Source organism: Aristolochia californica, unplaced genomic scaffold, assembly GCF_029961685.1.
Source record: "Aristolochia californica isolate CCGP_79_NKW_82.1479 unplaced genomic scaffold, dmAriCali1.0.hap1 SCAF_6, whole genome shotgun sequence".
NCBI lineage: Eukaryota > Viridiplantae > Streptophyta > Magnoliopsida > Piperales > Aristolochiaceae > Aristolochia > Aristolochia californica.
The window spans coordinates 35,293,081-35,437,259 of record NW_027182257.1 but is presented as its reverse complement, the minus strand read 5'-3'; the positions used below and the strand labels follow the sequence as shown (position 1 = coordinate 35,437,259).

The following is a 144,179-nucleotide window of genomic DNA, read 5'->3' as shown; positions in this document are numbered from 1 at the left end:
GGTTGTATTGGCTAGGCGTTTGACACAAGGATCTAGGAAGATTGGAGCTGCTAAGCATACTCCATACCATACCTAATAATGTTCGATGTCTTCTTTCCGCTACACCATTTTGGTCCGGAGAACCAGGCATGATATATTGGGCAACAATCCCATGTTCTTGAAGAAACTTTGCATATGGCCCAGGTGCTTGTCTATTCTCTGTGTATCTACCATAGTATTATCCACCTCTATCTGATCTCACGATCTTAATTTTCTTACCACATTGTGTCTCTACTTCGACCTTAAAGATCATAAAGGCATTTAATGCTTCATTCTTGTTATAAAGCATGTAGAGATACATGTATCGTGAGTAATCATCTATAAAAGAGATGAAGTATTTCTGACCATGTGAGTCCATGTCTGGACTACATATATCAGTATGTATGATCTCTAATATGGTTGAACTCCTATTGGCACCTTTCATTTACTTGTTAGTTTGCTTTTTCCTTATTGCAGTCTACTCAAGTCTCAAAATCAGTAAAATCCAGAGTATTAAGTACCCTTCATTTACTAATCTCTTAATTCTTTCCATGGAGATATGACCTAATCTTCGGTGGCACAATGTAGAGGAATCCTCATTAATAACACCTCTTTTAGTACCAGTGTGAACATGCATTGAATCATAAGTGGCATTATTTTTTAAATTGATGCGATAAAGACTATTAGACAAAATACCATTCCCAACACAATCAGACTTATAAAATAAATTGAAATATGAGTCTGAAAAAGTAAAGGAATAACCATAAGGTACAAGTCTTGAAACTGAAATCAAGTTTTTAGAAAAACTTGGAACATAAAAGGTCTTATTTATTTTTAAAAAAAAACCACTACTTAAATTTAAATAGCAAGTTCCTATAGCTTCCACATGTGAGTTCATCTTGTCTCCTGAGAAGATGTTATGCTCACTTCCCACTTGTTTCCTTAGGTTTTGCAAACCCTACAAGGAATTCGAGATGTGGATTGTTGATCCAGAATCAATCCACCATGTGTTAATATTAACATTAACCATATTAGATTCATACAAACAAATGAGGTTGGTTTACCTTTGTCAGCAAGCCATTTCTGAAACTTGGCGCATTCCTTCTTCATGTGTCCCTTCTTTTTAAATAAGAAACACTTCGAATCCTTCTGAATTCCAGCTTGGGGGGTATTTTACCCTTCCCTTTCAGTTTGGCTTGGTATTTTCCTTTTCCATGTGTTGCCAACATGACACTTTCTCCTTGTTCCATCACCAGTCTCCCTTCCTCTTGAACACACATGGTCAAAAGTTCATTGATTGACCATTTATCCTTATGTGTGTTGTTGGAGATTTTGAAGGATCCATATTGGTGCGAAAGGGTATTAAGGATGTAGTGCACCAGGAAAGATTCTGACATATCAACCTCGAGTTTCTTCAATTGTGCCACAATATCCCTCATTTGCATGATGTGATTGCACACACCTCATATAGTGGTGAGTCGGAGGGATGAGAGCTTCATGATTAGGGTGTTTGCTAATGCCTTGTATGAAGTGACAAATTACTCATCAATGGCTTTTAGCAAGTATTTGACCTTTTCATGCTAGTTGACGGAACCACGAATACTAGCAGATATCCTAGTCTTAATGAACATCATGCTGAGGCGATTATATCGATCCCATCATTCATAAAGCGTGATTTCAGCTGCAGTGCTGGTATTAGTAATTGCTGGTGGTTCATCTTTCCTAATAGCATAGTCTAGATCCATCCACCCTAAATGAAGAAGAATTCTCTCCCTCCATACCTTATAGTTATCTCCCTTAAGATCAGAGATATCACAACGAATATAAGAGAAATTGACAGGTTGTAGAATTGCATAAAATTACAAATGACATGCTTATGTTAAAACTAATACCTGAATAACTATCATGCTTTACCAATGTAAATCATGCTTAAAAATTGAATCTATTGACATAAAAAAATGCCAATAGACTAAAGTTTTTAATTCAAGCAGATTCAATTATTCTTTATGATGAAACTTTATGATAAAACTATCAAATTATGTATGAATTCATAATTCATGTGGGAAAATTATGAATAATTTGATATTTTATCCTAACTAATAAACTCAAATATAATAAAAATTCTTATGGGATAAAATTTATTATATTAAGTAAAATTAGTTACGATTATTGTCTAATATTCTTTATGTGATCCTAGTCCTAATATATAATTTTAATTCAATTAAAGATATTGTGGCTACTCTCTAATTAATAAAAATTATATGAATCACTAGACATTAAATCGCATAATGCGAAATTTTCATGAGAGTAGCATGAATTGCATAAAATTAACTAACACTATCAAGTTATCATTATGCACATATATTCTCATAATATATGCATAATTAAAAACTATAATATTATGCATAACTTTAATTTCATGCATTTAATTATATGCCAAAATGCATAAAAGACATTACATTAAAAACATATCTACATATTTAACAAATATGACACACAGCGGCCAGTGGCCGAATGGTCATTGGTGCCATATTGTCGTTCAGCGCATGGGTTCGCATCCTGCTGGCGCAAAAAATTGAGTTTTGAGAATCGAGTCAACTCGGTCCTCTCACGGGCGATTCTCTTCAGCGAGTTGAAATGGTGAGCCAACTCAATTCGAACCCTTTTTTTTATTTTTTTATTTACACCGAGTCGCCCTAGCTTGCGACTTGGTTGGCGAGTTGGAACGGTGAGTTGACTCAACCTATATTTACAAACAAACCTTATAACCTTAATTTTTATGTGTATTCTCAAGAGGTCGTCTTCAACCTCCAGGTGCGCGCAGAAAGTGGGTTCATCGGCGTTCCTAAACGTCGTCGACGCCGGCAAACCTGTTGGAAAGGTCGCCGGGGCCGGCTCCAACATTTTATAGTGACGCCAGAGTTGCCGACTATCGCCACGGTGAGCGCACAGAGAGCTCACAACGACTGTCGGCACGGGTTTTCTGTACAATGTTGATGCAAGAAAACCGTTCGAAATGGTCGCCAGCACCGACATCGTTCTCCCACTTTGTTCATCACCTATGCGAGAGCCCACGCTGTCGCATGGAGAGAGCGCATAATGTTTTTTGAAATTAAGAGTAAACTGTAACTCAACAGAAACAGAGAGCTTAAATTGAAGGCTCAAATGGAACCGATACAAAGGATCAGAGGTTTGCTCTTGATACCAACTGCAAGTTAATCATGAATTTATAATTACCACATGAAATTCATTGATTAAAATTTAAACGGAAGCCCAAAATCTTACTTCTCTCCATCCGATCAGATTCCGTAAAAATTCACCGGCGGTCGCTGCTTCTGTTTGGCTCTTCCACTCTCTAATCACTCTCAGTGATGGTGTAAGCTGAAGGTTTGAACGAGTGAACGAGATTGGGGAGCAAAGACTATTTATAAGCCAATTTCCATCAAGCTTATCGGCTTCTGTAACTACCGATGGGAGCGACGTGGGTCATAAACTTCCATGGACGTAGGGATGTGGGTTCATAAACTTCCGAAATGGAACCACGCTCTCCATGAGAGACATTGGACCATTGCTTCCAAAACTGAAAGGAAGTTGGACCAACCACTGCTTCCGAATTGAAACGAAGCAACAATTAACATTGGAAACCCTTTAGTTTGCAGGCAAAATATATGATGCTGGTTTCGATTATATAAAACTTTAAAATAACAACATAAAACGTTTCATACAGTGTTGCCACTTGCAGGAAATCGATATTGTAAGGAATTTCTCCAATAATTTGGTTGTAAGAGATGTCCCTGAAATTCATACAACATAAAGTTTTAGCATATGGACAACATTAAAGCATAACTTTAGAAGATCTTTAAAGATGACTTCAAATAAACATACAATATTTCAAAGTTGGTGCAGTCTCCAATGCTGTGCGGAATATTTCCAGTTAGGTTGTTACCTCTCACTTCACTGTAATTAAAGTAGTGTTGTTCTATGGTAGGTTGGAGGATGGGTAACAGGAAAGAAAGCACTTACAAGTACCACAAGCTAGTCAATTGGCACATATCTGGAGATAACGTTCCAGTTAGTGAGTTACAACATAGCCCACTACAAACACCGAAGCAGATTATAAAATGCGTAATAGGTAAAAAACAGAAAACTTGTAACAATTGATATATGACAGGTAAAGACTTACAGATATTGCAAAACTTCATTCCAGTATATTAGTATAGGTATATCTCCAGTAAGTTGATTCAAAGCAAGGTTCCAGTAGGAAGGAAATGAGAACCCGTTGATGTTAAAAATTACAAAAGGAATGCAATAAAATACAACAAGTGCCACCATATCTAAAGCATGGATAGAGAGAGAAGCTCACAAGGTCTTCAGATTTGGAATCTGAGATAGTGTGGAAGGACTTGAGAATCCTACATTCTGAGCATTTTAAACCTTCACTCGGTACCATAAGAGGACACCATGTCCAATAAGTAATCAAGATCTTCCCAAACGAAAATCTTGACAAGTTCACTGACAATTCCTCAAGTTGTTTGAGCTTTGATATGGAAAAAAGAATATCATCATAAAGGGAGTTCATAGATAAATCCCTGTAAAATCATTTTCCAACCTCATTTTTAACAAATCATCAGTGGAGAAAAACACTGCCAGAAGAAAATGTAAAATGAAAAGGACATCAGAAGTTATCTTTGGTATCTTATCATCCAACTGGTTCGAAAATTGAAAATCATCCAATTGGTAATAGATTCTAACCTCGGTTTCCATTTGAAGTCGAAAACTAGTTTGGAAAAGATCTGTTGAATTTAGAACCCCATGATTGAAACCTCGAGCAAGATAATAGAGGGAGAGAGAGAGCTCGAGTAGAGAGGAGAGAAGAGAAAAGAGAAAAAAAAGTTTAGACTGGAGAGAGATTCTTCACGAGTTGAGAAGTGGAAAGCCTATTTATATTATTTTCATTACATATTTAGAGATAAAATTGGATCCCTAATATCCCTAATTACATCAATCATGATTATCCAAATCTACATAAATCAAGGGAAGATAAATCAATTACATTAATCAAGGAATATTGCTAAATCTTCCAACTCATGTGATAAGGATGCCAGCTCGTGTGATGACACATCATGCCAGCTCGTGTGGTCCTACCTTGTAACAAGATCTACTGTCTATTCTCACTTTGTTGCTCATCCTGCTCTACTCGACAATCACCAGGCATCGCTTTGGGAGTACAAAGACATTGGTTCCCTTTTGTCGAGGTTCTATTTATGCTTGGCTAAATATTGTTGGTTGACAAAAGTTCTCTCTTCTGCAGCTTGGCTATGTTCGGAAGCGTGGGGAAGATGATGTTTCTAAATTAAAAACCACCAAGTTAGGTGGCTGATTGAGTTAGCGAATTAACCTAGCGAGCCGAGCCAACTTGGACCAAGACCCGGACCTGGCCGAGTTAACCCAATGACCCACTTGGGTTAATTGCTTCTATTTCTTTCCCGCTTGGGCTCGAGCCAACTTGGACTGGGTCAAGTCGGGTCTGAGTCAGCTTGTCTCGGTCCACTTGTTTTCTGTGTTAGATATATGTGTTCGGGTCCCGAGTTCTATACTTATTTCTTCCGTGACTTAGCTATATTGGTCTACTACTTGATTTGGTTCGACTCGGTCCCTTGTCTCCGGTTGGATTATTATTTTGAAATAATTGACAACTTATTCCTTGGTCAACATTGTTAAGTTGTGGAGCCTAATTAACGTCTTACACTGAGTCAGTACGTGGGTCGACCTTCGTGGTAAGATCGTTGTGGGGTTTGGAAGGGAGAGGGGGGGGGGGGGGGGGGAGGGGGTTGCGGGGAACCCCACTCCCGGGGGTGTGGGGGTGGAACCCTGCCAGATCCATGATATATTGACTGTTGTTTTATTAAGGGTAATTTGGGATTTTTACTCTTATAAAGGGGGGGGGGGCTATTGGGATTTCATCATTGTAGAGAATCATCTGTTGCAGCCCGAGAGAGGTTAGAAAAAAAACACCTTTCAGGTGTACGATTTCTCTTATAAACGATTTCATCTTCATAGTGGAATACTGCAACAGCGGAAGATAGGACGTAGTCCCACCTTGAGGCAAACCTGTATCTACATTAAAGATATGGTAAGAGAGTAAAAAAAAAAAGAAAGTTATGAATTGAGAAATAAGACTAAAGGGAAACACGAGAAACTCCTATTTTTTCTTTTTACTCTTTCTTTTTGTTCTTCTTCCTCCCTTTCTTCTCCATCTTATTCTCCTTTTTCATGTCAGATCTTTACCCACTCTAAAACTATGTTTATTTCTAGGGCCAAAACATAAACACAAGAGATCTCAAGGGAAGGAGAGAAGAAATCAAGAAAGAGAAACAAGAGGAAAATAGAGAGAGGTGTAAAGACGAATTTGAGCCAAGAAGAAGAGGTTTGAATGCTCTAACCCATCCCCTGAGGTTTTATTTATAGTTGTGGGAAAGTGTTTACAATAACTAAAATGCCTTAGGGCTAAATAGTTCAAATAGAAAAGGACATAAGAGGACATACATTAGCTCGCATAATTACAATTATATGCCACCTCTATGGAAGTTCTCATTATTTTCTATTCATGCCACCTCTACACACGTGGGTACCTTTTAACATCAGGATTCCATGGTGTTATTGTCTTCAATGTAAGGTAGTGAAAGAAGGAACGAAGAAGGAGAGAAGAGAAGTCACGACTGGGTTAGGAAAAAAGAAAAAGAGAGGAAGGATTAGGGTTGTGAGCATGAATGCTTAATCCACCTCACTACACCCCCCCCCTTGCCGTTAAAATTTTTTTTTAGGCGTCAACTTATAACATTTACATCAATACCCTTCACCATAATAGGTGTGAACAAAAGACAAAAGATCATAGACTTAATCCATGAATGCCACCTAAGCTTACACATATCTTCTAATGCTCCTCCTCAAGTTGGTGATGAGAAGACATTTTAGATTCTCAACTTGGTGTATACAATGGAGAGAACCTTTGAGCTAACTGGTTTTGTGAGTATATCAACAATTTGCCTTTGAAATGAGACATGTTTAAGACATATAGTACCTGTTTGCTTATTCTTTCTGACAAAGTGACAGTCAACTTCGATGTGCTTGATTATTTCATGAGAAACTGGATTGGATGCAAAATGAATTGTAGCTTGATTATCACAACTAGAGTTCCATATATAATCCCAAATCTGTTAGGAGAGATTTAATCCATAGAAGATCGCTTATCGCATGTGCCAAAGCCCTATATTCTGTCTAGCACTGAATCTTGCAACTACATTATGCTTTTTACTCTTCCATGTGATAAGGTTACTTCTAAATAATGTACTACCCTAAGGTAGATTTTCTATCATCTAGAGATCCATCCCAATTTTTTTCAGCAAAGCTTTCAATATTAAGATGACCATGAAACTTATATAAGAGCCCTTGACCTAGAGCCTTTTCAAATATTTGAGGATCCTTTTCAATGCTTGCCAATGAGAAATTTGAGGTTTATGCTTGTATTTGACTGGCAACACTAACAACAAAGGAGATATTTTGTCTTATCACGGTAAGATAAATCAACTTCCCTACCAACCTCTGGTACTTGCCCACATCAACATATTTTCCAGAACTAGCACAGAACTTTACATTTGTATCCATAGGTGTGTCACGAGGGCAACATCCCACCATTCCTATATCTTTAAGTAAGTCAAGTACATACTTTCTCTATGACAGAATAATACCATACTTGGACTAAAGGACTTCAATACCGAGAAAGTATTTGAGGAGTCCCAAGTCGTTTGTCTTGAATTCACTTCATATTCTATGTTTGACTTAACTTATAGTATCTTTGTTACATCTTGTTAAAATAATATCATCCTCATACACAACAAGTAGCACCACACCCTTGTTAGTGTCTTTGACAAATACTAAATGATCCATAGAACACCACGTGAAGTCTCTTACATGACTCCCACAGTAAGAATTCTCACAGAGCCAAAATTAATATGGTGGAGTCTTACAAGAGTCTCACAGAATGAGGTCTCACAAAAGAGTCTCAGCTTAATGGTGTTTTAATTAAGTTAGTCTTTTATTTATGTTCATTTATTTAATCATATTAGAACTTAGCTTTAAGTGTTAGTCTTTGGGTGTAATTGGGATAAGGATAATTTAATTGTAATTGAATTCTACTACTTTCCTCTATTATAAATAGGGGCTCATGTACTCATATTACAACAAGTTAGTAGGGCTTTTCTCTTTTCCAGAAATTTAAGATAGTATCAAAGCAGGTTCTATGACTTGACTTGGTCAACCCACAGAGATAATGTGATCCTTTTGTGATCTATCATCTCTAGTAGTTTATGTTCATATTTTATCTTTTTTTTCTCTTTTTCAGTCCCAACACCCGTTGTTTTCTTGGTGTTTTCACCTTCATACAAAGATTTTTATATTAAAAATTATATATTTAGGGAAATATATTCGAGTCTACTTTCCAAAGAAAAACTAATTTTAGCAAATAGAGTTTTTTACAAAGAGAAATCAATATTTGAATCAGTAAAGGTCGGACTGCAAGAGAGGTTCGAACAGCAGTAGAAAACTTCAACTTATGAGCTATGTTATGGCATCAAGAATGAGACTTTACAGGGAGAATTATATATCCAAATAAATATTTGTAAGTCTATTTTCTTACCTATTCACCAACTCTCAATCTGATTTTTCTAGGGGGAGATATCTATCTTGGAAGAGTCATGGATCATATAGGCCAAAGAAGAAAGAATACTTAATTCAGGCAAATTACAGATTCTAAAATATATGGGATTTTTATCTCATAATAATTATATTTTATGAAGATAAGTTATAATTTTATGAAAGGTATTGAATTCTAGCTTCATAAGGAGAAAATTTCATGTCAATCTGATCTATATTTAAGGAGATATTTGCCTTGGAGTCAGCAAGGATCAAGATACAGAATGAAGAGAATCAAGAGGTCATAACAGATTCAAAAAAAAAATATTTGTATTTCAAATTAGATATAATAAATATTTGAGTCTAGTTTCTTTAGAAACAAACCGTTTGTGATTCTGAGCTATAGTTTTGGAGGTATTGATATAAGAAGTATCAAAGCTCAATTTTGCCAAAAATCTCTCATTTTTCCCTATTTTCTCCAAAAAAAATGTCACTTTGGAAGTATGAGTGTTGCACAATCACGTCATTTTGGTTAAATTTGTTTTCCTTAAGTATTTCTCCAGTTTATCATCTTATGTTTTTAGCACTTCATAGCAATGCCAAAACCCACTAACTAAAAAGTATAGAAGTGTGGCCAACATCCAACTTGAGCCAACTTGATTTGTGTTTTAGCTACCCTTAAAAAGTGAGTAGTCTTTTTTTTTTTGTTGCCCTAAAGTTGGGCACTTTTTCTACCTTTAAAATTGAGTAGAGTGTGTTTCATACTATGATCGTTGTGATTGGTGTATGGAGCTTTGTCGTACGATTAGGAGTGATTTTTTTCTCTCATATTGTGTTTTTTCCAACTTGAAGAGGAGAAGTAGATGAAGAAGTACAAGAAATAGGTATTTTGTTCTACATGTTGTAGTAATTTTTTATATGACTAAAATATTCAAGAAAGGGGAAGCACAAAAGATGAAGTTTTTGCGTCTAAGAAGAATTTTTTGTGGCAAGGAAAATTAAAGACCAAGAATGTTTTTCATTGCAAGCTGAAGTTATAAACTCTAGCTTGAGGGGGGGTGTTGAAGAGAAGATATGGAGGTCTCTTACCTGACTCTAACAATAAGAAGTCTCACAGAGCTAGAATTAATATGGTGGAGTCTTGCAAGAGTCTCACAGAACGAAGTCTCAGAGAAGAGTCTCAGCTTGAAGGTATTTTAGTTATGTTACTTTTCTATTTATGTTCAGTTATTTAATTACGGTAGGACTTACCTTTAAGTGTTAGACTTTGGGTGTAATTAGGACAAAGATAGTTTAATTGTAATTGGACTCTACTACTTTCCCCTATTATAAATAGGGGCTCATGTACTCAGATTACATCAAGCTAGTAAAACTTTTTTCTTTTCTAGAAATTCAACACCGAAACATTACTTGACTAAACTTGTCAAACCAAACACACCGAGATTGTTTCAAACCATATAAAGACTTCTGTAGGCGGAATACCAACTGCCACTCAACCTTAAATCCAGATGGTTGCTTCATGTAAATTTCCTTCTTGATATCTCCATTAATGAAGGTATTTTCCACATCAAGCTTATACACAAACCAACGAGAATTAGTAGCAAGAGATAAAAAAACACGTACTGAGTTTAACGTGGTTACAAGGGAGAATGTCTCCTCATAGTCGATATCATAGCATTGAGTATATCCTTTGGCCTCAAGTTGTATTTTAAGGTGGGCCATAGAACCATCTGGTTTATTTTTAATTGTGAACACCCATTATAGCTTACCAATTATTTATCGGATGAAAGTTGAACAAGTTGCCAAGTTTGATTCTCATATAAGGCTGCTATCTCTTCTTCCATTGCTGTTTTCCATCCTAGATGTTGAAGGGCCTCCTAATAAGATGAAGGAATAAAAATAGAAGAAATAGAAGTAAGGAAGTGGCAACAAGATGGAGATAACCAATGAGAAGATAAAAAGTTGGAGAGGGCTAAGAAGTAGATGGTCAAGCGCAAGACATACGGTGAGAAGTAGATGGTCAAGTGCAAGACCTAGGTTCTTTCCAAAGAACAATAGGTCTAGTTTCAAATTGAGGACCAAAAAGACAAGGAAGAGAAGGAGAACTTACCTCAGAAAGATCTATAGAATTCATAGGTATCAACAATTGCTTCAAAGGGCTGAAGAGGTAAATCGTCACTTCCATGAAATATTGATTCTTTGATGGGCACAATACGCTTAGGAAACTCATTAGCCATAAAAAAACTAGGCAGGGCACCATTAACTGTGTTAAAGGGTTACTCTTCAATAAGTCACATCTCTGGAGACAAACATTCTTTTGAGAGAGGAATTTATAACAAACATATTCTTTTTGGATACAAGAGTAGCCTAAAAATACATTTAATAGCCCTCGGGCCTAATTTAATAGTATGTGGAGAGGTTACATGAACAAAGAAAGTACACCCAAACACCTTCAAAGGAAGGGAAAACATATCTTTACCAGGAAAGAGGAGGGAGTATGGTGACTTGTCATTAAGGACTGAGGAAGGCAACTTGTTGATGAGAAAACAAATTGTAAGATTAGCATGTGGCTAGTAGAAGGGGGACATGCATATGATGAAGAAGAGCCTAGGCAACCTCAAGATGATATCTATTCTTTCTCTCAGCCACACCATTTTGTTGTGGTGTGTATGCCCAAGAAGTTTGATGCTATTGTCCCTACAAAAGGATTGAAATTCTCCCGCATATACTCCCTGGAATTATCAGACCAAAGAACTTGTATTTTTTTATGAAACTGAGTAGAAATCATAGCACAAAAGGATTTGAAGGTGGGTAAGACTTCAGGTCCGTCCTTAAGTAAAAACCACTATGTTGCCCAAGTAAATTCATCAACAAAAGCAACAAAGTACTTGGATTGAGAAACATTAGAAATATTCAAAGATCCCCACACATTAGTATGAACTAACGAAAAGGGAGTAACATCTTTTGGTTTAACTCGAGGAAAATAAGTACTCCTCTGGTGTTTACTCAATTGGCAAATTTCACAATTCAAACTAGATAGAGAGTGTAAAGAAGAAAACGTATGCTTGAAAGACTATAGAGATAGATGTCCTAATCTATTGTACCATTGAAGGGCTTTCATATGAGAGCTGGATGTAGGAGTAACTACATGCAAACTAAGATAAGTCCCCCATGTTCACGACCTCCACCAATCATCTGTTCACAACCTCCATGTCCTGAAAAACACGAGTACGAGCAAAAGTAATGGAATATTTAAGCTTTTTAGTTAATTGACTAATTGATAAGAGATTTAAAGGAAACTATGGAACAAAAAGAACATCTTGCATGTGAAGTGTAGGTGTAGCAAAGGTGGAGCCCAGCCCATGTACCTTGGTTTGGGATCCATCTACTATAGAGACAAATTTATGAGTTATACAAAGAGATATAGAATTCAAAAGATTACCATTACCCATCAAATGTTCAGAAGCCCTAAAGTCAATGATCGAGGATGAAAAAGGTGAAGTAGCAAAGACCATACTTGTTATAGTAGTTGTTGCAGTAGTGGGAGAAGCCTTGTCTAGGGTAGATAGCATCATATTCTTTAACTTCTAAAGTAATTCAAAATCTTCTTAGATACAGTCTTCTTGCCTTGAAGAGTTTCAAGTTTGACTTTATTCTTGTTTCCATTATGTGTAGAGACTCTGTTTTAACCCAATCTGGTTTACCTTGAATTTTCTAGCATGTGTCAACCAAGTTGTTTAAGCTCCCATAGTAAGAACAAATCCGATTGTCAAGTCTGGAAGAGTTTTTTCCAGCCCTACCACCTCTGCCATGACCACCTGTAGTTTTTCTTCTGCATCCCCTCTTACCTGAAGTTCCACCTCTATTATTTGAGTATATAGCTAATGAAACATTAATTTGCGAGGTGGAGGATAGATCTAGGATACTTATTAATATGGCGACATATCATCAAAAGAGGGAAGAGCAACGGAGTTAAGAGTTTGAATTTTAGCTACCTCGAAATATGTTTTGATATTAGCAAGACAAATAGAGGCTGCTAATTCTTTCTTTTTTTCTCAACTGTGATATCAGAAGAATAGGGTTGAAATTTTTTCCATTTTTTAATAAATCCCCTAAATTCTAACTCAAGATGAACGACATTATTTACAACATTTTCTTCCATACTTTTTATCATCAACTAATAACAAGGGTATTCTCTTTAAGCCATTCCATGTATACATTATCTTCTTCATCCATCGGTGGAGGTGGCTTAATCAAGTGACCCAGTAAATATCGAGTAATAAGAAAATGCCTAACTGATTGAGACCAACTCAAATAGTTTGATAATCCTTTCAAAAGAACCATAGTGATTTGAAGTAATCACTCTTACCAACCATTGTAAAACTTAAATACTCAGCCATTAAATATCAATCAAATATTCAAGTACTAACAACACTCTTGCTCTTATAAAGATGAAAAAGAGAAACGTGATGAGAATCTTAAACCACTGAAATTAGATGTGAAGGTGATGTCCGTGTAGATTTTTGCTCTTTGCACTTATACCTATGTATGCATGCAGGATTGAAATCACATATGTATGAATTAGTAGACTTTAGGACACCCAATAATGATGTGAGCTGGACTGTAATTTCAGTCTTAGGGAACCTTCAAGCACTCCTTAATCATAAAGGAGGAAGCTCATGTGGGTGTCAAAAAGAAACTACATCACCTTTCTTATAACAAGCTTGCCTAAATTAGGCAAGTTTCCTCCTTAGCATGTGTGTCAATCATGCATGCTCATAGGAGGCAATCGCCTTCCTTTCTTGTTCTTATTTGCGGATAGTTACCTCAAATGGAAGATCCTTCACAGCAAGGCAACATCAGGAATAGTGAAATCCAAAAAAAAATGGTTGGAGTTATAACAAGTTAAAAAAAAAAAACAGTTGTGAGAATCTGCTTTTTTGCTTACAGATTTTGTTTCTTGTTCAACTCGTTCTGAGTTTCAGAACTTCAAGAAACACTTAGAGCTTGCTATAGTGTCAAGGTGAATCATAAATGAGCTTGATCAAGGCAGCATAAAACGAAATCAAGTACCCTTTCAACGATTCTTTTTTAGTTGGAAACTACACTCTAATAACTTTCCAATGATATATAATTTGATATATGTAACATTTAGAAAGAGAGTTAAAATCCAATGAAAAACAGGAATTGGGAAAGAAGACTTTTGGAAAAATGAGAAACTTCTCTTTTTCCTTTTTATTTTCCTTCTTCTTCTCCATCTTCTTCTCCTTTTCCATCTCAGATCTTTCCTTGCTCTGATACCATGTCGATTTCTAGGGACAACACATAAACACAAGAAATCTCAAGGGAAGGAGAGAAGAGAGGAACTCTAGCCTTTGGTTTCTTCTCTCTTCACTCCCAATAGTTAGAGTTCCTCTCTTCTCTCCTTCCATTGAGATCCCTTATGTTTATGCGTTGTCCCTAGAAATTAACATACTTCATTCAATCAAGCTCCAAATTCATATCTACTTGTGCTTAAAAGTTGGAAACTTGGAGAATCCAAAAGAGAAGATTGTCTCTCCACCAAATACAATGGGTGTAAGTTTTTTCTTCTTTTATATTTTTATATTTTTATTCATAGGTTGATCTTAGACCTTTAATTCTAGAGAGAAGAACTAGCTAGTGCTAGAATATAACTAAATCTCATAGGAGATTGTTGTAATCATGTATTTGAGCACATGTGGCTTAAAAGAAAGTCGAAATCTCTTTTGTGTAAATTCCAGCTAATAAGGCTCATTAGTGAAATTTTCTAAGCAAAGGTTCTTGGGCAATGAATACCACTAGGGAAACATCAATAATAAATATCTTTGTGTTGATTATGATGGTTGCATATTTTATTTTACAATTACTTTAAATTTCAAATTAAAACACTTTAAATTGTAAAAACTCAATCTCCTCCCCCCTCCGCCCTTTGAGAATCCACCTGGGCCAATAATGTGTTGGTAGAATTCTATCTTTAGACAAATTACAAAACATTCCCACCCCTAGCCTGGTAGGACCTAGAAAATTAGCTGCCTTCGAAGGCATCCTTTGGTTCTCCTTCATTTATTTAAAGAACCAAGCCTAGAAAACCAAGGTTGTTCACTCTCCTATACTGTAGGCTTCATGTCTTGGTTGATGTAGAGAGTCATGTCTTCAATCCCAGTATCATATAGCTGGTCAAAGTCTGCTTCCAATTTGACCTCACAAAGCAATTGTTTCTTGATTGCTCGTCCATAAGTTGTCCTCCCACTTGCTTTTTGGTTTAACTCCCTTTGGGGTATAGAAGAAGAAGAACGAAGAATAATTTTTTGGTGATTTTCATTGAACAAATATGTAGTATTTATAGGATTACAACGTGTCGTAGCATGATCTACAATAGAACCATAGAGTTGACAATTCTCCAAAGTTACAGTTTGAGACTATCTCAAATTCTATCAACCCTTATCTTTATCTCTATCATGCCCCACAAATATGGAGCTCCGAGAGGAGAGTCCAATCTTGGTCTTCAATAAGAGGAAGCATGTTCGTGGTAGTGGTTTGGTGAGAGCATACGCTAACTGATCATCAAAGAAGAAATGAGTAAACCGAAGAGCACCACTCTTAACTTGTTCTCGAACAAAGTGGTAATCCAAAACTACATGTTTCATGCATGAGTGAAAGTCTGGATTAGAACACAGATTTATAGCACCGATACTGTCACAATAAAGCACCGGTTATCATGGAAGAAGAACACCAAGTTCAATGAGAAGAGAGCAAATCCATCGGATCCCAACTATAGTGGTTACAACAGATCAATATTCTACCTCAATAGAGGATCGAGCCACAGTCTATTGTTTCTTAGAACTCCAAGAGATAGGACTGTGACATAGGTAGAAAAGATAGGCACTGATGGAAGTGAAATCATCCATGTTTCTTGCCCAGTCAGTATCAGAGAATGCATGGAGAAACAAAGAAGATTGTGGATGTATTACAATACCATGATCCATAGTCCCACAACGATAGACCAACAATGATTTGACAGCATCCCAATGGTCAATAGTAGGGCAATGCAGAAACTAGGATAACTTATTCACCACATAATCAATACCAGGGCGAGTAAGAGACAAGTATTGGAGACTAGCAACAACAGTCTGATATTCAGATGCATCAAAGAGTGTCATGCCAGACTGAAGTGTAGTGTAGATGATGTGGTAAGGGGTGTAGATATAGGCTTTGCATTTGTCATGCGTATGCAAGCAAGTAGATCAGAGATATATCGACATTAAGACAGAAGTTAACCTTGAGAATGAGGAACAACTTCAATTCCAAGGAAGTAAGTCAATGGGCCAAGATCCTTGAGTGAAAAACTCTGGGCAAGAAGGTGGATGAACGTTGTCATAGCTTGATCATTGTCTTCTGTAATAATAATGTCATTCACATAGACCAGAATATACAACACAACAATACCTGGGTGACATAAAAAGAGAGGAGTCTGCATGAGAGTTGGTGAAGCTAGAGAGCTTATGAGAAACTGGTGCAACTCATAATAACAAACACATGGAGCTTGCTTGAGACCAAACATAGCTTTGTGAAGTTTATAGATATGATGAAGATGATCACGATCAATGAAGCCTAGTGGTTGTACCATAAAAATATTCTCAGACAGGGTCCCTTGGAGAAATGCATTAATGACATTAAGTTGTTGAAGCGACCATCCACGACTTACTGTAAGGCAAAGAACAATGCTGATAGTGGTAGGCTTTACAACGGGACTAAATGTTTCATGATAATTAACCCCAGAGTGCTAATGAAACCCTTTGACAACTAAGTGAGCCTTATACTTGTCAATAGATCCATCAAAGAGATATTTAGTACGAAAAATCCATTTGCAACTAACCAGATTCTATGAGGTATCCGAGGGAACAAGTTTTCATGTCTCATTCCAAACAAGAGCATCATACTCATCAGACATAACCTGACACCATTTGGGATTAGTGAGAGCTTGAGTCATGGTAGTTGGTTCATGATCGATAGATGTAGGAAGTTGGGCTAAGAGGTTTAATTTTTTAATCGGCTTGTAAATGTTGTTATTGAATTTGGTGACAATAACATGGGGAAGGGAGGAAACAAGTAGAGATGATGGGTGTGGGTGGGCCGATGAAGGAGGTGTTTGAGTGGGATGAGGTGTTGGAGTGTGATTTTATGTTTGAGAGGGGTTAGATTCGAGGTTTTGATGGAGCTTGCATAGGGCGCATGGATCAAAGCAGTGGTTGATGTGCGGGTAGCCAGAAGGAAGGACACAAAGGAACACTAGTGGGAGACTGTGTCAGATGAAGGATGATCAAGGTGAGACTGAAGTGTAGCAAAGGGAAAGATAGAATCAATGAATCAAAGTGACACATAAAGACGAGGGGTAGTGGGTACAAGACATAGATAGTCACTTTGAGTGGTAGAGTCCCCAAGCAAGTCACAAGAAGAGGAACGATGAGTGAGTTTGTGGGCAAAGTATGGCCTAGGCCACGGATAACAGAGACAACCAAAACTTCGGAGTTTTAGAGTAGTTATAAGGAGTGCCAATAATATGACAAGGTCATCATTCAAAATACCCATTGTGTTTACGTGTATGTGGAGGAGACATGAGATGAGAAATACTATTGGTAGCCAAAACAGGGGACATTACTTTATATTCCCTTCCATTATCAGAATAAAGTGTTTTAATCTGTTTGCCAAAGAAGTTTTCAACAAGAGATTTGAACCGAACAAATTTATTAAACACATGTGATTTTTTGTTTGAGATGATGAAACCTAATATACTTTGTAAAGGGATCAACAAAAATAACATAATATTTGAAATAATCAATAGAATAAATAAGAAAGGTCCAGATATATGAGAAAATAACGTCAAGAGGGAAAGAAGAGACAAGAGAGGAGTAGGAGAATGGTAATTTGTGACTCTTATTCCATTGACAAGAATTGTAATTGAAAGTAAAATTCAGAAGAGGCGATAAATCTAATTGAAAAGTAGAGACAATGTGCCTTAGAATTGGAGAGGACATATGACCTAAGCGATGATGCCATGCAGACAAAGCGGTCTTGACACTGAAAAAGGCTACTAATGGTGAAGACTGGGCTAAAAACGACCACCACTCGTATACACCATTCTTAGCTCGATCCTGCAAAAGTGTTGCCCTCATGTGAAGATCCTTCACAAGAAAAGAAGTAGGTAAAAATTCAATGGAAGTATGATTGGATTGAAATAACTTAGAGATTGAAATAAGATTATTTTGTATGATAGGAACACAAAACATATGATTTAATGAAAAAGTACGGGAGGGTGTAGAGAGATATTTGGAACCGATATGTGTAATAGGGAGATCCATGCCATCACCAATCACAATATCATCAGTGTCGTCATAAGGACTGTGATCAGAGAGATTACTCAAGTTGGATGTAACATAATACGATGCGTCACTATCAAGGAGCATAGAAGAATTTGTAGGAGTGGTGGCTGCAAGATATGATTGAGGTTGCCATTGTGCTAAAGGGCGTGGTTTCAATTGATTTGGGCAATGAACTGGCGGTATTGATAATTGGGGATACATTTGGCAAAAAATAGAACATTGCGGAACAGTGTGTCCTTGTGCACGACACCACTGGTAGTGTCCAAAGTAGGTCTAAGGCCGAGGACGACCATCAGCCATGAGCATAGATTTGGATGATAAGGAAAAAATAAGTTCTTGTTGACAAGTTGGAAAACCGTCAAAGTAGAGTTGAGGGCATGGTGCCTTCTTTTTTCTTTACTATCGCACGTGTGAGAGTCACACATGTAGCAACTTTCTTCTTCCTGACCTCCTCTTTAATTAGAAATTCGGATTAAATCGAAGATCGATAGGATGAAAATGATAAGAGGAAGAGGGAAGAAAGATACCAAATATCGATGGCGGGATGGCAATCGGTGGCGCTACTCTAGTGACGACAACTTTTAGAGGCTTCGTCGGAGCTAGGGAGGAGGGTGAAGAGCCGAACAGGACGACGAAAGTAGAATGGCGGACACAATTCTTCGAAGGCACTGGGGCGATGGTGATAGCTGGTGACGGTGGAGGTGAAGGTGATGGTAGGAGCGTTAGCGGTGATGGCTTGGGGAAGATCAAAACAAAGGAGGAAGAAGTGGTTCTGGATTGGGGGCCGATCAGGACATCGAAAGCATAATTGCAGACGCAATTCTTCCTCAAGTGCGTGAATGGGAACAAAGGCAAGTTCGTCGAAGGCTCTGTTGGCACAGAAAGGAATATCCAGAGGTAGCGAAGGCTAATGGTGGTAGTCGCTAGGGCAACGGACAGGAGAGAGCTTCAGTTAGGTCTTCTACGATTGGAAGGGGATCGTCGATCGAGAACTTTCATACCATATAGAAAAAGAAAAACGAAGAATAATTTTTTGATGATTTTCATTGAACAGGTGTGCAATATTGATAGGATTACAACAAGTGTCATAGCGTGATCTACAAAAAAAACCGTAGAGTTTACAATTCTTCAGAGTTACAATTTGAGACTATCTCAAATTCTATTAGCCCTTATCTTTATCTCTATCATAGGAGATTCCTCCTAACAATAGAATTTCAGTGAATGTTTGAGTGAGAAAACTTTCACATTCTAAGACAATTTTTTTTAATCTCATAAAAGTAGTCATACTTGGTGTTATTAGAGGATTTGAGTCACCGTGTTGATTAGATGAGCCACCTTAAGTTGTATTTAACTATGGATCTCTACAAGCCTACAAGTAGCTTCACCATTAGATGTCGAGATGTGCTTGGCACTAAGTAATGGTGATCAATGACTTCTATCAATGACTGAAGTGATGATAAGGAGGGGATTTGCTATTGACGGGCAGCTACAGGCATAACTAATTGCTCCAATTGTGACAGAAATTCAATTTTCGGTGGACAATCCAACTACAGGATTCATCGTCTCCCTTTGCCGTGGTGTGTTTGTCGATGGCCTAATACCAAGGAATCGCCCACGTAGTCCTACTCCAGTATTCTGCAGTTGTTATTCATTAATCCAGGGCATTTTAAACTAATTCGACTTTATTTCATGTTTAAGTCGTCACGGAGAGATTAACAATCTGCGTTACACCTCACAAGGTAAAAACAAAATCCCACAGAGTATGGATTATGGTCAACGAAGCCTAACTTTCAACAGATCCGGCAGAAAACTGGATGTGAGGTAAGCTTCCTACCTCAGAATTTGGCCGTAGCTTGCAGGCGGCGGCCATTACAGATTAACATTAGATAGCTAAGCGACCCAAAACCGAGAAGTACGGTTTGGGTCAACCAAGGGCTACTCGGGTGGCATCGGCTGTCCAATTTGTTTCTGTGCCTAGTTTCACCCTGAGACTCATCCTTTTTACTGACTAGCCCACCAATCCAGAAAGCTTTCACCGAGAGAGGGAGGTCCCACTTCCCAACAGAAGAGTGACGTGTAATCTGCAAAAATACGTGTTTCTCTGTTCTCTCTGCAACCAGAAAAAGCTAAGACAATGCCAGAAGACCTTCACTACTTAAATGTCACCACATTGCCCCGTAATCTCCCCTACTCTCTCTTCATTATAGTCGGGGTATACACCAGACTCCAGACAGAGAGATACGACCCAGCAGCGGTATCTCTTTCTGGGTTTTTGCTTCCCTTTCTTACCGGCGGTTTTGGCTTTTCCACTGCCCCTTTTAAAAAAGATCTGTATTTCTCTTTCCCGGTTTCGGATCAGAAACGCTGCTTCCTCGGCATCTCTTACAACTTAAGCGTTTTTCCAGTTGCATATGTAAAAATGGAAACCGCTTCTGTCGCTGCTAACCTTCATCCGACTAAACTCGCTCGGTTTTCAGACCCTGGTACTACTACAATTGTGACTTTATTCTCTTCTCATTTATGTCTATGTTTCAGCTTCTCTTTGTTTTCTTGAGAAACGGAACGTTTTGATTCCTTATTTATTTACCGTTCCTTCATTTGCTCATCTTCGTTGTAGGTGTATTTTCAATGGCGGTCCCGTCCGTCAGCCTTGGACTCGGCCTGGGCCCTTCATGGAAATCTGCTTTTACATCTCTGCAGCTGCAGGAGCTTGAACACCAAGCTCTCATCTTTAAGTACATGGTCGTGGGCGTTCCGGTTCCTTTCCATCTTGTTCTCCCAATCTGGAAGAGTGTCGTCAGTTCCGCCGAGGAGATGTACAAGCAACAACCTGCCTGTAAGTTAATTTCTGTATTTCTCTTTTTGGTACTGAGAGAAAATTCTCGTGTTTCTCGCCGGCTGGGTTTTTGGGGTTTGCTTCTTGTAGAGGGGTTTTTCAGATAGTGCGCGCCATCAATAAGTTGGTCATGTTTTGCTGCAGGGCTGGGTTGTAGCAGCTTATGCTTTGATCACAGAAACAGCACGGAACCAGAACCAGGTAGATGCAGAAGAACAGACGGCAAGAAATGGCGTTGCTCTAAGGATGTAGTGCCAGACCAGAAGTATTGCGAACGCCACATTCATAGAGGCCGCCACCGTTCAAGAAAGCCAGTGGAAGGTAATAACACTGCCGCCAACACCTCCTCCAGTAGTAACAACAATATTAACAACCTGAGCAAAACGACGGCCTCCATGGATTCCACCCATCTCTCCATCTCTATCCCGGTTGGCCTGGAGCTGATGACTAACAACCACGCGGCCACCTCCGTCACCGTCGCTCACACCGGCCCCACCGGGACCAACATCGGCCGCCATGTGTCTCTGCAGCAAGGCTTCTCTCCCACAAGCGTGCTCCAAGCCAGCGCTTGCAAGACGGAATCCTGAGTGTGAGCGTTTCCACTCATTTTCAGTTAGATGTCTAACAATCCGAGAGAGCAGACAGGTTCGGGATATAACAGATTTGCCCAGCCTTTTTGTATCGCTGTCTTGACGTATCCCACATCCGACCAGTAACCACAGCAGATGTAGGGTCTTTTCTTTGCGAGCAACTTTCGTTTTCTCTTTTCTCTTTTTCCCAACCAAGTACTAAGGGCATGGAGAAGTTTTAACTCTTTTTCTTTCTCGTTGTTCTCAAGAAAACTGTTAATCTACTATCATCATCAGGTGTATCTTCTCTCTGGGTTTTGTAAACAATTCAGCTTTCCCTACCGAAGAAGCAAAGGATAATGGAGTAGCAGCTTTTTCAATTTTCCTTTCTGGAAGCCAGTATTAATTCACTGTATTGGAAACGTATTTAGGAGAAGAAATGATATCTGAGTAGCAGTTACCAGCGAGTAGAGGAAGAGGGTCTGTGCAATTCTATTTTCTTCACGGCTTTTTGTTTGGTTGTGGAAGAGTGTGACGCCTTTCGTGGGGAAAAGAGAAAAGATTCTTTTGGGAAGAGGTAGGGGAGGGGAGCATCTAGTGTCTGATGAAGAGTTGGGATTTGATTATATAAGTGCTGGAGACTTGATTATTTTACTAACCATGCTTCGGGTGTAGAGCCACAAGCACGTGTCTGTCTGCCCCCACAAGTCACCTTTTTTAACCTTTTTAATGGGGGTTTATAATTTATGATATAGTTATGACCCTAATTACCTTCTAAACATTTGAAAAGTAAGATGATGCCAGTTTAAAAAAAATATATATATGAGTGGTCCCACTAACATGCTCACGTGATTGGTCCCATAAAGGTTCACTTTGAAGATAATAAAACGGCAATATCTTGGTCAACACATGGAATATAAAAGATTGGATTATTATTTCTTTAGAATAGAAAAGATTGCATTACTATGTTTTTAAAATAAAATATATATTTTTTAAGTAGGACTTTAAATAATATATAGATAGAATATAATAAATTATTATATATATATGGTTGTCGATGTACAAAAGATTTGATCTAGGAAGTGACACTGACCATTGATACAAGAGAAAAATAAAATTACAAATTCCAAGTCATGTAGGATCCAACCTTTAATTTAGTCCTTTGATTTTATCTTTGAAGAGCAAACTACAAGCTCCTTGATCGACTGACTTCAAGTTTGGCGTTAGTCTCCACTTAGTAATTAATAAGAAAGTTTGATTTCGTATTGTGATTGTGGATCCAAGATGGTGACAAAGTAGTTACAAATACAATCGTTTGTTGTTACTTTGACGTCAGGAATTTGACAAACGGCTCAAATGAAATTTGAAAATTTGATGTTTTGGTAGGACTTTTCTCACTCTAAGCTTCAGGGTTCTTCTCAGATTTCTCTCCAACTCTCTCAAGCTTACAATGGACTTCTATTTATAGGGCAGACCACCCTACTTTTTTCTCTCCCTAACCTTTTCTCTCTCCTCTTGTTTAGGTTTGCATGCAAAGGGAGAGGGCCACATTGCATGACTTCTTATTCGATTGGTGAGGATGTGACACCTTACTAAGACCCTTTGCCACCTTTATTTTAAGATGAAGCCTTCCTACCATACCATGTGTTGCTTATGTGTCACCGAGAGTTATCGAAAAGAGTCTAATCTATACCGCATTAGTGTTTGGTCCACACACAAAAAAAAAAAAAAAAAAACAAAAAAAAACAAAAAAAAAAAAAAGAAAGGAAGATTCATGTGAAGTGGATTACCTTCAATGAAGACCCTACAAATGTGTTACATCCTGTAGTAAAGAACTTCATTTCACTATCCACACCATCTCTGCATTATTTAGTGAGTCCACAAGAAAGGTGAACCTTTCTTTAGTGAGTTCAATGTCAGCTCATTTAGAGCAAGAAGTACAACTAGAAACGCTCCAGATTCTTTGGTTAAGTTGGTTCATAATTCTTGGAAGAGAATCACCTTGGTGAGCATTTACAAAGGACTAGGGAAAATCTCTACATGGCTGGCTTGCTATTTACTTGGTACATACTTGGAACGTTTAAAAGGTTCTCGATGGCCCTACATGTGTACGTCACTCCTTCAATGTGTAAGTCCTCAAGAACATTTTCGGAGAGATCATTCAAGGCCTTGGTGTTTTTATCTTGGCTCTACAAGAGATAGTTTGGAAGATTCTGATCACCTCACAATGGTAGATTATGAATACTTCACCAACCTTCACTCATGCTACTTGACTTTGTAGTAGCCTCACAGCTCCATCAGTTTTCGAGACAATTCAGGTTTTGGCAGGACCTCCTAGAGGTCCTGATAGAGGATAAGCAATTTGTGTCAACTTTGGTTGATCTTGATCTTTTCAGCTTCTGGCATTATAGCTTATGGCGCTCTACCCTTGCCTGATTACATCAATTGTCGATCGCCATTTTTCACATGGTGGAGAGGGAACATGACTACTCACTTTGAGGTACTTATTACTTCTTTTTTTTAACTTCTCTTTCTTCTTATTTTTTATTTTTTTTAAGAAAGACTTAATTTACTTATTGAGAACGTAGTTGTGGCGGATACTCCTTCGACAAATTCTTCGTTGCAACCAAAGTTAATATTACTTGATGATGATTCTAAAGAAACTTGATAAAACCTAAATCTATATACATGCACACATGTAACAAGCAAGGGTGGAGGGTAAAATTGTAATTTTGGGTAAAATTATTTTTAAAAAGTCCAAAGGGCGCCCTCTTTAGGGTAAAGGTGGTAATTTTATTTTATTTTCTGAAAAATCTAGGGGGTGCCGCTTGGGATGCATGAAGATGAATTTCTTCTACGATTTTATAACTTTCAAACTTGAGGACAAGGTTGATACTATAGAGAGGTGGAATGATAGAGACCAAAAATTACCCCAAAGAAGAAGATAAAAAGAAGAAGAAAGAGGAAGAAGAGAAGAAGAAATAAAAGAAGAAAGAGAAAAAGAAAGTGGTGCCACTGCAAAATGGAAAATGGAGCCACCTCCAAGAAAGAAAGGACGTGGGGCATGAGGGAAAAAAGGGGGAAATGACCCCTCTTATTGATAAGATAAGATCATACTAAATTAGATTTATCTTTAATTGATGTTATCTTTCAATTCCTAGAATCTCTTATAGATTGATGTAATCCTTTCAATTTCCTAGAATCTCTCCATGATTTATGTAATCTTAATTGATTTAGGAGTTTCTCAAATAATAAATAGGGGTATTGGCTGAAGAAAGAAAGCAGTCAAACTTTTTTTATAAATCTCTCTTTCCCCTCTCAAATTTGTGCCTAGCAACAATCCCCTCTTTTCTCCTCTCTTGTTCTCTCTTTTCTTTCTAGATCTCTCTCTATCTCCCTCTATTGTTTTACTTTATTCCTTTCTTCTTCCCTTCTCTCTTATTTTAACCTTCTTAACCTCTCTTTTAAAAATGTTCCTTTCACTTTTATAAAATATAATGACCACTCATAAGTATTATTGAGAATATGGCTCATGCATAAGGATAAGGGAGATGGGGGGGGGGGGGGGGGTATTTGTGTCTTTCCTACACAAATACCTCTAAGGTTTAATGTAAATATGGATTATGTAACCCTGATTATAATTAGTGAAATTTTATAGGTCGTCGCTCCGGTGGACGTAGGCACAGCCGAACCACAGTAAAATACTGTCTTCTTCGTTGTTTCTTTGTCTTCTTCATTTTCCGTTCTTCTTCCTACAACAAGTAAGGTTCTTATCAATTTGTATTAGTGAAATCATTCTTTGTAACCTACTCCATCTCAACCGTACACTGAATAAAAGATCGGTTTGACCTGACTACATATCTAACACTTAGGCAGATCATCACCTTCACAAGAAGCATATTTTATGTTGAAAATTATACTTGAATGAAAAATCTTCAAGTCTAGTTTCAGGCGAAACTTTTTTCAAGTCAATCGGATTTTTGTATAATGAGAAATCTCTATTGGATTTGACTAGAGTCTACTACTGAATAAAGTAATTCAAACAACAATAACTGATTCAAGGTGAGAGCTTTACATATAAAAGTATATACCAAATTAGAGCTCTTTGATTCTACTTTATTTAGAAGAAAATTTTTTGTCTTCTGAGTTATACTTGATGAGATTTTACTATCAGAAGCCATAAAGGTCGGTCTTGCCGAAACATTCTTCTTTCTTCCTTGAGCTCATTTGACCAAGTCATCCCTTTCCCTTCCCCCATTACCTAAAGACCCTACAAATTATTAATTGACCATTATCAATGTGTTGCACTTTATCCTAGAGTGACTTTAGTTCTAGATAAATCCACAAAATAAAAGATAAATCTATATCCCTACATCTTGGGAGAAATAAACTCCTCCCCAATTTTCTCTCCCAACTACTAACTTATCTCCCAATTTAGTTTTAACCAAACCCACGACCCTAAACCTTACTAAATCATATCCCAACCCCCCTAAATACTCTCTCCCTTCTCCGAAATCATCTCTACCAAAAAAATCAAGAAGAAGCAAGGTGAACAAAAGATGCATGGAACAACAATAACAACATGAGGATGCTACTACTCACAAGTTTGTCTAAAAAAGTTTGGCCAAAAAGTTTACTAGTTTGGAAGGAAAAAGTCAATACCTAACAAGCATGCTTCAATCTCTCATAGAATCAAGAGCAACAAAACCTCCTTACTCTCCTTCACAAGGAATGGATCATGAGATCTCATCAAAACATATTTTTGGTACGCTTTCTTGTTCGCCACCACCAAATTTTTCTAGACCAACCTCCCTCATCTTTTCCCTCCACCGGAATTTTTCTTCCAAACATTAGCCCACTCACCCTCCTCAAGCTACCTCTCCACCAAGACAAATTTCCACCCAACACCCCAACCTTCTTTCTATTCCTCCATTCTAGCCATCACACCCTTAGCCAACACATCCATACTTTGACACCCAACCATGAAATCCCACCCTATCCATCTACAATTTCACCACACCAACTTAATCAATTCCAAACATCAGCCATATACCCCAACCACTTCATATCTTATTGCCAAAATAGCCTAAACCTTCCCTACTCACCCAAACACTTACTCCCACTTTCAGACTCAATTCGGCCATCCTCTAAACAAACTCTCAAACCCAATCATTGACACTACATATCAAGAAAACAACCCTCACTATTTTCCTCCTCATCTTAACTATTGAATTTATGGAAAAAATACTTCATTGACTTATTATAATCAGAGTACATGAACCTCTATTTATAATAGAGGAAGGTAGTAGAGTCCAATTACAATTAAACTACCCTTGTCCCAATAACACCCAAACTCTAACACTTAAAGATAAGTCCAAGCATAATTAAATAACTCAATATAAATAGAAGACAAATATAACTCAAACTAGAACTCTTCTATGATGATATGACCATAAGATAAAGATGTCAGCTCGAGGCTATCTTTGTGGGTCCTAATGGATCTTCCATCATGGTGATGTAACATAGATGTAGTAATAAGCTCGTTCATCAAGGTGTCCCAACCCGGGCACCGACTTTCACAGGTAGAAATTAACGGGTAGCATAGATGTTGTCATAAGTTCCTCAGTCAAACAACACTCATAAGGTTACAATAAGGGTAGGCCCGAAGAGATTTGTGAGAGTCAAATAAAGGATGGTATGAGAATGGATACTGAAGCCACCTCTTCTTCAATAATAATGTCTCGTCCAAAGAGACATAATAGTTGCAGCTGAAATGGGGTTGGGCCCATATAAAACGAACCAAAATAATAAACCTTATAAAATGACCCATGAAATAGTTCGATGCAAAATTTCTTCTTAGTTGCAAAAGATTCATCTTTTGTGCTCCTCCTTTTTTGAATATTTTGGTCACATAAAACCTATCCACAACATATGGAATAAAATACCTCTTTCTTGTACTTCCTCTTTTTCTCCCCCTAAAGCTGGGATGTAATGGCAGTGATCCCAGCTTGAACCAAATAATATAGATGTAGTAATAAGCCCTCAAACCAGGGAGAAGTGAGATATTTTCCTCATATAGCAACTCAAAAAGTGACACAAAACAATCAGCTTAAATTCGGATTTTTCAATGCAATAGGATACCAGCATGACCTTTGATTCTTCCAATGTGAATATATCTTTAATTATAGATCAGATTGACATGAATTTTTCTTCTTATAAAACTAAACTTAAATACATTTTATCCAATTATAACATATCTTTATAATTATAATTATTTTGAGATAAATAATCTGAAAAATCTCGGTCTCTGTAATTTGGCCGAACTAAGTATTGTTTCTCCTTTTGCTAGCATGACCATTGACTCTTCCAAAGTCAATATCTCCTTATGAAAATATATTTATTTTTATATATAATTATACATATAAAGTCTCGTTCTTGATAGCATAAAATACCTCAGAACTTGAAGTTTTCTACTACTGCTTTGACCTCTTTTGCAATCTGACCTTCACTGCTTAAAATATCAATTTCTCTTTGTAGATAACTCAGATCAATAATTGGTTGAATAGGTAAGAAAATAGACTTATAGATATTTCTTTTGATATATACTTCTAAATATAAACTCTCATTATTGATAGCATAAAATACCTCGGAATTTGAAGCTTTCTGCTGCTGCTCGAACCTCTTTTGCAATCTGACCTTTGTTGCTTCAAATATCGATTTCTCTTTGTAGATAAATCAGATTGGAAAAAATATTTTTTTCTTGAAAAGTAGACTCAAATATATTTCCGTCAATATATAATATGAAATATGAAAATCTTCATTGACTTATTATAATCAGAGTACATTAACCTCTATTTATAATAGAAGAAGGTAGTAGAGTCTAATTACAATTAAACTACCCTTATCCCAATTACACCTAAACTCTAAACACTTAAAGATAAGTCCTAGCATAATTAAATAACTCAATATAAATAGAACACAAGCATAACTCAAACTAGAACTCTTCTATGATGACGTGACCATAAGAAAAAAATGTCAGCTTGTGGCTATCTTTGTGGATCCTACTTGATCTTCTAACCAGTTTGTGGTTATCTTTGTAAGTCCTTCTTGATCTTCCAACCAACTTGTGGTTATCTTTGTGAGTCCCACTTGACCTTCCACTTATGTGATAAGGAAGCCAGCTCGTGGTAATCATGGTGGATCCTACTTCTTATGGACTTGGGTCTATCTTACAATACTCTTAGATATGTGGGACTTCCTTGGTCATGTGGGCTCGAGCCCATCTTCCAACATTAACCTATACAGATCACCAATGTCCAATCTGTATACTACTCACCTGACTCCCCCATATTCTTCATCCATCTCATGCTCTCCCTCTTCTCCCCAAACAAATCCTCTCCACCAAACTACTCTTCCAGTTTACCTCTTCCATGACGATCCCTACCCTATTCCTTACACAAACCACACCACACATTACTTTCCTATTTCCCAACATCCCAAACTTAAATCACTTTCCAAAATCAAGCCCTAACCCACCACAACAAGAAAATTCTCACTCACCCTCCCATTTAGCACAACTACCCACCATTGTCTAAGACCAAAATATTGTCGCTCTAAATGAAGCTTGGTTTCACCTAGAATTGGCTTCCACACTCAACAAACACCAACTCAACATAACACAAGAATAGAGACAAAATAATCTTAATAAGAAGTACACAACTTGGGATATTAAAGAAAAGTTCTTACAATTCTCAGTACTTCAACCTTGAGGGCAAGGTTAAACTTCCAAGAGGGGTGGAAAGATAAAACCCAAATTTATGTAAATGCACACATGCACCATTCAAGGGGAGGGGTAAAAATTGTAATTTAGGTCATTTATTTAAAAAAAATATATAAGGACCACCTTCTTGAGGGTAAAAGTGAAAATTTGATTTTATTTTGTAGAAAATCTAGGGGGTGTCACTTGGGATACGTGAAGATGAATTTCTCTACGATTCCCTTACTTTCAACCTTGATAGAGACCCAAAATTACCCCAAAGAAGAAGATAAGAAGAAGAAGATAAGAGGAAGAAGAAAAGAAGAAGAATAAAGGAAGAAAAAAGAAAAAAAGGAAAGAGAGATATAAAGTGGTGCCACTACAAAAGGGAAAGTGGAGCCAACTCCAAGAAAGAAGGGGTGTGGGGCAAGAGGGCAAAAGTTGGAAAATGGGGCATGAGAGCAAAAAAGGGGGAAATGCCCCCTCTTCTTAATAAGATAAGATCCTACTGGATTAGATTTATCTTTAATTGATGTTATCTTTCAATTCTTAGAATTTCTCCTAAATTTATGTAATCCTTTCAATTTCCTAGAATCTCTCCTTGATTTATATAATCTTAGTTGATTAAGAAGTTTCTCAAATAATGCTATAAGTAGGGGGTCTTGGTTGAAGGAATAAATCAGTCAAGCACTTCCTAAAAAATCTCATTCCCCTCTCAAATTTATATGCCTAGCAACTTCTCCATCTTTCTCTTCTCTTCTTCTCTCTTTTCCTTCTAGCTCTCTCTTTATCTCCATTTCTCCCTCTACTTTATTTCTCTCTTTCTCCCTTTCTCTCTCATTCTAACTCTCTTAACCTCTCTCTTCAAATCTTCCTTTGCCTTTTAGAAAATATATGAACCTCTCAAAAGTAGGGTTCTTATAAAAAACTCAAGAGAGTGATCATGGTCAAGGTTCTTAATTTTGCAGAAGCACCAAGGATACTGAATAAACTATCAAAGATATTGTTGCCCGACCTCTTGTATCAAAGCCAAAGGGAAAGTTATCCAACAAGATTTCCAATATGCCACCTACTATGAGTGATTAAGAAATCTCTCATTTCGCCAAAAAAATCTATCAAAAAGTCAAAGCTAAGAAGAAGCCCTCCACACCAACCCCTAATGAAGCACATTTTGACACGAATGATATTTTACCCATTGGTGTCAAGGAAGTTCAAGTGCTTTCAGATCATGCTTAGAATCCCATCAAAGAGACAAGGGCAACTTCAAGTCAATCAGTGAAGATGAGTTCTCTTAAATTTGCTTAAAAAGATGTTGGCTTGTCAAAGAAATATAACATGTCCATGGTTGGGGATGGCCCAAGTGTGAGTCATGAGGAAAAGGTGGGGGGAGGGGAAGGGAGTGACGAATGGTTGTATGTTTATAATTCGAAGATCTCCATGGTTGGGGATGGCCCAAGTGCGAGTCATGAGGAAAGGGAGGGAGGGGAAGGGAGTGACGAATGGTTGTAAGTTTATAATTCAAAGTGATGATGGAAGGGAATTTGATGATTCAATTTTTTGAGAATTATTGTGATCAAATGGTATAAATCATACCTTTTCGCCCTGAGCAACATGCAAAAAATTAGTTTGTCCTTTTTATGGTTGTATGCTCATTTTTTTAATCTACTAATATATGTCATTCTCATTCTTAATAAGAAATTAAATATGAAATTGAACTAATTCTTTATAAGTTCGGGTAGGACCAACTAAATCCATATGAATCAAATGTAGTGGTTTTGTATTGGTGACTTAATTTTTTAATTTAAAGGAGGCTTTATGTTGCTTTCCTATTTGGCAAGCATTACAAGGTTTCTCCTTTGGACATTTTTTATTTGGTAAGCCTCTTACTAATCTTTTTTCTAGCCAATTCATTCAGTGAATCTATACCTATATGTCCTAGTCTGTTATGCCATAACCAAGATTCATCAAAATTTATACCTAAACAAACAACACTAGCTGAGGGTAAATTTAGAATGCTTTCCACATATAAGTTTTTCTTTCTTTTTCGCTTTGACACTACTTTATTTTCTTCATTTGTGACAATGCATTTATCTTTTTCAAAGAGCACTTTATTTCCTTTCTCACAAAAATGACATATACTAAACAAGTTATGCATTATCCCATCCACATAGTATACATCTAAAATATAAGAGTTGGATGTACCTATTTCTCCTATATCTCTTATACTTCCTTTTCATTGTCTTTGAATGTTACACACCTCCTTTAGAAATGAGTTCCACGACCTTTTTTTTTATCACCAGTCATATGCCTTGAATACCTATTGTGTATAATCCACTGTTCTTTGGTGCCATAGGCTCAAAGACGTACTACAAAAGAAAATCATCCCTTGAAAGCCCCAATTGCATAGGGTTCCTTTTGAAAACCATTAGCTTATGCAGTTCCTTTGGGTATCCAAATTTTCTTACTCCTTGATTTTTTAGTAGACTCAACTTTCTCTTCTGTTTTGGTCACCCAAACCAATTTACCATCACGGACAGACCTTACTTTGCACACAAGTGGATAATGTCCTAATTAATTACTATAGTTGCACCTTACATGTGGCACAAGGGTGGTTATGCTTGGTACCTCCTTGATAGCTCTTTGTGAGATGATGCAAGTTTGAGCTTTAGCTCCTGCTCTAGACATTTATTTTCAAATTTTAGTCTCTCACAAGCTAATTTATCAACAAGCTCTTGCTGCTTCAGGATGTTGGCTAGATGCTCATCATTTATTATCCTATCTTAAGCCATTTCATCCCTTAGTTTGCCTAATTCTTTTTCCTTGTTGTCACATTTATCTTTATATTTTGTAAGCTTGTAACATACCATTTTAGTAGTCATTTTATTTCATGCTCATATTCAGAATCACTTACCTCTTCAGACGTAATGGAATCATCATCTTCATTTGCCACATATCCAATTTCTTCTTTCCCATCATCTGAGAGAATGGATTTGCTTTCTGAGTAATCCCAAGCAGAGATTAATACTTTATTTTTCTTCTTTTTCTAGTCTTTGCTCGAGGATAGGGAATTCTCCTTTAGATTTGGACATTAGAGTTCCCTATGTCCTGGCTTACCACACTCAAAATATAGATCAATCCTTTTAAAGGTTTTGTCATTCTTTTCATTGCATCTCTTAAAGGTCTTTCTCAACTTGTATAGTTTTTGTAAGTGCATAGTGATGAAGCTTACTTCACCTAGACTTTCTACACTACTATTGCTTGAGTCATAAGGTACCAACTTTACTTTAAGGAAATGTCTTTTTGTTTAGTGGGTTCTTTCTCTCTTTTTTTCCCAGGTTCTATCTAATAGAGTAAGAGAATTCCTAGCAATTCTTTTGAGTTTATTGTCCTAAAATTTTTATTTTTCCTAATGGTTATCTTCCTCATGTCCCATAACTTTGGAAGAGCCTCGAGGAGTTTACCATTTCATCTATAAGAAATTTTTCTTCTCCTAGGATGTTTAGCTCATTTAGGATAGGATATAGGTAAATCTTGAATTAATTTTAGTAATGAATTCGCCAATTGAGGTATTAGAAAACTAATTATAGGGTCCTTGACTCTAGTTGTTCCTCAAAAAATATCTCAAGTCTATCCCAAATTTCTTTGGCAGATTTACAATATGATACTCTATTAAACTCATTTGGGTATAAATTACATAAAAGAAGATTTAGAGCTTTTGAGTTTGTTCTAAATTGATCTTTATCATCTTTAGTTAGGACACTGAAGGACTTCACACTATTGTTAAGGAACCATCTTACGTTACATGTCAAATGTTTTAATCTATGGTTCAGAGGAAGAATTTCATTATTACCTTCAAATACACATAGTTTGTCCCATTGAACATGGGTGGATGGTTGGTGGAGTGTCCCTCAGCTAAAAACATTTTATCTTGAGTTGCCATAGAATTGAATGAATTTAAAATATAGAAAATTTAAATTCAAACTTTTCTAAGTCAAAAATTATACTTCAATTTCATTCTTATTTTCTCATTCACATCATCGGCTTAAATAACCGTTTTACAGAATATACATGGAAGAATTATGAGTGATTAACGGGATTACACAATCACCAGATTTACAGAATATTTACATGATTTCTCCTTAAGGGAAGAAATCCCAGAGTAAATCTTAACACTCCCCCTCAAGTTGGTGCACAGATATCACTCATGCCCAACTTGTCAAGACAATTGTTAAAAGCTCGGTAAGACACTGCATTGGTTAGCTCATCGGCAAGCTGATCCTCAGATCGAACATGAAGGACTTCAATGATTCTTGCTTCTAACTTTTCTTTAATAAAGTGTCTATCAATTTCAACATGTTTAGTTCTATCATGTTGGACTGGGTTGTGGGCAATATCACATGCAGTCTTACGATCATAGTATAATTTCATAGGACTTGTCTGCTCAATATGTAGTTCTTGTATCAGATTTTTGATCCATAATAATTCACATATTGCCTTGGTCATCCCCCTGTATTCAGCTTCAGCTGATGATCTAGCCACCACCTCTTGTTTCTTACTTCTCTAAGTGACCAAATTTCCACCTACAAATGTAAAGTATCCAGATGTAGACCGTCGATCCTCTATTGACCCAGCCCAATTGGCATCGGTATAACCTTCAACTTTCAAGTCACCTCCCTTTTTAAATAATTTTCCTTTCCCTGGAGATGATTTCAAGTAGCGCAGGATACGGTTGACGACATTCATATGTTCTTCACTTGGAGAGTGCATAAATTGACGAACCACTCTTAGTACATAAGCTAAGTCTAGTCTGGTATGTGCAAGATACATTAACCTCCCAACTAGTCTCTGATAATATTCCTTGTTAGCAGGGACTTGATTTGAATGTGTTCCCAGTTTTAAATTTTCTTCCATAGGAGTACTGACTGGACTACATGTTGTCATAGCAGTTTCCTTCAATAAATCCAAAATATATTTTTGTTGAGATAGAAAAATTCCCTCCTTGGATCTTGACACTTCAATACCAAAAAAATATTTTAAGTAGTCCAGATTTTTCATTTCAAACTCTCTAGCAAGATGACTTTGCAATGCTTTCTTTTCTTCTGGATCATTCCCAGTTACTATCATATCATCAATATACACAATAAGAGCTATGATGACCTCCTTGTTATATTTCAGGAAGAGAGTATGATCTGAGTTGCTTTGCTTGTATCTGATAGATTTCATAAAATTTGTGAACCTTCCAAACCACGTCCTCAGGGACTGCTTCAAACCATATAGGAATTTCCTCATTTTACATACTTGTTTGCATCCTTTGTTTTGCATAATACATCTAGGAGGTAATTCTATATATACTTCTTCTTGGAGATCTCCGAGCAAAAATGCATTTTTAATATCAAACTGATATAAGGGTCAGTCAAGATTCACTACCAGAGATAGTAGAATCCAAACAGTATTGATTTTGGCCACTGGTGTGAATGTCTCCATATAATCGATCCCGTAGGTTTGAGTATTCCTTTGGCGACAAGCCTTGCTTTGAACTTTTCAATGGTGTCATCGGCTTTATATTTAATGGTAAATACCCATCTGCATCTGACTAGTGTCTTTCCTACAGGTAGGTCAACCACTTCCCATGTTGAATTATTTTGGAGGGACCTCATTTCTTCATTCCTGACTTCTTTCCTCTTAGGATCTTTCAAGGTTTCCTACATACTATTAGGAATAGATATAGCAGATAATTGATTCACAAATACGTCATTTGCCTTTGACAATCTATGATAAGACACAAAATTATGCATGGGATACTGAGATTTAGAGGTGAGAAGAGGTTCATAATTGACTCTAGGTTTTCCTGTTGTGGTTCGATGAGGTAGCACTCTTAGTTGAGTTTCAAAACTTACCTGAGGCTCAGACATGGACTCGGACGCAGAAGGCAATTTATCCATTGGTACATTATGAAGGGGGGAAGATGTCGGTTGAGACTCTGGTTGCATCACTTCCATATGGTCTTGTCTGTCTCCATCCTGTGATGATGTCAGTTGAGACTCTGGTTACATGACTTCCATCTGGTCTTATATCTCTCCATCCAGTGAATCATGCTCATTTGTATCATTTTGATGTTCACTGCTGTAATTTGAATACTTACTACTTGTAGTATCCAAGATATCCAAATGATGATTAAGGGTCTGCAATTCAATCCTGTTCTCCCCCTGAATTGAAGATTCGGGAGTAGAATAATACATGTGATCTTTATGAAATACCACATCAAGAGTGACATATAATTTGCGAGAGGGAAGATGATAGCAACACTAACCTTTCTGATGTTGAGCATAACCAACAAAGACACACTTGAGAGCTTGGGGTTCCAATTTATTTCTCCATGGCTTATGGAGACAAAGGTTATACACCCAAAAACTCTAGGTGGCAGATTCGGCACAACAAGTGAACTTATAGTTTCATGAAGTACACTCAAGGGAGTCTTAAATTGTAACGCACTTGAGGGTATTCGGTTGATAAGATAAGATACAGTTGTGATGGCTTCACCCCAATAATTAGCCGACATATGAGCTTCAAACAAGGAAGCACGAGCAACCTCAAGAAGGTGGCGGTTCTTTCGCTTTGCAACCCCATTTTGTTGAAGGGTGTACAAACAAGTAGTTTGATGACCAATACCATGATCATCTAAATATTCTTTCAAACCTTGATTAACAAATTCTCCACCATTGTCACTACGGAGAGTTTGTATTGTAGAATGGTACTGAGTGGCTATCATTTTGTGAAATTGTTTGAACAGTGAACTAACTTCACTTTTTGATTTCATTAAGCCAATCCAAGTCATCCGGGTGTGATCATCAATAAAGGAAACAAACCATCGTTTATCACTCAGAGAGGCTATATTTGTTGGACCCCATACATCAAAGTGGATAATCATAAAGGGTGTTGGACTCCTATTCATGATTATTTGAAATGGAACACGATGACTTTTAGCCAATTCACATACCTCACACTTAAAATCTGAAACAGATAATCTAGCAAATAGTTTTGGAAACAGTTTCTTTAAATAACCAAAAGATGAGTGACCCAACCTTTTATGCCATAACCAAATCTCATTTTCTGCAAATTTATCTACGGAGAATGCTTGAGCTAACTGATGAGAACTCTCTGGCTTCAGATCAAGGTAATAGAATTTCCTCCTTCAAGTACCATAACCAATTGTCTTCCAAGTTCGAATGTCCTTAAACACACAATGGTTAGGCCAAAAATCACAATACAATGCAAAGTGCGAGCTATTTGAGCCATTGATAATAAATTATGATTGAGGGTTGGAACAACTAATACCGAATCAAGGCTCAGATTTTCAGTGAGGATGATGGAACCTTCTCCAATAACGTGAGAGGGAGTACCATTTGTTGTAGATACGATATATTGTTCAGATGGTTTCATAATTTCAACATGATGATTGTCAAAGGTCATATGTTCAGTAGCACCAGAATCAATTATCCTTTCACTATTTCTACTAGGAGTGGAAGTATTAAAAGCCTTACTGGATGTAGCAGAGGTGGAGAGCTCTGGTACTGTAATGAAAGCATGATTTGATTTAGTGTTCCGTTTGCGAGGCGCTTTAGTAGGATCCCACCATTCTGGATACCCAATAAGTTCATAACATCTTGTCTTGTATGCCCAATTTCACCACAGTGAGTACAAATACGCTCTCGTTTTGATTCATTTGACATGATGCAAGAAGATCGGTTATGATCACCCAAAAATACTGGTCTGGTCCGCTTTCTGTTCGCTGGGTTAATCCGATTTGGGTCTCTGATTCCGGTCCGGTCTGGTCTGCCACTGGGTTGACCCAGATTGGGTTTCTGATTCTGGTCCAGTCCGAGAACTGATACGGTCTATTTTCTTGTCGGGTTGACCCGATTTGATCTTTGGTTTTGGTCTGGTCCGAGTCCGGGTCACTCAGTAGCAAAAAATAAAAAGACAGAAAAAAACTGGTACCTAAGTTAAGAAAAACAAAAAAATCACCTTTTCTTCCCTGCACGCTGCGCGTCTAAAAAAAATTTTTTTTTTCATCCGACGAGGAGATCTTCTCGGTAGAGTTTTGTCCGATGAGGAGACCTTCTCAGTCTCTTCTTCTGTTTTTTTTTTTCGAATGGTGTCAAAGATGAGATGGTTCAAAAATTGTCTTCCGGTGAGAGGGTTCGGTAGGATTACGGCAGAACTCGTCTTCTCCGCAGGTGGCAGACAAATCGAAAAAAAAGAGTTCTAGTTCGGGTGTCTCAATCGGAAGCTCTCCTTCGGTTTCACCGGTGGCAAAAAGGATTGATTGAAGACCCTATTTAGCGTGGATCGGCTTCCACTAGTTTGGCGTGTCTGAATCGGACACTCTCCTTCGGTTTCACACCTTCGATTTCATCGATGACTGAGATTAATACGGGATCGTCTTCGGCGATGGGAAGGGACTGAGATTCATACGGGACAGAGCTGCAACTTTGTTCTTCGGCGCTTTGTTCTTCAGCGACGGGAAGGAGAAAGATTCTCCTGCTCTGATACCAAGTCAAAAATAATACTTCAATTTTAGTCTTATTTTCTCATTCACATCATTGGCTTAAATAGTCGTTTTACAGAATATACATGGAAGAATTATGAGTGATTAACAGGATTACACAATCACCGGATTTACAGAATATTTACATGATTATTGGCCCAGATGCTGACTCAAGGTGGGGTGAATTGAGTTCAATTAAAGATTTAACTTCTTTTTATGAATGAGAATGAATTATATGAGCAAATTAAAAAACGAGCACACAACCATAAAAGGGACACATAGATTTTTTATTTTTGATGTTCCCCTAATGGTAGTCACAACCCAAGAACTCTTGCTTGGGGAAAATACACTATTCTAGTCCTATTAAAAAATACAAAGAGATATCGGCTCTCTTAGACCAAGTGTGATAATGACTACACTATTTCTGATTTCTTCTCAAGAGATCAATCTACAACTAGATTATGTCCCTAGTAGGTACTTCCCTTCTAGATTCAAAGGCTCTAGAATAGCCCCTCAAACAGAAATAAAATACAAAAAGTTAAATAAAAATTTACACCTTTTTCTTCTTGGAGAATTACCCTTCACCTAGTGAGTCCAAGCTTCTAGACTTTGAGCATAGATAATTAATTGAATTGGAGGTGGTAATAGGATAAGAGTTAGACAAAAGATTGAGAATATTGAAAGAGATTTCGAAACAAGAGCTCAAGACTCTCTCATTTGAAAAAATCAAAACAATTTTTCAATGGGCTTGCAAAGGTTTGCACAAGAATGAAGAGATTAAGGCTTCAATCGATGCTTAAACACGAGCTCGCAAAACCTATTTATGGGTTTTCCAATTTGAACTAGTTGTTGTAGAACATTGGAGAAGAGTCAACATTTTTTGTGTTTGGCTTGACCGATCATGACTAGAGCATTGATCAATCAATTGTGTCCAACGTCTTTATTTTTAAAATTTCTTGTCTACTATTGACTATACTAGTTGCACGATCAATTGACCTCAACGGCTTTCTGTTTTGAAATTCTTTAGCTTGTTGATCGATAAAATTAGTAGGGTCAAAAATTCATGCTTCGTGATGTTTGCCTGCAACAATGTGGATAATTGATCACTCTATTTGGATTGATTTCATATGTTTTAAAACTTAGTTTCTACATTTTGGTTGATTGATCAATCTATTTAGAAACTGAGTTTTTGAATCATAGGATTCCATTAATGAAGTCTTAGAGAACTTTGTGAGAATACTAGGTGAAGAAAGGTGGGAGAGGAGGTGAAATGAAGAGTTTCAAAGTTTAGAGTAGAAGGAGAGGAGAACATGAGTGTTGAAGATAAGGGTGGAGTGATTAGGGTTTCGAAGTTGAGCCCTAATCCTCCCTCTTAGCCTTTACATAATAACTTAAATGATGTATATTACATAAATACCCTTTAAGCTAAAGGGAAAAAATTATAGAGTAAAGAAAATAAATAAAATTCTTAGTTTGCCATTGTCCCTCTTATCTTATAACATTCCACCCTCATACTAGTGGTGCAAAAACTCATATGTTCCTTGCTTGGAGCATGTAATGGTGAATATCCTTGAGCCAATAGGCTTTATGAATATGTCAACAACTTGACCCTTGGATAAAACATGCTTGCTCAAGGCTTATGACACCAACTTGTAGTTTTTCTCTAATAAAGTGGCAACCCACCTCAATATGCTTTGTCCTCTCATAGAAGACCTGATTGGAGGCAATATGGATGACTACTTGATTATCACAGTAAAGTTTCATTGGAGTTTCTTTGTTGAACCTCAATTTTGTGAGGAGAAACTTTGATCCATATTAGTCATTGCCTCTGGCATAGCTATGTACTCTGCCTCTGCACTAGATGAAAGAACTATATTTTTCTTCTTGTTTTTCTAAGTTATTTAGTTTCTTCTTACTAGTGTGCATTAGTCAAAGGTAGATTTTCCATCATGCCAAGAGCATGCCCAATCAACATATGCAAAGATTTCAACATTAATGTGACCATGGCAATTGTATAAAAGTCCATGTCCCAAGGGATTTCTTTAGGTATCAAAAGATCCATTCTAGGGCTTGTCAATGAAAATTTTGAGGCTTATGCAAATACTAGCAAACAACACTTACTACAAAAAAAATGTCAGGTCTAGTTACAATAAGATATATTAATTTCCCTACTAGCCTTTGGTACATAAACATCATCTCAAAAACTAGAAAATAACTTCATATTAGCATCCATCAAAGTGTTTGTAAGGTGGCATCCAGATATTCCTACCTCACTAAGAAGATCAAGTACATATTTCCTCTAAGAAAAACAATACCACACCTAGATTGTAACACTTCAATGCTAAGAAAGTATTTGAGGAGTCCCATGTCTTTCCTCTTGAATTCCCTATATAGGTTCTCATTCACTTGGTTGATACTTATAGGGTCACTTTCTGTTATAATAATATCATCAACATACATAGCTAGGAGAACAACTCCCTTGTTGGTATGTTTAATAAAAAACAAGTGATCGATCAACTATACATTGCGTAAAGCTAAATGTAAGCATTGTTAGGCTAAACTTATCAAACCATGATCTAGGTGATTGTTTTAACCCATATAGAGATTTTTTTTTTAATTTGCATACAGACTTTCCCTCAACCGCAAAACCGGGTAGTTGATCCATATAAACTTCTTCTTGAATATCAGCATTAAGGAAATCATTTTCACATCAAATTGATATAAGAACCATTTGAAATTTGCAATAAGAGATAACAAAATTTGTACCAAATTAAATTTTGTCAAAGGGGAGAATGTCTTCTCATAATCAATACCATAACACTAGGTGTATCCTTTAGTTACCAAACGATCTTTAAAGTTTGCCACTATACCATATGGGTTATATTTAAAAGTGAACACCCATTTGAATCTCGCTATCTTTTTATGTAGAGGTAGAGGAACTAATTTCTAAGTTTGACTTTCATTTCATATATAGCTGCAATTTCTTCTTCCATTGAAGGGTCTTTTGATATGACCTAAGAAGAGGGATAGAAGAAAGAGAAATAAGATATGTGCAACAAGTTGTAGACATATGATGAGTGGAGAAAAAAATAGATAATGGGTGAGATGTAGATGGTTGAGTGCAAGAGCATGTTTCCTTCTGAATAGCAATATGTCTGGTATCATAAATAGGACTAAACACAATAGGAGAGAACAAGGAGGAGAACTCAGCCAACGAGGCAAGGGGATAGAAAGTCCTATCTATGTTGGAACTAAGTGGATCCTCCTATTGTACCATTGGCTTGGGAAAGCTTTTAGAAGGTGAGAACCCAGGTGGTGCATTCCCTAAGGGATACAAAGATTGCCCCTCAAGAAAAGTCATATCTATTGATACAAATAACCTTTTTAAGTAGGGATTATAACATACATAACCTTTTTAGATCCGAGAGTATCCCAAAAATGAGTACATTACTATGGATCCAAAAGGAATGGATAGGGATGGGGCTCGGGTCTGTAGTTTTGAGTTGAACCCTTTTAATGCATTAAGGAATCAATTTGTTTGTGTGAGGAGATATGCCATAAACAAAACAAGTACATCCAAAGACTTTCAAAAGATGAGAAAAGACAATCTACTTAGAAACAACATACAGTACGATGACTTGTTATGAAGAACTGAGGAAAGCAACCAATTAATAAAATAGCATGCAGTGAGAACTGCACATGGCTAATAAAAGTGGGGCACATTCATACATTATAGTAGAGATCTACCAACCTCAAGTTAGTATCTATTTTTCATTGAGCGACTCTATTTTGTGGTGGAGTGTAAACACAAGATATTTGGTGAATAACGCATTCTCACTAAAAATTTTTTGAAACTTGTGTCTCCCAAGATGTATATTCTTTGGTATTATTAGACCGAAGAATCTTAAATTTTGAACCAAACTAAGTGGAAACCATAGCATGAAAAGATTTTTAGATCTATCTTTATTAAAAATAAAATAAAATAAAATGTTACTTTAGTATAATCATAAAAAATATAATAAAATATTTTAACTGAGAAATATTTGAGACATTTAGTGGTCCCCACACATCAATATGAACTAAACAAAAGAGAGTGACACCCTTAATTTCATACCGAGGTAAATAAGTACTCCTATTGTGTTTACTCAAGTGGCACACTTCACATTATAAATTAAAAACGAACTTAAAGAAAGGAAATAGAGTTTGAAATGATTGAAGAGAAGGATGTCCCAATCTATTATGCTATTGAAGGGCCTATTCTCTTAAGCTTGTTGTGGTTGTAACTGTTGGTGTGTTCAAGTAGTAAATACCCCCTTTCTCATGGCCTCCACCAATTACCTATTTGGTCTCCAAATTCTGAAAAATACAATGAATAGGATGAAAGGTTATGGAGAAATTAAACTTTTTTCGTGAATTGGTTGATCGATAGAAAACTCAATGGAAACCAAGGAACAAAAAGAACATCATCTAAGTGAAGAGAAGGTGTACCAGTAGAGGATCTCATTCCTTGTACCTCGTGTTGACCATAAATAGACTCCTTTCCTATTTTTTATGATAACAAAACTTAATAGAGTTGACAAATTACAAATTAAGTATTTCCGATTATTTACCTTCAAGATATGCATCTCAAGGTCTAAATTTTCAAAATGAATCGAGTCACTCAAGACCTCAAGCTTCATGGAATGCCAACGCTTGAAGAACCATCTTTCGAAGAAGAAGACAAAGTTAAGACTAGAGTTTAGGATTTACTGATACATGAGAAAAAATAGTCTATGTAAAAGACAATGGTCCAAATACTTCAATTTGAGGTGCAATACGAATTCAGAGCTTTAGGACATACATGGCATTCAAATATATTTTTAAACTATCATATACATCTTTTCAAATATGCTAGAGCACTTAGGATCATTCATTCTCATACTTTTCAAAGTCAAATTAAATGAACTAGCACTAGAATGATTGATCAACCTTTGCCAATGATCGATCATCCCACTTGGACTAATCGATCATTGTTGTCCAAACAAGTGAATTTAACATTGAATGATTGATCCTACATGATTGATCAATCAGATAGAATCTTGCCAGTTAGGGACATAAAGTATGATCGATCATAGGAAGTTCATTGATCAATCATACTTGCATTGCATTGCTAGAAGAAACTTTGATTGATTGATCATACCTTGGCAATGATCGATCAACTTAAAATGTCAAACCCAATGGAAAGATATTGATCAATCATACTATCGATCAATAAGACACATTCTGATAGAAAAATAGTCGCTACACACGATTGATCAAGCAGACACTTTACAATGATAAATCATTGTAAACACTGATTTCGCAAAAAGGAAAAATGACTATTTTGGCTTGGGAAACTTATAAATACCCCACCAAACCTCCCATAGAGAAGTTAATGAACATTTATTGGCATATCCTTGAGCCTTAATTCTCAAAGTCTTGAGATTACTTCTCAAAGTACTTTTGAGTGAAAGAGAGAGCTATTCGTTTGCAAATTTCCCAACTTTTGCATTAGACAAGCTCTCATTCATTGCATTGTGCTACAAAGTTTGGATGCTTCGATCTCTCTAGTTGAAGGTACTCTCTAAGTGAAATTGTGTAAGTGTTTTACTGTTCTTTTTCAGTTTTCTATTGTGAAAGGTTCATCCCATTGTAAATGTAGATAGAAAGGGCCTAACTTGAACTGGTATCTACTCAATATCTTGGAGATATTGTTTGTAAAAGTATGTACTTGAGATACATGTGGCTTTAAGAGAATCGAAATCTCTTCGATGTAAACTCCAGCCATTAGAGTTATAATAGGGAATTTTCCCAATGACGGGTTCTTGGCCATGAATACCAATAGGGGAACATCGGTAACAAAAATCTTGTGTTATCCCTACGGTGAGTGAATGCTTTTATTTTAAAATATCTTGATTGCATGATTTACATTTTCACACTTTAGTTAAATTTTATTTTTTAAATTTCAATTCACCCCCCTCTTGAGAAGCCATTTGGGCCAACAATTGGTATTAGAGCAAGCCAAAAATTTAACTTGAGTGAAAATCCCCTTGATTTTGAATCGATTAAATTGCATTTCAAGATAAATTGCTCCTTCCCAAAGGATAATCTGCCAAGCGTCCCCCATTATTCAATGGAACAAATTATAACTATTGGAAGGTAAGAATGAAATTCTTCATCTAATCCATAGATTGGGATATATGACATGTGAAAAAGAATGGGTCTTTTGAGCCTCAAAAAATTGAAAATAACATTCTAGTCACAAAGCAATTCATAGAGCTGACTAGGAAAAATAAGGAGCAGCTCAAAATGAACTCTAAGGCCATTAACCTTTTCTTATGCACCTTAGGATCCAATGAGTTCAACTGAGTCTCTACATGTAATACCGCTAAGGAAAAATGGGAAAAATTAGAAGTCACACATGAAGGAACCACTAGAGTCAAGAATTCTAGAATTAGTTTATTGATTGCCTAATACAATGGGTTTAATATTAAGATGAATGAATCAATAGTTGAGATGAACACTTTCAGATTACAGTCATGCACCTCACAGCTAAGGAATCCAAGGGGCAAACAAAGTAAATAACTAAAATAAAATTCAAAGATTTATAACAAAATACATTTCTATAACCTATTTTTAGTAACCCCTTAATATTCATTGACCTATTGCATAAAATATACCGCTATGTTTGTTACATACAAGACACTAAATTAAATTATCATATTATTATTGATTGAGTTAGAACCATGTTATCACTAGATGACATAAAACAATATGGAGGGTCCTTCTACAATTACATTTAAAAATCTCAATTGCATTTGTTGCGTTATAGATTTATTCGATGTTAGCCGACAATTGGAGAGTGTAATTCCAAGAAAACATACTAGAGAATACATACCCACAAACTATTTTCCTAAAACTCCCTTAATATTTATTGACATATGTGACACTGAGTTGCAAACAAGAAACTAGGAGTCTAATTCTAGCAAACAATGGAGAAAGCAGCAAGAAGCGAGCTTAACTTCCCAGAGTTGAGGGACTAGTTCTCTCGTCGACCCTCCCGCTGATTTCTTGACTGGCTGTTACCTTGCCTCCTATAGTGTCCAACCGCGTGTTTTTTTATCTTTCCTCCGAAGTTCTCTGCGAGTACTGCAGTCAACGGCTGGAAGGACGAACATAAGCTGTTAAATTGGGCAGCTGTAACACCTAGATGGTCCTGCAATACGTGCAAGGCCGAGTGTGCTTTCTTCAAATCCGAATTTCATCGCATCAACGTTGGTATCGTTGCTCTTTATCGTTGTTGGTGTTGTTGTTGTTTTTGTTTTTCTTTAATTATTTACCTTTTATTTCTATTTTCCGTTATTTTTTTCTGGTGGCGCACCTGGTGCCTGAGAATTGGTTAAGCGATGAGTTATCTTTTAATTGTTCTGTTATATCCTGATAGGTTTGAAATAAAACGATTGACTAGTCCACGTTTCCAACGTGAATTTTGTGGACAAATAATGTAGCCCAAGTTTCCAACTTAAAGTTACCTTGACATGATCATTCAGATGCAGAAGAAATTAGTAGTAAGAGTCAACTAAAATGAGATTGGAATGAGTTAGAGATTTTGTAGACAAATGCTCTCTTTGGCTTACTTTCAGTGCATGGAGTGATATTCTTTTAATTTAGGAGTGTTTTTGACTCCTTAAGAGAAGTCTTTAATAGGTGACTTTTCCACAGCTTCTTGTAAGATATCCGTCTAATTTGAGAGCATATTTTGGCTTATTAGGAGATATCTTCAATTTGATACTTCTTTAGCTAGTTGCTTCCCAACTTCTTGCTGGGGATGTGATGAGTTTGGGATAAACCGGACTTCCCTATTGTTAGACAATAGTCCCACATGGATTAATGAGTAGAAAAATATTAGGTTTATTAGTTGGGAAAAAGACTTTCTAACTTGGCTTGTCATTTTGGGATGGACTTAAACTCAAATTTATAATCATATTAGAGCAAGTGCTCATACGTGGGTTTTCACCCAAAATATCCACATGTAGGAGTCACAAAAGAGAGCTCACATATGATAAGCAGTGTTAAAGAATAATTTTCACATGGATCAATTAGTAGAAAGATATCGGGGTTATTAGTTGTGAAAAATGATTTCTTGACCCACCTCACTAATAATGAAGTATTCCTGGTTGTCTTTGACTTGTTGTTAGAGTTATGCTTCCTTTTTATGTTTGAAGAGTTTTGCTTTTGGCTCAGGTTTCTATTTTTCTTTTAAAGAATTGGCTCCTTGGAGTGGAGAAACAACTCCCTGTAATAAGCTTATGGAGAAAAAGGGGATGTCCTTGTGTTATTGAACCTAGATGGTCTGCCTGCAATGCTAGGTGCCTTGAGGCCCGGTCACTATGTTTTGTTAGATAAAAATCCTGTTTATCGTAAAAAAGAGGTGACACTTAGTGTACATGTTATGGTCATGGGGTTAAGTACTTATGTCTTTCGCTCCTAACAGGCCGGTCTTTTGGGTAGTATTGGCTAGGTGTTTAACATTTGGTATCAGAGCAGGCGCTACGTCCCGACTTCGAGTCCCCGCGTGCATAGGTGGACCGCACGCCCCTGGCGGGGCATCGTAAGGGAGTATGGGCTCCTGACCCGGTCCCCGTTGCTGTGTTAAGGCCGTCGTGGTCATCGGCTCGGGAGGGCGGGGTGTACTGTTATGGTCGTGGGGTTAAGTACTTATGCCTTCCACTCCTAATAGGCTGATCTTTTGGGTAGTATTGGCTAGGTGCTTAACAGTACAATTTTCCTATTATTGATAAAAGGTTCTCTAACGTATTTCCACTTTTTTAAATGAAAAAAATAAAAAGAACCATGGGTGTTTTTATAATATGGAAAATCAGCATCACCCCATAGAATTTTCCTCTTCTAAGTGGAAACTTGGAGAAAGGTGCACTTGTTTTATTTGAAAAAACATTTTGTACGCTTGTGTTGTGCCTTATACTGCAGTTGAATCTGTAATATGAATTTTTTTGTTGGTGAGTAATGGTCTTACCATTTTGTGCTTGTGCATCTGTTCCACGTCTCAGACTAGTTGCATGAGAATGAGAGGTTCTGGGTAAATAACTTTATAGAACTCATCCACTAACTCCTCTTATCAATTTATAGGTTAACATCTGAACCTTATTGTAAACCAACCTCGCCCCCCTATCTCCCACCCCCCGTTTTAAAATGCAATGCATCTCTCTTTTGAAATGATGGCCTCCAGGTGCTGTACAGATTTCTGAAGCTTGTGTAGTGTGTTGGCTAGAAAAATAACTCTCTGGATGAGGATATCGTTGTGAGGTAAAAGCTGTCTTACAAAGTGCATTACCAGCTTAAAGAATTCATTTTTATTGGGAGCAGTATTTTATGTTTCAAGAACTCTTATTCTGAAATGTTCTTTTCAGCCAAGGATGTCTAAAATATCTGACTGGTTGTGCAGTAGAAACAATCCTCTTTTATACAATTTGAGTCTCCATCTTTTGTCAAGACAACAAAAGCAAGTTAAATGCAGAAAATTGATAGTGGTGGCAAAATTGGCACAACACATTCTTAAAATGTTATTAGTTCTATTAAAATTGTTAAGTTGGGTCCAAGGCATATCCCAAAATGACTAGCCACCTTAGGAAACCTCTTTCCCAACTAATAAACTCAAGATCCTTGTACTCACTAATCTATGTGGGACTATTCCTTAACACTCCCCCTCACGTGTAGACCACCTTTTGTTGCTCTACAGGTGGATAATTTAGGACTAGGCAATTTAGGTGTAGGCCTTCTTTTGTGGCTCTACAAGTGGATAGTTTTAGGTGTAGGCCCTCTTGTGTGGCTCTACAAGTAGATAGTTTTTAGGTGTAGGCCCACATATGAGTACCTGCTTTGATACCATGTTAAGTTGGGTCCAAGGCCTATACCAAAATGACTAGCCACCTTAGGAAGCCTCTTTCCCAACTAATAAACTCAAGATCTTTGTGTCAGAGTAGTTCCGTCCACTCTTATCAGGGTTAAGTAGGCTATGTTTTCCGCACCTAACGGGTCGGCCTTTAGGGTGTATTGGCTAGGCATTTGACATTGTATCAGAGCTAAGCACGCCACATCCCGCGTTCGAATCCCGTGAGAGACGGCTCCAGAATGGGCTAGGTGGGTGTCAGAGTGGTTCCGTCCACTCTTATCAGGGTTAAGTAGGCTATGCTTTCCGCACCTAACAGGTCGGCCTTTTGGGTGTATTGGCTAGGCGTTTGACACTTTGTACTCACTAATCCATGTGGGACTATTCCTTAACAAAAATGAGTATTAATTTTGGAGAATTGTATTCTCTGAGACTTCACATGCTCTGTAGGAAGTGAAGGCTGGGTATATTGGATTTTGTGTGGAACATTGAAGTGTCTCAAAGTAGAATACTTAATATTGCTAAAAGTGATCTCTTATTATTTTTGTGGCTCGTGAAGCATTTTAGATCATGAGTGTCTTGCTCTCAAATTTACTCCTTAAGCTGATATTACTGTTTATCTTGTGAGGCTTTTGGTCAGAACCTATCCCTCTACCATGTTATCTTAAACTCTAGTTTTGGCTGAACTGTGGCCGTTGTGCTAATTTTCTTTAACTTTTCACTGAAAGAAAACATATATTCTTTTATAAGCTATCAAGAACCCAGGAATCTACTTTCTTCTGAACTTTTCATGGTAACCCATATTGCCTATCTACTTTGGGGACCTTGACTAGAGTGACTACAGCAACCAAATATGTCAAAAGATGCAAGTGTGCTATTTTGGGATCCTAAAATATCAGCAACTCATCTCAAACTATATATTCTTTTTCATTATAGTGAATCATACACGTTGACTTAAATAGAGAAGTAATGGTGATCTCAGTGAACAGGAACATTATGTTATGTGGAGGGGCTTAAAGTAAGTTGAGTGATGCTTTCTCCATAATGACATATTAATGGCTTTGGATTATTATTACATTACTTCTGTCTGTTGAATAATTCAAGACCCTTAGTGTAAGGAAAACAATTCTCACATTATATGTGATAATATTCTCTCAGCAAATTTTATTATTCTTGAAGCTTGTCTCTGAAAATATTTCCTATCTATACTGCTGTTTATAGGTCAAAGTGACTGTTGCTGGAAAAAAACACTATAAACGAAGATCAACTTGAGGAGTTGTCCAGTGGGGTTCTCTTGGAAGCATGTGATATATCAAGTATATCTGGGTCAGATGATGAGGTTGAGGAAAGAGAGTTGCTGAATACTGGTGTACAAGGACCGGAAGCTACTAAACAGAAATTGCATATCCATCTGAATTCAGAGTATATATTCTCTGTTTGGAAATTTATTATTGCTGATGAATCTGAAGATTTGACACTTGAACATGGTAGTTTAATTCCCAAGGAGAATGGTGGATATACTTCAATGGAAGAGGTGATAATTGAGAGATTGGCCAGTTTGGTTTCTGAACCCTGGCATAAAACTCATCTACTGATTGTTTTGCTTACTAGTGGTGAAACAAGAGTACAAGGAACTATCCAAGAAAGGCGGCAAAACAAGGCTTCGGGATGCAAAAAAAAAAGAAAACTAATAATCCCTGTGAATGAGTAGCTTGATGCGAGCATGCCCAAGCCTGGCAATTGATCTATTTAGGAGTTAGCATTTTGTGGAACATTTTCCTAGGAAATGTGAAGGTTCTTCACCAAGTTTTGAATTTGAGCAAATTGCTGATCAAAACATCAGCTGTGTGTGGAGGTTTCCTTAGCCTAGGCAATGATGGTCTTTGAGTCCCCCTTCAACATTACTGACGAAGAAAAATTTGTGGAGTATACTTTGAGTCCATTGAGAAAACCATGCACTTTTGCAGAGTTGGAGTCGGAAGTACCAAGTGGACCATAGAATGACAGAAGGCTGGTCTCCATATATGCAAGGTGTTACAGCTGTTGACCTAGAGCCTCCATTTTCTTCTAAATCCTATCTTAAGGAGGACCTCTTTGAGAGAGGCCCAGTTCACTAGGTCGAAGGCTTTCAAGATTGAGTTTGAGTATAACCTTTGCAGCAATAGTCTGGGTGAAGTGATGGAAGAGTTCAGATGCCGATAGAGCTGAATTGAGAATTTTCTTCCTTTGATGAATATAGTCTAACTTGAACTGACCAATTGACCAGTGACTTTGTGGAGGTAGAGCTGAATTGAGAATTTTCTTCCTTTGATGAATATAGTCTAACTTGAACTGACCAATTGACCAGTGACTTTGTGGAGGCGGTTGGCAAGTGCCTTAAAGATTAGCTTGAAGACGCTAGAAAATAGGCTGATCGGTCGATGTTCTTCTGGTTTTGATGCACCATCCATTTTGGAATGAGAGTAATAAAGGAATCACCAATTGAATTGCTTGTGAGGCCAAATTTGTGGAACTAAGCAAACATAGTTAAAATATCTCCTTTGATCATTGCCCAATTTGATTTGTAGAATTCCATGCCAAAACCATTGGGTCCAGGTGCCTTGACAGTGGCAAATCTTTGATAGCATGCTCAATTTCACGTTCTGAGAAATCAATTTCAAAAAGATCTACTGGCTGAGGGAGGAGCGTGCTAAAAGTGGAGATTGGCAGCCAAAGGTCGGTCCTCCTTATACAACATGGATAAATGGTTGATTAGAGAGGTGACAATTTTGTTCTGGGTCAGCAATGTGGATTCCGTTAACTTCGAGCATATTGATGGTGTTTCTCCTCCTCATGGATGCAACGCATGAAAAAAAGCAGTGTTGTTGTCACCCTCCTGGAGCCAGTGAAATCTAGCATGCTGTTTCCACCTAATGCAATTGTGGAGGGCTATGTTTTCAAAAGTCAGCCTATAGATTGGCTCACCAAATATTTTTATTGTCACTAAGAATATTCTGTTGTTCCTCTAGATCGAGTTCGTGACTTTCCTTCAAAAGTTTCTTGTGAGCCTCAATGTCTTTTTTCTATTTCTCACTTGCCCAACCTTTGATTTTCATCTTAAGAAACTTTAGCTTGAGGAGGAAAGCAGCCATTGGAGAGCCGCTTGATGAAATCTAGTGCTAGCAGTTTGCAAGCCATTCTGCGAAGGTTGCATCCAGTACCTCTAGATTTTTAACCAGTTTTCTTGCAAGGCAGGCTCAACTGATCTCCATGGCTGCAACATGTTTAAGACTCTCCCATATCCCTGATCCTGTTGACAGAGCACCTTCGACGAATCAGTCTAAGGCAGGGATGTACAAAAAGCATAGTGGACCGAGGAAAAGCGATTTGTGGGACCTGGGGTAAATTTCATTGTGTTTGAGCCCATTCCGCAAGATTTGGGTATCCTAGCTTTCTTTCATCACCGTTCCCAGACGACAACGTTTCAAAAAAAGCGACCATTCATGTATTGCTTTATGATCAACCACTACGATATTATCATGCCTGCGGACATTGTTCTTGTCCTACTTACAACAAGTCCTTTACCATGTTGAGTTGCCTCCATGTATGATTTGGGGGATGCCTGTTTGAAGAGGGGTGGCAGCGAGGGAAGGAGGATTTGTTCATTTGTTCATACGTGGGTGCTGGACGAATGTTGCTGGAAACGACTGGGTACTTCTAATAGAGTGTCATTGCTGTTTTTATTGTTGAAGCTGAAATTGTCCCTTGTGGGAATGATGATACAAGATATACCCTTATCTGTGTGGGTTTCGCTAATATCTAGCACTTTGATTCCTTGTCGTGGCTGAAAGTGGAATACAGATGCACGTAGTGGCTGAAAGTGGAACACGGATGCTCAAGTCCACAGTTCGGTGCGGATTCCCTCCTCAGATTTGTGAAGTTGTGCAGTTGCTAACTCTAGCGCAACCTTGGGAAGCCAAACAAAATTGCTGTGGTTTGCTGATTTGGCAGTGATTTTTGTTGCCTTAGCAGTTCCGATGGGAACAAGTCCACAAGGGCATGTCTGTGGCCATTGTGGAAGTGGAAAAAAGGATACTTTGGTGTGTCTCTGTTACAAAGTAGTATAAGGGGCAGTTTTATCTTTTTACATGTTCTGTATTTACCAGTGAGAGTACTATCTTGCTCAGCATGTTTAGATGTCTCTGTGGTCCAATTGTAAGTAACTTAGAGGTGTAGATTAGGAATTATAAGTAGTTAAGTGTAAGAAGGGTATATATGTAATTTAAATACATCAGGGGTCGAATTCTGATCCCCAATGAGTGCTTCTTTCTGACTCTCTTCCAGCATCTTCTCTTCCTCTCTTATCTCAATCGTCTATATCTCATTTCTTAACAGTCTTCTTCATTGGTTCCGATCAAGCTCCCAGGCATCCTCTATTTGCAAGGGGTGGACTTTGTGACATTTGTTGGAGGTCAGGGTTTCTTCTTTCTGTCTGGTTTTCTTGTCCTTTCCAGTGGTCTCTGTCATGGTTTCCATTGATTCTCCTTCCCCACATGCTGTGGGAGTTTCTCCATCATTGCTCTTGTTCTTCGACAGTTTCCTACCTCTCTGGGTCACCTGTTGTCACTCCTGTAATGGCTCTTCATCGTTCCATTTCAAACTCTGGTTTCTCCATCAGTCCATCGTCCATCTTCTTAAAATATCAGAATAGTTTTAATTCTCATTTTGGTTTGTTGTATGAAGATTTCAAACGCCAGTTCTCTTCAGGCTACTTTAGGATTCTATTGTTTTTTGCTTTTGTACAGATATATTGTAAGGGCAAAGACTGACAAAAAAAATCAGCTAAAGATGCAACTGGAAAAGCTGCAAAGTCTGCAGGATCCACTCCTTATCGTCATAATGAGCTTGCTCTAAAGAAGGTAAAATTTCTTGGTTTGCATTACTCTTAACACATATTTTAAAAATGGATTCCATGTACAGATTGTTATTAGGTTGTAGCTAAAAGTGGTTTGACGTGCGAAAATGACTTAAATGCAAATCTCCTGAGCTTTAAAAATAATACTCCTCTTGGACAGCTGGGCATGCTGGTTAACTTTAATAAATTTTATCAATGTCTTTTACGAAACTATTGGTTGGTGCTCCAGTATGCAATTTTGAATTATTCAACAGACCAATGTCCTCTGCTGCTAATTGATATTGGTCTTTTGGTTTATTTATGGAAGTATAAAAGTTACTTTCTTCTTGGAGAGCTTATTTCATTGCATCATCATATATTTTCATTTATGCTCCTCCAAACAACTGCCAGTTGTTCTATAATGGGGAGAAGCCACTCTTCAGTCACCAGAATGGTGTTATACGACGTGTCATCCAAAGTCTGTAGACCAACATTCAAGGAAGCAAAGCGTGTTAAAGAATAGTCCCATATGGATAAGTAAGTACAAAAATCTTGAGTTTATTAGTTGGAAAAAAGGCTTCCTAACTTGGTTAGTCATTTTGGGATGGGCTTTGGACCTAACTTAAGATGGTATCAGAGGAGGTACTCATATATGGGCTTCCACCCAAATTTTCCACATGTAGAGCCACAAAAGAAGGCCTCCACGTGAAGGGGAGTATTAAAGAATGATCTCATATAGATTAGTGAGTACAAAGATCTTGGGTTTATTAGTTGAGAAAGAGGTTTCCAAATTTAGCTAGTCGTTTTTGAATGGGCCTTGGACCCAACTTCACAAAGTGCATCTAGAACCATCTGAACTTCACAAATATGTTCACCTAGTTAAAATGAAGACCAACTTTTATCTGCAATTGATTATGAAAAAATCCATCATGATCGAAAAAATGAATTACTGAGGGTTCATGTTTGCAGTGAGCAGGTTTCTGATAAATGTCCAGGCCCCAGTAAATGAAGGAACAGCTCTCCACGATGCAGCGAAATCTGGGAATGTCCAGTGAACACTGCAGCTTCTTGGACAGGGTTTAGATCCTTGTGTTTAGTATGCAAGAGGCTGGATGCTGTATACTGTGGCAGACAAGGAAGTAAAGAATACTTTTAGGTGGCTTATGGCTTTAAACCTTGAGAAGTGGGAATGGCAAGTTGCCAATATGCCTAGTCCACTGACTACAGAAATGGAGGGGGCTCAAGCAGCCAAACAGGTAATTGATTATTCTGACCTGCTTTACTTTATTTAATCTGAAGTATGTGCGTTTTTTTGTTTTTTCCTTTTTTATTTTTTTGCCTTCCTGGAACAGTCAGGATCGAAGTTCTTAGTTATATGCTGGCTTCAGAACAAAGAAGACTCCACCCTGGAAACTGAAGCATTTCTTTCATGACATACTAGACATTTGCTCCTTCCTATATGTGCCATGCATACCCTAGATCTGCTAACAGTATATCTGACTCATTAGCTAAGGATGGTGTGTCTTGCTATGATGTAATGGTTGGAAATTCCTTCACCTTATACCTAAGGGTTGTGGATCCCCCCTTCCTCCCTCTTTGATTTCTTTATTTTTTAATGGACAAGTACCATAAATTTAAAAAAGAAAGGATAGTTTACTATAAGATTTTTTTACCTGATTATAATTCTATAACCTGATTCATCTCATAATGTGAGGGTGATCATAGACCTCACAAACAAACTCAAGTTATCTTCTTTATTGTACTTAATAATGAGTGTCAAATACAAAATTTGTAACGTAGTCGAAATCTGAAGTCTGCTCAGATGTTATTGCATTTAATTCAATACAATTAAATAAGTTTCAGGCTACAAGTTATAAACACATGAACTGGTGACAGTGATGACAAACCTTGATTAGGAGTTGTAAAACCTGGACATGCCTATCTCTTTGAACCTGGTTTGAGTTGTAGAGCTATGGTCCAAGAGATAAAATGGCATCACCATGACCAGAAATTTCCATTGGACGGATACTTTAATGTGTGAAAGCCTTCCCTGTTATAATATTCAATATCTGAATGTTATTGTTCTCTCTGCTTTTCCTTTTCTCCTCTTACTCTCAAGTTGTGTATTAAAAGGCCTCTGCAGTACTGTCCATCCAATCAGACTGACACACCATGTTTTGTTGGTACTGGCGGACAGCAATGCTTTATGCATAGCAGCAGTGGATATGCTGCTCAAAAAAGGGGAATTTAGAATCATCTATAAAAATTTATAATGGGTTTTGTTAGTCGTCGCAACCTATCTTCTAGAATACCTCAGGAAGTAAAGGTTTATGAGTTTAGTGCCTTGACCCAAAGAACTTTTGTTGATTTTTTCATTGTGCCAGAATTTTTTGTGTCTATATTGCATAGAATGCCATTAAAAAAAAATATTGCATATATTGGAAAAACAAATGGTAACTAATGATAATTAAAAGCAAATGCTTCAGCATGTTATGGCTGAATTTGTTCGGCAGCCATAGGAATCTCACATAGGTGTTTTCATGGTTCTTACATTGGCTTGATATACAGATCAACGTCATGGGCTCTTTATAACTATCATCTTTGTCTTGCTTATTATTTCTATTGCAACTTCAATATATTCCATTACCTAGTTCTGAAAAATCGTTTCCTTAATGAGGTAAGCAAACCTAACTAAAATTACCTGAATATTTGTTAAGCACCTAGCCAATACTACCCAAAAGACCGGCCTGTTAGGTGTGGAAGACATAGGTACTTAACCTAGGACCATAACATCACACCCCAACTTCACGAGCCGACGTCCACGGCGGCCCACTCTAGCGATACTGGCCGGACCCGTTCTGCGCGCCTACCAGTAATTTTAATCTGGACTCTAGGTCCCCCCCTCTGCTAAGTTTGCTCATGCCGGATTCGAACACGCGACGTGGGAGCCCGCTTTAATACCAAATGTTAAGTACCTAGCCAATACTACCCAAAAGACTGGCCTGTTAGGTGCGGAAGGCATAGGTACTTAACCCAGGACCATAACAATAACATCACCCCCCTCCTGGAGAAAGAGCTTGTCCTCAAGCTCAAAGGTGGGATAGACAATACGGAAGGCTTACAACGGTTCCCATGAGGCTTCAACAGTCTCTGCCCACTGGACTAAAATCTCCCACGAACCATGTACACATCGCGCTTGCAAAACCAAAGTTGGAGTTGGCAGCACACGACCATCCTCTAACAGCGGCAAGGGGGTATGCAACATAGGTGAGTCTCCTTGAAGGGCTTCAAAAGGGAGACATGGAAAACATCATGAATTTTTGCATTCGGGGGAAGTTGCAGCCTATAAGCTACGCTGACAACACGATCCACAGTCTGAAATGGACCATAGAATTTTGGGGAGAGTTTATGATGCTTGGAAGCTGTAAGAGAAAGCTGGCGGTGGGGTTGAAGATGAAGCCAGACATAGTCCCCAGGTGCATAAGAGATGTCCCGATAGCCCTTCTCATATTGTTGCTTCATTCGAGACTGCGCTTGCTGCAAATGAGCTTGGACCAGGTCAAGCATACGATCATGTTCGCACACAGCTTGATCGAGAGTTGCCACGCGAGAAGACCCAGCCACATATGATAAGAGGCGGTGAGGGTCACTACCGTAGACCACTTTGAAATGTGTATCCCAGAGGGCTGTGTGGAAGGAGGTATTGTAACAAAATTCTGCCCATGCTAGCCAACGGACCCAACTCTTCGGATGATCCCCCACGAAACAAAGCAAATACATCTCAATAGTACGATTGTCCACTTCCGTTTGTCCATCAGTCTGAGGGTGGTAGGCTGAAGATAAGGCCAATTTGGTGCCATGTAAATGGAAAAGCTCCTTCCAAAATGTACTAGTGAAAACCGCATCGCAGTCACTTGTAATTGATTCAGGTAATCCATGGAGGCGAACAATTTGGTCCATAAAAATCTGAGCACGTGGGTCGCCGTGTAAGGATGCGATAGAGGAAGGAAGTGACCATATTTTGAAAATCGATCCACGACAACCAAGATAATAGATTTGCCGGAAGACTTAGGTAGGCCATCAATAAAATCCATGGAAATATCCGCCCATACTTGAGAAGGGAGTTGGAGAGGCTGAAACAACCTACTAGACTTAAGCTCTCGTTTTGTTCCTTTGGCGGACTTGGCAAGCCGATACATAATCAAACACCATGCATTTCATACCTAACCAATAGAAGTCACGGGTAATCCTGAAGTTGGTCTTTTGCTGGCCTTCATGAGTGCTGTCGTGATAGATGGATACGATGGTGTTAAGCAATGCAGAGGTCGGCCGTAAATAAATATGATTCTTGTAGAGAATGAGGTGGTCCTGGATGGTCCAGTTGCTATCCATAGGTTGCTGTTCAATTTTTTCGTATAGATCAGTGAGCTCTGGAGTTTGCTGAATTTCATCTCGAAGGGAATCCAGCAAAAGGAACTTTGGTTGACTGATGGCATGGAGGTATGGCTCGGACATCTCCCGGCGAGATAAGGCATCGGCCGCCTGGTTGAGGTGCCCAAGTTTGTATTCAACCGTAAAATCAAAGCCCATCAATTTACTAAGTCAATGCTATTGGGGTGAAGTTATGATGCGTTGCTCCAATAAATACTTCAAATTGAAGTGGTCTGGGCGAATAATAAAGTGTCTACCCCAAAGATAGGGCCGCCAATGCTGAATTGTTTTAGCTAGGCCGATAAGCTCTCGTTCATAAGCGGCCAACTTGAGGTGGCGTGTGGACAATTGCCTGCTGAAATACGCAATAGGATAACCTTGCTATTGTAAGACTGCGCCAATGCCTCCTCCAGAAGCATCACATTCTACAATGAACTGCTCTTCAAAATTTGGAAGTTGGAGCGTAGGGGTTGTGGCTAAGGCGTGCTTCAACTAGGCAAAGGAAGAGGCTGCGTCTTCAGACCAAGTGAAGGAGTTTTGCTTTAGCAAACTCGTGAGAGGAGCAGCCAGCTGGCCATAGTCTCGAATGAATTTCCTGTAGTAACCAGAGAGGCCTAAGAAACCCTGCAAGGCGGTGAGTGAATGAGGAGGAGGCCAGTCGACGACTACTTGGATCTTGCTATTGTTTGCCTTCACCCCAGAGGCAGATATGACATGCCCGAGATAAGCCACCTCGATGGTGCCGAATGAGCACTTGGATTGATGGAAAGATAGGTGATGGGACTGCAGCAATTGGAAGACATAGCGCAAATGAAGAATGTGGTTGTCCCACTTCTTACTGTAGATCAAAATGTCATCAAAGAAAACCAGAACGTACTTGCGTAAGAGAGGGCGAAATACCTCATTCATAAGGGCTTGAAATGTTGATGGGGCGTTGGAAAGCCCAAATGCCATCACGAGAAACTCGAAGTGGCCATGATGTGTGCGGAAGACAGTTTTCTCCACATCTGAAGGGTGAACCTGAATCTGGTGGTAACCGGATCTCAAATCAGTTTAGTAAAGAAGTGTGCTCCATGTAATTCATCCAACAGTTCATCCACCACTAGAATAGGAAATTTATCCGCGATGGTTTTGGCATTTAGCTCTCTGTAGTCCACACAAAAACGCCAGATGTTGTCTTGTTTTTTCACCAATAAGACTGGAGAAGAGAAAGGGGACCGACTGGGCTGAATAATTCCTTGTTCCAACATCTGTTGACACTGTTGCTCGATTTCATCTTTTTGTAAATAGGGGTAGCGGTATGGATGCACCACTACTGGCTCAGTGCCCAATTTTAAACGAATCCGGTGGTCACAAGCTCGGATAGGTGGGAGATTTGTTGGCGCCTGAAATAAATCTGCAAATTCTGTTATGACTGATTGCAATTGACTGCGGGTGGAGTCTAGAACTTGTAAATGCTGTAGAGTGCAAGTGTACGGTGCATGAGTCCCATGAAGGGTAATAGCTTGCTGGTCAGACGTAAAGCTCATAGTGAGGGACTTGAAATCCCATAAAATTGGACCCAATTGCTGCAGCCATTTAATACCCAACACCAAGTCAAATCCAGCTAGTGGAATGGCCTGGAAATCTGCCACGAATGTGTGTACTTCAATAACAAAGGGTACTACTGTACAAACTCCAGTACTGGAAATCTTTTCACCATTGGCTACTGAAACTGAAGTCCCAGAGTTCAGCTGAATATGCATGCCCAGTTGTTGTGCTGCTGGATGGCTGATGAAGTTCTGGGTGCTGCCTGAATCAACTAAGGCCAACAACGTGAAGTGTTGTTAGACAACGTGGACCTGCATCGTGTTGGTACTGTGCAACCCCGTCATAGCATGTAGGGAAATGGTTGATTCTTCCTCCTCGGGCTCTTCCGTTGCCTCAAGTGGTGGGGTATCCTCTGAATCATCCACCTCTAACCAAAACAGATGTTTGCATTGGTGCCCAGGTAGGTATTGCTCACACAATTGTAACAGAGCCCCTTGGCCCTCTGCTACTCCATCTCTATTCGTGATAGGTGGCGAATGAATTGGGCGGGTGGTGTTAGTTTGTGTGCCTCCGATGTTTGAGAGCTGTTTGGGCCTTGGTGCAGAGGGGAGGTAGTGGTGTTTGGTGCACTAGTGGCCACACGGCCTTGCCACGGGGGCCTACGCTCCAGAGACCCTTTCAAGACCCTCAGCTTGGCGTCAAGGGTACGGGCCAGATTCATAGCATGAGCTAAGTCCGGTGGGTCATGTAATTCAACTTCCAGGCGAAGTGCTTCCACTAGTCCAGTAGTAAATAAATTAACATACTGAGTAGGACGCACATACCTGCTAGCTTGTGCCAATCGTTCCTAAAATTGTTTCTGATAAGCTTCGATGGAACCGGTTTGTTTTAGGTTCACCAAATCCCCCAGAGGGTTACTTTGGGCTGGGGGCCCAAACCTCAACATGCAATAGTCCTTAAAAATGTCCCAATCGTGGATGTGGTGTTCCGAGTCAAATTGATGGTACCATAGCAATGCTTCGTCGAGCATGTGGAAAGCGGCTAAAGGGACCCGGTCATCTGCTTGGGTTCTATGATTCCAAAAAAATTGTTTACATTGATGTAACCATATTAAAGGAACGAAGGACCCATCATAAATGGGGAAATCGAGCTTGGTGTACTGGGAACAGTGGAGTGGCTTGGGCCGTGGACACCCCTTGGGTTATGATGTGCTAGACGCATAGGAGACAGAGTAGATGGATGGGGTGGGGGTTGTTGGTCGGATGGTTTGTTGGAACTACTCAGAAGAGCAGAATCCCGAGCAAGCAACTCTCCAAGTCAAAGATTGATTTGAAGAACAGTCTCCCGAAGCTCCATAACTTCAGTTCGGATTGTGGCGGTTTCGGTCTGTCCTTCAATCCGAACTTCCTCCAGCAGATTGTGCCAATCATTTGGAGAAGAAGAATAGCCGACGGTGGTCCTATTTGATTCGGAAGCTGGCATCCCCCTTATAGGAGAAGACTAGGGTTCGAGTACAAAGCAAAGGCCAATAACAAGGGCCCTGAAAAGAAAGGAAATTACATCTAAACCAACCTAGTGTTCAAACTAGAAAATTAAATGATTTACCCACGGCATCTACTAATTACTCGACTGGCTATGGAGTCCATAACTGTTATGGTCCTGGGGTAAAAGTGTTTGGTTTTCCGCTACCCACCAGGCCGGTCTTTTGGGTAGTATTGGCTAGGTGCTTAAAAATATTAGAGCTGAATTTGCCTTCTTTTACCCCTCTGGAATCTATGCTTAATATAATTCTTATTTTGATTAAAAAGTGGATTAAAATTACTTTCACAAAAAATATTTCTCATATAATTTTATACTGCTTCTTGAAGTGTTCAGCTGGAGGAAGATGTTGAGAGGAAAGCAAAGTCAAAGGAGTTAAAGAAATTGTGGAAGGCAAAAGAAAAGGCTCAGGTTCATTATTCATTTGGATCTTCTTTTAAAAATGGATTCTAGTAGACTTAGGATGGATGGTTGATCATCATCTCCTGTTTCTTATATTTTCAAACTCTTTTGGTTGGCCTAAACCTGTATGTTTATGCTTGTTTGCTTACTAAAATATATGTTAAGCAAATTTCTAATTTTCTTCTCGGTATCCTTTTGTGCATGGGATGTAGGTCTATCGAAATCATTGTTTTAAGGTCTGAGACACTTAATAGATATGTCATGCATCTTACAAGCACATAAATTAATATGAAGTAGTAGACTTGGATTGTTTTGAATTTGAATAAATAGAGCAAATCTTCCAGCATTTCATCTTACTTATAACAGAGATAGTTGATATTGCATTCTCGAGAGGAGATAGTTTTTGTAAATATAGTTCTTACACTCTTCAGATTCAGTTGAACTTTTCCCTTAAAATGATTCCTGCAAAACGTGTGTAACCTTTGCCTCGTTTCCGTGCACTAGGATTCATTATGTCCGAGTATGCGTCCTGCAATTTGGAATTTGGAAAGATTTTTGACCAATAAATGGAGCTATTTTGAGCTTGCATCTGCATTATTTTAAATCCTTTGAAACCAACATCAAGGCTCCCATACAATGTTTAATTTAGGCCGCCCTTAAATGATTCTTGGTTGAATTCTAAACATGCAGGCTCAAGCTAAAGCCCAGACCCTTGCTCAAAATTCTCCTGAAATGTCACAGGTTCAGGGATCAGTGCCAGGTCTTCTCAAAGGGATGCAATATAACGGCAGAGCAAGCATATCAAAGGAGGCAAGTATCTTATGATCATCTTGTGGGTAATTTTCTTAGATGAGCTCATAACACTTTCAACATCAGGAAGAACCGAGGAAGAGAGCTGCTGCAGCCGAGAGAAGAGAAGCAGCTCCGAATGCATTTGCATCAACTAGTTCAGAAGCCAAAATCAGCTGCAGAACGAGTTTAGAAGCCAAAATCAGCAGCCGAAAACAGACGCTCGAGAATGGATAGACTTGAGCTCTCAGTCATTATCCACGGTAGCATCTTCTTACATTCAAATCCTTAACCGCTTTCATCTTTTTCATATAGGCCATGAGGGTCTTCTCCATTTTCCTCTATTGAATGTACAGTTTAGTGTTCAGATTTGTTTTGTCTCTGTATAAAAGAGAAAAAAGAGTGGTTGTTTCACAGTTGGGCTGCACTGGTTTTGCCTGCCTAGAGTGATGAAGCATTTATTTCAAAGAGGAACGCCATCAGTCTTGGTAAGTAGGCGCTGCAATTTGCCCTCAATATCCATTCACAAATAGGAGAACTGATAGCCTTCATCATCTGGTTCTCATTCTTTGGAGCTGTGGCTTACAGGTGACGATCTGACAAGTAGAATCGTCTTCGGTCTCGAACGTGCGCTATTTCTCGTCGGCGTTAAACTCAGAGCATCATTTTCACGGTAACGCAACTTGTCGTAGTTAATTTTGCTATTTTTGTTTTGACAAATTTACCATAATGTCCATATCTCCAGACGAGCGTAATAAATGCAGCCTACGCTCGTGTCAGTTCACCTGGCCGTCCAAATCTCATTTATCGATCGGGCGGGTGAGATTGGGTTAGTGTCTTTCTGCATTTGATTATCCACCGTTGGATCAGATTCTAGACCGGATCAGATCCAGAAATAAAATAGAAGCCAACTTGATGAGATCTATTTAAAAGCCTGAGATACATACATGCATTAGTTTACATACATAACATTCCTCCGGTCGTCATCATCGTGCTCGTCTCTCCTCCGCCCGTTTAGATCCAACAGAGCTCCGACTTCGCCCTCGCCTCCCCTGAGGGCGCAGATCGACCGTGGCAGGCGGCCAGCCATGGTGGAGAGTCACGCACAGACGTGGACTACTCGCCGGGGAAGTAACCCCAGGCTGGAGACCGACCAGCTTATCGACATTCCGGCCACTCCCACCGCTGACGACCGGAACAACAACTTTGGCGGCTTCTTTTTCTTCCCGTCGCCATCGCAGAATGTTAACACGGCTTTGATAATTTTCTCGTGGTACCTCTCCAACATCGGCGTCCTCCTTCTCAACAAGTACTTACTCAGCTTCAATGGCTATCGATACCCGATCTTTCTCACCATGTTGCACATGCTCTCCTGCGCTTTCTACAGCTTCATTGCCATTCACTGGCTTGAGCTCGTTCCTTACCAGCCTATTCTTTCCCGCCGCCAGCTTCTCAAGATCGCTGCTCTCTCCGCCATTTTTTGCTTCTCTGTTGTCTGTGGAAATACCTCTCTCCGTTATCTCCCTGTTTCGTTCAATCAGGCCATCGGCGCCACCACACCTTTCTTTACCGCTGTATTTGCTTTCCTCGTTACGTGTAAGAAGGAATCCGCGGAGGTCTACTGCGCCTTGCTTCCTGTTGTGTTAGGGATCGTCCTCGCCAGCAACAGCGAGCCACTCTTCCACCTATTTGGCTTCCTCGTTTGCCTGGGGTCGACGGCGGGTCGGGCGCTCAAGTCGGTCGTGCAGGGGATATTGCTCACCTCGGAGGCCGAAAGGCTGCATTCGATGAATCTGCTCATGTATATGGCGCCAATGGCGGCTGTGATCCTGCTACCGCTGACTCTCTACATAGAAGGAAATGTGGCCGGGATTACGCTGGAGAAGGCTAGGGAGGACGGGTGGATGATCTTTCTCCTGCTTGGAAACGCGACCGTAGCGTATTTGGTGAACTTGACGAATTTTTTGGTGACCAAGCATACCAGCGCCCTGACGCTACAAGTGCTTGGAAACGCCAAGGCTGCCGTGGCAGCGGTGGTATCGGTGCTTATTTTCCGAAATCCGGTGACGGTGATGGGGATGACTGGATTCGCTGTAACAATAATGGGGGTTGTACTTTACAGCGAAGCAAAGAAGAGATCCAAAGGTGCAAACCATTAGCAATTGAGTTCAAAAGGTAACTCCTCGTTTTTTCCTTTATTTTTATTTTTACAGAATATGTTATTTATTGCTTTCATTCCGTTTCCTTTTCAAAAGATAGCATGATAGAAGAGAAACGAATCCAATTAGGCTTTCTGTTGCAGAAATGGAATTGGATTTGGGACATTTTTTGGGGAATTTTGGAGGGAGAAGTACGGTAAGAGATCCTCCCTATTTGGCCGGGTCCCCCCTCTTTTCATTTTCTTTGAATATGTGAAACATATATTTTTTCGATGATTGAAATTTTAGACAGTTTTCAGGAGGAAAGTTCGAAAGATGCTCTCTTGTAAGATTTGTATTCCTTCTACTTCAGTAAACCTTCACTCTGTAATCTGTATAGCATTCTTTTTTGTTTCTAAGTTTCTGAAGATCTAAAGGAAATCTTTTTCCACAAGTGGTGATCTTCTAAGAGCTTTTTTTTTTTGTGGCCCCTTTAGGTGAGTAAACTAAATACCAATCTAACCTCAAAACCTTTCATATTTATGCCCACTCTCGAATTTATAATTCTTTGTTTTTGTCTCCATTTTGCTCAAAAACTGCAGTCAGCTAACAAGATACTAGTTCCCATAACAAGATGCAAGTTCCCCAAGCATTAACTAAAATAATTAAGAACTTCATCTAATTTGGCACTCTAAAGAGTTCTTGTTGTACTTATTTTGCTTAGGTTTAGATGGGTTTCCTCTCCACTCTCTTCTCTGGGGCCTATGCTATCGATTAACAATTTCAGCATCTTCAATAAAATAGTGTAAGTCATTAGGAGAAGTTAATCATGATTTCTGTTATTGTTGTGTGTTATGTGCTCTTCTTAGTTTCTTTTAATAACTAGTTGACAGACAAAGTCTCGTTATGGTAAATGGTAATGTTAGTATTCTGAATCAGCTACAGTTCTCCTGAAGGAAGTTGAAACTTCAAAGTAAAATGAGAACAAATGCCTAATGAAAGCAATATTTCTGACTTATATGGTTGTCAGCATTCTTCAAGCTGGCAGAGTGTCTACGTTACAGAGGCGTGAGCGTCTTTTAAATTCAGTTATGAAGTAGATAGATACTGTTGCATTTTGGAAGTCTCCACTTTGTGATGATTCCATCTAAATCTCGTTATCAGTTTGGTGAGTTTGGTTTGCAGAATTTCCTGTTTGGCTTTCACTCGTCATCACAGAGGTAGAAATTTGTGAGAAACTATTATGTAGGTTTGTGCACTAGATAGATTAATCTGATGTTTAGGTCACACACAAAAAAAAAAAAAAAAAAAAACAAATAATGGATTCAAAATTATCATTAATCAAACTAGAAAATTGCAGCCCAACCTCCAAATAGTATATATTTAGGTGAAGGATTATGAACAACTGAACAATAGCTAGGAGCGGGGCTGTTTTCAATGTCTTGTGGCGGTAGTTAGTGGTTAGAAACTTGAGGTAAGTAACAAGACTTTTGCTTTCAACATCTGTTGTGATGAAGAAATTAGTTTAGTCATGGCAAGTGGTGGTGAGTGGGGTCGGTGTGGGAGACTTGTCACTGTTTTGTTGGACCATCTGATGTGAGAGCTCAAAGATTGCATTCTCAAAAACAAACAAAACACGTAATGAAACAGGTTTATATCCTTTCTTTTGAAAGACGCACATAGGTAGGTTTTGTCTGTGCATGTATTACTAGTCAGTGAGGGAGACATAAAAGCTCCCTCCAGCCACATAAAAGGAAAGAAAACCACTCCAGCCACATAAAAGGAAAGAAAACCATTTTTTTTTTTTTCTGTTCCTCTAGTCAGTGAGGGAGACATAAAAGCTCCCTCCAGCCACATAAAAGGAAAGAAAACCATTTTTTTTTTTTTTCTGTTCCTCTAGTCAGTGAGGGAGACATAAATGCTCCCTCCAGCCACATAAAGGGAAAGAAAACCTTTGTTTTTTTTTCAGTTCCTCTAGTCAGTGAGGCTTATATGATCGACTAGTCAGTAAGGGTCTATTTGGAATCTTATGGAAAAAAACAAAAATAAGAATATGATCATTATTATTGTTAAGTTGGGTCCAAAGTCTATCCCAAAATGACTAGTCACTTTAGGAAGTCTCTTTCTCAACTAATAAACTTATGATCTTTGTACTCATTAATTCATGTGGGATTATTTTAAAAAAAAAATTGATCATTATTTTATTTTCACTGATTATTTTTGGGAATAATAATAATCACATTCTTATTTTTTTTTCTTTTTTCTTTTCTAGAGGTTCTAAATAGACCCTAAGGGGCTTACTCATAAGGATATACCTATAATTTGTGTGGTAAAGATTCTAGGGTTCTTTTTGGTGAGAAAGGATTAGAGGTTTTGTAAATACAATACTACGACCTCCTCAGCATTAGGAGTCCAACTAATCGACTCCTAACACTTTCCAATCAGCATATAACATCATCAAGTCATATTTTGACTGTAATTGATAATTTTGAGTTTATTGATTTTCCTCTGAACTATGTTGTTGTACGAAGAAATTCCACCTACTGTAACTATTCTTTCATGTTTCCCTTTTATAATAGGGATTGGAGAACTTTATTGAGTATCTTCATAAGAGAAGAGAAAAGAAGATTTGAGAAGTTGATACTAGTGTTGTTTCTATGCAACTAGTTTAAAGTCTTAAGTTCTTCCTACTGCTCTTGCAAACCATATTAATAACTCAAAGGAGAAGAATCAAAGGGATCTTCCATCAATTAGGAGAAATAAGGACAAAAATAATGTATCTATTAGCAACCTTATTGTTGATTATTTCTTGGCAAGTTTGTTGCACAAAGATTGGATCCAAATTTTTCCTTCGGATTGCACACATTGATAAAAAACAATTGAGGCTCTCATTCTCGAATATGTGCATTGTGTAGTACGTGTGTCACTTGCCACACATGTTTGCATAAGTATTCGGGTGGGCCCACATCATCACGCGTGACATACGAGGCCAAAATAAGATGACATTTTCGAAATGATCGGATCGATCTGGTTGTTGGGATGGATCAAAATCAGGGCCACTAGATGAAAACGGTTATGGATCAGATCAGGCCATTAAAAATATGAACCGTCAGATCTGAGGGGTGGTTTTTCCAGAGGGTTAGAACGGGATATTAATTTGGGTATTGTCAAGTATTTTATTAAAGGTCTGTGAGTTATTATTATTTCCAACTCCTTCGTCTCCGATCACGCCCTGGCCCACTATGCCCTCATCAGCAAAGGCATTACTATCTTCGCCTATCGGCCGTCGTAACTCAAAGCAGACACATTCTCAGCGCTAACCAGCACAACATTAACTCCACTTGGTACGGCGAAGCCTGCATCTGAGTTTTGGAGCTGGCTGAAATCTGAGTCCCAAACGGCTGGAAGAAATCGTTCCAACTCACCATGTTCTGCTTACTTGAGTTTATGTGTTTCAGGCATAAGCTCGATGTTGAGGTAGTTAGTGAGATTGAAATGGCACAGAGAGATGTAACTTTGAGTTTCAACAGAATTTTGATGTATTCGCTTTTTTCCCTCTAATGCTTCGAAACTGACTTGCACAAGTTTTTCTCGGCAAAACACAACCAAAAAAATATTAAAAATTGCTAATAAAACTGTTTTTTTGGGGTACTAAATTCGGCCGATAAAAATTTTTCCGACGAAAATAATAATCCGCTGTCAATAAGTAAACTATTTACAAAGAAATTTTTCTTCCAAAATTTTTTATTTTTCTTCAGAAAATTCCACCGAGCAATTTTTAAAAAATATTTTATGGCAAAAATTTCGCCCACATATATCTTTAATGTGATTGGAAAATATTTTACGAAAAAAATCTATTGTAAAACTCTTATTTTTTTCTAAAAATATTTTACAAAAACATCCCCAAGAAATACTTTATTTTTATAAAAATATTTTATAGCAGATAATTTCTACTAATAATTATTTGTTTAATTTTTAAAAAATATTTTATGATGATTTTTTAGGTAGAAAGTTCTTTTTTTTTTAATTTTTATATTATTTCTTTAATTTTTTATTGGTGAAATATTTTGTCGGTATATAAATTTTAAAATGAATAAAAATAATAACAAAGACAAAAAATTTAAAATAAATTTTGTAGAAGGTTTTCTATAGCTCTCCCCACCTCAATCTAACATGCGTGTCACCCATTAATTATCAACCACATAAAAAAATTCTATATGACAATTTCATCATATCCTGAGTACAGAAATTTCAATTTTAATTACTATTAGATAGTTCAATAACATTGATTGCCCTAATTAAAATTATTATCCCCAATTGGATCCCTAACTAATCTTGTTTATCTCTAACTGGTTTCAAATGTAATTGATTTTTAATAATAACAACTAGATGATTTCGTATTAATAATTAATATTGTATATTAATTATGTGGAATATGTAATTATGATTTCATTAGATATTGTATATTTGTTGGCACTTTAATAAGCGAAACATATCTTGTTTCTAGTAACATAGCTATCAAATGTTAATAATTTTTTCACTACCAAACAAACAAACTGTTGAAACTTAGGATTCCATGACGTATAATCATACTAGAAGAGGATTAAGGGGTGGGAAAAAGAAAAAGAGTTGTGGAGAGAAGGTTTTAGGAGGATAAGGAGTGACTAATTTGGAGAAAAAATGAGGAAGAATAGGGTAATAGAGTTAGTCCAAACCCTCCACCCTTAAGCTCTATTTATAAACGATAAAAGTATTAATACTATAAGTATGCCCTTCTCTTTAGAGAGTGAAAAAAAAAGACAAGAAACATAAACTAATTACATCAATGACACCCTAATTACATCATATCTTCCAACACTCCCCCTTTAGTTGTGAGGTAGTGGTAGTGATCCCAACTTGAAACAAATAACATAGATGTAGTAATAAGTACCTCCATCATAGTGTCCCAAGGATAAGTACAACACCAGGCACAGACTCTCGAAGGGTAGAAATTGGTGATAAGTTGAAACCAACCTCAACTGATTTCAAACAAATATAATGATAATAATCACTAAAGTGGGTAATGTCTGTCATTCACAAGACGACGATAAAAAACCCTAAGGGTTCCAATAAGAAGTCTCAAATAACTTAAAAACATCCATATATATAAAAAGGATGTTGGAAGATAGGTTCAAGCCCACACGACCAAGGAAGGCCCACATATCTAAGAGTATTATAAGTTGGGCCACATGACCAAGGAAAGCCCACAAGATGGGTCACACGACAAAGGAAAGCCCACAAGATGGGCCGAAACACATAAGAAGTACAACCTACCATGATTACCACAAATTGGCATCCTTATCACATAAGTTGAAATATCAATAAGGACTCACAAAAGCATCTTTATCTTATGGTCACGTCCTAGAAGAGTGTTCTAGTTTAATTTATGTTTGTCTTTTATCAATATTGAGTTATTTAATTATGCTAGGACTTATCTTTAAGTGTTAGAGTTTGGGTGTAATTGGGACAAAGGTGCTTTTATTGTAATTGGACTCTACTACCTTCTTCTATTATAAATAGAGGTTCATGTAATCTAATTATAACAAGTCAATGAAGTATTTCTTTTTTCCATAAATTCAACATGGTATTAGAGCAGGTTTTGTGAGTTGACTTGATCAACCCACAGAGATAATGAGATCCTTTTCTCTAAACCCTAAACCCTAAGTCTAGGTTCGTAGTTATTTTTTTCAATCTCCACACCCATAATTTTCTTTGTGGCTTTCACCTATATACTGAGTTTTTCATATTAGAAATTATATATTAGCGAAAATATATTTGAGTCTAATTTCCAAAAAAAAAATGATTTTTTCCAATCGGAGTTATCAATATTTGAATAAGTAAAGTTCAGATTGCAAAAAGGTTCAAGTAGCAACAACAAACTTCCATTTCCAAGGTATTTTATGCTATCAAGAACTAGACTTTATATGGAGAAATATATATCCAACGAAATATCTGTAAGTCTATTCTTTTACCTATTCAACTAATTTTTTATTTGAGTTATCTACAAAGAGAAATCGATATTTGAAGCAACAAAGGTTATATTACAAAAGAGGTTCGAGTAACAACAGAAATCTTCAACTTCCGAGGTATTTTATGCTATAAAGAAAGAAACTTTATATGGATAATTTTATTCTTTGATAATTATATTTTATGAAGTGAAGTTGTACTTGGATGAAAGGTATGTAAGTCTAGTTTCAGACAAAGAAAATTTCATGTCAATCTGATCTATATTTAAAGATATATTCTCATTGGAAGAATCAAAGGTTATGTTAGTATTTTGTTGCATTGAAAAATCCGAATTTAAACCCATTATTTTGCGTCACTTTTTGAGTTGATATATCAGGAAAATATCTCACTTCTCCCAAGTTTGAGGGTTTATCTATACATCTCTGTTATTTGGGCCTATGGCTACATCTATGATATTTGGTTCAAGCTGGGATCACTGTCATTACCTCCCTGCTTAAGGGGGAGAAGTAGAAGAAGTACAAAAAAAAAGTATTTTATTCCATATGTTGTGGATAAGTTTATGTGACCAAAATATTCAAGAAAGGGGGAGCACAAAAGATGAAGCTTATGCATCTAAGAAAAAATATTTATATCGGATTATGATTATTTCATGGGTCCTTCTACAAGGTTTATTATTTTGGTTCGTGTTACATTACTGCTGTTGCTATTTGTCTTTTTGGATGAGACATTATTATTGAAGAAGAGGTGGCCTCAGTACCTTTTCTCATACTATAATTTATTTAACTCTAAAAAATATCACGGTTGAGACACCATGAGAGTCAGTGCCCGGATTGGGACACCATGATAAATTTAACTCTAAAAACTCTCACGGTTGGGATACCATGAGAGTCGGTGTCCAGATTGGGACACCATTATAAATAAACCCACTACCCCCTGTAATGGCTTTTATTACTCCTACAACTTGAGAGTCGTTGTCCTATGGAGGGACACGGTGGTGGACACTTCAGAGCAATGCCGATAGACACACTACCTACAAAAGACGGAGTATGCCCTATATCTAGCATTAGGACTGGAGTATGGAGCAATGTCTTACCGACTAGAAGTGATTTTTACTCTCACTTATACTATGCCAGCAGGGCCTCATGGAAGGACACAACAACGTGAGGGGGAGTGTTGGAAGATGTGTCGTTTTATACAAAAAGATTCCATACATCATTTGCAATAAGCTGGGAGTTCATGTTGTTCTCTCACCCCCTGCTTGAGGGGGAGTGTTGGAAGATAGGCCCAAGCCCACACGATCGAGGAAGGCCTACATATCTAAGAGTATTATAATATGGGTCACACGACCAAGGAAGGCCCACAAGATTGGTCCAAGCACATAAGAAGTAGGACCCGCCATGATTACCACAAATTGGCATCCTTATCACATAAGTTGGAAGATCAAGATGGACTCACAAAGGCATCTTTATCTTATGGTCACGTCTTAGAAAAGTTCTAGATTGAGTTATGTTTGTCTTTTATCTATATTGAGTTATTTAATTATGCTAGGACTTATCTTTAAGTGTTAGAGTTTGGGTGTAATTAGGACAAAAGTAATTTTATAGTAATTGGACTCTACTACTTTCCTCTATTATAAATAGAGGTTCATGTACTCTGATTATAACAAGTTAATGAAGTCAATGAAGTATTTATCGTTTTCATAAATTCAACAAAGGACAAACCAAAGCAACGCTTTAAAAGGGTTGGCCAAAGTGGGAAATAAGAGTCAAATAAAGGATGGTAGGAGAAAGGCTACCAAATAATAACAGGGTAATGAGGAATCAATAGGAAGATAAGGTAAAGAAATTGGGGTCATCATGTGCCTTATTTTCCTAAGTAATTTCAATTCTTCATCATATGAAGTAATGTTGACAACAGTCAGCAAATAATGAACCCAAGGCAAGCTACCAAAGATTTCTACTTCAATAATAATGTCTCAACCAAAGAGATACAATAGCAGTTGCGGTAATGAGCCAATGCCCAAATAACATATACCAAATATGTTGTTATAAAGTAGCAGATAACCGGTAAATAGTAAGATTCCTAAAGAGTAATGAGGACACATGAGATAATCTACAGCAAGTCCATCCTTGAATATGGAAGATGTGCACCAAATAATAAGTTGCCAATAAGTTGAACTAAGTGTTGTTAATCTTCTAAAAAAGCATAACTGAACTGAGTGTTGCTAGTACCGAGAGTATTTGCAAGGTCTTCTAAAAAATAGAGTAAATAAAATAGTAATGGATGTTGTTTTCATGCTTATTACATCAATGATTAATTGAAACACCAAGCCGAGAGCTAGCCATATTAAACCAACTAATTAGCAGTCAATGACATAAGTGTTATGTTTATGAATATAGTCGACGATTAAAGCTATAATTATAGAATGAAACTGATTATAAAAGGCAAGATAAAAAAATTGAAGGCAGAACTCAAGTGATAGGTTGAGCGAGGCTGCTCACTTCATAAGGGGATAAGAACACCGAGTGCTGCTCCAACATGCTATAAATATGCTACAAGAATTTCTCATAACATGAGAAGAAATACATGCTTTGAATCTGATCATAGTATTGAATTTATGGAAAAGTGAAATACATCATTATCATCAATAACTTGTTGTAATCAGAGTACATGATCCTCCTCTATTTATAATAGAGGCAGGTTGTAGAGTCCAATTACAATAAAACTACCCTTGTCCCAATTACACCCAAACTCTAACACTTAAAGATAAGTCCTAGCATAATTAAATAACTCAATATTGATAAAAGACAAACATAAATCAAACTAGAACTCTTCTAGGACGTGACCATAAGGTAAATATGTTTTTGTGAATCTTTTTTTATCTTCCAACTTATGTGATAAGGATGCCAGCTTGTGGTAATCATGGTGGTCCTACTTCTTTTGGGCCATCTTGTGGGCCTTCCTTGGTCGTGTGGCCCATCTTATAATAATCTTAGATATGTGGGCATTCCTTGGTCGTATGGGTTTGAGCTTATCTTCCAACACTCCCCCTCAAGCTGGAGTGAGAGAACAACATGAACTCCCAGCTTGCTGCAAATGATGTATAAAATATTTTTGTATAAAATGACACATCTTCCAATACTCCCCCTCACACTGTTGCGCCCTTCCATGAGGCCCTGCTGGCATAATATAAGTGAGAGTAAAATCACTCCTAGCCGGTAAGTCATTGCTCCATACTCCATTGACATCAATAACTTGCTGTAATCAGAGTACATGATCCTCTATTTATAATAGAGGCAGGTTGTAGAGTCCAATTACAATAAAACTACCCTTGTCCCAATTACACCCAAACTCTAACACTTAAAGATAAGTCCTAGCATAATTAAATAACTCAATATTGATAAAAAACAAACATAAATCAAACTAGAACTCTTCTAGGAAGTGACCATAAGGTAAATATGTTTTTGTGAATCTTTTTTTATCTTCCAACTTATGTGATAAGGAGTCTTAATGCTGAATGTAGGGCACACTCTGTCTTCTATCGGCATTGCTCTGAAGTGTCCACCACCATGTACCTTCACAGGACAATGACTCTCAAGTGGTAAGAATCATAAAAGCCATTAGGGGGGGGGGGGGGGGGGGGGGGGGGTGTGGAGATAACATAGATGTAATAATAAATTCCTCCGTCATGGTTTCCCAACCATGATAATTTTTTTTTTTACAAGGTATTAAGTTCCTCTGTCATGGTTTCCCAACTGTGATATTTTTTTACAGGGCCCATCATGGTTTTCCATCCATGATATTTTTTGACGTGGTCAAATAAATGATGGTATGAAGCCACCTCTTCTTCAATAATAATGTCCCCAAAGAGACATCATAGCTGCAATTGAATATAACACGACTATCTTCCAACACATATAACATGAACCAAAATAATAAACCTTGTAGAAGGACCCATGAAATAATCATAATCCGATATAAATTTTATTTTTCTTAGATGCAGAAGCTTCATCTTTTGTGCTCCCCTTTTCTTGAATATTTTTGTCACATAAAACTTATCCACAACATATGGAATAAAATACCTCTTTCTTGTACTTTTACTTCTCTCCCTCAAGCTGGGAGGTAATGGCAATGATCCCAGCTTGAACCAAATACCATAGATGTAGCATTAAGCCCAAATAACAAAGATGTATAAATAAGCCCTCAAACCAGGGAGAAGTGAGATATTTTCCTGAAATATCAACTCAAAAAGTGACATAAAACATTTAGCTTAAATTCAGATTTTTTAATGTAACAGGATACCAGCATGACCTTTGATTCTTCCAATTCAAATATATCTTTCAATATAGATCAGATTGACATGAAATTTTTTCCATATAAAAGTAGACCTAAATAAATTTCATCCAAGTATAACCTAACTTCATAAAATATAATTATCAGAAGATAAATAATCTGATATATTTCGGTCTCTATCATCTAACCGAACTAAGTATTGTTTCTCCTGTTTTTCCAGAATGACCATTGACTCTTCCAAGATCAATATTACCTTATAGAAAAATCATACTGAGAATTGGTTGAATAGTAAGAAAATAGACTTACATATATCTATTTTGATATATAATTCTCCATACAAAGTCTCTTTCTTGATAGCATAAAATACCTCGGAAGTTAAGGCTTTCTGCTGCCGCTCGAACTTCTTTTTCAATCTGACCTTTGCTGGTTCAAATATCGATTTCTCTTTATAGATAACTCAGATAAAAAATTGGTTGAATAGGGAAAATAATAGACTTATAGATAGTTCTTTTGATATATATTTCTCCATATAAATTCTAGTTCTTGATAGCAAAAAATACCTCGGAATCTGAAGATCGTTACTGTTGCTCGAACCTTTTTTCAATCTGACCTTCGCTCATTCAAATATTGATATCTCTCTGTAGATAACTCCGATTGGAACAAATCATTTTTTTTGAAATTTAGACTCAAATATTTTTCTGTCAATATGTAATTTTAAATATGAAAAACTCCATAGGGAGGAAAAAACGCAAAAAAAAAAATACGGGTGTAGGGACTGAAAAAAAATAGCTACGAACCTAGACATAGGGTTTAGGGTTTAGAGAAAAGGATCACATTACCTCTGTGGGTTGACCACGTCAACTCACAGAACTTGCTTTGATACCATGCTGAATTTATGAAAAAGTGAAATACTTCATTGACATCAATAACTTGTTGTAATCAGAGTACATGATCCTCAGTTTATAATAGAGGGAGGTCGTAGAGTCCAATTACAATAAAACTACCGTTGTCCCAATTACACCCAAACTCTAACACTTAAAGATAAGTCCTAGCATAATTAAATAACTCAATATTGATAAAAGACAAACATAAATCAAACTAAAACTCTTCTAGGACATGACCATAAGATAAAGATGCCTTTGTGAGTCCTTTTTTATCTTCCAACTTATGTGATAAGGATGCCAACTCGTGGTAATCATGGTGGGTCCTACTTCTTTTGGGCTTGGGCCCATCTTATGGGTCTTCCTTGGTCATGTGGCACATCTTATAATAATCTTAGATATGTGGGCATTCCTTGGTCGTGTGGCTGGAGCTTATCTTCCAACACATAGATCAAAATCTCTTTACATAGATACTTCTGTTATTTGCAGCATTAAATCAAGTAATTACTTTTTTTGGAAGTTGCCATAATTTAGAATAGGAACTTCTTCTCTTTAACAAATAAATCAAGGAAAGTTTCTTAAAATAAGATGATCTTCTAAAGATTTTTTTCCAGATATTGATAGTTAACAAATAGAAACTTTCCAAGGGTAAATCATGAGATACTTTTCTAATATTTCTGATAGATAACAACAACTCAAAAAGTGAAGCAAAAAAAAAAAATCAGATTAAATTTGGATCTTCACATGCAACAGGATACAACATGACCTTTGATTTTTCCAATGTGAATATCTCCTTAAATATAGATTAGATTGACATAAAATCTTCTCCTACTAAAACTAGACTTAAATATCTTTCATCCAAGTAATAATTCTCTTTATAAAATATATTATTTTTTAGATAAATAATATAATAGATTTTGGACTTTGTAATCTGGCCAAACAGCAGCAGGACCATTGGCTCCTCCGATATCTATATCTCCATATAAAAAATTCAGATACAGAATTGGTTGAATAGGTAAGAAAATATATTTATAGATATTTTTTGACATATAATTTTTCATATAACGTCTCGTTCTTGATGGCATAAAATGGCTTGAAAGTTTAAGCATTTTGCAACTGCATAAAACTTTTCTTCTGTTTGACTTTTGTTGCTTCAAATGTCGATTTATCTTTCTAAAAAAATTTTATTTCATCTATTATTTTTGAGTTGGAAACTAGAGTTTAGGGTTTAGGGTTTAGGGTATATAATTTTTCAACGGTATATAATTTTCTATATGAAACATAAGGTAAGAGAGTTAAAAATCCAATCAAAAACATAAATTAGGAAAGAAGACTAAAGGAAAAACGAGAAACTCTTCTTGTTTCCTTTTCTTTTTCTTTTTCTTTTTCTTTCACCCCTTTTTCTCCTTTTCCATCTCAAATCTTTCTCCACTCTGATACCATGTTGAAACTTAGGATTCTATGATGTATAATCACAGTAGAAGAAGATTAAGGGGTGAAAAGAAGAAGAAGAGTTGTTGAGAGAAGGTTTTAAGAGGAGAAGAGGAAGAGTGACGAAGTTGGAAAAAAGAGGAGGAAGAATAGGGTAATGGAGTTAGTCCAAACCCTACCCCTTAAGCTCTATTTATAAATAATAAAAGTCTCAATATTACAAGTATACCCTTTACCATAGAAAGAGTGAAAAAGAAACAAGAAACATAAATTAATTACATCAATGACGCCCTAATTATATCATATCTTCTAATACAAACCAAAAATGGAACTCCCCCTCCCCCTCCTCTCTGGGCCTCCCTATCCTCCACCCTCTACACCTCCCATGCCATTGGCACAAGTGGCTACCAAATTTCTGCTGGTAGACCTTCTTCTAGTGAATTTTTAGGGCGAGAGGGATGAACTCATGGGCATTACTTAATATTTTCAATGTTTCATATTTTAAACAATCCCTTTGTGTATTTGAACTAATTTATAAATGTTCAATTTTCAGTTTGTATCATTTGTAGTTCAAGGAAGAAAGTGATTTTATCTCTTAAACTCATTTCAAATTCGTTTTCCATTACTTTAACGAAATCTTAAAGGGTTGGAAGAGCCAAATATGATATCATCCACATAGATTTGGACAACGATCAAGTTTTTATAATGACACTTGGTGAACAAGGTCTTGTCCACACTACCTCTTCTTTTCCAAGAATTCACTATGTTTCATTCCAAGCCTTAGGAGCTTGCTTCAAGCCGTATAAGGATTTATGTACCAAGCCGTATAAGGTTTTCTCAGGCCTTCAGAGCATTCTAGCTGCTCTACATATACTTCTTCTTGTATATACCTATTGAAAAATGCACGCTTTGCATCCATTTGGAACAAATTGAAGTGATAGTGACAAGCATAGGCTAGTAGGATTATAATTGCCTCTAATCTTTGCTACATGAACATTGTTTTGTTCAAAATCTATTCATTCTTCTTGGTTAAATTCTTTGGCGACTAATCTAGCTTTGTGTTTCATAATTTTATATTCTTCACAATTTTGTTCCTAAAGACCCATTTAGTTCCAATCACTTATTGATCCTAGGGTCTGGGTACTAGAGTCCAAACTTGATTTCTTTTCAATTGATTAAGTTCTTCTTGCATGCCATGATCTAAAAATCATCTTTTTTTAGGCTTACCAAATCACTTGGGCTTTAATTGAAAAACATAGACATTATTTGCCTTGAATTCATGAGTTGTTGTTCTAGTTATAATTTTTCTTTGAGGGTCACCAATTATTTGTTCTCAAGGGTCATCATCCATGAACCTATAGTTCTTTGTCTTGGTTGGATGTTTCTCTTGGTTATTATTTTATTTTGGGTTTAAGAATGGGAACCTGGTGATGGAACAAGAGGGACTTCCTCTTCATCATCGAAAATTGGAGTTGGTATTGTACTTGATTGAACCGATTCATCAAATTCAACATGTACTAGCTCTATGAATCTCATAGATGTTTTGTTTTAAATTTTATAAGCCTTGTTATGAGAGATGTTTTGTTTTAAATTTTATAAGCCTTGTTATGAGAGATGTTTTGTTTTAAATTTTATAAGCCTTGTTATGAGAGATGTTTTGTTTTAAATTTTATAAGCCTTGTTATGAGAGATGTTTTGTTTTAAATTTTATAAGCCTTGTTATGAGATGAATAACCTAGAAGCATTCCTATATCAGCTGTAGAATCAAAATTTCCTAGTTTCTCCTTTTGTTCTCTTCATACATATACTTTGCATCCAAAGGTTCTAAAATAGGTTAGGAAGGGTGTCTACATACAACTGATAAGGAGTTTTATTGAGAAAAGGCCTAATGCTAGCTCGGTTCATAATATAGCAAGTTGTATTTATAAATTTAGCCCCAAATTTGTGGCAAATATACATCTAACATATCTCTTGCCATTTCAATTCCTATTATGTTCTTCCTCTCAATGACACTATTTTATAGAGGAGTTTGAGGGGCTGAAAAGGTATGTTCAATGCCATGTTGAGTACAATAGTCCTCGAAATGAGAATTCTCAAATTCTCCTCCATGGCCACTCATAATTTTGACAATACTACAACTTTGCTCCTTTTGTACCTTTTCAGATAGTATGACAAAGGCTAGAAATGCATCATCCTTGTGGGCTAAGAAACCTACCCATGCAAATCTAGAATAGTCATCTATAACCACTAGGGTGAGACATTTTCCACTTAAGTTCACGATGCGGGTAGTTCCAACTAAATCCATATGGATTAGTTGTAAAAGTCAAGCAATAGAGACTACATTCTTGAATTTGAATGAACTTTTGTGTTTCTTTCCCAGTTAGCAAGTATCACAAAGTTTTTCTCTTATAAATTCCTAACTTTCTAGTCATTTTAGTAGGTTTTTACTTGCTAACTTGTTCAACGAGTCTATTCTTATATGCCTTAACCGCTTGTACCTTCACCAAGATTCATCTATGAGTGCACTCAAACAAATTGCAATTGTAGAGGATAAGTCAACAATGTTTACCACATAAATAGTTTAACTTTTATGTCCCTCTAGCAAGGTTTCATCATTTTCATTCTTTACTAAGCATTTGTCCTTTTCAAATGACATGTTGTTGCTTTTATCCAAAATTGGCTAATACTAAGTAAATCATGCATCAACCTTTCAACATAATAAACATATGATATTAAAGAGTTGGAGGTATCTATTTTTCTAACTTCTTTGATGGTACTTTTACTATTGTCTCCAAATGTAACATGACCTCCATCTTTTGGTGTGGGTTTTACAAACTTCTTCTTATCACAGGTCATATGTCTCGAATAACCACTATCCAAAATCTGTGTTCTTTGGTGCCTTGGCTCAGAGACAAACCTAAAAAAAAGAAAAAAATCATCCCTTATAGATCCCATTCAAGGTAGGTCCCTTTCTCAAAACGCTTGTTTCACTAGTTGTTTTGGGCATCCAATTTTGTTTGCCTAAGGTTTTATGGGTTACCACAACCCTATTGGTTACCCACCTTTGTTTGATGCCATTAGCATTCTTGATTTCACAAATATAGGCATAGTGTGCCAATTTGTTGTAATAGTAGCATCAAATGTGAAGAATGAGACTGGACTTTTGGTTTTGCCTCTTTTTGTTCTTCCCATGTTTCCTCCTAGGTGTGTTCTTGTGTGATGAGATTTTGAGTTGTTCTTCTAATTCAACACATTTCTTTTAAAAATCTTATCTATCACAAAAATGTTTTTCAATTACACCTTGTTGCCTTGTAGCATTAGCCAAATGGCCTTCATTTGCTTCCTTCAAGGCAATTAGCTTTCATTTGAGCTTATTTCCCTTATATTTGTTTAGACTACGAATGAATTTTCAAGCAAAAAATTCTAATTCATTTTCTTTATCTGAATCACTTACCTCTTCTCAAGTATTGGCGTCCTCACCCTCGAATATCATGAGACCTACATCACTCTCTTCTTCTTCGAAGTTGTTGGATTCATCTTCAACTGCATCCCAAGCCGAGATCAAGACCTTCTTCTTTCATGGGATCTTTGCTTGAGGATGGGGTTCGTCCTTATAAGCTTTGACATTTGTTTGTCCTATGCCCTGCTTTACTAGATTAATAAAAAACATCAATTTTATGAAAGGAATTTTTTTTAATTTTAACCCTTGAATTGGTTTATGCTATTTTTCTTCTTCCTATACATCTTTTGAAGATGTAAAGCAATGAATCCAACTTCATTGAAGCTATCTTCAATAGACCCTTCACGGGATTTGGGTTTGAGAGCAATGTTTTTTATTTTTGGGCTCCTCTTCATTCTTTTCATCTGGTTCCATCTCATGGGTGAGGAGAACACCAAATAGCTCTTCTAAGCTCATGGTTCTAAAATTTGCATTCTAGCGAATGGCAATTAGGGGTGGCATTGAGCCGAGCCGAGCCTGAACTTGCTTGTGTTCGAGCCGAGCCTAGCCTCGAGCTTAAAATTGTTATCGAGCTCGAGCCCAATAATTTTAACCGAGTTTGAGCCGAGCTCGAGCTTCAACATTCATTTAAAACTTTCAAAAATTACATGTATTGAGTTCGAGCTCCAACATACATTTAAAACTTTTCAAAAAATATATGCAGTATGGATTGTCAAGCATACAACCACAATGAACCCCAAGATATATAGAGGTTCACAATCACTTTTTCATATTGCAACTCCACTCTTAGGGATCTCTTGTCCTAGAGTTGAAGTTTTCACTACCGACATCCTAAAAAAATCTCCAGTAGTAGACCTCAAAAGTTAAAATTACAACACTTAGCCAACACTTGGAACTTATCACTAGCAACAACTAGGATCAGGCACTTAGACCCTTCTTAAGGGCGTTTTTAGCAGCATTAATAATAGTACTAGCAGTTATTACCAATCAGCTTATCCAAGTCTTGATTGGTTTTACTACATAGCAAGGTTTACTTGCTTTTTAATTAAACTCAAGGCCTCTTAATAGGTAGATATTACAATCAAAATCATAAATAAAAGTACACATACTCCTATATAATATACCACAACAATTAGCAGCTCAACTCTAATCTCAACAGAAAATTTTTCATTCTAAGAACAATGAAATTTGGAAAACTCAATGCATAAAGCTTGAAGGTTGTGAAAATGCAATGCTAACACTTTGATTATGTTCACGAATATGAAATGCTATGTAGATAGTTGGTCTTAAATTTAAGAGCATAGATACTTAGCTTTTTCTAAGTATCAAGGACTGATTTTAAAACCTAAGGGTTCAAGTACACATGGGAACTTTGAAATTCACTATTGAGCCTTCTTATTTGATGCATAGCACCCAATAGCTTATATAGCCCCAATTAAAATGGTTTAAAAAAACTCCTTGTTTGGGTGTTGTTTAACCTAGAAAATGACACTTTGTCATTTTACAAAATTCAGCCAAATCATTCTTTAAAGTCATGGATTTCAGTTGTTAAACACAATGGTAAATTAATTACAAGCTATAATGAGTTGTGGTGGCCAAATCAAGTAGTTGAATAATCATTGCATTTTTATTCCCAATAATGTCATCCCATCGAATTGACATAGTTTAACCAATGTGTTGAACGATGATAATTGGGTTTTATTTAGTTCTGTGTGATGTATCGAACGAGTTGAAATAGAGGTCTTTTTTATTCCAATCCTTCAACTAATCATCTGATCGATGTGTTGAACGTGTTACAATAAAGACTCGTTTGTCTTCAAACCTGTTGCAATAGGGAGTTTTCTCTCTCCTATTATCTTGTCTTCTTTCACTCGACTAGACGTTCTTCTGTAGTTCCTCTTTCTCTTCTTCTAGTCTTTAACCTCATCCGTCTAGTTGATAGAGTGTACAACTTCTAATATTGGGAGTTTCTTTTGAACTTGGATGATCGGAATACAATAGTGTGGTTGACTTTAAACACTACTCATGACATTTTACGAGCATCGTTTGGTCGATTGATGTCAGTCCAATGGGTATATTGTCACCTTTATTTTTCTAATAATTTTTCTTTTCACATTGCTCATTTAAATTTCAAAATTAGTCCTTAAGTATTTATTAATATCAAAATGAACTTAAGAGGTCATTGCATGTGATGAATTATTGATCCAAACGTAAATTTTCAGTGACACAAATTTCTATTCATTTATTAATTATGTTAGTGCCAGTAATATCAAACCAAACCAATCTAGGTTGGGTTGAAACGATTAACTACTCTAGTTGGAAGGTATCTTCAACCTCAGTAAGAGAAAATTATTTTAATTAAAAAAATCCACAACTAAATAAAATACAATATAACATAATGAATAAATTGGTTCAAAATAAGTCTTTAATTTGTTTTTTAAATATTTCATTTAACTAATTTGAATCACATCTATTTTTCTCGATATTATTTTAAAAAATAATTAAATAAAAAAATTACTTTTATGTCAAACCCAAAAAATTGAGAAAAAATGGGTCTCATTTTAGGCTTAATAAGCCTTTTAGATTTTGAACTAGACCTCATGAGGGGAGCTAAATTGAACGGACAAAACCAAAATGTGTTGGGACTAGATTGAGGTTGAATCCAACCTCCAACTATCAAAATGTGAGAGAAATCATAACTAGGGTTAATCCCCCAGCTAAAGGGATCGATGTTGTGATGACCAAAACTAACCATGATTACAATGTAATAGTTGTTGCATTCGTCTTCATGTTGCTCTTCTTTGTAAGTGCCCAAATAGTCAAATAGGAGTAGTAGAATAGAAATGCGATTTATTGTGTTTAAACTTTATATAAAGGAAAAAAAAAAAACAACTGAGCCGATCCTAGCTAGTAGAACAATTAAGTGGGGAACCTACGTCTTCTTTGGTTCCATGAAAATCCTCCTAACACCCTTTACCTCCATTCTTTGTTATGGCGGAGACCAGGGAAAGAGGCGACTGCTTGGTCCAGCGCCTGATATCGTAAGGCTTCTTTGCTGCCTTCTTCTCCTTGCCGTGATGCATTATCTTTTTCTTGGTGATGGCGATGGCGAGGTCGTTGGGGAACAAGGACTTCCACACGAAGGCGTGGAGGAGAGTGCAGACGAACAAGACTGAAACCACGGTGGACGACATGAGGGAGAGTGCCACGGCGAGTACCTTGCTAAGAACGCAGGGAACTTGTTCTGCGTATTTGATGGTCGCTAGAGAGGCCGTTGTCATGGGGAAAGTGTAAGACCACCATGCTACAGAAAACCTGCGTGCAGAAATTAACTTCAAGGTTCATAAGGTCCAGAGCCTGAATAGATTTGGAACAGATTAATGGAACCAGACTTACTTGAATCCCCAAAAGAAATTGAGGCGAACCACAAGGGAGATGTACAGGAACAACGCGATAAAGTAACAGGTCCTCGACAATCCGTCGAACTCCCCGTAGATGGCTTCCCAAGCAATGCTTGCAGCCGAGGGTGCAGCGATGAACATGGAATACACGGGGTGCAGCTCCTTGGGCAAAGCCTCGCTCGACGGCAACCTCTGGTACAACGTCACGAATACCACCAAATAGTGAGCAAATCCGACCGCCCACAAGAACTTGGCCGGCTCCTTCCATCCCACCTTACAAGCCAAGATCGCCCCCACAAAGTTCCCCACCACTGACAGATGTGAAGAAGGGTTGGCTACCTTGGAGAGCCGCCTCCTTCCTCCCGACAGCCACTGGCCGTAAATTTTCAGTTCGAGGAAGAAAATCGGCGTCATGAAGATGCACCAAACTGCGGGGTGCAACCGGTCATGGGCAACCAGCGCGGGCGGCACACCGATGGCAAGGAACAGGCATACGATCCACGGCGCGAAGAAGAAGTTGATCCTGACGGGGTGGTAGTACTCTCGCCGTACGGCTTCCAAGTAGAAGCCGCATTTGAGGGCGTAGGTTAGAGAGACGGAGAGGAGGACGGCGAGGGCAAGGAGCCAGAGGACGAGGTTGATGATGGGGGTTATGTGAAGAAATTGGGTTGCGGGGCTTGATGCAAGAGTTCTCCACAGAATTGATTGGCTGCTGAGGCCGAGGCAGATACCAAAGCAACCGATTGGGAATCGGAGGAGGAATGGCCACTTCTCGTCCTTTGGGAGAAGTATATCTTCTGATTCCTGCAGGCATGATTACAAAATAAAAAATTCGACCAGCCTTGAAGTTCTTATAAACTGCTACAGTTTTTTTAATATTTGAACATTTTGTAAGTATTACAGATGTTGCATTATTAAGGGAAAAGTACTGCGTAGAGCTCTAGCTCTTACCCTAATTTGGTCGAGTTCAGGACCCCTCAAGGCGGCGAAGTATCTTCCGGCATTAATGGGAACACTTTGTTTAGTCGAATCATCCAGAACTCCCATCAAATCCGCCTTAACAGCATCCCCATCTGCATCTTTTCTGATCGGTAGCATGCTATTCTGTTTGTGGATGGCAGATTTTGTCCTGAAAATGCTGAAATCTCCTTTCCTTCCTTCTGCAGATCCGCCATTGGCGGAAGTGAATCCTCCTAAGCTCCTGCCGCTCCGAAGAATCTTCCTCTCATCCTTACCGGCCTTGGTTTCCCGGTCAAGTACCGAAATCCCGGTCTCCAGCGAAACCTGTCGGCTGAAGCTTCTTTGTGATCTCCTCTGATCTTTGAACTTCCAGGGTTTGTTAAACAATCTTCGATGATCATCGACAGCCGCCGGCTCTTCTTCAGGGACGACCTGATGAATATCTACAAAATGAACTTGAGGAGGGGAGTTCGGATCACTAGTTGCCTTTGCCGCCATTTTCACCCAGAGCTCGAGATTCAGACAAGTAGTGAACTTATCAACGACCCCTTATACATACAACCACAAGTCAAACTCAAGATTTTCCCAACTGTGAGCACAAGTGCTTTTCATATCACGAGAACTTTTCCAATCGTCTTCATATTCTGGTTGTGGTTGCGGTTGCTATTGCTGTGAGAAGGTCTGACGAAATGAGAACTGCCGTGACGAGAAGGTTTTTATGGTACAGTTGGGTGTACGTGGTGTATTTTTGCAGAGGGAAATTAAAGCAGGAAGGCAAGTTGAGTGTAGAAACAGAGAATGCATGACCGGACCATAAAGTGTGTAAGGTCTGTCTCCTTGCAACTGTTTTATCCACGAGAAGCCTAGCTAGCTTCATGAGTTTAAAACCAACATCACCAACCTATAGACTTGAAGGAGATCTTTTGAAGGAAATAAAACATTGGAGAAATCTATTGAAGCTCCAAATCCTAAAAAAACACACTAGAAAGCCTACAACAAGCAAAAAAATTATCACTACTCAAAAATTTTCAGAAGTCATTACAAATGCTACAACTCCGCCATCCCTCATTAGACCATCAAATGTAGCACGAGACCAAAATTCCCTCATCACACGTGACACAATAGCAAGAAACACGTTCAAACTACTAGTTGATTAAGGAGAACCAAAACACAACCGTTGGATCTGATCCATGGTGCCCACACCAAAGCAAATTGTGTTATCCACAAAATAAAGAATTAGAATGTCAAACACCTCTGAGCTTGCAGTAGGGAGGAGTCACCCCAATTCTTTGGCCAAGTAAATCCGAGAGAAAAGATATTCAGCCACCACGTTGAAAAGCAATGGGAACCAGTGGTCTCACTGACGGATGCTACGAGTTCCCTTAAAGTAGCCATACATTGTCCCATTTAGAAGCACTGGATTGCTGGTTAAGGAGATGCAGCTTTGGATCCAGAATCGCCACTTGTCTCTAAACCCCATTTTTTTCTAGAAGACTGTCCAACAACTTCTAATTAACTCTGTCAAAGGCCTTCTCAAAGTCAAGCTTGAGGATAAACCTAGGGAGCTTCAAGGTCTTGAAGTGGTGAAGGAGCTCATGGCACGCCATTGTCGAATCCAGGATATTACACCACTTGATGAAGGCACTTTGCCCCTGATGTATGACAACTGTAAGCACTGCAAGGAGACGGTTTGTGAGACGAGTAATCACTTTATAAGCATTGGTGGTGAGGCTAATAGGCCAAAAATCTAAAGTTTGCCCTCCATCTTTCTTGGGAATAAAGGCAATGTATGAAGCCCAAATACTCTTGAAAACAATGACATGGCAGTAGAATGAATGGACCATATTAGTGTGATGTCTTCGCCAATGAAGGACCAACACTAATAGTAAAATTCGCTATTGTACCCATCCAGACCCGAGGCTCGGTCCAAAGGGAGGACCATAGCAGTTTTCTTAATTTCTCGGTTGGAGAAGGGAAGCTCAATAAGATCGGCTACTGTCACGAGGATAACCAAAATATTAACACTTGGGAAGAATGGTCGAACTAACTGGCATGCAATATAGAGACCTACAAAAAATCTCACTAAAGTGTTAGAAATAAGAGACCGGTCCGAGGTAACATCACCATTGATGCAAAGAGAGGTTATCCGGGTGGCTCTCCTCCTAGTTGTGGCAACAGCATGGAAGAACTTTGTGTTCGCATCCCCCTTCGAGAGCCACTTGAAAAGGGTGTGTTGCTTCCAATGCACGAGATCGTTGTGAGCTATGGCTTGCAATTGACCTTGAAGGGCATAGCGTTGAGCCATTTCAGAGGGGATCAGACATTTGGACTCCTCATCAGAGTCAAGGGTGGCCACCCTGGGAAAGGACAAAGGCTTCTTAGCCGAACAGAAGGATTGGCACTCCAAGGACCATGTGCGCAATAGCAGCTTGAGAAGCTTGAGTTTCTCCAGGAGGGACCACCCACTCAGACCTACAACAATAATCTTCATCCAAAAGAATTGGATGACATCATTAAGCCAAGCATTGTTGAATCTAAAAGGCGGGGGTCCCCAACTATTGAAGTGAGTATCCACCATGATCAGCCAGTAATCCGAAACTGCACGACCAAGAACTTTGCTAGTTGCATTGCTATAGAGCTGAAGCCAATGCTCGTTGATGCGGAATCGGTCAAGCTTTGACATGAGAGGGGGTTGTCTGTCATTGGACCAAGTGAAAGTCTTCCCAGATAAGGCGATTTCATCAAGATCCCAACACCCAACAAAATCAGCAAAGAGTCTCATGGAGGTAATGATCCTTTGAGACTGCGAAGACTTCTCATGGCAAAATCGAGTCACGTTAAAATCCTCGGCAAGGAGCAAAGGGATTAGCCATCTCTGACATACCAAGAGAAGGTCGTCCCAAAAGAGGTGCCTCTCATTGTGTCTAGTGGTCCCATAGACTTCCACAAGACACCAAGTGTTGCTCGAACACTTGTCTCACAGTTTGACACCAAGAGATTAATTACCCCGAAAGTTGTCCATGACCTCTATAGCGCCAATGTCCCAAATAAGGAGGATACATCCTGCTGAGCCAACGGTGTCCATAGTAATCCAAACGGGTTCCTTCAAAGGCCAAATGTCTCTAACAAAACTGAGGGGGAGAGAAACGGCCTTCTTCTCTTGAAGAACACCAATGATGGAGTTAGCGGAGGCAAAGAGGCTCCTAGTAGATGCATGGCATTGCGATGAACCAATTCCACGAACGTTCCACGAGAGCACTATTATTGATCATTTTTGTATTTCTTTTAGTTCTCAGAGGGATGCTTGTCCCAAGGAAGAGGCCCAAAGAAAACAACGCCCATCACTTTAGCTAGTTCAAACATTTGTGCCCAAGTTTCACGGTTGAACTTGTGTTGTTCGTATTGAATTTATGGAAAAGATAAATACTTCATTGACTTCATTAACTTATTATAATCAGAGTACATGAACCTCTATTTATAATAGAGGAAGGTAGTAGAGTCCAATTACAATAAAACTATCATTGTCCCAATTACACCCAAACACTAACACTTAAAGATAAGTACTAGCATAATTTCATAAGTCAATATAGATAAAAGACAAACATAACTCAAACTAGAACTCTTCTAGGACGTGACCATAAGATAAAGATGCATTTGTGAGTCTTTCTTGATCTTCCAACTCAGGTGATAAAGATGCCAACTCGTGGTAATCATGGTGGGTCCTACTTCTTATGTGTTTGGGCCCATCTTGTGAACCTTCCTTGGTCGTGTGGCCCATCTTATATTCTTAGATATGTGGGTCTTCCTTGGTCGTGTGGGCTAGGGCCTATCTTCCAACACTCCCCCTCAAGTTAGGGGTGAGAGAACAACAAGAACTCCCAGCTTGCTATAAATGATATATAGAATCTTTTTGTATAAAATGGCACATCTTCTAATATGTCTTCATCTTCCAACACTTCACCTCACGCTTTTGCATCCTGCCATGAGGCCCTGCTAGCATCATATAAGTGAGAGTAAAAATCACTTTTAGCCGATAAGACATTGCTCCACACTCCAATCCTAATGTAGGATGTAGAGCACACTCCCTTTTCAATAGGTAGTGTGTCTATCGGCATTGCTCTGAAGTGTCCATCATCGTGTCCCTCCGTAGGATAATGACTCTAAAGTGGTAGGAGTAATAAAAGTCATTACAAGGGGGTAGTGGGTTTATTTATAATTGTGTCTCAATCCAGACACCGACTCTCATGGTATCCCAACCGTGATTTTGTTGAGAGTTAAATTTATCATGGTATCCCAATCCGGGCACCTACTCTCATGGTGTCCCAACCGTGATATTTTTTAGAGTCAAATAAATTATGGTATGAAAAAAGGTACTGAGGCCACCTTTTCTTCAATAATAATGTCTCGTCCATAGAGACATAATAGCAGCAATTGTAATGTAACACGACCATCTTCCAACACATATAATATGAACCAAAATAATTATCCTTGTAGAAGGACCCATGAAATAATCATAATCCGATATAAATATTTTTTCTTAGATGCAAAAGCTTCATCTTTTGTGCTCCCCCTTTCTTGAATATTTTGGTCACATAAACTTATCCATAACATATGGAATAAAATACCTCTTTCTTGTACTTTTACTTCTCTCCCTCAAGCTGGGATGTAATGGCAGTGATCCCAACTTGAACCAAATATCATAGATGTAGCAATATACCCAAACAACAAAGATATAGTAATAAGCCCTTAAACTAGGGAGAAGGGAGTTATTTTCCTGATATAGCAACTCAAACAGTGATGCAAAACAATCGGCTTAAATTCGGATTTTTCAATGCAACAGGATACCAACATGACCTTTGATACTTCCAATGCGAATATATCTTAAAATATAGATTAGATTGACATGAAATTTTTTCCTTCAGAAACTAGACTTAAATACATTTCATCCAAGTATAACTTCTCTTCATAAAATATAATTATCAGAAGACAAATAATCTGATAGATTTCGGTCTTTGTCATCTGGCGAACTTAGCATTGTTTCTCTGTTTTTTTTAGTATGACTATTGACTCTTCCAAGATCAATATCTCCTTATAAAAAAATCATATCAAGAATTGGTTGAATAGTTAAGAAAATAGACTTACATATATTTTTTTGATATATAATTCTCCATATAAATTCTCATTCTTGATAGCATAAAATACCTCGAAAGTTGAAGCTTTCTATTGCTCCTCAGACTTTTTTTTTTCAATCTGACCTTCGTTGCTTCAAATATTGATTTCTCTTTGTAGATAAATCCCATTGAAAATTGGTTGAATATGCAAGAGAATAGACTTACAGACATTTATTTTGATATATATATATATATATGTATATAGATATATATATATCCATATAAATTCTCATTCTTCATAGCATAAAATACATTGGAATTTGATGCTTTCTGATGTTGCTCGAAGCTCTTTTGCAATCTAACCTTTGCTGATTCAAATATCGATTTCTCTTTGTAGATAAATCCGATTGGAAAAAATTATTTTTCCTTAGAAAGTAGACTCAAATATATTTCTGTCAATATATAATTTAAAATATTAAAATCTCAGTATAGCGGTTAAAATCGTAAAGTAAACTACGGGTGTAGGGACTGGAAAAAAAGTAACTATGAACCTAAACTTAGGGATTAGGGTTTAGAGAAAAAGATCTCATTATCTCTGTGGGTTGACCAAGTCAACTCACAGAACCCGCTCTAATACCATGTTGCATTTATAGAAAAGATAAATACTTCATTGACTTAATTAACTTATTATAATCAGAGTACATGAACCTCTATTTATAATAGAGGAAAGTAATAGAGTCCAATTACAATAAAACTATCATTGTCCTAATTACACCCAAACTCTAACACTTAAAGATAAGTCCTAGCATAATTAAATAACTCAATATAGATAAAAGACAAACATAACACAAACTAGAATTCTTCTAGGACGTGACCATAAGATGAAGATGCTTGTGTGAGTCATTCTTGATCTTCCAACTTATGTGATAAAGATGCTAGCTCGTGGTAATCATGGTGGGTCCTACTTCTTATGTGCTTGGGCCCATCTTGTGGGCTTTCCTTGGTCGTGTGACCCATCTTATAATATTCTTAGATATGTGGGTCTTCCTTAGTCGTGTGGGTTTAGACCTACCATCCAACAATTCGGACTATAACGCCTCCACAATGATGTGGGTGGTTGGGAGTGCTGAGTGGACTTTTGTTGCATGTGGATAAGAGATAACAGAGGCGAGCATGGCAGGCATGCCAAGGGGCCTTCTGGGGCAACATCATTGGTTGTGTCAGGGTTGCAAGGGGAGGGCCGCATTTTCTGAAGTGGAGTGTGTTAGGAATTAGACTCTCTAATTCCAAACTAACGAGAGCAATGATAATAAACACGAAAGAAGGAAAAAACAAGTATAAAAAAACACAACAAGATTTATACTGGTTTGCCTTAAGGTAAGACTACGTCCTGTCTTCTGCCACTGTAGTAATCCACTATGAAGATGAAATAGTTTACAAGAGAAATCACACACTTACTAGTGCTTCTCTCTAACCTCTCAGGCTGCAACTTGAGATGCTGCTCGGATTAAGATCACGAAACCCTAATAGCGGCGCCCCCCAATTTAAAGAGAAAGCTAGGGCAATTTGGACTAGGACATCTCGAGATGACTCATCAGAGACATGATTCACCCCACATCAGAAATCTGCCAAGGTGATAAAGGTGATCTGAACCTAGAATCGGGCATTGCCAACAATGATGCACCTGAAGTGTTGTCTTTCGCAAGAGGGAAGGGAGTTGAAGAGGATAATTTCACCGGTAAGCCAATGATGGTTGCCCATTGTCCAAACTGGCCAGAATGAAGCCATTCCGAGATCTCAATGACACTAGGGGGTGAGGTGGGAAGGCGAGGGCTACTGCCATGTCCGACTGGGTGAAAAAGTGAACGAGCCACGTTTAGGAGCTCAGGTAAGAAATTCTAGAGGTGCATGGGATGTTTAATTCAGTTCCAAGCCATTGGAGGATGGTAGATTTTTCAATTTCGGGACTGGTAGGGGTGGCTTCGAACTGAACCGGCTCGCGAGCGGCTCGAGTTCGGATGGGTGCCGGCTCAGTTCAATTCATTATCTATCAAGCTCGAGCTCTGAAATTGGCTCATTTACCTTAACAAGTCGAGCTCGACTGAAGCCAGGTTCGTCGGCTCGTGAGCCGGCTCGAGGTGAGTAGGGATCGGTATCGGGTCGGGAGCGAGGGAGCGGGAGTGGGAGCGTGAGCGAGAGCGAGGGGGGGGGAAATTTTCCTCCCCTCGTCACCGCAAAGCCCCTCCCATCGGTTGTAGTCGCCACCTCTACCGTCGTTGACAGCTGCTCGTCGGTCTCCTCTGTGGCCGTCCGTTCGATTTCTTCCTCTCCTCGCCGTCGCCTCTGTTTCCGTCATCACCACTTCCGTCACCATCGCCGCCATCACAGCCGTCATCCCCGACGATAGGTCCTCCCCGGCGTTCTAACCCCCTTCCCTCCGCGTTGTCTCGATGAAAAACCTGAACCAGCGAGTTCAAGCGAGAAATCATCCCCTCCCCCGCGCAAAGATGATTTTGCACGTGCGAGATCATAAAGTAAAACAAACAAAAAAAAAAACCTTTTTCCTTAAACTCTCCTTCTTCATAGCTCTTGAAAAAATTAAAAATATATTTTATAGAAATAAGATTTTATGAACTATTAGAGTCTCATGTTTTTTTAAATATTTTTCTAATTGAAAATTATTATTAAAAATCATATAATTTTCTAAGTAAGATTTTCCTACCAAGATAGGGTAGAAAACTGTATAGAAAATTTTTCAATAAATATTTAATAGTTGATGCTGTAATACTTTTAGCATGGAGCAATTTTTATTGCAATTTTGTGTTTGACATTTTATTTGATTAAAAATTTATCAATAAGTATAATAATATATTAGATTGATTAATAATTTTTATTTATTTCCCTAGAAGAGGCAATAAAAGGTCCATTTAACTTTCCTAAGAAAATATTAAAATATTTCTTTTAATTTTCTAATAAGTCACTAATAGTAATAGGATTTTATTTAAAAGTTTTTTTGGGAATATGTATCATAGGAAAAATATATCTAGTTTTTCCTAGGATATAAATTTTCATCTAGGGGCACTAAGGAGGCCATAGTAAATTTATGGCCAGATTCAAAAATTACAAAACAAGCTAGACAACAATTGGAATAAAAAATATTAATATTGGTGCATTTTAATCCATTATTGAAATTCAATCCTGAACTTCCCTACCATTATTTTTTTTAAATGTATGCATAATTTTATATATAATTTATTTGAAGCCACCCCTACGTTTGATATCACAAACAAGGAAAAAAAAAACTCTTTGACCCTTCCTCATGGCTCTTGAAGAAATTGAAAATATATTTTAGTAGAAATACATTTCAAGATACTATTAGTGGTTTTTTCAATAAATTTTGAAAAGACATTTTTAGTAGAAATATAGGGACAATTAGTGCCTCATGATTTTTGAAATTATTTTTCTAATTATAAATTATTGTTAAAAAATCATATAATTTTCTAAGTAAAATGTTTTTGCCAAGATGGGCTAGAAAGCCGTATAGAAAAATTTTGAATAAGTATTTGACAGATGGTGATAGAATCCTTTTAGCATGAGGCAATTTTCATAGAAATTTTGTGTTTGACATTTTATTTGATTAAAAATTTATCGATAAGTATAATAATATATTATATTTATTATTAATTTTTATTTATTTCCTTAAAAAAGGTAATAAGAGGTCCATTTAACTTTCCTAAGAAAAAATTAAAATATTTCTTGTAATTTTCTAGTAAGTCTCTAATAGTAATCGGATTTTATTTAAAGGATTTATAGTTTTTATTTGGTGATTGTAAATTGATAGCAATATTTCATTTAATTTTGTTGCGTTTAATTATTGTATGGAGTTTATTCATAATGTTATGCATTGTATGGAGTGTTTAGACTATTTTATGGAATGTATGGAGTGTATAAACAATTTAATGGAGTGTTTATGGAATGTATAGACAATTTTATGGAGTATTTATGCAGGTATTATGTATATAGATTATGACTAATTTTAAGTAGAGGTCACGCCGAATTTTATATAAGTATTATATACATAGATTATGCTCAATTTTAAGTAGAGGTCATACCCAATCTTATACATGTATTATATATATAGGTTATACCCAATTTTATGTAGAGGTCATACCCAATTTTATGTAAAATATATGCATAATTTTATATATAATTTAAAATATATATATATATATATATATATATATATTTTTTTTTTTTTTTTTTTTTTTTTGAAAATTTTAAATATATTTTGAACTCGAACTCGGCTCGAAGCTCGGCTCGAACTCGGTTAAAAATTTTGGGCTTAAGCTCGATAACCATTTTAGGCTCGAGACGAGGTTCGGCTCGAAGCTCGGCTCGAAATATTTAAATCAAGCTTGGCACAAACATAGGCAGGTTCGAGCTCGGCTCGGCTCGATGCCACCCCTAGGGACTGGTACTAATGACGAATGAGCACACCAGCATAGGACACCCATCGTGAAGGAGATTTGAAGGTAGGCGGATAATTTATGGGGATTTTCCTAGGTGTTCAGCAGGAGAGTGGGGGGGTTGGGAAGGTGCAGCTCACTCACCAAAGTCTGGGATGGAGAGAAGCTCTATAAGGCTTTAGTCAGCTCGATCCATCCGAATTTGCCGTTCATGCATTCTGGGATGAAGAGTTGGGCCGAAATAGAGCTATCCCGATGCTGGGTAATCCGACATTCCCGATGGCCACGGAATGTGGTCACTGTGAAAAAGAAGATGGAGTTACCTGACCAAAGCTCGTATGAATCATCCTTCTCCACACTGGAAATGCACGAAAATTGGTGAGCGAAGGCTGTGATAGCCACTAGTGGCACGTAAACAAAGATAGCTTAAATTCACTTGTCAAACTTATGCAAACGACCAGACCGGAGATGCGGTTGACTCTCTTAATAATCACAGTATGTTTTTTTTAGGAGAAGCGAAAAAAGAGTTGTTGTCACCTTCGCCGAGAAACAGTGGTCCAAGTCGAGTTTTTTCTTCCGTTAGGGACTTCTAGTGTTCACTTGCGGGGATGTTGGATGTTTCGGATCGTCAGTCGAAGCTCTGGCCACTACTGGAAGTGATGACCTTTATTAGAGTGTAAACAATGTATTAAGGTTTATTGATTTTATTAATTTTGTACATGTGTCATGTACAGCTGTAATATGTTTTTTTCCTTTTCCGTTTCTAATATTAATATCAGCTTTTGTAACATCAAAACGGTAAGAAAGAAAAAAAATCTTTTTTCTGCTTCTCGACTCTGCCTCTTCGACTACTTGAGCTCAATGGCTCTTTGCCTCTTCGTCTTCTTGAGATCAACGACTCTTCATATCCCTGAAGCTTAACAACCTTCTTGTTTTTGGAAGTCGCTAGAGCACAGGCTCAAAGGGACGGTGGTCGGAGTCAGTGTTGACGACAGTGGGGTTGCCGGAGATGCAGGGTAGGGCAGGGTGGGGTCTACTGCGGGGCCAATGGATGGTAGGGCCACCCCTTCACGCTCGGTCGTGCTTAGCCCACAATTGCACTCGAGGGGCACGCTCTCACTCGTTTCCAAATTTTGGAGATATCCTTGTTCATGCATAACTGTGAAAATCATAGCACAAATATCTTCTCATCATATTTAGCTTTAAGAGGACCATCTTTTTTACCTAGGGTGGGTTAGTCAACATGAGCTTGAAGTCCATGTTATGTTATTACATGCTTCATTGACTTAAACCCATTAGTAATGCACCTCTATCGGGTTCAAGTGAATGAAGCATGTAATTCACTTGAAGTTGTGCAAGGCTTAAGTGGCTGAATCAGGATTCCGCCCAAAATCTTGATCCATCCACTTGAAGCCATCGGGACACAGCATCTCGCTATCTCTTCCTCCCGAAAAAAAAATCCTCTCTTGCTCTTTTCTCCTTCTCGCACTCGCTCTCCCTCTCAGCCTCCCTTTCCCTTCTCCCTCTCGGTATCCTTCTCTCTCTTGCACTCGCTCTCTCTCTCGGCCTCCCTCTCTCTCTCTTCTCCTTCTAGCCTCCCTCTCACTGCTCTCTTTTCCCCAAAAAATCCTTCTGATTTCATTTTCTCCCATTTTGGTTTCGATTTCCTTCGATTTTCTTCATTTTGGCATCGATTACTTTTATTCTACTTTGATTTCCATTTATAGATGAAATGTATCAGGAATCAGTCCAATCTAATTCTTTACAATTCATGAGTAAATCGTGAATAATTACACGACGAACCAGAGACCGAAACATATCGTCACTGGTCTTCCCAATCATATGTGTATCCACGATTTGATACCATGTTGCCTTCCCTTTGGCTGCTTCGTCATTGAATCGTCAGCACCCACCAAGTTTCAAAACCAAGAAGACTCCATTTGATTGTGACTCTCTCTGTTTGCTCCTCATTTGTTTACACAAGTGGAACAAAACAAAATGGAATTGGAAGTGAATGTGTGCGCTAACAACAACTGGATGTTTTTGAATTTTTTTTTAATGGTCGGAGAAAGAGAAAGGTGGTGGCCAGTGGGTGAGGAGTCAGACAATTCCGATGGGTGTTTAGTTCTCTTTCTCTATTGATAAGATGTTAATGAAATAAATGATATTTTAGTGAAGTTTCTAAAACTTCTATGGTATCACCATAGTGACACCTCCACTTGTCGACACATCCTTTCATGGGACTAATACTTATATGTTGTCATCACAACTCTTTGGGTTTGGATTAAAAGATTAACCACATTAATTGACCAATATCACACATAAACAATAATTGAGTTTGATTACTATATTTAGCCAACTATGTACAACATATTATATATAAAAGTATATATATTTTAAACTCATCCTCTTGTTTGGTTATATTTTTCATTTAGTGGCACTAACACTGGAAACTGTTTTCCAGTGCACTTGAACTCATCCACACTACAACTTTTACTTGAAGTTGAATTCGATCATTCACTTGAATTTAAATTTGAACTTGAAGTTGAACCAAAGGTGAACTAACCCTCCCTTAATCTTTGATAAGATTGTTGAACTAGATATCATCCAATTAACCAATCTAAACATCATACATGTGTACACACTAAAGAATACGACTTCAATTTCTTTCATCTTTTCTCATTCACATTATCGGCTTAAATAGCCATTTTACTGAATATACATTGAAGAATTATGAGTGATTAACGAGATTACACAATCACCGGATTTATAGAATATTTACATGATTTCTCCTTAAGGGAAGAAATCTCAGAGTAAATCTTAACACTCCCCCTCAAGTTGGTGCATAGATATCACTCATGCCCAACTTTTCAAGACAATTGTTAAAAGCTCGGTAAGACACTGCCTTGGTTAGCACATCGGCAAGTTGATCCTCAGATCAAATTTGAGGGACTTCAATGATTCTTGCTTCTAACTTTTCTTTAATAAAGTATCTATCAACTTCAACATGTTTAGTTCTATCATGATGGATTGGGATGTGGGCAATATCACATGCTGCCTTACTGTAACATTATAATTTCATAGGACTTGTCTGCTCAAAATATAGTTCTTGTATCAGATTTTTTATCCGTAATAATTCACATATTGCTTTGGCCATTCCCCTGTATTCGGCTTCAGCTGACAATCTAGCCACCACCTCTTGTTTCTTACTTCTCCAAGTGACCAAATTTCCACCTACAAATGTAAAGTATCCAGTTGTAGACCATCGATCCTCTATTGACCCAACCCAATTGGCATTGGTATAACCTTCAATTTTCAAGTCACCTCCATTTTTAAATAAAATTCCTTTCCCTGGAGATTATTTCAAGGAGCACAGGATACGGTTGATGACATTCACATGTTCTTCACTTGGAGAGTGCATAAATTGACTAACCATACTTAGTACATAAGCTAAGTTATGTCTGGTGTGTGCAAGATACAGTAACCTCCCAACTAGTCTCTGATAACGTTCCTTGTTAGCAGGGACTTGATCTGAATATGTTCCCAGTTTCAATTTTTCTTCCATAGGAGTACTGATTGGACTACATGTTGTCATACCAGTTTCCTTCAATAAATCCAAAGCATATTTTCGTTGAAATAGAAAAATTCCCTCCTTGGATCTTGACACTTCAATACCAAGAAAATATTTTAAGTAGCCAAGATCTTTCATTTCAAACTCTCTAGCAAAACGACTTTGCAATGCTTTCTTTTCTTCTGGATCATTCCCAGTTACTATCATATCATCAACATACACAATTAGAGTTGTGATGGCCTCCTTGTTATATTTCAGGAAGAGAGTACGATCTGAGTTGTTTTGCTTGTATCTGATAGATTTCATAAAATTTGTGAACCTTCCAAACCACGCCCTCGGGGACTGCTTCAAACCATAAAGGGATTTCCTCAGTTTACATACTTGTTTGCATCCTTTGGTTTGTATAATACATCCAGGAGGTAATTCCATATATACTTCTTCTTGGAGATCTCCGTGCAAAAATGCATTTTTAACATCAAACTGATATAAGGGCCAGTCAAGATTCACAGCCAGAGATAGTAGAATCCGAACAGTATTGATTTTGGCCATTGGTGCGAATGTCTTCATATAATTGATCCCGTAGGTTTGAGTATATCCTTTGGCGACAAACCTTGCTTTAAACCTGTCAATGGTGTCATCGGCTTTATATTTAATGGTAAATACCCACCTGCATCTGACTGGTGGCTTTCCTATAAGTAGGTCAACCATTTCCCATGTTGAATTCTTTTGGAGGGACCTCATTTCTTTATTCATGGCTTCTTTCAACTTAGGATCTTTCAAGGCTTCTTGCACACTATTAGGAATGGATATAGCAGATAATTGATTCACAAATACTTCATTTGCCTTTGACAATCTATGATAAGACAGAAAATTATGCATGGGATACTGAGATTTAGAGGTGAGAAGAGGTTCATAATTGACTCTAGGTTTTCCTCTTGTGGTTCGATGAGAGCACTCTTAATTGAGCTTCGGTACTTACATGAGGCTCAGACATGGACTCGGACTCAGAAGGCAATTGATCCATTGGTACATTATGAAGGGGGGAAGATGTCGGTTGAGACTCTGGTTGCATCACTTCCATCTGGTCTTGTCTGTCTCCATCCTGTGAATCATGCTTATTTGTATCATTTTGTTCACTGTTGTAATCTGAATACTTACCACTTGTAGTATCCAAGATATCCAAATGATGATTAAGGGTCTGCAATTAAATCTTGTTCTCCCCCTGAATTGAAGATTCAGGAGTAGAATAATACATGTGATCTTCATGAAATACCACATCAAGAGTGACATACAATTTGTGAGAGGGAGGATGTTAATATCGATAATCTTTCTAATGTTGATCATAACCAACAAAGACACACTTGAGAGCTCGGGGTTCCAATTTATTTCTCAATGGCTTATGGAGATGAACAAAGGCTACACACCCAAAAACTCTAGGTGGCAAATTCGACACAACAGGTAAACTTATAGTTTCATGAAGAACACTCAAGGGAGTCCTTAATTATAACGCACTCGAGTGTATTCGGTTAATAAGATAAGTTGCAGTTGTGATGGCTTCATCTGAATAACTAGCCGACATATGAGCTTCAAACAAGGAAACACGAACAACCTCAAGAAGGTGGCGGTTCTTTCGCTCTACAACCCCATTTTGCTGAGGGGTGTACGGACAAGTAGTTTGATGACTAATACCATGATTATCTAGATATTCTTTCAAACCTTAATTAACAAATTCTCCACCATTGTCACTACAGAGAGTTTATATTGTAGAATGGTACTGAGTGACTATCATTTTGTGAAATTGTTTGTACAGTGAACTAACTTCTCTTTTTTATTTCATTAAGCCAATCCAAGTCATCCGGGTGTGATCATCAATAAAGGAAACAAACCACCAATTATCACTCAGAGAGGCTATATTTGTTGGACCCCATACATCAGAGTGGATAATCATAAAGGGTGTTGGACTACTATTCATGCTTATTTGAAATGGAACACGATGGCTTTTAGCCAATTCATATACCTCATACTTAAAATCTGAAACAGATAATCTAGCAAATAATTTTGGAAACAGTTTCTTTAAATAACCAAAAGATGAGTGACCCAACCTTTTATGTCATAACCAAATCTCATTTTCTGTAGATTTATTCACGGAGAATGCTTGAGCTAACTGATGAGAACTCTCTGGCTTCATATCAAGGTAAATAGAGTTTTCCCCTTCTAGTACCATAACCAATTGTCTTCCGAGCTCGACTATCCTTAAACACACAATGGTTAGGCCAAAAAATCACAATACAATGCAAAGTGCGAGTTATTTGAGCCACTGATAATAAATTATGATTAAGGGTTGGAACAACTAATTCAAAATCAAGACTCAGATTTTCAGTGAGGGTGATGGAACCTTCTCCAATAATGTGAGAGGGAGTACCATTTACTTTAGATACGATATGTTGTTCAGATGGTTTAATAATTTCAACATAATGATTATCAAAGGCCATATGATCAGTAGCACCAGAATCAATTATCCATTCACTATTTCTACTAGGAGTGGAAGTATTAAAAACCTTACCGGATGTAGCAGAGGTGGAGGGTTCTGCTACTGCAACGGAAGCATGATTATTTGGTTTAGTATTCCGTTTGCGAGGCGATTTAGTAGGATCCCACCATTCTGGATACCCAATAACTTCATAACATCTTGACTCTGTATGGCCAATCTCACCACAGTGAGTACAAATATGCTCCGATTTTGATTCCTTCGACATGATGCAAGAAGATCGGTGATGATCACCCAAAAATACTAGTCCGGTTCGCTTTCTGTTCTTTGGGTAATCCGGTTTGGATCTCTGATTCCGGTCTAGTCCGCTTTCTGAATAAGACTTCATCATTTTTTTTATTTTTTTTTTGTTTCGGTCCAGTCCAGTCCGAAAACTGGTCCGGGTGACCCGCAAGAAAAATACAGTGCCGGACCTAAGTTTACAAAAGAAAAAAAAAAAATCTCTGTACATTCATCTTCTTCGTCGAGACGTGCGGCTTCGTCTTCGCTGGCAATGATGGTGGTTCACTGGAAGGCCGAGCTATTGCTCGGCTGTAGTCGGCGGCGGCATCCAGAAGGTCCGACGGAGTAGGGACGACGATTCGTCTTCATCCAGACGCACGGGTGCAGCTTTTCGTCGTTGACGACGTTTGGGTTGTTGTCTGATGGAGGCCAAGTGGTGGCTCGACTGCGGCGACCGGCGGAACTTCCAAACAGCGACTGAGATTACGGGACAAAGTTTTCGCTCTATTCTTTGACAACGAGAAGGAGAAGGATTCTCCTGCTCTGATACCCTGATACCAAATAAAGAATGTCTTCAATTTCTTTCATCTTTTCTCATTTACATCATCGGCTTAAATAGCCGTTTTACAAAATTTACATGGAAGAATTATGAGTGATTAACAGGATTACACAATCACCAGATTTACAAAATATTTACATGATTTCTCCTTAAGGGAAGAAATATCAGAGTAAATCTTAACGTACACCTGGCCCCTAGATCCCTTGATTCAAGTTTAAATTGTGCCTCTATCATTTGAGACAACTTCCCTATTTTTTACTAGGCCTAGTGGGCTTTGGAGGCGTTCTTTCTAGTTTCAATTCGACTAGGCTTAGTAGGGCTTTGGAGGTGGTTTTGGGTTTCATGTGGAGTTGTTCTGTCACTATTTTTTGTTCCTCTATTGATGGTTCCCACATAGATGAGGGGATCAGTAATGTGGATCCCCCCCTGTGACATCATTTGGGTGCCTTTTATGAGATACTTGGAACTCACTAACTTTACCACCTTCCACTCAAAAGTGCGTACTCACATGCTACTCTATTGCTTCCAAAGTCTTGATTCCGTGAAGATAACTCATCTTACAAATGGCAAAACAGATCATCATGGTCTGGTATATCAGACTATGGGCCCTAATGTAGGACACCTTGCCCTGCTTGCCTGGTACCTTTATTAACTTTAATAAAATTTAGAGTAACAATTTTTATAAGGTCTAGGACAGGGAGAGTAGGTCCTACTGCTTCGCCTCCACTGTTCAGCCAAAGGGCAGGGGGAAAATAAAGGGGGAGGGACCATTTTCCTGTAATAAAAGGGTCAGAAGTCTCCAGCCTTGTTAGTGCACTCTAAAAGTGAAAAGCGAAATTCAAAACCTGTTAGTGTGCATTGTATGTGGTGAGTGAAAGTGAATTACCATGCATTGTAAGTGGTGAGTGAGATGGAATTACTAATTCACTCATTCTTAAAAAAAATGACTAAAAGTGAAATCACTCCCTAAGGCAAGTGAATTCACTTTTACTCACTCTTGTTCTGTTCATTCTACCCTCTCTCTTACATTTGGATATAATAAAATTAAGAATTTGTTTAATTATTTTATTTTATACATTTAATTAAATTAAAAGTGTAAATTTAATTTTTAATTTATTTATTAATTTAAACAAGTTAAAACATTTCTCAGTTTATAAAATTGTGAATTTAAATAAATAAAAAAGAGGGTGTTTTATTATATAAAGTTACTCCGATAGATTTATTTTTATGAGATAATTTTATTTAACTATTTTTTGAATAAACTTTATTTATTAATTTAAAAAAATTAAATTTGATTTTTAATTTAAGAGTGAGAATTTAGATATTACAAAAGTAACAATTTGATTTAAGTATTTGGATATTATAAAAGTAAGTATTTTTTTTATCATTTTATTTATATATATATAAGAAATAAAAAAAATTATTTATTAATTTAAAAAAGTTAAATTTTATTTTAGTTTAGTCAAATAAAAATATCTAAATAAAATTTTAAATCTATTAAAGTAATTTTATATAATAAAATACCTTTTCTATTTATATAAATTCCTTAATTTTAATATTATATTTAATGACCATTTTAAGCATGAGAATTTAGATATTGTAAAGAAACAATTGGATTAACATTTGGATATTATAAAAGTAAGGATTTGTTTAATTATTTTATTTTTTAGATTATTAATTAAATAAATCTTCATAATTTTTATTTTATTTTAATTTAACACAAGTTAAAATGCATTTTAGTTTAATTAAATAAAATTATCTTATAAAATTAAATATATAAAAGTAATTTTTATAATAAAATATCCTTTTATTTTAATAAATTTATGATTTTTAATATTACATTTAATTAATATTTTAAGAGTGACAATTTAGACAAAAAAAAGTAACAATTCAATTAAGAATTTAGATATATAAAAGTAAAAAAATTTAAGTATTTTATTTTTATATATTTAATTAAATAAATAAGTGAATTTAATTTTTTAATTATTTATTAATTCAGACAAGTTAAAATCTATCTTAACTTATTAATAGAAAAATTAAATAAAAAATATCTTATAAAGGTATAATCTATTAGACTATACTTTTCACTATACACTAACATAAAATATTACTTTCCATGACACACACTCACACAAAAAAGTAATTCACTTTTACTAGGTAATTCAAAGAAACCAGTAGAATCCAATTACAATTATACCTTTCACCCAGTTACACCTAAAGTTAAATACTGAAAATAAAAATCTTAGAACAATTGAACAACTGAACATAAATAAAAAACTAACATAACTTAAACACTTTTAATTGAGATTCTTCTACGAGAACTCATCTTATAAGACTCCTGTAAGACTCCACCATAATAATTGCTTTGTGAAACTCTTTCATATCCGTTCTTTAATAGTTTGGAAAGACACAAATAATCTCACGCCATCTAAGAAAAATAAGAAACAAAAAACAAAAAAAATGAAGATCAACAAGTTCAATGTTCATTATTATATAATAGAAAGGACTTCTCTTTGGTTAGAGCAAAATTTATATGATCTAATATTATACATTTGATGCTAAATAACAAAAAAGGAAAAAAAAGTAAACATCTAAAAGAATGGTAATGGAGAATAACTCAAGCAATAAACAACTAGCCAGTGATTTTCTTGATTGATTCACTAAGAGAGAGAGAGAGAGAGAGAGAGTCATATTGAATAAAAGCTCTTGCTTGGTCAATGAAAGTAATGAACAATGGTTTTATTCGATTATGTAAAAGACACATTAATTTCACTAAATCATTGTTGGATCATATAACTAGAAACTGCAGAAGCATACAAGCTGGTCAATGGTCATGATTTAACCCTGCTTCGTAAAAAAATAAAAAACAAAGATACTGTTGACACAGAAACTGCAGTAAAACTACTAAATATGGACCTGACTAGTGTATGTTGATGGAACACAATTGCAAGCTTTTACTGTGAAGTGTAAACCATCCATCTGTTTCGGGATATAAATTAATGATACCAATGTAAAACGAGATTCTTTCTAGGGGCTCTGCTCTCTCTCCTATGACATATCAATGCCATGTCTTTGATATAACCTCCCCAAACCGAAGAAACCACTGTGCATCAGAGGAGCTGTTATCCTGACTCTGCTGCTTTCTTTCTGTACCAACAACGCACCGGGTGTAGTCAATTTCTTTGGGTGGAGCTGAGCACGATTTTATGTGGGGAGCTGGAAGTAAAGACACCAGAACCCGAGCGACTTCATGCATGGTGGGTCTCTCTGAAGGGTGCCTCTTTGTGCACAGCAAAGCAAGTTGGAAGGTCTTCTTCACCAAGTTGAGATCTGTGCATGTAACAGATACCTCTGAGTCCACTGCATCCATGACAGTATTGTCATCTGCTTTTGAGAGGATCTGAAGTAGAAATGCATGAAGAGTTCCTCGTTAGGTCCAAAACATGCTACAAGGCACAGTACAATTAAGTTGTCGGCGCCTGAATTACACCGGGCCATGCCTCACTTTGAACATGCATACCAGCTACTAGACCATCTCATTGATAAGCTGGGACAATTCATCAAGTTGGATTATAGACTGGGGCCATGATACAACATGGTAAGACCTCTAGTATGTGCTTAAACGGGTACATTTGCCAGGCATATAAATGCAAAAGCTCACAGGAATATCAACAAGATTAATAACTAACTTGCATTTGTCAATAGAAATATGTAGTGACTACTGACCAGTTGATGCAAATTGGATTCGTTATCAACAGCCTTCTTTCCGGTGAGCAGCTCCAAAAGGACAATCCCAAAGCTGTAGACATCTGATTTTTCATTGAGATGGGAGGTACGCGCATACTCTGGGTCAATATAGCCGATTGTGCCTACAACGTAAGTTGAAGCATGGGTCTTACATGATGAGATGCATTTGGCAATCCCAAAATCAGAAAGATGTGCTTCAAAATTCCCATCCACGAGGATATTTGATGATTTCACATCTCTGTGAATGATCCGAGGGTTACAGTCATGGTGAAGATAAGCTAAACCTTGAGCAGCACCAACAGCTATCTTTAGTCTTGCATCCCAGTCAAGTTTTGCCTTCTTTGATGGACCTAAGAGTGCACAATCAAAAGTTTATAAGAAAGAATAGATGATGACTTCGCTAAACTAAGGACAGTAGAAAACACAAAGCCACAAACCATGAAGGAGATCCCAAAGAGACCCATTTTCCATGTAATCATAAAAAAGAAGGTTGCCATGAGGGGATAGTGAATATCCATGTAAGCTGACCAGATTTCTATGCTTGATGCTCCCAGCAGTCTCTAATTCTGTTTCAAATTCTCTCAAATTATGTGCACAGTGGGTATAGAGGCACTTAATTGCAATGGGTTTTGAGTTCTTGAGAATGCACTTGTACACAATGCTTGAAGCCCCACATCCAATTATGTATTTCTCACTCAAATTGTCAGTAATTCTCATAATGTCCTCATATGTGTGAATAGCCATATCCATGTGAAGAATAACCAACTTCGGCGGATCTGAACAAAATCATGAAACACTTCAGATAAATGAAAAAGAAAAATTACTAGGTAAGTGAGACATGAAAGTACACATACCTCGTAGAGTTTTGCTAGAGCCTTTTATGAACTGCTTTTGTTGATTGGATTTGTAAATTCCAACAAAAATCATATACAACAGTATGATGGATCCCAGCGTTATACAAACAACGGCAGCTCTGGACAGCATAACTGCAAACAGAAAACAGAAGTTCAAAGAATTTGAAAAGCTTCACTGGATGAAAGTCAGAAAATTGAGAAGAATCCAAACCTTTGGGTCCCTGTCCATATATTCCACAAAAAGATCCTATCCAGTGACCACACAACAGAGGATTCCCCAAGAAACTGAACACATGAGAAAATATTTTATATCTACGTCCATATAGTAGGAGAAAAAAAAGAACTACTAATGCCGATATGTTAATATTTCTCATTGATCCAATGATACTCAATTATTTTTGGCAGATCAGCACCTTTCTGATGAAAACCTTGAAAAGTTTTTTGTGATGGGAATATTCCCTGACAAATTGTTGTAGGAAAGATTCCTGCAAATTTTAGTTGAACAATAGAACAGCTGTCAATAGTTGACATCGTCTCAAATAAATTAAATTAAATAATAATAAAGGAAAACACTAGCTTAAAAGAGAGAGAGAGAAGGGAAACTCACAACGAGACTAAGCTAAAACAATTTGCCAACTGCAAAGGTATCTCTCCATGCATGTTATTGTTGTTGAGAATTCTAGAACAACAAAATGGAAAAAAGCATAGTATTGAATGAATGATACTAATAGTAGAACAAGTTAAAGCAATTTGGATGGAGATGGAAAAATGCATAGTATTGAATGAATGATACTAATAGTAGAACAAGTTAAAGCAATTTGGATGGAGAAGGAAAAATGCATAGTATTGAATGAAACTAATAGTCGAACGAGTTATAGCAATTTGGATGGATATCATACAAGGAGTCAATATTCTGCAACTGCCCCAGTTCCTCTGGGATCCCACCAGTGAGCTGATTGAAAGATATGTCCCTGCAAAAAGTTGATATAAGTATCTCTATCAAATGAAAATATGATGCCTATACATGATCAACATTTGCTCAATTGCCAGAGTGAATGTTCAGAAAATTGGGATAGACAGCCTGTGGCTGGCAGTGAGAAATATAGAGATACAGAAAGTGGATGTTAAAAGTAGAAAAGGGAATTCAGTACAATGCAGTCATCTACACATCATGCCAATACACAACCTCATGGTGCCCAGTTTCCATGATGGCCACTCAGGCTGTCTTTCAACAAAATCATTGAAAGAGTTACCTAAAGTTACACTGACATGAGTGTCATAAACAAAACTTACATGACTTGGATGCTTCTGAGGTTTCCGAATTCGGCAGGTAAGGCTCCAGTGAGGCTATTTCTACTCAGGTTCCTGTAATAGATGTACAATCATGTAACCACCATAACATCGGAAAAGGTATACACACAAATTCACTAAGCAAAGTCCTGGTAGCTTACAATTGAAGAAGGTGTTCTAGATCACCAACAGATGTTGGTATGTGTCCTGAGAAGTCATTATCAGACAGATCTCTGGATTTCACCGGAAAAATAAATTAGTGGAATATAAGATTTTTTTTTCACATGGGTCAGAGCACAATAATATTATGGGAAAAGACTTACAATGTATCAAGATTGATGATTCGGCCTAACTCAACAGGAATCCTTCCTTTGAAGTCGTTAGAAGAAAAATTTCTGCAATTTTATTTAGAATGAGAAAAGAAACTTCATTATGCTCCTGTCTTACCCGAATGTGTGACTATAAATTTGAATGTGAAAGAGATTGAAAACATGTAAAAGGATCTGGGTACAAAGGTTCTTACAAATATGTAAGACTTCCTAATTTCTGGAATTCAGATGGAATTGAACCATTCAACTGGTTACCATGTACATTACTGGGACATGAAAATGCAGAAGGATAAGAGACCCACTAAAAGAAAGACAATAAAACTAACAAAAGATAACTAAATTTGGTTGAGACTCACAACTGATTTAAGGCAGTACAGGAACTGATACTTCGAGGGATAGGTCCTTCAAGGTTGTTGCTTGCAAGATTCCTGATATGGTCAAGATATGTAAATTAGATTTAATTCGTTCCAAGTTGAATTCAACAGTTCAAATACGCAACTTACAACTCAAACAAGTCTTCCAGCTTGCCAAGCTCTGGAGGAATTCCACCGACCAGCTGATTGTCATTCAACTGCCTGTAGGAGAATTAACACGACAAGTTTACAAAATCCACCTAATGTAAACTGATAAACTTTAATATTTCATTCAGCTGAAAACAAGCTTACAGATAGCTTAGCTTTGACATGTTCCCCAACTCTGGTGGAATAAGTCCAGTAAGATTGTTTCCGTGGAGGTACCTGTGAAGGGATACACAACCTAGAATCAGTTCTTGACACATTTCAATGAAGGTAAAAGTCTCTGGTCATGAACAATGGACTAACTACACGGGAATCCACAACATACAGCTTGCCAGTATAGGACAGATTGCCAAGTATTGAAGGAATGGGCCCAACCAGTTCATTCTCACTTAGATCCCTGGATAAAAATAAAGTACTATTATTAACACCATAATAGAAGGTGCCAGCATTTGAAAAAATTATGAAGATGGCAAACGAATATAAAATTACTGATGACATAGGAGAGCATAAAACTCTTCAAGGAGAATACAAAATAGAAAAAAGTTGCAAAAATTTGAGAATACTGATCACAACAACTTACAAGACAGCAAGTGCTTGCATTAGACCAATCACCTCCGGAATTTTACCTGTTAACCTATTTCCTTGAAGTGACCTGATAGAAATAATAAGTGGAACAGAAAGCATTATCATATCTAAATTGCTGATCAAACTGAAAAAGTAAATAACAAAGATGAGAAAACCTCCAATGCTGCAATGACTAGTAAACTAGTGAATTGGGCAAATGAAAGGAAGGTTGACAACTAACATTCACAGATGAATGATATCTTTCCTTAATAAGACTTGATGCATTTACATTGGACTTCTATTCGACTGTAAGAGGCTGTTAAAGGAGGGTCTGGAAACCCTCCAGTTTGCAGGCAAAATATATGATGCTGGTTTCAATTATATAAAACTGTAAAATAACAACATAAAACGTTTCATACAGTGTTGCAACTTGCAGGAAACCGATATTGTAAGGAATTTCTCCAGTAATTTGGTTGTAAGAGATATCCCTGGAATTCATACAACAGTAAAGTTTTAGCATATGGACAGCATTAACTGTAGAAGATCTTTAAAGATGACTTCAAATAAACATACAATATTTCAAAGCTGGTGCAGTCTCCAATGCTGTCCGGAATAGTTCCAGTTAGGTTGTTACCTCTCACATCACTGCAAGATGGGTGATAGATCCGGTCACCTTAAATAAAGAAATGCTGTTCTATGGTAGGTTGGAGGATGGGTAACAGGAAAGAAAGCACTTACAAGTACCACAAGCCAGTCAATTGGCACATATCTGGAGATAGCGTTCCAGTTAGTGAGTTGCCACGTAGCCCACTACAAACACAGAAAGCCGATTATAAAATGCGCAATAGGTAAAAAACAGAAAACTTGTAACAGTTGATATTTGACAGGCAAAGACTTACAGATATTGCAAAACTTCATTCCAGTATATTAGTCTAGGTATATCTCCAGTAAGCTGATTCAAAGCAAGGTCCCTATTTAAAGCAGTAGGAAGGAAATGAGAACCCGTTGATGTTAAAAATAACAAAAGGAATGCAGTAAAATACAACAAGTGCGACCATATCTAAAGCATGGATAGAGAGAAGCTCACAAGGTCTTCAGATTTGGAATCTGAGATAGTGTGGAAGGAATTGGACCAGTTAGTTGATTGTTCTTGAGAATCCTACATTATGAGCATTTTAAACCTTCACTCGGTACCATAAGAGGACACGATGTCCAATAAGTAATCAAGATCTTCCCAAACGAGAATCTTGACAAGTTCACTTACAATTCCTCAAGTTGTTTGAGCTTTGATATGGAAAAAGGAATATCACCATAAAGGGAGTTCATAGATAAATCCCTGTAAAATCATTTTCCAACCTCATTTTTAACAAATCATCAGTGGAGAAAAACACTGCCAGAAAAAAAAAAGTAAAATGAAAAGGGCATCAGAAGTTACAAAATTTTCAAATTGATACAGTCTCCGATCTCATCTGGGATCTGTCCAGACAGGCGATTGCTCCTTAAATCTCTGCATAGCAGTAGAGCTAATTAAAATTTGATTGCATATAACCAGGGGCAAAAAGGTAAATAAGATAAGAACCTAAGTATACATACAACGACTCCAAATGTTGCAAGTCTCCAACTGCTGGCGAAATCTCCCCTCCCAGATTTAAATTGGATAGGTTGCTACAGAGAGTGGGCAACATCAGAAACTAGCAAGTGGAAATAAAGGACTGCCGACACCAAAAGAACAGAAGAGAAGGGATACGTACAGGGCAACAACGCTGAATGATACATTGTCACAACTGACACCCCGCCAGGAGCAGTGATCTTCAATAGAATCTTCGTTCCAGTCCAGAAGCACATTAGCAAAATTGCTAAATGAGGCCTTCATGCTCACTAGTGCTCTTCCTGACCATCCATTAAGCACGTCCGAAAAATCATAAACAAAGAAAAAACCATTACAGTACTAAAAGAGGTAGAAAGAAGAGATCAGATTTAAATATATATATATATATATATATATAAATAAATAAAAGATTAGAAAGACCGGAAATCATATCTGTCAGCCATTAGCAGCTTAAAAAAGGGAACAACTATTTCCGAAATACTCGAAAGTCGCAGCTTTTAGTTTCTAACAATTAGAGGCCAAAACAAAACGGTTTTACAGAAGCCGAAATGAAATAAACGCTCAAAGAAGACAATTAGCATGAAAGTGTTCATTATCCACTCTAACACATGCGGTTTCTCTCAATGGCTTTTCTTGAGGCAGTTATCTCAAGAGCGAGTCACTCTTCCAGGTAAAAACAAAAAAAACACAAAAACTCATATAGCTCCGAAGCCACATTCACTATCAACTTTTAAAAACAAGAAGAGAAGGGCAAGAACAAAAAATAAACAGTAAAAACCAAAAGCGCCACGTCAAGAAATAAAAGGATGAGAAATAAACTGACCTTCATCTGAAAGTCCATAAACAGCCGCACACGGCGACACCACCACCGCCATTAACAGGGCGAGAAGAATTTGGTTGGTCATCACCATTCCTGCCGCCATTGAAACAAAGACGCAAAAGGGAGTAAAAACAGAGGCAGAAAGAGCTTCCCAGCAGCTAAACCGCTTCATTTCGCTGTCAGGGAGTGTGGAAGAGAGGAGAAGAAAGGCGGTTGGCGTGAAGAGTAAGGAAAGAGAAGGTAGCACAGACAAGTCCGTTTTATGAAGAGAGAGAACAGTCTGGTCAGGACACGTCGTACTATGGAGTGCAGCATGATGTGCAGAAATTAAAAGGCTGAGAGATGATGGGAATTGGAAGGGAGACGTGGTGGAGAAAACAAAAAAATGACCAGCCGTAAAGGAAAACGAGAGTCGCAGAAATCAGGGACATTTCCGGTGGAAAAAAGAATAGGCCGACATAAATATTTGGAGATGGGAGGCTGGGCTCAACGCCGTGCAATGTGCCGTTGACAATGATTAAAACATTTGAATTACGGGGAGATGTCAAGAATCGGTGGATAATGTTATTTATGTAAGAATAAAGGGTAAGGTTAGTAGGTAATGATTGAAAAGGCGGCGTTTAGTGTGTGGGTAAAAACTTTAAAAAGGAGTAGCCAATAAAAAATGCAAGGAGAAAGAGAAGGCTATTTTGGTCTTCTCGTTTTACGAGGTGGGGCCCATCGTATGACCCCATTTGTTTTTCTGTTTTGTGGGGCCCATCATATTACCCCATCTTAACACTGAAATCTAGATTTCAGCAGCCATCTTCTGTGGTGTCTGCCAACAGTAACAGAGAAAATTGAGAAATAAGTAGATTGTTTAATGAGGCAGGTGACAGCACCTGCATTTACTACTGCACGTAATGATCCTAATTCCTCTCAAGAGTGTCCAGGCACCACTCCCTCAGTGGTACGATTACTCTGATGGTTAATTGTGGCGTTTCTCAAGCTATAACCTTTACTCGATCATCAAACCATTTAGTAGCTGTGGTTATCGTGCAGAAGAAAACTGGGTTTTCAGTCAATTCTTCTCTGTGTGTTCATCACCTTGAAGCTATCGGCCCTTTCAGCCTCTGCAAATATATTCGGCTGGTTGGATGCCTGATACGAAACCTATTACGGTTTCGTTATTCTTTCGCGGAAAAAAGTTACTATAAATTACATCTTTTATTGTTCTTCTGTACGTTAAATAAGGAACAGTTTAAACCCATCTCGTGTGGAGCCGGCTGCCATTCTTCTGCAACTGCTCTGGACTTTTTAAGTACAAAACGTAAGCTCTCCAGAGACGAGCATGAATGACCGACTGGTTTAATCAGTTTTCTTTTTTCCCTGAAACAATGACCACCCGTCAAGAGCTGACCTGAAATCTCTTACAGGACAAATAGATTCATGGCGGAAGAAAATAATCGAAAGAAGCGGACGTATTAATGACGAAAATTTCTTTTAGAATAGCACATATTCTTAAATGACTTGACCGAACTGTCTGCAGAGGGAAGAGAAATTGCAGAATAAACTGCGAAGCAATGCATGAAACCTCGGTTTTTGTCCGTTCACCGAGGATCATAACGCAGGAAGTAAGAGACGGATCGAACGATAGAATAATCAAACGAGCAAAAAACAAAAAAAGTAAAAACAGAAAGAAGACTGTTGTACGTGCTGTGTATATGAATAATTTTATGCAGGGTTTACATATAGAAGTTGTGCCCAATTTTATGCAGGGGTCATGTCCAATTTTACGTAAAAGTCATGCCCAATTTAAGTAAAATTTATGCATATTTTTATGTATAATTTATTTAACATATATTTTATACAAAGTTTTAAAATAGCATCATTACGTTATCATTATATTTTTTTATAAAATGGTGAATTTTTCCTCCCCCAATCAATATATTAACCTTATGAGGAAAAGGGGGCGATTTTCAGTCCCTCCCCTTCCTTTTAGACTACGAGTGTCGAGGGACAGTTATGCTCCCTAGGGGTGGCATTGAGCTGAGCTAAACTCTAACCTGTCGATATTCAAGCTTGGCCTGATGATTTAAATTCTCGATGAGTCACTATTTACATTGAATAGGTACTTAGAATTCACAAACTTATCTGTTTGTGCTTGAATTGTGAAATTTGTTTGTTGCAAAAGCATTTTCTTGTGCTCAAGTATAAGCAAGTAACTCTTACAAGTTGGGTCAAGCCTTGGTAAAAGCAAGCCACCCTGTCTCAATTCCATTGAGAGTAACCCGTGTGACTGTAGAGAAACTGTTGTAAAATCTTGTGGATCTAAATTGTTGCTTAGTTGTTGTATTTCTTGGGGAAAAGTTGTGAAAATATGCTACTATTTTTGCCAATCCGTAAATCCTTGTGTAGGCTTGGTGTACCAAATGAGCTAGTGCTGCAAACCCCCATTTAGGTCTAGGTAGGATTGCCTAGTTAGCTATTGAAAAATCTCTTTATGGGTCTAGGTTGAATAACCTAGTTCGTTGTTGTATTTCTAATTGAGAGTGAGCTTTTGTAAATTGGCTATTGTGACAAATTGAATGTCATAAGTCCATGTGTAGGCATCAATATAATTGGCTTTAGAGATAATTTATTGTAAGTGTCATTTAACAACCCAAACTTATTGAATATTTTAATTTCAGGGCAAAAGGCCCTTGGGAGTAGATTAGTGATCTTAAATACAATTGTAAATTACTATAAAAATTTTATAGTCAGAATTTTGTGTATGCTTCTTGGATTGTGAATCTAATTGAGCATATTAAATTGCAATTAATATTGTTAACAAGCTAAAGGTTAAGAAAAACACTAAAAAGAAGTCAAAATTTAGCACTAAAATACACAAAATTATTCAACCTCTGCCCCTCTAGGTTTATTCCTCACCAAACCTAATAGACTTATTCCTCACCAGACCTAATAGACCAGTTCAAAGCATTCATTCACTTTAATAGAAATTGTGAGATTTCAAATTGGAAGAGCATAATCTCTCCATTTCATAAAGAGCTAAATATTTATGTGATCATATTTTAAAAAATCAATCTTTACTTTGGTAGATCATGTGTAGTAGAACTAGAGTTCTTTTATTCTCGATTCATCTACAAAGTTCGGATTACCAGTGATGGGTCGTAATTCAAATCAAAACAACATTGAGCTGCTTTTAAGATTACCCCATGATTTAGAAAACCAATCCAAAGTTTGTCTTGAGCTTTGAATTTTAATATCAAGCCAATTAAGGACCATTTGAACTGCTCTCAAGTAGATTAAGCACCTAAAATTGATTGTGCTTTTGTTTTATATTTGTTACGTCCTACGATCTATGTTTGATTTCTTTCAATCTCTATTTCTCTCTTGTACTCGAAGTTGTGTGTCATTTGATAGATCTTCACCACTTTCAGGTATCTCTAGTCATTGTCTGTACCACTTTATCATCTATTTCTATTAGTCTCCCCCAAGGCAAAGCAGCTCTAGATTCTGATCTCTCACTCTTTTACTTAAATATGTTTTTACTCCATTTGAGCTTAAGTAAACCTCACTTGTTATATGTCATATTTGGGGATCAAACTTTCTTATAAGCTAGAGTTTGAGTTTGAGTGGAATATCATTAGAATTAGATAAGTTTATAGATCATTGAACATATAAAAATATATGCTAAAGAAACCTCATCAATCCTCAAATAGACTCTACCCCGTCTGGTGAGAGAGGGACCTACTACTGGGTAGAAAAAGATTTAGTAGATCAAATGGCCAGGTGAAGTGGTTTGATTGTGCACCAAAGAGACCGGTTAAAAGTCTTGGTTTGATGGCATTCCATTGTTTCAATTTAGACCAAGATCAGTCAAGCAAGCAGCCCTGTATTTCATGACATTTGAGCAAATCCCTTGGAACACCTCTTTTCAAATTGTTACTCAACAAGATGAGAGTACAAGTTCAAATCTGTGAGTTTTTGGGGTTTTCCTTTGGGTTAGGCACATTCAAATAGTGCCAAAAAAATACAACTCAACAAAAAGTTGGAAACCATTGAAGCACCACAGAAAAATGGCAAGAATTGGGACTGCATTTCCTGTACAAACTCCAGCCTGACATTTTTATTAGTAACTTGACAAACTCATCTTTACAACAATCAATATCACCAATGAGACCCTGCCTAAACCCAACCTGCAACAACATAAAAGCTTTCAGGATTATGAAAGGCTTCCAACAGTCGAGCTACTTCCAGAAAAGCCAGATCCGCAGATAAATGTGGACATATGGGTTTCAGACAGAAGAAGTCTCGCCATCAACTCTAGAACATTCCAGTCTCCCAGATCTCGTGAATGGACGCAGCAGCTGCATAGTGACCACCATGTTCCATATAATCAAAATCATGTTTACAACATGTAGTTATTTCATCAGGTGATTCAAAAAACAAGAATAAGTACAAGGTGCCATTCTGGGGCCTTACTCTTATGAATTGCAATATGAGGGAAAAGCAACATGTCAATCCTATAAAAAAAGAATAAGAAAAAGAAAGAAAGATCTAATAAATACACCAAAAAAAAAAACAAAACACATTATTCAGGTTTCCAAAATACGCTGATCCACTATACTGCCAGTCACAACACACAATTTATCAACATAAAGGAAACAATTTCACCACAATTATGAAAAGCCTCAACAGCTCATATTCCTGCACTAAACAAGCTTCTCTGAAAACTAATGATAGCTGACATGGAAAATTTATGCAGTCGTTCTGTGTTTTTCTGGCCATTTCAAGGATTTTCTCCTGTCTTGGTTCTTGATAAACAGTAAACAGTATATTGCATCTTAAAATAGAAATATGCTAGACCAGAAAAGATTTTCAATTTTTTGTTCATCTTTTGGTAGTAAATAGGGCAGAACTAAGGAACAGAATATCTAAAGCAAAACCTTGACATTTGATTGAAGAATGAATGACTTGTATCGGCACATTATAAATAACTTTTTTTTGAAATGTACATTATAAGTAACTGTAGCCCCACACTCATTAGTCCTTAACTTACTCATTGGACGATCTATTGAGGTCATCTACACATATTTTCTCGAGATCTGACTTCCGTCAAACCCCCTTTGCTCCCACACATACTCAGCTTTCCCCCTAGGCTTCGCGATATTTCTTTGCTCAAGCATGTGCCCTGAAAGTATAAAGTTGATGAAATACCTATAGAAAATATATCATACTCAAAAGACTCACAGAAACACTTGTCATGTTTAGAAAGAAAGAAATATTAGTTTTAGCATCCTGAACACCTAACAGAGCTGATTGAGATGCAGTAACTTGCCTTGCTTCCTTGTCGTCCTAAGCAATATGTAATGTTCTCCTTTGAACCCTTCCATTAAAAATATTAAAGTACATAAGCATGAATCAGAAAAGAAAAATATGCAATAGAACAGAAGAAATGAAATAACCAATCAACATGTGAAACATGGAAACCTTATAAGATGCTTGAGGAGTGCAAGATAATTTTGGCTGAGATACCGCACTTTGAGGAACTTCAGATGCCAGTGAAAGCTAACGTTCAATTCAAAAAGAAAAGGGATAAGTTATAGCAAAAACAAACAGATCTAAAAACCACAACAGTCAGATCAATCTGAGTGGTATTACAGCCATGCTCGTACTATAACCCAAGAAACATTCAGATACATGACACAAAAAGAAATACACAGGGAAATCAGTTCATGGTAGCTAAATGCAAATGATTTCTTTAAATTGAATGTCCATTATAGGCAATGTTCCAAGTGTGATCAAATTTTCATGCAGCAGTCAGAAACAGATAGTCAATGCACACAACATTTAGATTATTAGACCATCACAGCATTCCTCTGCTCATGCTGAAATTACATATTAACGAAACATCATACTTTACTGTTACACAAACAGCTACTAAAGTAAAAGATACATCACATAACTCACCTTGCTGAAAAGTTCCGTAGGTGGATTCTGCTGAAACCGCTTGTCTGTTAAGAAATTAAATCCCTGTAGAAATGCAAAATATGACATAAAAAGCTTCAAAATCTAGATATTGGAACAAGCAAATCATACTTAGATATTTAATAAACATAAACAGCACCATGGGTATCGTGGTTGCACGCTTTACTGTTCGAAAGACACCTATATCCCCTTTACTTGTAAATATCTGCATTTTTATATAAAAAAAAAAATCTTAACGAGGTAGTACTAGAAACTCGTTAAGGTAATACTATGTGTGAAAGAGATTGTCAGATTGCAAGATATAAATCAACCTTCTTGTCAAGAGGTCTAGCTTTGAATCTGTGCACACTATCTTCATGCTTTCGATCATCTGCCACATTGGGTCTGACCAAACCAATAAGAGATGGATTAATCCAGAATGAGCAACCACCATTAAGAAATAAGTACAACAGAAGGGCTCCAAAACTAAAGTAAAGAGAAATTCATAAAATTCTCAGAGGTGCACCATGATCAAGCATAAGCCACTCAATGACATGAAACCTGCCTTTAAACCAAAACTTACTTTTGAGGCTTAGAGGGTGCACCAGATTGCCGCATAAATTGAGAGGACCCAATCACACTAGTTCTTGTACCAAAAGTAGTTTTTTCCCTCTGGATGACCTGCAAATTTGACATCATCCACATCTTACAGAGTAAGACAACTATCAGCTTTGATTAGGAAATTTATCAGTCATTCACAAACAAGACACCATCTTCAGAAAACTTGAATTGTGCAGACAGGACATAGCTGTGTTACCCTTACTACTGTTTGCAAGGTCTTTGTTAGCTGATTCTTAAGTACAATTTAATATCGTACCTTCCATATTTCTAGAAAATGAAATGATTCAACAGTGAGTTTTTTTCTGTGACGTTCTCAAGTCAAGTATACAAAAGTAGAATACTTTGTAGGTTACCCAAGGCTTTGCAAACTTAAGGATTGGAGCCATTAGAGTCTTCATGACTACCACAGAAATAGATGCTACAAAAAAATAATAATAAAAGAAATAGCATGTTCTTTAAGATAAGAAATGCCACAGTCATTTACAATGACATAAAGTAAAAATTGCCATAAGTTTAGTCTTCATGACTACCACAAAAGTACATGCTACAAAAACAATAACAAAATAAATAGCATTTTTCTTTAAGATAAGAAATGCCAGTCATTTACAATGACATAAAGTAAAAAATGCATACATTGTCAAAATCTTTTCCAGGCAGCTGTGATGAAGAAGCATTAGACAAGGGATGCATTGCCCTCTCAGATGTCTTCAGGTGAAACTCCTAAAATACATAATGTAAAAGAAAACCAGTCAGCAATGAAAGGGGACCCATTAATGACAAAATATTCTCTAAACTGACACTATGCATATATAAAGGAGGAGAAAAGGCCAATAAACTACAGACTTGAAACTCAGGCATCCTGGGTGTACGCTTTAGTGAGACTGGCAATGATGGTGCCTCAAAAATCTGTATTTATAGCACATAAAAATTGTGAACAAATCAAACAGTTGCTTGTTCAATATTTATCATTATATGAATGTCAGTGGGGCTCGGTGTGGGGAGGGGAGGTAGAGAGAGAGAGACAGAAGTGTATTAAAAGACTAACAAATACAAGGTGCTAACTTTTCGGTTCAAAGGGCGTGCTCTAAATATGGATGTAGTGGTTGGTCTGTTTTCTCCAAACTCCATACCATTCTTGGACCTGAAAATTCAATTTAAAACATTTTGAGCTTACAATTTCCTCAACAATAAGTAAATTTACTAAATATGAAAAGTCATCTCTACCTCATTCTTTGTGCTCTTTGAGCTGTTACCAATTCAGGCTCCCTAGGAATGGTCAGCTTCAATCTTGGCTGCTCAAAACAGCCATCGACAGGAGCACACTACAAGGGCATTAAACGTTTTTTTAGGGATTCAGAATTAGTAGATAAACACCAAGAAGTGAATGATATCCAAGGAAAAAGGAGAAACCACTTCTGGAAACATTAAAGAAGACATGTTTGGGGACCACCTTTTTGGGGACCTTGTGGGTTAAATTGATTTGCTGCTGTGTATCAGGTACCTGTCATTGGAAAAGACATAAACACTCAAGAATGCCATATCTAAATGCTATAAATGCTAAATCCACAAATGTAGACCATTTGGAAGAGTAACTATCATTCAGCATAACCAGCACATAAATGTATGTAGACTATAGGTAATGGCCAGGTTATGCATAGAAGAGACAAATAAAGTGTGAAGAAAGATAATCAAATAAAAAAGACTTATTCCACCTTGCACAGATGGCCTCCCTCAAGCTTTTGCCTCTTAGCTGCTTGAGTCTCATTTGTAGACTGATTCTTTAAAATTCTCTGAGCTTCATGTGTCAATGCCTTGTCAAACCTAATTTAAGAATTTATATTACATAAATTAAATAAAAGAAAAAAATTATATTTAAAATATGCAGCTCATCAATTGAAAGGTTTAAATCCTGAGATGTCCTATCCAAGCAGTGAAATGAAACAAGGTCTGTAGTATGGCTGAGCATGGAAACCAAATTAGGTATGTAGTATAAACACAATCAATCTAAAATCCGAAAAATTATATAATAATATGAAGAACAAAAGCCATGCAGTCAAAGATGAAAGCAAAGCACGACCTTTGCACTGATCGACTAGAAAATTTAACTTCCAAGCGCTGATTCTGCTTGGCCAACTGACTCGCTGTAGGTTTCATTAAAGTTGAGCTTCTTGAAGATGGTGCCCTGACAAGTGACTTTGCCTTTTCTATAGGACCAACTTTGGTGATATGATTATAAAAGTTGCACCCTATAAAGAAAAGTACATATAAGTGTTGTAACAGGTAAAGATACCATAACATTAATGACAAGGAAGTATGATTTCATGTAAGAAATTTTTCAATTAAAGTCTCTCTAAATATATATTTTTAAAAGAAAAAGTAAAAATGACTAGTTTGAAACTTGAAAGTTGAAACATGCCAAAAATTCCAAAAGCAGGAAAGGTCAACCACCTAAACTTAGCTTCAGGAGCAAACCCTTAGCATAAGGACTCTAAAATGCCTACTTTTTTTTAATAACCTCTTCTTTTTGCTACGAAGATGCTCTTGATGAAGATTCACGCAAGTCATCGATACAAAAAACAGTAACAGGAGGGAGATATGTTGCAAATCATGTTTAACACTTATTTGGATAATTGTTGAAGATTTATTTGGGTCATCATAAAATGAAGATATCCTGACGAACGTACTGTAGAAATACGTAGTAGAATCAATAATTTATAATTACATGATTTAATGGTTATATCCAATAGTTTGACATTTTGGATGACCATTCTCTCTGTAGAAGAGAATGAAGCTCCACTTGGAATTTACATGCCAAATAATGTCTTGGTCATCCATTTCTCATGGCAATTTGAAATTAAACCATAGTGGTCAAGAAAAAAATAAAAAAGGAGCACGATTGGTGCAGAGAAAATCTGTGTAAGCTCTATTATGACTTGAGAATAAAAAAAAAACGATATTTCTGATGGTTACCTTTTCTCTCGCTATCTGCGGCAGACACTTGAAGCTCCACGCCATTAACTGAGTGAGTAATAGTACAGGTTTCTTGTGTTGCATCATTAGAACTATGATAGGTATTTGTAGTCTCCGCGAGTACACCTCTTGCGTTCAGAATCGCTACATAAGCTGGAAGGCAGAATTTTTTTCACTTAAATCGATCAACTTTGTGCCGGATTACTTTTTAGAATTTGTGTAAAACAGGAGCAGATAAAAAAAAAATGACATAAGAGCTGGGAATGCAGCAATCAAGTTCAAGATTAACATGGACAAATAACAGCGACCTACAACTAAAAACCAAGGAAGCGCGGTTGCTTCTTTATTAATGTTTGCTAATGGTGGATTTTAATGAGTTCATCTCGGTAATCAAGAACACTTTTTTGAGCAAGCCGTATATTATCCAATGTGAACGTCAATCCGAGTTTACGCCATCTACATTGTCCACAGACAGACTCATGCATGGAACGAAACTAACTGCAGACAAAATCAACAGCCTCAACTTGAGAAAGCGAACGAGCCGACTAGGGTTTCCGTATGGACTTACGAGAAGGAGGATAACTTCCAGCAGTTTGAAACCACAGCTCTGCCTCCTGGACCTCTTCAAACGTTTCCCCAAGCAGAAAGTCAAAGTATCTCGGAGCATCAAACTCATAGTCGAAATCGGTTTCAAGATGCTGCTCTTCGAAATCCTCCATTTCGTCGTCCATCAGGACTCCTAAAAACTTGAAGCTTCAGTTAAGTAATCACGGCGAGAATGGCAGGGCCGGCATGGATTTGAGGGTCTTCTGTTCTTGTAACTTCTTCCTCAGTGCTGCTCTGAGAGGAATGAAGGAACTGATTCCAGCAATTTCTGGCTGAAAATGTGGCAGATTGCTATCAATGAGATGCGTCAAGAAAGGCAAGAAGGCAGAGCAGAAAACGTTTTATAGCGCCGAGGTAGAAATTTGAAAACGGCCCTAAATCTCAATGCTAATAAATTATTACAACCCGTGCTCGAATCGATGAAAACCCCATTTTACCCTCTACATGGTTTGAAAATATTTCTAACGAAAACCAAGTGACCGGCTACACAGTAGGGATATGGTAGTCTTTTCGTCGGGAAAGAGTTTCCGTCTACGGGCTTCTTTAGGCTCTCGTATCGGGGCCCGTTCCGTCACAAGGTTCGAAAATTCGGTGCTCAGACATCAGCGACCAGAGGAGGCAGAGGGAGAGCATCTTTCCCGTAAATACCCCTCTTTGTCGAGACCACGCTGCTCTTCGTCGGCTTTCCCGAGGGATAAAGCCGTCATGAAACAAAAACTCATGTGCCCGTTTCCGTCATTTGAGATAGCGTAACGTTGACTCTAGTCGCATTGTGACCGTTGGATACTTTCTTTTCAACCTAATAAAATTTGAAATTTTATTTGACGATTGTACCCTCCGAGCACTCCCATCAATGGAGTCACGGGAATCGATCGGGACAGGGCATGCTTTTCTGAAAATGGCCTAGATCTCCAAACTCTGCAACCAAGGCGATGTCTAGGTCATATCCGGGCTTCAATGAAGTGTCTGGCCTATTATGTGGAATTTCGGCCTATGGACCTTTGTCATGGACACCAAAGTTAAAAAGGATAGGGCCCACAGGGATTTTATTTTTATCTGGACTTACTATTTCATTAATGGGTTGTGGGCCCTCCTACTATTTATTACAGCGCAGTACATAGCGATGAGAGTAAATACCAAACTGGGAGACTTGCATGAGGCCCCACAAGGTACACCACGTAGTGATGGTTTGTGGGGACCACGTCCTGTTCCTGTTGCCCATTTACTCCCTACCGGGGATGCCATCCTTCAGTCACAGGCTCCGAATTTTGATCTCTGGTAGGTCCCACCATAGATTTTCGGCAAAGCTTACAGAACAAAGTAATTTTAAAAAAGTAAACAAAATCTGCAATATTTTTGTTGTCAATAAAGATAATTATAAAATATTTTTATTGAATTTATATATATATTTTTTAAAAAAAAAAAATCTCTCTGCGGACAAAAAGGGCCCAACCGGGTTCGAACCGGTGACCTCTTGATCTGCAGTCAAATGCTCTACCACTGAGCTATGGACCCGTTGGTTGGTGATAAATAAAATTTATTATAGATATAAAAATATTAATTGATATTATTTTGGGCATGTAAAGGGTTTTCGGAGGCAGCTACGGCATTTAATGAAGAGCGACACGGTTACTTAATGAGGAACTAACACATTTAAGCTGAGAAATATAAAATATTCAGAAGGATCAACCTCAATCACGTGAACAGAAAAAGATCAAGATTCATCAATCACACGATTCACACCAAGGGTTTTACGACTCGGTGTCGCCCGATTCCGAGTCCGATTGGACGGAGTCGGCTGCTCCAATAAACTGTTTACAATTCTAAAGGGTGACTGACCAGAAATAAATTCTTAAAAAAAGGAAAAAATATCCTTAATTTAATATATAATATTTTTATATATAATTGAATAAATATCACATTTTTTTCCAATAATCCTTTGACACAAATCGACTAATGATTTGATAATAATAATATTTTTACAAGGAGACTCAAATGAAATTTTATTTCAAAGAAATATAAAAATATACCAAATTACTAATAATATTGATGGTTATTACTTATTATTTTAATTACTAGTTAATTACTAATAATTTATAATAATAATAATTATTTAAAAAAATATTAATTAACTACTAATGACTAAGTAGCATTTGATAATCCAAGTCCCAAAAGGTCAAGTCTATTATCTAACCATGAGCCATCAACACCCTTTCCTCCACCCATTTGCTAGCTTAGAATCATGTGGTTTACAAGTCCATGGACAAGATGCCACTCACTTGGACTCTCACATTGTCTTTTCTCTCTGACTCGAGTGGTTTCAGGAGTCTCGCGGGGGTGGTGGGCTCTCGATGCTGCGAGATTTGCGAAGCTCCCCCACCCTTCCTCTCTCTCTTCTTCCTTCTCCAGAAAACCTCAGCTTGTCCACACTCCAGATATTCCTAGGATATATCACACGCGTGACGGACAACCCAACGACCTCCCCGGCGTTTTTACCTTCTTACCCCTCTCTTTCTAAAACTTGTCATTGGATGGCGTTTTCGTACCGGACGTGGCGCGGAGAGAGTACACGTTCAAAATATAAATAAGCGGCAAATGCGTAACCTAAAATGTGATCGGGACCGTTGGTCACGATGATGCTGGGACCCGCGGAGATGGACAGTACTTACTTGTCTTAGAAGTTGAGGTCGTCCAAGTGGAAAATCTCTTGCGCCTTTTTGTTATTCGAGAAGTGTGGAAAGGGTTTTCCGGTAAAATTATAGTTTCCCCTCACAGGTTGGAGGCTCCGGTTCTCTTCGCCGAAAAAAAAAAATCCCAATGACAATATCCCACTCTTCCTCGAAGCAACGGCGGAAAAAGAAAGAAACGGGGTACTCAGATTCCACTCTTCTGCTCTTCACTCTTCCCCAATACGCTTCTCTCCGCCCCCCAAGGCGGAGGAGACTTGTTTTCTCAAGGAAACAATAATATACTGTCCGTCCGAAAGCGTCAGATTCCGAAGTCGCCGAGGTGAATCAATGGTTGTTTTCCAGCCATAAGAGGCTTCTCCCAAATGACCCACAACCGATTCCTTCTGCCAGCATCGGAGAGAGACGAGGAGAGGACCAAAAAGAGTTCTGGTGGGGGAACCGCCATGAGACTGATTGTGCCTCTGCAAGGGGTGGTCCAAGGGAGGGGAGGTCTTGTTCTCGGTTCCGTCATTCCCTGCGCCCTTTTCTATTTCTTGCAGCTTTATCTGAAAAAAAATCGTTCTCCGCCTCGGCCTCCCTCGCCCTCTCCTCCCACATCCTCTGCGTCGTCTGGACAGCTCTCAGACCTCGCCAGAATCCCCCGCTCCCTCTCCCGGGGACTTCTCACGTCTAGGGGTTCGGCGGGTCCCGCTCATATTTCCTCCAGGGCTTCCTCGATTCTCAAGTCCGGAGACTCAGCGTATTATGCTGGCCTCAAGAAGTATGCGGATGATCCCTACGATGCTATTACTAATCCAGATGGAGTTATTCAGCTTGGATTGGCCGAAAACAGGGTACAATTTTTTCTTTAATTTTTTCCAACTACAATTATTGAATTTTTTATTTGGATTCAAGTCTTACTTAGTGTGTTTTAGAGCAGTTGTCTATGGATCTTGTTGAGGAGTGGCTGGCGAAGCATCTGAAGGATTTTTCTGAGGGTTCGGAATTGAATCTTAGTGGAATTGCGACGTATCAACCCTTTGACGGGTTGATGAAGCTGAAGATTGTAAGCACGGTTCCTTATCTGTGATTTTCCTTGTTTTCTTATGGAGAACGTTTCTTCTGTTCCCGTTACTCATACCTATATTCCTTTTTGCTCTCTTATTGCTATTGCTATCTATCAGTTTGTTGTCACGACTAGTCAAAACCGTGCTCGTGGAAACTGAAGTTGTGCTGATATATTCTTGTAACGCTTGTCGATTGTTAACTTTATTAACAACATGTAGATTATGCATCATGTTTGGTAGCCAATTGAAACCTAATTACATATTTAATGGTATTTCCGTCTCAGACATCAGGTTGTTCTCCTCGTGTCTTTTTTTACCTAGCGAGAACGCTTTGGTGGAAAGAATATTGTCTTGTATATCTGTTAGTTGCATGTTTGGTAATCAATTGAATATTAATTACATATTTAGTGGTATTTCTTCTCAGGCATCAGGTTGTTCTCCTCTTGTCTTTTTGGCCTAACAAGAACGCTTTGGTGGAAATAATTCAGTCTTGTATAACTGTTAGTAGCCTACAACTTGACATTTAACTGGAGATATAATGATATCCACTATATTTCTTGTCTTTTTTACCTTGCAAGAACGCTTTGGTGGAAAGAATGTGGTCTTGTATAACTGTTAGTTCCCTACAACTTGGCATTTAACTGGAGATATAATGATATCCACTGTATTTTACGAAGCTCCCCAATTTCCCCTTTTTCCTACAGGCACAGCTGTTCTTACTGTCTTTTATCTTTTTTTGAGATATGAAGATTTTTACTTATGAATATCCTCAACATTTGCTCGCACTTTTGATCCCGTTGTCACTGTTTGGGTGCATTTGCTTATTTTTTATACAGAAACGTGGCTCTTTGGCTGTTGGAAAGTGATTCTTTGCATATTGCACTTTTGTAGCAATATCTTGTCATTGCTGCTGTTCATATATAAAATGATGGAACAGTGGATACAATGAGTGGCCAAGTCCTGTGGAAGTTCTTATTCTTATTTGTATCTTTCTTTTCTGGTGAACGTTTTAATTTAGTTTTACTCCATTGAGTTTCTTTGAAGAAAACCAACATTATAAGGAGTTTTTAGTATGCTAAGACTGATCTTTTACTCCTTTTAACCACTGATACATGGAAATGATCTAAACCTGAGCATCTGATGTTTGTTTTGTGCCTATACGCATTAGATGTTAAATGATCAAGGTCAATTAGAAGGTATTATTGTACTTTACTCTGGAATTCAGTAAAACAATTTTGTACAATCCTGTGATCTACATCTTTTTACTTCCATTTTTTTTCCTCGAAGGGATGAATGGTGCTATTCCTTTTCTTTCTTTTTTTCTTATTGTATCATTTGTGGCATCCACATATTTCTTGAGGATATTTTTTTTTTGAAGTTGATATTTTACATGTTACATATGAGAGAGAGTGTAATTTTATTTGTATGAAAGGTGAAAATGAAAATCTCATTTGATGACTAGTTTACTAGAGTGAGGAATATTGTGCAGAACTGGTTTACTTGTGCTCGATCCTTGCTCATTTTCTAGGATAAATTCATTGGAAAAAAATGACTTGGTGTTTGTCTGCGGCTGGTACTTCAAGCTGTGGACTTTGTTTTGTTCAGTAAATGTGCTAGACATTTATATAGGAGGTTAAAACCCTTGCTCTGTGGATTTAGTCTCTGGTTTGAAAGTTGCTTCTTGCTGTGAGGTCTTATGCTCATCCTATGCAAATTGTGGTTATCTGGTTTGTATGTGTAACTATAAACTGACTTATGTTGCTTCCATTTGATCATGTGTTTTTTTGCTTGAATTAACTATATTTTGTGAACAGCGACTTTCTCTATATTATTGCTCTCCTTTAAAATATTTAGCTTGATTGCGAAATGGACCTTAGCTGTCGTCATCTGGTAACAACACGGAGAACACAAGCTTCTGTTTTTTGTTTTTTAAATGATGATTATACATCTATATGACGCCTCTTTCCTCATGAGCCCCTCCCCCCCCCCCTGCTAAACAAAACCAAAATCCTAATCCACTTATTCCAAATGTGTTAATGTCAACAAATGTCAAATTCCTGGTTTACTTTATAGTTTGCTGGTGTTAGTTGACCTGCTTTTTCAAAATCTCCAATTAGGGAAATATCTCACTACTTCATTATGCAGGCTATAGCTGGATTCATGGAACAAGTAATGCAAAGACCAGTTAATTTTGACGCATCACAAATGGTATTAACAGCTGGTGCAACACCTGCAGTTGAAATACTCAGTTTCTGCCTTGCCGATCCTGGAAATGCATTTTTAGTGCCCTCCCCGTATTATCCTGGGTACTTTTTTTTTTTTTTGTCTTCTCATTTAGGTGAATATTCAAAACTATAATATTCTTACCTTTCTGAGGGAAATGCCCTCTTCAGTTTTGACAGGGATGTGAAATGTAGAACTGGAGTAGAGCTCATTCCAGTGCCATGCCGAAGCACTGACAACTTCAATCTAAGTGTAGCTGCCCTTGATAGAGCATTCAATCAGGCAAAGAAACGAGGCACAAAAGTACGTGCTGTTCTCATCTCAAACCCTTCAAACCCTGTAGGGAATATTATTGATAGGGGAACACTCTATGCTCTTCTAGACTTTGCTAAGGAAAAAAACATACATATAATTTCTGATGAGATATTTGCTGGGTCAACACATGGGAGTGGTGAGTTTGTTAGCATGGCTGAGATTGTAGAGTCTGAAGATTTTGACAGAAGCAGGGTTCACATAGTGTATGGGCTTTCAAAAGATCTCTCTCTTCCTGGCTTTAGAGTGGGGGTTATCTATTCTTTCAATGAAAAGGTATTGGCTGCAGCTACAAGGATGGCTAGGTTTTCTGCTATTTCAGCTCCAACGCAGCATTTGCTAATGTCAATGCTTTCAGATTCAGCATATTTAGATAATTTCATTGAAGTCACTAGGGCTAGATTGCGGAAGATGTATGAGCTGTTTGTGAATGGGCTGAAACAGTTGGGAATTGAGTGCACTGACAGCAGTGGAGGTTTTTACTGTTGGGCAGACATGAGCAAATTCATTCGATCTTACAGTGAGAAAGGTGAGCTTGAGCTGTGGGATAGGCTGTTGAATGTAGCTAAGATTAATATAACACCAGGATCATCTTGTCACTGTATCGAACCTGGATGGTTTCGTTGTTGTTTTACCACATTGACTGAAGATGATGTTTCTGTTGTAATGGAACGGATTCTGAAAGTTTCCTGACGCAGCTAATATCAAATTCATTTGTTCAAGTTGCGCAATTGGGTTAAAGATTCTGATCATGTCGCCTTACTAGTCTATTGTTCATAGTTGAAAATGCAAGACTTCAATCCATGTACATTCTTTGTATTAAGGAACAAGGAAATTTCTCAAGGGACTGGTTGTAAAGACTGTTTTCTGGTATCCAAGCCTTCTGTCTGTTCCTTAACTGCAGACCTCACAAGCCTTTGTCGGCTCTATTACCATTGGTTCCCAAGTGACAGCCAGCAGATGTTGTCATTCTTGATAAAATCCTCTAGTTTGATCTCTACTACGGAGTCAGAAATCTCCCCATTTTTTTTTCTCGCAATATTTATAGCTTTTCACTGATTTATTTTGCATTCCAATAACCTTGGATGCTAATGAAGTGGGATTCTTGTTTTGGCTTCAGAAGAATGAACATGGGAAAAATATTAGCCTGCATATAGATACAGGCTCAAAGTCTTTTGCTGAACTTTGGTGGACAAGTGAATCAAGTATGTTCTCAGGGTCAACATGCTTGTAACTCTTATATTTTTTTACGGAGACGTTACTGATTGAGAACTAACCATATTTATTTCTTTTTCTTTTTCATCTTAACATCAATGAGTGATTTTGATTCTCCATATGAAGTATAAGTAGTGAAACGATTCTTACCAAATTCCACAATTATAGAGCCTTTTGTGTTTTTGGCACAAAGGATCCCCGCCATTTAGTTACAAACGGAAATATAGGCATGGGCACAGATTGGGTCAGGTCAGGTTTACCAAAACCTGAACTCGAACCTGATCTCTGGCCTTGAAACCTGATTCAACAAATCCGAATCTGACCCGATCACCATCCTTATAACCCCATCCCTGCCCATCCCTGTAAACCCAAGTTAAACCCGACCCATTCCCTCCCAATCCATGTAAAACCCAACCTGTTTCAACCCCATTTAATATCTTTGTTTCATATGTGGGTTGAGTTTGGGTCGGGTTTGGAAAACGTCTCTGATTTGAGACTCCATAGGTTTTTTTTTTTTTTTTTTTTTGCGCCCCTGTCTTTGACCCTTAGTGTGAAATTACAAACTCGAACTTGGGTTTTTTGGGTTGGGTCAGGTTTGGTTCCTCGTAAAACCCCCAACCCGATGCTCACCAATGAATGGAAAGTGAGTGTGTATAGTTGTTTATGAAATAGTATAAAAATATAGAACCAAAGCTGGAGCTTTCAGATTCATTTAACCCATTTAAGTGTAAAACAATAAATAATACATAGAATATGACAAAAAAGAAGTTAACCATCTAAAGCTATAGATATAAATTTTAGAAAAGAATTCTATTTGATAAATACATTATATTATGTAGTGAAAATTAAAGAGCATATAGTATGGTCTAGATTGAATCAATTAATTCATTTTTCTCTCTTTTGATCAATCAAATAAAAAACTAAAAGATAACAATACATTGTTTGGTAGAAGAAACTAAAAGATAATAATTTTTTTTTGAGAATTATCGATGAGTACTTTTTAATTTTTTATTGGGATGAACCTTTGTTGAAGATCAAGTATGAAAGAGTCTTACTTGACTCTCATAGAAAGAAGTCTCATAGAACAGTAATTAATATGGTAGAGTCTTGTAGGAGTTTCACAGGAGGAAGTTTCACAAAAGAGTCCTATTTAAAGGTGTTTTAGGTTTATTAGTTTTATTTTTGCTTAATTGTTCAATTGTGTTATGACTTATTTTAAGTGTTAAACTTTGGGTGTAACTGAGACAAATATAGTTTAGTTGTAGTCTAAATCTACTTGTTGTCTCTATTATAAATAGAGGCTCATTGTACTTATTATAAATAAGTCAGTGAAGTATTTCTCTTTTTTTTTCAGAAATTCATCATGGTATAAGATCATAGTCTATAAATTGATGTTCCTTTAATTTATAGAGATGGTGTGTTTCTCTCACCCAATTTGGTTTAGTGTAGTTTAACATTTTCCTTTTCTTTGTCCTAGTTAATTTACTCTTTTCAAGTTATAATCAAGTTGAGGATTGACTAGACTTACTCCTCTTGCTCTTCCTTTCAATTGAAAAGCTCTCCAAGACTCAGTGGAATGTCTCCAGTCTGTTGATTATTATGAAGGTCCAGAAGTTTCAGGTAGGTCATATTGTAAAGGTTTCGAGGAATTTTTCTCTGCAATTGGTTACCTGATAATCCCTGCAAAACATTAAGGTGGGGTTAGTCTACAATGAAGTTCACGCGTATTAAGTAGTTCATTTAATTAGGCCGTTAGTGGTGAAGCAAGTAATCTACTCAAGCTAAAATGGTGAAATTGTGATTCAGCCCGATTTTTTGAATCATTCACTTGAAGCCATCGTTCGGGATGCATCGAATTTTTTTGTTCTGTCTCACACTCTCTTCTCCCTCTCGGTTTTCCTCCCCCAAATGTTTTTCTCCCACTCTCTTCTTCCTCTCGTCTTCGCACTCATCTCCCTTCTCCCTCTCTCTTCTCCCTCTCAACCTTAGTCGCAGTTGCCTATTGCCACTCCATCGCAGAGCGTCTCTACTGCAAGGCCTCCGACGTACCGTCAGAGCGTTGCCTCCATTGCCGTTGCCTACTAGTCAGAGTTATAGTTCCGCATTTATCTTGATCCTCATAACCAGAAGTGACAGAGATGTAGAGATCTTGGAGAGGCCTATGTGGGGGACGCTTTAAGGAGGGGAGAGCCTACAAAAATCAATGGTTTCAACTTTTTTGAAGCATTAAAACTATCTTATGTGAGGGACAACAGATTCCTCATGTTCATCTGCTTGAATCTAGGCTTGTCTCCCTACCATTATCGGCGTCGTGAGGAAGACGACGTTGCACGACGCTGTGATTTAATTTTTCCTAAGTTAGGAAAAATTAAACTAGCGTTATTTATTTATTATATTTATTTTTTAATTACTATATTATATTAGTGATTTAATAGTGGTAATTAAAATATTATTAAATCAAACATTTGATCAGTTATTTTGGTTTAATTATCCTATTTTTATAATTAATTAAAATAATCATTTTTAATTTTTCAAAAATATATAATTAATTAATACTACGTAAAAGATTCATCTTTTGTTATTAATAAAATAATTTATTTATTTATTTAGTATATTCATGTTGTAATTATTGTATTAAATTAGTGATTTAATAGTCTTAATTAAAATACTGTTAAAGTAAACATTTGATCAATTATTTTGGTTTAATTATCCCATTGCTATAATTAATTAAACCAATGGTTTTAAATTTTGTGGCAATATATTATTAATTAATAATACGTAAAAATATATATTGTGTTATTGATAAAATAATATATATATATATATTTATTATATTTATTTTTTATTAATGTATTAAATTAGTGATTTTTAATGTTAAAATATATCTTATGTTATTATAAATTAAATTATTTATTTATCATATTCGCTTATGTTATTTTTTAATTTTATTTATTTTTTATAATTTATTACAATCACAAGTAATTATTATATTATTTTATAATAAACTGCAATCATTAATTAATATAATATAGTGTTTCATTAATTAGTATATAATGTATTTTAATATTACATTAAATCACTTATTTGTATAATAACCATGTTTATTTTGGTTAATTATCTGCTTAGGTATAAATTCTATTTAAGTATATTATAAAAAATTATTCATTCTCTTGTTAATATCATAATTTTTTATTTGGGGTACTAACATTGGAATATGTTTTCCATGTCCTTGAAGTCATCTACACTCACACCCAAGGAAAAGTTAAAGTTGAATCAAATTATTGCCCTGAATTTGAAGTCTAATTTCAACTTTAACTTCAATGTTGACTAAAATGTCACTTCGAGTTCAAGCAATTGGTTGGTAAATAGTGAATGACAATCAGACTCACTGTTCTAGAAAAAATCTGCAGTTGCTAAGAACTTCCGGTACTTCACCAAGCAGTTGAAGGTTGTGCAAATCTAGCACCTGAAGGAATTGTTCCTTGGATAGAGTTATTTCCCAATACGTGAACTGAAAGCATCTTAATATTTGCAATATCGGCAGGAATTCTTCCATTTGGCATGTTAAACCCTAAATTCAAAAACCTAGGGTTCGTGCAGTTGGAAATACTGGAACTAATTTGTCCATTTAACTGATTCCTTGAGACATCGAAAATACTCAAGTGATCACCACAAGTTCGAGTGTCAAGGAAATCGAAGGGTAGTAGTCCACAAAAAGAATTGCTTGCAAGATCGAGAAATTCCAAGCCTGGACAAACAGAAGAAAGGTCAGGAAGGCTTCCTTCAACTCTATTACTTCTGAGAAGCCATATCTGGAGGAGCACAAAGTGCAGACGGAAAAGTCCCCGATACATTAGTAAAAAGAAAATTAATGCCAGTTAGCGTCGAGCAATTCACGATAGAACGTGGAATTTCGCCGTAGAGATTGTTCTGTGACAGCGAAATAAACCTGGTTCTGTAACAGTTCTTGAACAAAGCCGGAGGTATTTCTTCCGTAAATGAGTTCTTCGACTAATCGAGCAAACGTAGGCTCTCGAGATCGCACAGAAAGTTAGGAATCTCCCCAGAAAGTGCATTGTCACTCGAAAGCTTTCTTAGCGTCCCAATACCTGCGAATTCTTCAGGAACTGTTCCCACAAACCGATTGCCGAAGAGAGACAAGATCTGGAGAGATTTCAACCCAAATAACCAGGAGGAGAGAACTCCCCGAGTCTAGTGTTGTGCAAGATTATTTTCACCACATTACCTTCTAAACGGCAAACAACATAACGATGCTAATAACGACGCAAATAGTGTTAGATTTGTTGTCTAATAATAATAAAATAAACATCATAGAAATAAATATTAAATCTTTCATAATTTTTCTTATTATGAGAGTCATATATATATCATAGAATTAAAATAATAAGAATAAAGAGAGCGTACCTTTCATCTTGAAGATTATAAATAGAACTTGAAGTGCACAAGATAACTTTTGATAATTCGTTTACAAGTGATAAATTTGCTCCCGTTCAGCCAGACTGGGTGTGCAAATAGCCTTAACTTCACTTGTAAGACCATGGAGGAATTTATAGATTTCCAAAGGGTGTGGCACTTATGACTATTCATAAGGATACATCCCCTTAGGAGAGATACATCCCCTAAGGAGAGATACATCCCCTCAAGAGAGATATATCTCCTTATGCCCAAGGGATGTGTCCAGTCAATGCAACCAATGAATCTACCTCTACAGGGGGATGTGCTGGTCATTATTCTCTGTACTGAACATTCAATGACAAAACATCTAGAAGTGGGCCCCACGCCCCTAATATCATGGTATTTTTATTTTATAAATAATATATTTGAAACCATAATTCCAACAAATAGATGGTCTGAATGCTCTTGTTAGAAGATGGGTTCAAACCCATAAGTTCAAGGAAAAGAAGCTCACACGTCTAAGTGATGACATATAGGTAATATAGGATGTTTTTTATAAAGAAGGTATGAATGCGTAAATACTTGTCCTTTTTGTGTCTTCTTTTATAAAGTTGTAGCCCTAAGGGCATTATAAAAGTTATAAATAAAAGTGTTGGCTAAGAAATAAAGCATTGAAGCTCTCTCTTCCTTTCTTCAAAGTTCGTCTAACCTCCCTCCTTCCCTTGGTCGGTGCACCTCTCCTTCCTCCTAGTCCAAGCTCTCTCTCTTTTGTAGTTGATCCCTTCTTCCTCTCTTCTCCTTCTTTTTGGTTGATCTAAGTCTTCTACATGGGATCCTAATTTCTACATGGTATCATAGCAAGGAGTTTAAGATCCCCCTTGATGAAGTATACAAGTAAATATTTATGAAGATCTGTCCAAGAATTTATTTATAAAAGAAGGAATCCAGTCATGAAGAGATAAGTCAATTCTGGTCATTATTTGCATATTCTCCTTCTATAAGTTGAGGTCTTGATTTCTAATTTACATCAAGATAAGATGATCTTCACATGAGAAGTTGCGAAGATTAATCTCTTGTGATGTTATAATCTTGATATTCTTGTAGCTAAATTGCAAGTTTGATCAAGATTGGTTGCTACTAGTGTTTCATCAAGATTGATGAGTTGATAAAAATGATTTGCAATTCGGTTACCTTCATGTAACTTGGATCAATTTTCTATGAGTTGGAGTACCAGCACACGTTGCTGTAAGTTCTCTCACATTTGGCATTGTTCATGGGGTCTTGTTATTTTGATGGATGATCGTCACATGGTTCAAATTTCAGTGTCTACTTGCCTCTATTATTTTGTTGCCCCTTCTACTTCCTTGAACTCCAACACTTGTTTCTTTGAAGTTGATTGTTCCCATGAGTTGAGGAGTTATAAGAGACTTGACTTGCTACTAAGGATCTCAAAAGAAGATTGTGATTCTTAAGTGTTTGACCACAATTTTTTTGAGTTTGGATTAAGGCATAAGGATTTAAATCTATCATTTTTTTTAAAAAGATATAAGATGAATTGATTGATTTCTGGATGCTCCACTTGACATAAGCACAAATTCTTTGATGATTTAGTACCTACTCTTGTGGAAAAAAAAATTATATCTCTCTTTGTAGGTGCCTGATTTGGTCCACGGACGGATCTTCCAAGTTGCATTAGTCGATTTTTTTTAGATACCCTTTACAATTAATCTTGGTGTGATTTAAGAATTTGATTTGTTTCATCATGGAGATTGGACATACAAGTAGAAAGAGTGGCATACTCAGAATTACTTCTACCCCCTTGAGAGGTCTCTCCAATTATCTTAGCTGGTCACAATCGGTACGATGAGTTCTCATTACTCGTGATCTTCTCGGTCACTTAAACAAACCCTCTCCTCCGATTGATGAAGATGTAGCCTGCTTCAAGTGGGTTAAAAATGATAATCTGGTTATTAGTTGACTCATAAATAACATGGAAGAACATGTAGCCAACAATGTGGTCCACTTTGAAATAGTAAGGATATTTGGGACACATATGCAAAGTTATACTCTAGCATGGTCTCCTTGCAAAAAAAAATTTGATGTCTTACAAAATATGCTGACTACTAAACAAGGGGATAATATTCATGAGTTCTTGGCCAAGTTTCGGGGACTTCTTCAAGAATAGAAGATTGCTCAACCGTACTCAATAGATATTGTGGTTCAAGAAACGCAATGGGAAGCCTTGGCAACAACCATTTATTTGACGAATATCAAGCCATATCTTGAGTTTGCTAAGATCCAACTCTATAGCTCATCCATACTTCTATCCTTTGATGAAATCAATGCTACATTGCTATGGATCCCTGACCTATCTTCTACTACTACGTCCCCCCTATTTATGCTCCATCGGCTATGTACTCCGGTAATAGGGGTACATCATTCTCTAACCGCAGATGCAACATAAATTTTAAAGGGGGTCACACAAGAGGTGGTAGAACGGGTTCTACCCATACATGCACTGAGCTTCGCTTATGCAACTACTGTGGTGGTCAAAACCAACTTATGGAAAACTATTAGCCGTGGCCACGACCATCTGCTAAAGATTATGCCACATTTTAGAAGATGAAATCCCTTATGGAGTCTTCTCTTCCACCGGTACCTACCACTACTACCACCATTGATTCAGGATGCTTTCTTCCTCTTCCTCTTCCTCCTCTTGGATCATAGACTTCAGGGCCTCCGAGCACCTGTTAGGTAACGAACACATGCTTCATTCTATATCTCTATATTTTCCCAATAAATTTGTTATTATTGCTAATGGTACCCAAACCAAAGTACTTGGCAAGAGTTCCTCATCTAATGCATATTTTATCCTTCTTCAAGATGTCTTATTTGTCCCTCAATTTCCTTTAAATTTTCTTTCAGTTAACCAAATCACAAAATATCTGAATTGCTTTGTCACCTTCTCACCATCTTCTTGTACAATTCAGGATCTAACTACGAAATGAGTGATTGGTGACGACCATAAAAAAAGGGGTTTGTACTACTTCAACCTCCCTCCATTAGCTACCTTATCATCCACTACATCTGAGGCACAACCAGCTTCACCATCCTTCTACGCTTTCCCTTCGTCATTTACTTCCTTCGTTAAAATCTCTCTACTTTAAATTGTGAGGTTTGTTAATTAAGTAAACATCATAGGAGTATATATTCTCCTCGCCTTACAACTACAACTAATGCTCCTTTTTATTTAGTAAACTGATGTATGGGAACCTTTGTGTGTCTCTAATATTTCTCATGTTAAATACTTTATTACGTTTGTTAATGATTTTACCTAGGTCACGTGGTTATATCTCTTTAAAGAATGATCTGAAATACTTACTATCTTTAAAACCTTTCATGTTATGGTGTTAACTCAATTTGGCAAAAAAATTCAAATTCTTAGGTCTAATAACGCTAAGGAATATTTGTCTATTGAGTTCCAATCATTTTGTGAGGGTAATAGGCTTTATCCATCAAACACCGTGTGCTTATACCCCTCAATAGAATGGTGTTGTTGAAAGAAAGAATCGTCATCTTCTTGAAGTTGTTCGAGGCCTCCTCTACTCCATGAAGGTACCTTACTTTTATTAGCCTCATGTTATACTTATGGCCTATTTTCTTATCAATAGGTTACCTTCATCTGTTCTTAGTCATAAAACTCCTTACTTTGTATTATTTCCTGGTGAAAACCCCTTTTCTCTTCCCCTCAAGGCTTTTGGTTGTACATGCTTTGTCCATGTCACATATCCACAAAAGAGTAAACTTACTCATCATTCTAAGAAGTGTATTTTCTTGGGGTACTCTTGCACCCAAAAAGGGTATTTCTGTTACAATCCTACCCTTCATAGGATGCTTGTATCTCAAGATGTGACCTTCTTTGAGGACACCCCATTCTACTCCTCGAATGATGCTCCTCCAGGTCTGTCATTTCCTCCTATCACTCTTTGTCTAATTGTGCACTTCAATGTCGATATTACTCAACCCCTGAAGCACCGGCCGACACCTCATCTATGGAGTTTTCGGATCCACCTGAGGTAAGTTCATCCCATCCCATGTTTGGTTTAGAATTTGATATATGGCCTATTGCTTTAAGAAATGAACGTCATTCCTGTAATACTTCTCACTCTATATCCAATTTTATGTCTCACCATCGTTTGTCTTCCGCTTGCTCTCAGTTCCTTGCATTTCTTTCTTCTACTTCAATTCTGCAGTCCTATCACGAGGCCCTACAGCATCCAGGATGGAAGGCGGTTATGGATGAGGAAATGCATGCCTTATATGAGAATCAAACCTGGCACTTAGCACTGCTCCCAAAAGGAAAAAAACCAATCGGTTGTAAATGGGCGTTTTCGGTTAAATATAACCCAGATGGGTCCGAGTCCATTGCTCATCTTAAAGTCAGACTCGTTGCTAAATGATACACTCAGTCTTATGTAGTGGATTATGAGGAGACCTTTTATCTTGTTGCCAAGTTAAATTCGGAACGTATCCTATTATTTATTGCTACTAACTCATTATAGCCCGTATATCAACTCGATGTAAAAAATGCTTTCCTAGATGGGGATATCCGTGAGGAAATTTATATAGTTCAACCACCTGGTTATGTGGTTGAGGGGGAGTCTGTATGCCGGTTACAAAAGTTTTTATATGAGCTTAAACAGTCCCCTTGGGCTTGGTTTGAAAATTTTAGCCAAACACTACTACGGTTTGGCTTTCGTTGGTGCACAGTAGATCATTCACTATACTTTAAAGATACTTCAAAAGGAAGAATATTATTTACTGCATATGTTGATGACATTATCTTAACCGGCGATGATGCACATAACATACAAGAGGTAAAAAATATGATATGTCAGGAATTCAAAACTAAAGACCTGGGACTGCTTAATTATTTTTTGGGTGTAGAAGTTTTTCAATCCAAACAAGGGATAATATTGTCTCAACGGAAGTATGTTTTGGACCTCCTCGAAGAAACATGAATGAAGGGGTATCGACCAGTTGACACACCTATGGATATGAATGTAAAATTATGTGCAACGACTGGAGAAGATATTGGTAAATATCAAAGACTTGTAGGCAAATTGATCTACCTCACGGTAACTAGACCAGACATATCATATACTGTAAGCGTGGTGAGTTAGTACATGCATAAATCACAACTTACCCACTAGCAAGCCTTGGAGAAAATATTATGATACTTAAAAGGAGCTCCGAGAAAAGGACTACTTTATAAAAAACGTGGCCACTTTAACATAGAAAGTTTCTCAGACGCAGATTGAGTTGGATCGCCTGATGATAGAAAATCTACGTCTAGATGTTGCACACTTGTTGGAGGGAACCTGATTACATAGAGAAGTAATAAGTAAAATGTGGTTGCAAGATATAGCGCCGAAGCAGAATACAAAGCTATGACCTACACAATTAGTGAACTCCTATGGATCAAGACCCTTCTTACCGAATTAGGATTTTACGAAGGAGCTCTCATGAATCTACACTGTGGTAATCAAGCAATCATTCATATTACTTCAAACCCAGTCTTCCATGAAAGGACTAAATACATTGAGGTGGATTGCTACTTTATACAGGAGAAATTTCAAGCAGTTATAATCTCCCTCAAACATGTTTCATCACAAGAGCAAGTAGCATATATCCTCACTAAACCAGTTAAATCTAAAATCATATCCTTTATATGTGGTAAGCTAGGTATCTATTATATATTTTCTCCTCCAGCTTGAGGGTAGTGTTAGAAGATGGGCTCAAGCCCACAAATCCAAGGCAAGAAAGCCCACATGTCTAAGAGAAGGTATATGGGTAATATAGGATGTTTCTCATAAAGATGACATGAAAGTATTAAGTACTTTTCTTTTTTATGTCTCTTCTTTTTATAAAGATGTAGCCCGAAAAACATTGTAAAAACTATAAATAAATGCATCGGTTAAGAGATTGAGAGCATTAAAGTACTGCACCACTCCTTCCTAGTAGTCCAAAATCTCTCCCTTTTGTAGTTGATATTTTCTTATTTTTCTTCGTCTTCTTCTTCTTCTTAGTTGATTTACATGGGATTCTAAATTCTATATCTGTCGGATCATTACGGTAAATGGCGCCGGAACATACATCAGATCCAACTGAGAGACGAGATAAAGCCGAACCTGGCCATTTTAGCTACTTTTCAACTTTTTTCGTCTTTTTCAAACATGGAGCTAGGTTATCACAAAAGTCATCATCTAACTGTTATGAAAAACCGATGACAGTAAAGAGATAGGTAATCACATGACACAAAATTTTACATGGTTCGGCAAGTTGTCTACGTCCACAGGAGCTGCAGAGGATTTTTATTTCTTCAATCGGAGGAATCACAATACAAATGGGACCAGTATCTTTCTTTGCACCTTTTTACACTGCGTCGACTAGCAGAGACCCTTCTCTGCAGCGTCGACCAGCAGAGCCCGTTCTCTACAGAAATGGTGTCGCCCTTCTCAGCCTCCTCTTCCGGCAACGACGAGGCATAATAGCCTCTCTTCTAGCAACACACAATAGCCTTTCTTCCGGCAACAGCGAGGCACAACAACCTCTCTTCCGGCAACGACGAGAACGGTCCCGAGCTGTTGTTTCTGGGCAGCAACAGTGACGACCTTGCTCTTCCGAAGGCAGCTTGAGTCCCACGTTGCTGTATATCCAGCAACAGCATCGAAGCCCCGATTTTCTTTTGCTCTCTGTAAGTCCTGTAAGTCCCGAAGACACACCACGAAGAGAAAAATCAAATCGGACAGAGGGAGATTTTAATTTTTCGATTTGATTTTTCCCTTGAGTGTAGCCTACGCCAAAGGGCAAAATAAAATCACAAATTTCCTTCATGTCCTGCTCGCACGTGTGGACTAGACTCCACCGTACTCAACAATTCTCCCACTTGGAGACTAGTACACCCATTGTATCACCCTCTTCCTCAAACATCATATCCACTACCTCTGCAACTCACTACTCCTGTCTTCATGCTAGAAGACCAACTAAAGTTGCGCACAACTTCAGTTTCTCAAGTGTAACACCCTTTGTAAACATATCAGCAGGGTTCTTACTTTCACAATTTTTTCTCAAGTACCAACTGTTCATCATCTAACAATGATCGTATAAAATGATACCTGATGTGAATGTGCTTTGTCCTGGAATGAAATGTTGGGTTCTTGGCAAGGAATATGGCACTCTGACTATCACAGTAGAGAGTGCCCTTTTGATTCTTTTTTCCCAATTCCTCCAAGAAGCCCTGTAGCCAGATCATCTCCTTCGCAGCTTCTGATACTGCAATGTACTCAGCTTCTGTGGTAGACAAAGAAACTGTTTTCTGTAGATTTGAACCCCATGAAACTGCAGTACCACCCAGAGTGTAAACAAACCCTGTGGTACTTTTTTTTTTATCAATATCTCCAACTAGATCATCATCAACATAGCCCCTCACCTCTAAGATCTTTCCTGAGAAACACAAGCACGTATCTGAGGAGCCTTTTAAGTACCTCAGAATCCACTTCACTGCTTCCCAATGCTGTTTTCCTGGGTTACTCATGTATCTACTCACAACTCCCACTGTATGGACAATATCCGGTCTAGTACAAACCATAACATACATAAGTGAACCAATGGCTGAGGCATAAGGAGCCTTACTCATGTAATCTAGTTCCTCCTCTGACTTAGGTGACCGATCCTTGCTGAGTCTGAAGTGACTGCCCAAGGGTGTGCCAACTGGTTTGGCCTTATCCATATAGAACCTGCTGAGTACCTTTTTCACATACTCAACCTGCGAGAGTCTCAACGTGCCTCTGACTCTGTCTCTGACAATTCTCATACCAAGGATTTGCTTCGCAACTCCCAAATCCTTCATTGCAAAGTGCTCTGACATCTGCTTCTTCAAATTATTAATCTCATCAATACTAGTCCCTGCAATAAGCATGTCATCCACATACAGTAACAGAATGATGTAAGAATTGTCAAAATACCTAACATAGTAACAATGATCTGCCTGACATCTGATGTAACCTGCACTGGACATAAAGCTGTCAAATTTCTTGTACCACTGTCTAGGAGCTTGCTTCAGGCCATACAAGCTCTTCTTCAGTCTGCAAACTGAACCTTCCTTTCCCTGTGCTACAAAGCCCTCAGGTTGGTGCATATAGATGTTTTCTTCAAGGTCTCCATAAAGAAAAGTTGTTTTCACATCTAACTGCTCAAGCAATAAATCTTCAGCAGCAACCATGGACAACACTAACCTGATGGTTGTGATCTTCACCACAGGAGAGAAAATCTCAGAGTAATCAATACCCTGCTTCTGCTGAAAGCCCTTTACAACAAGTCTAGCCTTGTACCTCTTACTGCCATTATGCTCAGTTTTCACCCGGTACACCCACTTGTTGTGCAATGCCTTCTTCCCTGGTGGAAGTTCAGTCAACTCCCATGTCTGATTTTCTAACAAGGAATCCATCTCTTCCTTCATTGCCAACTCCCACTTGCTAGAATTTTCATCTTGCAAGGTTTCTTCTAACTTTGCAGATCTCCACCATTTGTCAGCAGAATATAATTCAAAATAGGTGAGAAACGTTGTGGAGACCGAATAGTCCTGACTGACCTGCGAACTGCAGCTATAGGAGTGGACGGCTCTGGATCTGACTGCGGAATAATAGGAGTGGGTGCACTGGACCCACTCTCCCCGTCACTTGTATCTCTGCACTGCACTGTGGCCTCTAGTAGGTCATCCAATCTCACGAACTCGGACTCCTGAGGAGCTGCTTCAGCAACTGTACTAGACTTGTCCTTGTATACAATCTTCTCATTGAAAATCACATTCCTATTTCTTATAATCTTTTGACCCTGATCATCCCAGAAACGATAGCCAAATGCCTCGTCTCCATAGCCAATAAAATAACATTTCTTTGACTTGGTCTCAAGTTTACTGCGAGCATCAGAACCAACAAGAACATTAGAAAGACAACCAAAAAGTTTAAGATGAGAAAATTTGACCTCTTTCCCACTCCAGACCTCTTTGGCAATCCACAATCCAACGGAACTTATGGTCCTCTGTTGATCAAGTAAACTGCAATACTGACTGCATCTGCCCAGAAAGTAGGTGGTAATCCAGCGTGCAACCTCATGCTTCTAGCACGCTCATTGATAGTTCTGTTCATATGTTCAGCAACTCCATTTTGTTGTGGTGTCCCAGGAGTAGTCTTCTCCATTCTGATACCTTGAGCTACACAACATTCTTTGAACCTGCCATCAATATACTGACCTCCATTATCAGACCTCAAACATTTCAGTTTCAAGCTTGTCTCTGTTTCAACCATGGCCTTCCAAATTTTGAACACATTGAATACCTCACATTTATGCTTCAAAAAATAAACCCATACCTTCCTACTAGGATCATCAATGAACGTGACATAGTAACGAGAACCTCCAAGGGATGCCACTGGGGAGGTCCCCACACATCTGTGTGCACAAGGTCCAATTTTTCTTTCTTCAGTGTTCTCCCACCCTTCAAAAAACTGACCTTCTTCTGTTTCCCCATAATGCAACTCTCGCACATACTGAGATCAACTGATTTTAGTTCTAGTAGCTTGCCTCTGGACAACAGTTCTGTCATGCCCCTCTGACTCATATGGCCAAGCCTGCAATGCCATAAATCTGTTGTGCTTTCTGCAACGGTAGTAACAATAGTATTAATCAAACCAGTAGTCGAATAGAGTGTACCGATTTTCTTACCCCGAGCCAGTACCAATGCTCCTTTGGTGACCTTCCAGGTGTTATCTGAGAACACCACTGAATGGCCACAGTCATCAAGCTGCCCAACAGAAATGAGGTTCTTCTTCAATTCAGGAATGTGCCTGACCTTTTGCAAGGTCCATTTGTTCTTGTTAGGGAGTGCAATGTCAATGTCTCCCATCCCCATCACGTTCAAGGCCTCTCCATCAGCCAAATATACCTTCCCAAAGTCACCTGCAACATAGTTTTGCATTATCTCCTGATGGTAGGATGTATGGAATGAAGCCCCAGAATCCAGTATCCAGTCATCAACTGGACTATGAACTGCAAGCAATAGTGCATCTTGTACTTCTTCAGTTACTGCATTTGCACTATCATTCTCGATTTTCTTAGGGCTTTTACAGTTTCTCTTTAAGTGGCCAGCTTTGCCACAGTTCCAACAAGTTGCCTGTTGACCAGGCCTTGACTTACTCTTGCCCCTGTACTTTGACTTTGATCTGTTTCTGTTTGAGTTCCTGTCATGTGATCTCCCCCGAGAATCAACATTCAATGCGGAACTCGAACCCGAAGTCTCGCCTGAATCCCTCCTACGTACCTCCTCAGCCAAAATCAAATCACGAATATCATCATTTTTCAACTTTGATTTACCGACAAAATTACTCAGCCATTCTCATGGCTTCCCAACTATTTGGCAATGAAGCCATTAGTATCAAAGCACGTATCTCATCATCAAATTCAATTTCAACAGATGACAATTGATTTATGATAGTATTAAAAGCATTCAGATGTTGTGCAACAGATGTACCTTCTACCATCTTCAAATTGAATAACTTTTTCATCAAATAAACTTTGTTATTCGCTGAAGGCTTTTCGTACATACCTGACAAGACCTCTAAGAGACCCATAGTCGTCTTCACCTTACTGACGTTGTGTGCAACGGATCTCGACAGGGTTAGCTGAATAATCCCCATAACCTGTCGATCCAACTGATTCCAATCGTCTTCCTCCATTTTTTCTGATTTCTTCCCCAATAGTGCAAGATGGAGTTTCCTCCCATGGAGGTAGTCCTCTATCTACATCCTCCAGAATCCATAGTCCTTGCTATCGAACTTCTCGATCCCTGATAGCTTGACTTCATCCCCAGCCATCATTTTTCCCTCAACCGAACCTCTGCTCTGATACCAGTTGTTTTGAAAAACCGATGACAGTAAAAAGACAGGTAATCACACGACACAAAATTTTACGTAGTTCGGCAAATTGCCTACGTCCACGGGAGCTGCAGGGAATCACAATACAAATGGGACTAGTATCTTTCTTTGCACCTTTTACACACAGTCGACTAGCAGAGACCCTTCTTTGCAGCGTCGACCAGCAGAGTCCGTTCTCTACAGAAATGGCGTCGCCCTTCTCAGCCTCCTCTTCTGGCAACGACGAGGCACAATAGCCTCTCTTCCAACAACACACAACACCCTTTCTTCCGGCAACGGCGAGGCACAACAGCCCCTCTTCTGACAACGGCGAGAACGGTCCCGAGCTGCTGTTTCTGGGCAGCAATAGTGACGACCTTGCTCTTCCGACAGCAGTTTGAGTCCCGCGTTGCTGTATATCCAGCAACAGCGTCGAAGCCCCGATTTTCTTTTGCTCTTTGTAAGTCCTGTAAGTCTTGAAGACACACGACGAAGAGAAAAATCAAATCAGACAGAGGGAGATTTTAATTTTCCCTTGAGTGTAACCTACGCCAAAGGGCAAAATAAAATCACAAATTCACTTCATGTCCTGCTCGCACGTGTGGACCAGACTCCACGGTGCTCAACACTAGCATCAGCGTATGCATAATCCTCTTTTGCCTGCAATCAGCCGTCCCACCTTTTCCTAACAACAAAACACAATGAGGACCATATCTCTCCGGTTTCCATTCTGCAACGAACCCTAAAGAGGGGAGAGTCCTCTTATCTTCCCTGCTATAGCGAAAAATGGTCTTTAACAAAAAAAAAAATGTGGAGAAATTTAAACCGCCGGCCACTCGTTGCTTTGGCAAAATCAGCTTTAACTCGGCATGAGTAGCTCTAGTGCTAAAATCGAAGACGCAACAGTGAGTGAAAGGATTAGAGAGGGAGTGGGAAGTAACAGGCGGAGCGAGAGACGGCATACAATGCGAAAGGCACGTGGTGGCGATTGCTCGCGGGCGGGCATTAAATTCAAACAAACCCTTGTAGGCATTATCCTCCATTCATTAATCGACCACCTTCGCCTCAGCCAAAG

General features: G+C 37.7%; 7 protein-coding genes and 1 non-coding gene across 18 annotated transcripts; 3 read left to right on the top strand and 5 right to left on the bottom strand.

The window, feature by feature from the left end:
- Positions 1–20,244: 20,244 nt before the first annotated feature.
- LOC137935357 (growth-regulating factor 12-like) lies at positions 20,245–21,960 on the top strand. Its single transcript, XM_068780019.1, has 3 exons — positions 20,245–20,593; positions 20,728–20,946; positions 21,091–21,960. Exons 1-3 carry the CDS (start codon positions 20,245–20,247, stop codon positions 21,531–21,533), a joined length of 1,011 nt encoding a protein of 336 aa, XP_068636120.1. The 3' UTR covers positions 21,534–21,960.
- Positions 21,961–44,940: 22,980 nt separating this feature from the next.
- LOC137933933 (probable sugar phosphate/phosphate translocator At1g12500) lies at positions 44,941–65,104 on the top strand. Of its 9 annotated transcripts, none has more exons than XM_068778059.1 (8): positions 44,941–45,111; positions 52,529–52,642; positions 53,587–53,873; positions 60,447–60,528; positions 61,210–61,329; positions 61,396–61,796; positions 61,897–63,483; positions 63,611–65,104. In XM_068778059.1, the coding sequence occupies exon 7, from the start codon at positions 62,397–62,399 to the stop codon at positions 63,465–63,467; it is 1,071 nt and encodes a 356-aa protein (XP_068634160.1). In that variant the 5' UTR covers positions 44,941–45,111; positions 52,529–52,642; positions 53,587–53,873; positions 60,447–60,528; positions 61,210–61,329; positions 61,396–61,796; positions 61,897–62,396; the 3' UTR covers positions 63,468–63,483; positions 63,611–65,104. The 9 variants fall into 9 exon arrangements, 6 of the variants coding, with proteins under 6 accessions (XP_068634160.1, XP_068634161.1, XP_068634162.1 ...); XM_068778060.1 differs by lacking the exon at positions 44,941–45,111 and having other exon boundaries at positions 52,494–52,642; positions 61,396–61,571; positions 61,726–61,796; XM_068778061.1 differs by lacking the exon at positions 44,941–45,111 and adding an exon at positions 53,029–53,154 and having other exon boundaries at positions 52,494–52,642.
- Positions 65,105–82,480: 17,376 nt separating this feature from the next.
- Positions 82,481–84,376, bottom strand: LOC137935356 (guard cell S-type anion channel SLAC1). The gene is made up of 3 exons (XM_068780018.1): positions 83,870–84,376; positions 82,914–83,722; positions 82,481–82,832 (listed from the first exon to the last, which is right to left on the bottom strand). The coding sequence occupies exons 1-3, from the start codon at positions 84,374–84,376 to the stop codon at positions 82,481–82,483; spliced, it is 1,668 nt and encodes a 555-aa protein (XP_068636119.1).
- A 1,381-nt stretch (positions 84,377–85,757) lies between these two features.
- Positions 85,758–86,660, bottom strand: LOC137935355 (uncharacterized). Its single transcript, XM_068780016.1, has one exon. The coding sequence runs from the start codon at positions 86,658–86,660 to the stop codon at positions 85,758–85,760; it is 903 nt and encodes a 300-aa protein (XP_068636117.1).
- Positions 86,661–102,695: 16,035 nt separating this feature from the next.
- On the bottom strand, positions 102,696–110,291 carry LOC137935140 (LRR receptor-like serine/threonine-protein kinase SIK1). Of its 2 annotated transcripts, XR_011109230.1 has the most exons (28): positions 110,090–110,291; positions 109,409–109,547; positions 109,251–109,322; positions 109,093–109,164; positions 108,922–108,993; positions 108,745–108,816; positions 108,557–108,628; positions 108,396–108,467; positions 108,231–108,302; positions 108,077–108,145; positions 107,674–107,745; positions 107,419–107,490; positions 107,241–107,312; positions 107,079–107,150; positions 106,932–107,003; positions 106,770–106,841; positions 106,570–106,641; positions 106,408–106,479; positions 106,250–106,321; positions 105,856–105,927; positions 105,564–105,635; positions 105,370–105,441; positions 105,168–105,241; positions 104,957–105,088; positions 104,540–104,878; positions 104,082–104,452; positions 103,272–103,755; positions 102,696–102,783 (listed from the first exon to the last, which is right to left on the bottom strand). XR_011109230.1 is itself a non-coding variant. In XM_068779804.1 (27 exons), the coding sequence occupies exons 1-27, from the start codon at positions 110,256–110,258 to the stop codon at positions 103,414–103,416; spliced, it is 3,003 nt and encodes a 1,000-aa protein (XP_068635905.1). In that variant the 5' UTR covers positions 110,259–110,291; the 3' UTR covers positions 103,156–103,413. The 2 variants fall into 2 exon arrangements, 1 of the variants encoding a protein (XP_068635905.1); XM_068779804.1 differs by lacking the exon at positions 102,696–102,783 and having other exon boundaries at positions 103,156–103,755.
- Positions 110,292–113,935: 3,644 nt separating this feature from the next.
- On the bottom strand, positions 113,936–120,554 carry LOC137935142 (protein TPX2-like). 2 transcript variants are annotated; one of them, XR_011109231.1, is made up of 18 exons: positions 120,195–120,554; positions 119,627–119,779; positions 118,734–118,902; positions 118,369–118,477; positions 118,107–118,157; positions 117,881–117,978; positions 117,719–117,797; positions 117,500–117,562; positions 117,290–117,376; positions 116,619–116,716; positions 116,368–116,440; positions 116,196–116,261; positions 116,039–116,101; positions 115,559–115,636; positions 115,407–115,454; positions 115,128–115,259; positions 114,551–114,591; positions 113,936–114,435 (listed from the first exon to the last, which is right to left on the bottom strand). XR_011109231.1 is itself a non-coding variant. In XM_068779807.1 (17 exons), the coding sequence occupies exons 1-16, from the start codon at positions 120,355–120,357 to the stop codon at positions 115,149–115,151; spliced, it is 1,509 nt and encodes a 502-aa protein (XP_068635908.1). In that variant the 5' UTR covers positions 120,358–120,554; the 3' UTR covers positions 113,936–114,435; positions 115,128–115,148. The 2 variants fall into 2 exon arrangements, 1 of the variants encoding a protein (XP_068635908.1); XM_068779807.1 differs by lacking the exon at positions 114,551–114,591.
- A 1,121-nt stretch (positions 120,555–121,675) lies between these two features.
- Positions 121,676–121,747, bottom strand: TRNAC-GCA (transfer RNA cysteine (anticodon GCA)). Its single transcript has one exon. It is a non-coding gene; the product is annotated as a tRNA-Cys (tRNA).
- Positions 121,748–122,979: 1,232 nt separating this feature from the next.
- LOC137935141 (1-aminocyclopropane-1-carboxylate synthase 6-like) lies at positions 122,980–127,752 on the top strand. The gene is made up of 4 exons (XM_068779806.1): positions 122,980–123,755; positions 123,842–123,967; positions 126,114–126,274; positions 126,362–127,752. The coding sequence occupies exons 1-4, from the start codon at positions 123,285–123,287 to the stop codon at positions 127,194–127,196; spliced, it is 1,593 nt and encodes a 530-aa protein (XP_068635907.1). The 5' UTR covers positions 122,980–123,284; the 3' UTR covers positions 127,197–127,752.
- The last annotated feature ends 16,427 nt before the right edge of the window (positions 127,753–144,179 follow it).

What these genes read in the sequence shown, in the direction of transcription:
- LOC137933933 (XM_068778059.1), top strand. Translation starts at nt 62,397, where the DNA reads ATGGTGGAGAGTCACGCACAGACGTGGACTACTCGCCGGGGAAGTAAC.
- LOC137935356 (XM_068780018.1), bottom strand. Translation starts at nt 84,376, where the DNA reads ATGGCGGCAAAGGCAACTAGTGATCCGAACTCCCCTCCTCAAGTTCAT. An exon ending in CTGAACTCGACCAAATTAGG is followed by an intron (nt 83,723 to 83,869) that starts GTAAGAGCTAGA and finishes TCATGCCTGCAG; the next exon opens with GAATCAGAAGATATACTTCT. An exon ending in AATTTCTTTTGGGGATTCAA is followed by an intron (nt 82,833 to 82,913) that starts GTAAGTCTGGTT and finishes TTCTGCACGCAG; the next exon opens with GTTTTCTGTAGCATGGTGGT.
- LOC137935140 (XM_068779804.1), bottom strand. Translation starts at nt 110,258, where the DNA reads ATGAAGCGGTTTAGCTGCTGGGAAGCTCTTTCTGCCTCTGTTTTTACT. An exon ending in ATGCAAGCACTTGCTGTCTT is followed by an intron (nt 107,491 to 107,673) that starts GTAAGTTGTTGT and finishes ATTTTTATCCAG; the next exon opens with GGATCTAAGTGAGAATGAAC. An exon ending in CTCTAGCAAAACTCTACGAG is followed by an intron (nt 104,879 to 104,956) that starts GTATGTGTACTT and finishes GATTTTGTTCAG; the next exon opens with ATCCGCCGAAGTTGGTTATT.
- LOC137935141 (XM_068779806.1), top strand. Translation starts at nt 123,285, where the DNA reads ATGACCCACAACCGATTCCTTCTGCCAGCATCGGAGAGAGACGAGGAG. An exon ending in TTGGATTGGCCGAAAACAGG is followed by an intron (nt 123,756 to 123,841) that starts GTACAATTTTTT and finishes GTTTTAGAGCAG; the next exon opens with TTGTCTATGGATCTTGTTGA. An exon ending in GGTTGATGAAGCTGAAGATT is followed by an intron (nt 123,968 to 126,113) that starts GTAAGCACGGTT and finishes TTCATTATGCAG; the next exon opens with GCTATAGCTGGATTCATGGA.
- LOC137935355 (XM_068780016.1), bottom strand. Translation starts at nt 86,660, where the DNA reads ATGAGACTCTTTGCTGATTTTGTTGGGTGTTGGGATCTTGATGAAATC.
- LOC137935357 (XM_068780019.1), top strand. Translation starts at nt 20,245, where the DNA reads ATGCCAGAAGACCTTCACTACTTAAATGTCACCACATTGCCCCGTAAT. An exon ending in CGCTCGGTTTTCAGACCCTG is followed by an intron (nt 20,594 to 20,727) that starts GTACTACTACAA and finishes TCTTCGTTGTAG; the next exon opens with GTGTATTTTCAATGGCGGTC. An exon ending in GTACAAGCAACAACCTGCCT is followed by an intron (nt 20,947 to 21,090) that starts GTAAGTTAATTT and finishes GTTTTGCTGCAG; the next exon opens with GGCTGGGTTGTAGCAGCTTA.
- LOC137935142 (XM_068779807.1), bottom strand. Translation starts at nt 120,357, where the DNA reads ATGGACGACGAAATGGAGGATTTCGAAGAGCAGCATCTTGAAACCGAT. An exon ending in CTGGAAAAGATTTTGACAAT is followed by an intron (nt 116,717 to 117,289) that starts GTATGCATTTTT and finishes TCAAATTTGCAG; the next exon opens with GTCATCCAGAGGGAAAAAAC. An exon ending in GTGCAACCACGATACCCATG is followed by an intron (nt 116,102 to 116,195) that starts GTGCTGTTTATG and finishes GCATTTCTACAG; the next exon opens with GGATTTAATTTCTTAACAGA.